The sequence below is a fragment of the Apteryx mantelli genome, chromosome 17 (genome assembly GCF_036417845.1).
Source record: "Apteryx mantelli isolate bAptMan1 chromosome 17, bAptMan1.hap1, whole genome shotgun sequence".
Lineage (NCBI taxonomy): Eukaryota > Metazoa > Chordata > Aves > Apterygiformes > Apterygidae > Apteryx > Apteryx mantelli.
In genome coordinates, this window is record NC_089994.1 from 18,989,225 (window position 1) to 19,125,232 (window position 136,008).

The 136,008-nt window shown below is 58.3% G+C and overlaps 7 protein-coding genes and 2 long non-coding RNA genes across 14 annotated transcripts; 5 read left to right on the top strand and 4 right to left on the bottom strand.

Moving 5' to 3' along the window:
* The first annotated feature begins 9,440 nt into the window (after positions 1-9,440).
* Positions 9,441-28,625, top strand: SEZ6L (seizure related 6 homolog like). The gene is made up of 17 exons (XM_067307351.1): positions 9,441-9,696; positions 10,872-11,519; positions 11,936-12,069; positions 17,499-17,691; positions 18,170-18,355; positions 18,914-19,079; positions 19,671-19,837; positions 21,407-21,601; positions 21,991-22,129; positions 24,215-24,411; positions 25,265-25,459; positions 25,541-25,732; positions 25,993-26,187; positions 26,564-26,596; positions 26,915-27,029; positions 27,232-27,334; positions 28,596-28,625. Exons 1-17 carry the CDS (start codon positions 9,441-9,443, stop codon positions 28,623-28,625), a joined length of 3,144 nt encoding a protein of 1,047 aa, XP_067163452.1.
* An 11,472-nt stretch (positions 28,626-40,097) lies between these two features.
* On the top strand, positions 40,098-50,351 carry ASPHD2 (aspartate beta-hydroxylase domain containing 2). Its single transcript, XM_013952417.2, has 3 exons — positions 40,098-41,135; positions 44,173-44,286; positions 45,905-50,351. The coding sequence occupies exons 1-3, from the start codon at positions 40,250-40,252 to the stop codon at positions 46,012-46,014; spliced, it is 1,110 nt and encodes a 369-aa protein (XP_013807871.1). The 5' UTR covers positions 40,098-40,249; the 3' UTR covers positions 46,015-50,351.
* Positions 50,038-66,404, bottom strand: HPS4 (HPS4 biogenesis of lysosomal organelles complex 3 subunit 2). Its single transcript, XM_067306884.1, has 13 exons — positions 66,328-66,404; positions 65,122-65,212; positions 64,424-64,567; positions 63,299-63,406; positions 62,802-62,918; positions 62,579-62,673; positions 60,431-60,503; positions 59,676-59,709; positions 58,950-59,046; positions 57,558-58,488; positions 54,010-54,142; positions 52,964-53,072; positions 50,038-51,387 (listed from the first exon to the last, which is right to left on the bottom strand). Exons 1-13 carry the CDS (start codon positions 66,384-66,386, stop codon positions 51,216-51,218), a joined length of 2,163 nt encoding a protein of 720 aa, XP_067162985.1. The 5' UTR covers positions 66,387-66,404; the 3' UTR covers positions 50,038-51,215.
* A 435-nt stretch (positions 66,405-66,839) lies between these two features.
* SRRD (SRR1 domain containing) lies at positions 66,840-69,713 on the top strand. The gene is made up of 7 exons (XM_067306885.1): positions 66,840-66,943; positions 67,015-67,055; positions 67,147-67,304; positions 67,390-67,488; positions 67,771-67,925; positions 68,187-68,232; positions 68,520-69,713. Exons 1-7 carry the CDS (start codon positions 66,840-66,842, stop codon positions 68,742-68,744), a joined length of 828 nt encoding a protein of 275 aa, XP_067162986.1. The 3' UTR covers positions 68,745-69,713.
* A 100-nt stretch (positions 69,714-69,813) lies between these two features.
* Positions 69,814-78,548, bottom strand: TFIP11 (tuftelin interacting protein 11). The gene is made up of 12 exons (XM_067306883.1): positions 78,261-78,548; positions 77,843-77,996; positions 77,031-77,187; positions 76,371-76,498; positions 75,716-75,868; positions 74,385-74,894; positions 73,586-73,692; positions 73,196-73,364; positions 72,748-72,991; positions 71,955-72,097; positions 71,493-71,658; positions 69,814-70,266 (listed from the first exon to the last, which is right to left on the bottom strand). Exons 1-12 carry the CDS (start codon positions 78,455-78,457, stop codon positions 69,911-69,913), a joined length of 2,484 nt encoding a protein of 827 aa, XP_067162984.1. The 5' UTR covers positions 78,458-78,548; the 3' UTR covers positions 69,814-69,910.
* A 634-nt stretch (positions 78,549-79,182) lies between these two features.
* On the bottom strand, positions 79,183-88,827 carry TPST2 (tyrosylprotein sulfotransferase 2). 4 transcript variants are annotated; one of them, XM_067306895.1, is made up of 6 exons: positions 88,759-88,827; positions 84,508-85,423; positions 82,864-83,062; positions 81,506-81,556; positions 80,407-80,454; positions 79,563-79,644 (listed from the first exon to the last, which is right to left on the bottom strand). In XM_067306895.1, the coding sequence occupies exons 2-5, from the start codon at positions 85,341-85,343 to the stop codon at positions 80,425-80,427; spliced, it is 1,116 nt and encodes a 371-aa protein (XP_067162996.1). In that variant the 5' UTR covers positions 85,344-85,423; positions 88,759-88,827; the 3' UTR covers positions 79,563-79,644; positions 80,407-80,424. The 4 variants fall into 4 exon arrangements, with proteins under 4 accessions (XP_067162993.1, XP_067162994.1, XP_067162995.1 ...); XM_067306892.1 differs by lacking the exon at positions 80,407-80,454 and having other exon boundaries at positions 79,183-79,644; XM_067306893.1 differs by lacking the exons at positions 80,407-80,454; positions 88,759-88,827 and adding an exon at positions 86,201-86,342 and having other exon boundaries at positions 79,183-79,644.
* An 8,192-nt stretch (positions 88,828-97,019) lies between these two features.
* Positions 97,020-99,093, bottom strand: CRYBB1 (crystallin beta B1). Its single transcript, XM_067306948.1, has 5 exons — positions 98,953-99,093; positions 98,176-98,294; positions 97,938-98,070; positions 97,650-97,792; positions 97,020-97,307 (listed from the first exon to the last, which is right to left on the bottom strand). Exons 1-5 carry the CDS (start codon positions 99,091-99,093, stop codon positions 97,127-97,129), a joined length of 717 nt encoding a protein of 238 aa, XP_067163049.1. The 3' UTR covers positions 97,020-97,126.
* A 6,596-nt stretch (positions 99,094-105,689) lies between these two features.
* Positions 105,690-115,152, top strand: LOC136993540 (uncharacterized). 3 transcript variants are annotated; one of them, XR_010885894.1, is made up of 4 exons: positions 105,690-105,751; positions 106,099-106,128; positions 106,448-108,810; positions 109,216-115,152. It is a non-coding gene; the product is annotated as an uncharacterized lncRNA (long non-coding RNA). The 3 variants fall into 3 exon arrangements; XR_010885895.1 differs by having other exon boundaries at positions 105,696-105,801; XR_010885893.1 differs by lacking the exons at positions 105,690-105,751; positions 106,099-106,128 and having other exon boundaries at positions 106,306-108,810.
* Positions 115,153-130,062: 14,910 nt separating this feature from the next.
* On the top strand, positions 130,063-133,583 carry LOC136993574 (uncharacterized). Its single transcript, XR_010885957.1, has 3 exons — positions 130,063-130,146; positions 132,915-133,115; positions 133,419-133,583. It is a non-coding gene; the product is annotated as an uncharacterized lncRNA (long non-coding RNA).
* Positions 133,584-136,008: the final 2,425 nt, after the last annotated feature.

Genomic DNA, 136,008 nt, shown 5'->3' on the forward strand with positions numbered 1-136,008 from the left:
CCCTGCTGCAGAGCACAAGCCTGCTGTCCCCATGTCCCCCGTCCCCCTGCATCCGACCCTTCCCAGGCTTTTTGGTGCATCTCGGCACAGGTCTGCAGCCGAGCAGCCTCAGGAAGGGGCTTCTTCCAGTTTGCACGAGGCTCTGACTGCTGTAATCTTCCGACTGCTTCTCCGAAACGCCTGAACCGTGCCTGCCCCCTTCCAGGGCATCCTTTGGCCCCGTATCGGCTCTCTGGTACCTGCTGCTGCAGCCCCAGTTTCTGCTCGTGGCGTCTCGGGTGCCGCTTGCCTGGCGCTGGCACTTCCCCAGCTTCGTAGAGCTGCTGCCGCCCGAGCCCTGCTCTGCTCACCCGGCTCCTCAGCATTTCCCTTCCCCACGCAGGACACTGGCTCCCACCTTCCGGACACGGCGCCAGCATCCCTGGAGCGCAGGGGTGAGGGATGCACGTGACTACCCCCCCCACCATCATCTACACCGCTCCTCGCATCCCTGCCCCATCCCGCTGCCCAGCGCTCAGCTGGGACAGACATCTTCACCCGACCCCAGCACTGCTCTGCCTGGTGCCATGGGATGGGGCTCCCGGCGGGATGCAGGCACCAGCAGGGCCAGGGAAGGGGGACGCTGTGCCAGCAGAGCGTCCCCAGGGACACGGAGGGCCCTGAGCTGCTCGCCGCCCCGGCCACCAGCAGACAGCGCAGGGCAGAGGAGTTTTCTCCAGTTTTTCCTCACCTTCAGCTGGAAGGTTCCCAGCGTAACCCCAAACTCGCAATCCCCCCACTCCCAGCAGCATCCCCCTCCGGCACAGCCCGCACGCGCTGCTTTGTCACCGCAACCACGAAGCCAAAACCGGTGCACAGCACCGAGCTCCCCCGTGCCGGCGCTGCCGCTTGCCTCGCGGCTCGCTGCTCCGGGAAGGTGCATTTAGCAGACTGCAGCACACGGGGCCCCCCCGGAGGCAGGGGTTTACCGTGCCGCCGGGGGGACGGCGGAGAATCACCCATGGCCTCGCAGCAGCCACGGGGCTCTTCCGGACACAAAGGTGCTGCGAGCATCCTCACCCCGTAATGAGAGGTTTCTATGGCAACCTTATTTGAGCATTGCTAGTGACACGGATGTAAATTTTAAAGTAAAATATTCAGACCACAGTCCTGCGAGCATAAAGAAACCCCTGCACACGGCCAATTTAACAGCCTTTTAAAGCAGCTCAGAAATTCCCCAGGGCCACGCAAGTCTCTGTGGCATTAACAAATTCACCAAAAGAAGTCTGGACACCCATCCCGCGCCTGGATCCCCCGCGCTGCTCGGCCACCTGCTGCAGCCGGAGCCCCTCGCAGAGCCGGGCAGTGGCAGCATCGTGGGCAGGCGGGTTTTGGTGCGGCCCTGCTCGGCAGAGGGGAGCTGGTGCTCGGGGCGGCGAGCTTCACCTCCCAGCACAGGCAGCGCAGGCAGGCCTCCCGTGCCCGCTCCTGCTGCCTGCAAACACACAACGGTCACATGCCTGCAAGCTGAGCAGGACCATGCATGCATCTCTCTGCACATCCATCCACACACCTCCGCAGTCTTCCCTCATGGACAGGGACCCATCCTGCGCAGCGCTGGACATGACAGGAGCCAGACCACCGGCATGGCCGTAATACAAACGGCGGCAATAAAGGCGCCAAGAGCCAGCGCTTCCTTGCGGCAAGCGGGCCGTGCTCAACAGCTCCAAATCAAGAGGAGCAGGAGGAGGAGGAGGAGGGGCGCACGTAGTCAGAGCCTGAAGCTAGAGCAGGTTTGTTTTCCCAGCTTGCACTTAACTGACCTCGGCACCATACAGCCTATCCCAGCACCAGGCTGCTCTGCAGAGCATTTCTTGGCTGTAAATCAAACTGTAGGAGAATTATTTTCCGTTTTCTCCAATTACAATACTAACCTTGGGATGAAACCCATGTACAAGCCTTCCTGCACCTCCCTCGGCAGCTATATGTAGCACAAAATAGCCTTTACGCATGAGGGGGATCAGAAACTCAACATGCGATGGGCAGATACTTCCGTGGCCAAGTTTATCCGTGTTCCCACGTGCATGACTCACTGATGATTAGATGCTACTATTTTATTTGCTTATAAGCTCAGCTGTCAGGATGCTCTTGAGGAAATTTTTCCATTGGAAAAATCTTAGTTTGCTGAAGTTGTAACTGCAGGAAAGAGCAGGTTTCAAGTTTCCTATCTGGAAGACATTTTAAAGTATCTAGGTTGCATTTTTCTGTTTTGACATTTTGAAAAAGAAAAACTGTTTTCTTGAATCAGTTTTTCCCCCTCTTCAAGATTTAAAAGTAAAAATGCCTTAAGATTTGAAACCAAAGCAATACATTTCCAAATCATCACGGAGGAGTGTTTGGATCGACCCAGCACACGTGTTTTCAGATTGCTGGTTTACACACAAACTCTGTTCTTTCTCCCTGACTGAAATCTTTTGGGGCTCGGAGACCACTGCTGGCCCCTGTTCCTCCAGCGACCGCAGCAGCAGGACAAGCTCGCATCCATGCGCCGCGGGGCTCGCGGGCTTCCAGGCGAGCAGGCACTCCCGGGCTGCTTTCCCTGTCCTTAGCCAACAGGACTGCGGAAAGGGAGACTGAGGTCAGACACTAGGAAAAAACTTTTTTGGGGAAAGGTGGTGCCAATCGCCTGTGCTCAGAGCATGGTCCACTGCCAGGTGGTGGCGGCGGGGTGCCTGAGATAACGGTCTGTCCGGGAGCATTTCGGCACAGTCTTTCGCGACGTCAGCAAGGTACTTGGTAGGTGCAAGGCACACTGCCAGCTCGCCAGGCTCCTGGGAGCGCTGGTCGCAATGCAGCGGGGATGAGCGGGGCAGAGCCCTGCACGCCCCGAGCCCAGCAGCACAGGGTGAAGCGCCGCCACCAGCCCCCGGCTCACCTGCACACGTGCGATCCTGCTTTCAGGCAGGAAGCAAGCTGTGATGGTCAGTCGTTGCCATTTACACCCGGTTACGCGCTGTAGCAACGTGCAGCTGCCCCGTGCAAGCACTAACGCCTCCCTGCGCACGCATGATCCAATTTCTCCCATTGCAGTAAACGACGGCGCCCGCGTACGCTCATTCATCGTCCTGGCAGTAATTGGCAATTCTGTGGTTTCAGCCTGCTCGTTCATCTGTTCCAATACTGTTGCAGACTTCAGATTACCTCCCTGCCTGCCTGCACCGGGGGCTTCGAGGAGATAAGAAAAGGTGGAACTGTCCTGGGAAAGACAGATTTGGTCTAATTGAGACAGCCGTAGTGTCCCAACAGTTCGACCACATCTGAGGTTGTTGGGTCTCCTTCCACATGCCTTGTCAGGGCATCGTTAACGGCAGAGTTAGAGCAGCTGGTTGCAATGGCTTTTGGGGGGGATTTGTGGCACCAGCGAGCCCCCAGAGCCACACGAAGCTGCCCGAGGCACCCTGCATCGGGGCACAGGGAGCTCCTCCACCACCCGAGCACATCCTTCACCTTCCTGAGCGGTAACAGCCCACACGAGCAGGCAATTTGCACTGATCACAGCTATCGGTGACCCTGCTCCACCTGCCAAGGGGGCCCGCAACAAGCCTGAGATGAACCATCTGCTGGGGTTCATTGCTCTGCCCGCAGCCCCCTCTCCCCACCGTCATCCCGTCTTTAACAGACCCTCTCAAGACGGGAAACACCACACAAAAAAAGAAGCATACACTACAAATAAATCTCAGCAGCACTGTTTCAGGGAAAACTCACTGCAGGTCCCTGGGTGGTTTAGAGGCTGCTCCTGCAGGCACAGAGCACCCCGGCACAGCAGCTCTGTGCCCGGCAGTGCTGTCCCCAGGTCTCGTGAGACCCACGGCCACAGAGCCCCTGTGGCCCCAGCTCTGTCTGCAAGGCACACGCGGCTCGTGGCTGGATGGTGCGATGCCTCCCCACTCCCGACGGGTCCATCTGCCCCATCCCATCCCACCAGGCAGCCCGCTCCCAGGGCAGGGGAACGCTGCCTCGAGCGCAACCTGCACCCAAACACGTGCTACTGCCCGGCACCATCCCCTGCCACCTCCCTGCCTGGCAGAAACCCTCGCAGCTCCCTCCAGGAGGGACCCTGCCGGAGCAGCAGGATTCCCTTATCCACAGACCCTGGAGCTGCTCCCAGAGAAGCCCCCACGAGGGGCAGGGACAGCCCCCACCCTGCAGCCGCATCCAGCCCCGCTCTGAGCTCAAGCGCCCAGCGCGTGCTGCTCCCCTGGAACAAGCAGCCCTCGCGCCAGCCCCAGCCCTGCAGCTAAGTGTGGCCCCACTCGCTCACAGGAACACGCTGGCCAGGCAGAGAAAGGAGCAGAGCAAGGCAGCTGCCCCTCGGGCAGGCGGCAGCACCCTCCAGCCATGCTAAAGAAACCCTAGACACACTCCCTATGCAGCATATATATATATATATATATATATATACACACATACACATTTGTCCTTTTTTTTTTTCGCTTTAGTTACCTACCTTTTGCTTTATTCATCCATCTCTCAAGCCAGCCAAGTCCTTGCAACCAATGCTTATGGACAGCCCTGAGCCCAAACCCAGCCCCAGCACCTGGGTCCGGCTTTATAGCAGAGCGGCACCAGCTGCTCCCATGGCCTTAAAGGGATCCCGACCCTGCACCCAGCGCGGCACGGCGGGACGCCGGCAAGGGCAGCGCGGCGTGGGGCCCAGGAGCACCCCGCCACTCCACCACCTGCCCGGGCGAGAAGCTTACAGCAGACGTAGCTCCTCGGAGGATTAGCTGATGACAGCCCAGCGACGACCCAGCTAAGCCGGTCGCACAGGCTGAGCGTGGGGTCTGAGCTTGGCCATTAATAGCATCCATATAAGCTTTTCAAGGTTTCTGGTATAATCAGATCACTAAACCCTTAGGACGGCAGCTGCCGGACTGGAGCAATCAAACCACGGTCCCGTGGCAGCCTGGGAATAGCAAGCGCTTGATAGCATCGGTGTTAGCAATGGGAACCCAGCAATACAGCTGCTCATGGTTTAGCTCTTTCAAGAGCGCAGCAGCAAAATGAGAGCTTTATCATTATTTCAGCACCCTTTTATCAAGCATTTGCAGTTCTGCCTCTCCCTAATTCCTTTAAGCCCGTCTAGCTGAGCTGCGTCCAGCAGTCGGGCTGATCTCAGGCTCCTGCCGCGGTGCTCAAGAGCAGAGCAGGAGCGTGCAGGGCTCCCTGCAGCTGGCTCGCGGCGGAGATGCTGGGGCTGGACGCCGGAGACGAGCTCCTCTGCCAGAGCGGGACGCCTGCGCGGGGAGGCCGGGCAGGGCGATGGCGCGGTGCTGTGCCTGCGCCGCCGAGCGGGACCGTGCCCGGCCTGGAGCTGCAGAGGGCTGTGCTGCTCACCCGCGCTGCTGCCGGGGCCGCGGTGCCAGGGGGATGCCCGGGCATCCTGCACATCCAAGCACCCCGTGCCGCTGCCGGGGCTGCGGTGCCAGGGGGACGCCTGGGCATCCTGTGCATCTGAGCACCCCGCACCACTGCCGGGGCTGCAGTGCCAGGGGGACACCCGGGCATCCCGCACATCTGAGCGCCCCGTGTTGCTCCTGGGACTGCGGTGCCAGGGGGACGCCCGGGCATCCCGCGCATCCGAGCACCCCATGCTGCTCCCTGCAAATTCAAGTTCCAGAAGCTAAAATTTTCACCTCTCTGACAGGCGGGTGCTGAATTAAAGTTAGAGCCTGGGGGTGCCGTTGTTAATATTTGCTTTTGCTGAAGGTGCCCTGTGCCCTGAGCCTCCTGCCTGGAGCGCTGCCCTGCGCCGTCCACCCCTGTCCCCGTCCCCATCCCCATCCCCATCCCCGTCCCCCCCTCCCCGCATGGCACGTCCTCGCCGGCGGGACGGAAGCGCTGCCACAGGCTCCTTGTGAAAGCTGCCTGAACAGACCATTGCCCTGTTTTGTGAAAAATGCACCCAAGCTGCTGCTTGAGAGGAGACGTTAAAAAGCTCGTTTCATTTTTCTGAAGAACAAGAGCTGACGATGTATGAAAGCGTGGCAAAGGACAGCTCGAGCTCGTGTTTAATTAGTTTTCGTTCAGTCGCCCGGCCTTGCAATCGCAGTCGTTGCTTTGCTTAATACATCACATATCAGTAAGTTAATGTGTCTGGGCCATCCCAGCAAACCGGGGCCGTAACCTGAAATCTGTTGCTGCGTGTGCACAGATCACAAACAATGAGCAGATTTATTTCTAAGCAGCAGGAAGACAAAACTCTTCAAAAGAGCAAGCTAAGACTATCCTAATTGGCAAAAAAGCTGTTTGTGCCTGGAAAAATAGAGTCTGAGCAATTAGTTGGTCTTCTCACGCACAGGAGGACGGCACAAATAACGGCACACAAAGCACATTTTATGCTGGTCTTGGAGGCAGTTAATTTTTCCGTGTTGTGGGAAACACTTGCACAGATTTAGCGAATCCTTTCCAGGCTCGAACCGCATAGCAGTTGCCCCTGATAAAGCTACAAGATAAACTGGTCGTGCATCCCGATAACATTTACTTTATCCAGAGCTAGTTTAGCAGATTTGATCGAGGTCAAACGCGATCGTGGCTCCGCCGCCCGCGCTCCCAGCTGAGAGGCAGCGCCGCTCGCGCGACCGCCGGGATTTACTGCACCGCTCCGGCACGCCGACGCTGCGAGGGGCCGGACGGCGTGCTCGGGATCCCGGGGCCACCCCGGTTGGGCTAGGAAAACGCTCCCAAGCAGTCGTCCTGCGCTGAAAACATTCCCTGCCTGCCATTATGATAATAGTTTTACTATCGCAATTCAAAGTAAATCCACAAAACTGATTATAATTCATTCGTGGTTTATTCAGCACTCCAGAGGCATTAGCCGGGCCCGCTGCATGGCCGCGCTCCCCGGAGGGGGACGGCGCTTGTCGAATTCCCAGCGGAGGAGTGCAAACCACGCAAATCCCAGAGCTGCTGGGCTGTCTCGCGGATAAAAACGCCCCAGGCGTGCTCCTGCAATTTCAAACCTCATTTCTCCCCGCAGTCCTGGGAGGTGAAAGAGCGGCTGCTGGGATTCAGAGCAGTGTGGAAAGCATCTTACCAAAATCCACAGTTATCCTTATGTTGAATAGGAAATCTGTCGCAATCCTCGTGTGAAGACGGAGATGCTCTCTTGCGTTTCACCTCGTCGGCCCTTCGCTGCTTCTAACGCCCGGCTCGGGGAGCAGCCGGGCTGCGCTGCCCTGCCGGGTGCCGGGGCAGGGGGGCAGGGGAGGGATCCCCCTCCGCGGCAGCAAAGCCCCGAGACCCGTGTGCAAGGGACACCCCAAGACCCACGGCCAGGGACACGTGCACAGGGAGGTGCCGCGCGCCCGCGGGAGCCGCTGGCCCTTGGAGGGAAGAGCTGATGGTTTCCTTCCAAAAGCAAGCGGAGCAAACCCGGCGAGGCGTCCGGGCAGCCGGCACGGGCCCTCGGCACCCAGCTCCAGCCTGCCAGCGCTTGCTTCCCTGAAACACGCGTTTTCCCTTTGCAAACTAAAGCACGGGAAGAGCCTCATTACGGAGTCGCTACACAGAATGCTTTATTTCATGCTCTGTTAAGGACAGAACCATTTAAATGCATCCTGGCAAAGGATCTAATAAGAAATTAGTCAACTCTCGGAAAGCATAAAATGTAGTGTGATGGCAACATCCATTATGAATTAGAGTTCACGTGACAAACCTGCTGCTCCTGCTGTCGCTGCCGTTCACGCACCGACCGCACGGGCTGCGGCTCCCGCACGAGCACCCGGACGGTGCTGCCGGCATCCGGCATCCACGGGGCGCCGTGGGCCAGCACCCGCCTCCCTGCCGGCTCCCGGGGCCGCGCGGCAGGTTCCTGCCCCGACTCCCGGCTGTGCCATGACGGAGGGGATGCTTCACGGGAGCGGTGCCGACGCGGCGGGAGGCACAGGAGCGTGGGAGCGCAGCGTTCCCGTTAGGAGTGAGTGCGGGAGCATGGTGTTCCCGTGAGGAGTGAGCGTGGGAGCACGGCGTTCCCACCAGGAGCAAGCACAGGAGTGCGGCGTTCCCACGAGGAGTGAGTGCGGGAGCACGGCGTTCCCACCAGGAGTGAGCACAGCACACGGTGTTCCCGCAAGGAGCGAGCGCGGCACACGGCAAGGAGCCGCCAGGGGTTGCGCAGCGTTGACATAAGTCGGTTGCAGGCGACGTGTGTGAAATGTCTCCTAATGTGCTAGGGGAATCGGCTAATGAATTTACTGAACCGCTGCTAATTAAGGAATTAATTTTTTAAGTCGTGGAAGGCATAACAGGAGAACGGCAGAGACCCCCCAGCCGCCCTGTGGCGGGCTGCTGCATGGCGCCGGGGCTGCCGGGAGGGGAAGGCGGCGGCGGTTCGGTGCTGCCAGTCGCCTTCCCCAGCCGGCAGCTCGGCACGGCGCATCCCGGCAATGCTGCACCCCGGCACGGCACATCCCGATAGAGCAGCACCCCGGCACGGCACATCCCAATAGTGCAGCACCCCGGCACAGTGCATCCCGATAGTGCAGCACCCCGGCATGGCACATGCTGATAGTGCAGCACCCCGGCACAGTGCATCCCGATAGTGCAGCACCCTGGCACGGTGCATCCCGACAGTGCAGCAACCTGGCACAGCACATCCTGGTGATGCCGCACGCCGGTGCAGTGCATCCCGGTGATGGCAAGGAGCCGGCAGGGAGCACCAGGCGTCCACGGCCAGGCCCTGCCACCCCCGTGCCCCGGCAGCTCCCGTTGCCCTTCCCGGCGTTCCTGCCTGGTGGGAGGCAGCAGTGCCAGGAGCCGCTGCACCGCCGGAGCCCGGCTGCTGCGCAGAGCCTGCTCCCGCATGCCCAAACAACGCTTTGTGCGCGCGAGTCATCCCCAGGCAAGGCTGCGCCTCCGCGGAAGGCAGCGCGGGCGCCCACGTACTTCCAGGATCCGCACCTAAATATGCAACGAGAGGCAGCAGATGGATGGAGCACGGAGGCTGGCGGAGCCGTGGCGGCGGCGGCAGGAGGCTCACGAACAGCACAGCAAGCAGCGTAGCCGCGGCCCCGCGTCGTGGGCGTCCCCACCGAGGAGGTCTGGGGTCCCTTTGCCGCCAGCAAAATACTCGGAGCAGGCGGGAGGAGCGCAGCTATGGGCCCGGCTCTGGATGTGCCTGGCACCGGCACCGGCCGGGGAAGCAAGCGCGCCTCCCGCCCGGCCGTTCCCGCAGAGCGAATCCTGCAGCCGAGCTCAGCCGCCAATCTCATCAGCGTCGCCCGCTCATGGATGATCCGTCCAATTCGGTCCTGGTGTTTATGCAATTAGCTGCAATGAGATTACGACTTAGTGCTTAAGACTAAGGAGATAAAGCAGCCGTTGCCGAGAAGGCTCCCAGCGGGCGACCTCGAGCTCCCGCAGCCCTGGCCACTGCGAGCAGGCTCCTCCACGCAGCCCAAATGGCCTGTCCGTGCCAGCAGCCCAAGAGTGGCCGCAGCTGCTTTTGGAGAGATTTGTCCTTGTGCCGGACTCTCTATTCTCCAGCAGTGGAGAACATCTGGCTTTGGAAGGAAGGAGCAGTAGCCGAGCTGGGAGGCAGCTCGCTCTCGGTCACTCGTTCCTTTCTGCTCGCCGCTGCCCCTGTCGCCGCCAGAGCCCTCGGGGATCTCCTCTCCCCGCGCTTCGCCGTCCTGCTGCCCCCGTCCTGCCCAACCGGCAAGTTCAAAGACTCGGTAATAGCAAAATTCGTGCTAAAACATCGGAAGCAAATGTTCAAAGGCATTGAAATCACAGAGTAGCGTAAACGGGGGTTGACTCCATGGGGAGCTGTGCCCACCTACGAAAATAACCCTGAACTGTCCCTGCACTTCTCATTGCACATCAAAAAGTTCCTTCATTCCTTTTCATTCCAGGCCTACTGTAATTAGTAGAATGCGGAATGCACGAAATCGAGTCGAATTGAAAAACAAGTGTTGTGCTTTCGTTTAAAGGAGCTGTAACATTAATGCTAATGAAGCGCTGGGTGTAAGGCAGAGGTCTCGCGTGCTTTCCCGGGGGTCGGTGCAGGAAAGAGGCTGCGGCTGCGGAGCAGGCCGGCAGCTTGGCTGGGGCGGCGCGCAGCACGGCACGGCACGGCACGGCACGGTGCGGCACGGCAGCAAGCGGGACGGCGTGCACCGCGGCCGGGGCGCTCGCCCGCCCGCCGCCTCTGTAAGGAGCCGTCTGCATCCAGCCCTGCGGCCCTCCGCAGAGCACGGGAGCGACCGTCCGCTCGGCGCTCAACCCGGCGGCTGGCGGATGCAGCCCCGGGGTGCTGGGAAGGGATGGGGGGGGGGGTTGGAATTACAGTCTTTAAGTAAAGCATATTAAGTGCCTTCCCTAGCAACTGCTGTTTCCATGGAAAATGTTGACTCCGTGGTTCCGTTAGCTTTCACCTTATGCAACATTTTATAGAGCCATGGTGGTGGTTAGAGCTTATTTTACCCTGTGGACTGCAGCTCAGTCAGACCTACTGGTGGTGAATAAATCTGTATTTCACGCAATTAAAGTCCCTGGCTAGAGCCGGAGCGGGGTAGCTTTGATTAGCCTTTCTTTCCTACGCATCGCTTTGCCCGATACAAAAGGTTGTTGGCTGCCTAAGGAGAGACTTTTCAAAACCGAGCGGTGGTGTGATGGGGGGGGAGTGGAGGAAGTCAGTTAATCGGGCATCTGCTCCCCATCAGGCCGGCAGCGGGGGGGAGACACGGGGAGCGAGCCGCGGCCTCACCAGCCTCTTCGAAATAACCACGTTTGCAAAACCGGGAGCTTTTCACGCGGCCCAGGCCGCCGCTCCGTGGCACGGCTCTGCTTGCGTGCCCGGCTTGCCGCAGCCTTTCCCCCTTCTCTTGCAGACGGCGGCTCGGAGGCGGCGCTGGGTCCCGCGCGCCCGGGCGCTCTCGCCGCGGATGCTCCCGCCGGCAGCGCAGCCGCCGGGCAGCACGTCCCCGCCACGGCGCCCCAGCTCCTCCCGGCGGAGAGCGCCCGGCGCGGGCACAGCGACGTCCCGCCGGCGCCCACCGCCGCCGCCGATGCAAAGCCAGCGCCCCCCGGGAAGAAGAAGCCGCCGGCTGTAAAGCAAGTCAATGCAGCCAGGAAGCACCCGAGGCCCAAACCCACAGTGCCGGGGCCGCCCACAGCCACCGTGCCACCCAGCCCGGGGCCGCCGACCTCCCCGGATGAGCCGCGGGCGCCGGCGGATGCCGCGGCTGGGGCAGGCGGCGTGAAGGCAACCCCATCCGAGCCACCGCGGGGGGACAGCGGCTCCACCGGCGAGGCCACCGCCAGCCCCGCGGTGCTGCAGATCTCCCCGTCCGCACCGGCCCCGGCGGTCCCCGGGGGCGCGGGAGCCGCGGAGCCGGTGACACCCAGCAGCGCCACCGCCCTTAACAGGACGAGCGGCGCGGAGAGCGGGACGAACGGCTCGGCGTGGGACGAGAGCCAGGAGACCACCACGTCCACCATCGTGACCACCACGGTGATAAGCACCGAGCCCACCCCAGGTAGGGCTGCCCCCGCCGGGACGCTCGCGCGCGGGCCGGGGAGGGGGCCGGGCTGGGCAGCTGGGGGGGCTCGCTGGGATAGCTGGGAATGGCTTGTGCTGGAAGCAGTGCCGGCCTGCACCGTCGGCATTTCTGGGGCATCCCAAATCTGCATCTCAGAGGTGCCAGAGCAGGAGGTCACAGTCCGCGACACGGGACATGTCCCTGCCCTCTCACTGCCCATTCCCTGCTCCTGCCAGCCTTTTTCCCTGGACGCGCTGCAGAAGCCATCCTGCAGAAACGTCCCTGGATTTCGGGTGAAAAGCGCCGTTTCCTCGGCCACATTTCTCCGCCCAAAGATAGAGGTGGGGAGGGTGGAGGCCGCCCGCCCGGTGCGCTGGCAGCCCGGCTGCGGCTGACGCGGGTTTCGCCTCCAGTTCTCTGCAGCATGAGCTTCTACGAGCCCGAGGGCTACATCGACTCCACCGACTACCCGCCGCTGCCGCGCCACAGCTACCTGGAGTGCACCTACAACGTCACTGTCTACACCGGCTACGGCGTCGAGCTCCAGGTAGGGATTGCGACTGCCGGTGTCCCCGCGCCACGGCAGCCGGGGCGGTGAGAGCGCGGGTGATGGAGGCCACGGGCAGGAGCAGCTCCGCGAGCGCTGCCCTGGCGCTGGGGAAATACAGGGCGTTTCTGCAATAAATGACCTATACCAGGGAGCTGGCACATCCTGAACATCAGATTTGAGCAAAGCTTTAAAATGCCGCGCGGTCAATTGAACAAAGCGGCACCGGCAAGCGACTTGCAGCGCGGACGCAGCCTCGCTCGTGGCGGCAGCCTTGTCTGCAGCCCGTGGGAGCAGCGCCCTGGTTGCGGGCGGGCGCCAGGCGGGCGCCCGAGCCCCTTTCCCACGCGATGCCGGGCACAGACCGGCGCCGGGTGGGTATCCCAAGCCCCTTTCCCATGCAACGCCGGGCATGGACCAGCGCCAGGAGGGTATCCTGAACCCCTTTCCCATGTGATGCCCTCGGGGGCCCCGCTGGGGCCAGCCCCAAGCCCGGGGTCTGATGCTGTGGAGGAGCTTCCCCCCATCACGCAGGGTCGCGAGGAGGAGAGCTGCTCCTGGGAAAACAGCGCCGACGTTGTGCTGAGCTAGCCAACACTGCGGGGCTCGGACGGGTAATAGATAACCAGCCCGTAAAAGACGAGCAGTCTCTAACCATCCTTGACACGTGCTTCAAACGCAATCAGCTCACAGTCTCCGCACCGTGGGCTGCTCTCCTTCCTTATTCTTGAATTTTCCCCATGTCACAATTTGTATCCAATTAAAATCCATTAACTTTTAATCTGCGTAATTAAGAACGTGCATTGAAACAGCAGTAGTTGCAGTGGGCTTGCTCTTCTCATCCCCCCGGCCGGCCCACACGAAGGGCTGACCTTGGTGGCACGACTGCTGCCGCCCAAGGGAGCCCCGGCGGGAGATTTCCCGGCGCTGGCCGGTGGCAGCTGCGAGGCGATGGCACCTGCGCAGCGGGGCAAGCATCGCCGTTCGCGTGCATCTCCGACACTTTCGCATGGCAATAACGCCGTCTTCTGAAACCCACAGGGTGCTAAAGAAAAACTGCTCCGCAGTAAATTTGCCTCTGTCCATAACCCATCGAGTGACATCGCTCCTGACCTTGCTCTGTTATAAGTTGAGGTTTTAATGGAGCATAAAATTAGCCTCTCCACCCTCCGAGCTTTGCATTTCGCTTTGCTGGTGCTTCCAAGGGTTTTGGACAAACCGTAGGGCAGAAGTGGCTCTGCGCTGGTGGAGGGCGGCGTGCCTGGTGCTGGCTGTGCCACACGGTACAGGAAGCATGCGGGCAGGCCACCGCCGCGGCGGCAGAGCAGAAGGTCCTCCGACCCGCCGGCATGCACCGATTTTATGTAGCTTGAGCTCGTGGTGTTCCCAGGCCCCTTGTGTGGCTCGTGCCGGGCCAGCCCGGGAGCCGGGCGCGTTGTGGCGACGGGAGCGCGCGCTCGTGGCCCGCGTGTGCACGGCGCTGCAGGTCTGCTCTGGCCTCCTGCAGGCGCGCAGAGCTGGCTCTGCCTCACGGGGCTGCGGTCTCCAAAGGCGAACGGCGTAGGGCGCCTGCCCAGCCGTCCCCGTCGCTGCAGAGCCTCGCCGCACCGCGCCGGCGGGGAGAAAAGTGCCTCAGCCATTGCCAACAGCAGCCAGCTCCGGAGAAGGCTTTTAACAGCAACAGCAGCATGATTTATGTCCCGAGGAAGTCAGGAATAGCATTCATGGCAAGTGAGACACCATGGATTTATTTCCCCTCTTTAGTCTGTGCATGAGATGTCATGTACGATATATAGTGATGAGCCCAGCAGAGGAGATAGCGCCATGCAGAAGGATATTCCCTGTTTGCACGGAAAGCTGATCTTAAGCCAACGCTGGACATGACCCCAGGCCCAGCATGGCTGGGCATGTTGCTCCCGGACCTTGCGGTGGGAAATTCCTCCACCTCCATGGACACCTCTTTGCCACGGGACACTTGCTAGGCTGCTCCGCACAAAGTCTGCAAGACCAACAAGAAGTGCCTGAAAAGGCAGCGGCCGAGGGAATTAAATCCCAGAGGCGTCGCTGCAGGAGCGGACACCCGGCCTCGAACGCTGCGAGCCTCCGCTCGGCATCCCAGCCCGTCACCTCCCATGCGTGGCGGGGCCGGAGACATCCCGCGTGTGTCAGAGCCGGAGACGTCCCGTGCGTGGTGGGGCTGGAGACATCCCGCGTATGCCCGAGTGCACGGTGCTGGGGGCAGCACCCAGCATCAGAGCCGGATGAGGCGGTCATTCCCTTCCTCTTGCTCCCTCCTGTCTTGCCTGGTGCTGATGAACCCTCTTCCATCGCTTTTTAATTATTTTCCATGCACAAACGCTGCGAGCTTCAGTGGCTCCGCAGCTAAGGACCCCGGGCAGGTGCTGAAGTCATGCCGTGCAGCTTCCTCGACGGCGGCACGGTGACGTGGGCAATTGGTTAACGTTTAAGTGACTTTGATTTAATTCCCAGCTTCTGTGATGGAGATGGGCAGGGGAGACCTTGCTGACCCGCACTTTCCTGGAGAGAGGAGAGCGGCAGCGCTGTCCTGCCGGGACGGCTCCACCCCGGAGCAGCGCGCTGGAGCAGCCGGCTTTGGCAGCGTGGGGGCCTGCGGATGGGCTGCGGTGCCGAGGGCCGTGAGCTGGTGAACGGCTGCAGCTCATTGCATGTCACGGCCCCGGTGGGTTTGCCAGGACTTTCCGGCGCTGCCGCCAGCGCCGCTCGCCGTGCTGGGTGCTCGCAGCATCCTGCACCGGCCCCCCGGGAGCTCTCCCCACGCGCCTCCGAAGCCGGCCCTGGCCTCCCTGCAGGCTGCGTCTCGGCAGCGTGGCGGCCGGAGCTGCAGAGCAGCCGGTTCTAAAAATGTTTAGTTAAATTATGCTTATTTTTAAAAAAATCTTGAATTCTCTTGGCAAGAAATAGAATTTCCTTAAAGAGATTTTCTAGTGGGTGAGCAAGCCTGACAGTTTGAATCAAGGAACCCTCCCGTCTTCCCAACAGACTTTTTAGGAGCTGACATTGGTTCAGGCTTTGATTAAAGCAAGAACTTATCCTCCGCAGCCCCGGCAGGAAACTGCACATATGGTCCCGTTCTCGGCGGCTGACGGTCCCTGGCGTGAGGCCACCGCATCCGCCTGCACCCGCCAGCTGCCCGGGAAGCAAGGGGTCCTCCGAGGATGCAGGCACTGCCGAGCAGAGATGCAGGTCCTTCTCCCAACGGCATCCCTGCTCCGGACTCATCCGGGAGGGGATTTACCGGATCGGCGAGCTTGTGCCGGGCTGCAGGTTGCAGCGCGAAGCCGGCTGCGAGGTGGCACGTCGCGACGGGCAGGGGCGGCTGCGTCTGGCGGTAGCGCCCGGGCCGCGGGCCCGGGGGAACTGCTGCAGCGCGCGTGTCCTCCGCCTCCCCTGCGGGCTCCGTCTTCGCTCAAAGCTCTCGTGCGAAATCCCTTCGCCGCTGGCAGCCCACGGAATGGGGAAGAGCAGCAGCAGAGCAGCGCAGCGATAATCACGCTGCTCTAACGGCAGACTCTTTAACGTTTCTCTCTTTAATTTGCGAGAGTGATTTGGTACTAGACAGTGTGCTTCATACGAGCCGTCGCCAGAGGAAACTAGCTTGGGAGCAGGTTTGTCTTTGAATGATCTTGGAACAAAATGCCTTGGAAACACCCTGGAAGCGCCTTTGCAGTGATTCAGGAGAGCTCGGGAGGCCAAGCCCTGCCCGGGGAGGGCTGGGGCGAAGGCGGTAGCGCCGTGCACAGCCCCGTTCGCTTCCTCGGGATCACGTTCTCCAGTAACCTCTAATTCGTTGACTTTATTGAGGATTAGCCCTGGGCTCTCTCAGCAAGCGCTGCGCGTGTGGCGCGGTGCCTGGCGAGGAGCATCTCCATCCCGCGCGGTTCAGCGCCGGTCTGGCAGCAGGAGCTGGGACAAACCCAGCGGTCGCAGGGCCCTGGGTGCCCGCTGGAGCTGGTGAGCCGCCAGCAGAGCAGCTCTGCACTGGAGACGTCCAGATGCCAGTGCTGCCTTCCCTGCAGCCACGTGCACACGCGCGTGCAAAGCACTCGCTTTCATCCCAGTGTGGGATAAATCCAAGAGACGAAGAAGTCACCTAGGGCAGCAGGAGGATGCAGCGCATGGACTTGCCCCGAGTTCCCGGCCTGCTGTGCAGTGCCTCGGACCCAGGCAGGGTTCCTGGCGCTTTGGGACAGGGAGAGCGTTTATTTGACAGCCTGGGTGTCATTCCTCCGGAGGAAGGCTCGCTTCTTCCAGCAAAAGATCCAAAGACTCCAAGCGCTGCAGATGGCTTGGTGATGGTGCCCAGCAGGGCGCTATCCAAGGGCCCTCGGCACCGGGCTCCCGGCACCACAGCGCATCCGTCCTCGGGCAAGGGTGCATGCCGGCGTGCCGGGAAGACACGCGAGTTTTGTGACAACAGCCACAAACCCTTCTCGTTACATCGTCGGGAGCGTGTGCAATTACAGGCAGCGCTTTGGTGCGCGCTAAATATAGAGCCCTGGTCTTCACGCACTTAAGGAAACAAATGATCTGATGAGCATCTTTCTGCTGAAATATGAGCCTATTTATTACGCTAAATGGACGTGAAATGCAAATGTGAGGTTACTTTCCAGCTATTTCTAAATAATAATTAAAGCCTTTTGGGACTGCTCATTAGATGCATTTGCCGTTTGAGTCCCTGTACGTTCCCCATGGCGAGGAGGGATCCCAGGGAAGATGCACGGAGTGAACTGTGAGCCACGAGCCCTGCGGAAACACCCTGTTTTAGGTGCAGACCTGCTGCGCCCAGCAGCGAGCCCTGGTAGCCCCCAGCCCAGGCCGTGCCCGAAATGCAGGTTTTGCTGCCAGGCTGGGTGAGGGGGGCAGTAGGGACCCCCTTCCCCAGAGCGGCAGCCCCCGGGGCGCTCAGGCAGGAGGGCGCATTTCCAGCCCCTCCGTCCTGCACGGCTGGAGGCCGGGAGAGGCGGGAGGAGGTGGAGCGCCGGGCAGGGAGCCGGGGGCTGAGCGTGGGGCTGGCACGTCCCTGTGCGACGCCCCCAGGGCTCCGGCTTGGTCGCTCCCTGCCTCAGTTTCCCCTCCATAAGGCCACTTCTGAGCAGAAGGGCAGGATGCTCTCCCTTCTCCCGATGCTGTTCCTGCAGGCAGGAGCACGCCTGCTCCAGGCAGCTCCGGGCGGAGGCCTGGCATTGCTCCCTTGCTGCGTTCCACGTGCAACGAGGCGCTGCGAGCTGCACAGCAGAGCCCGTGGCGGGGCCGCACCGTGCAGGTCCAGCCGGAGGACCAGGAGCGCGTGGAGCAATCGATACGGGCGTGCGGGGCGGGATGCTCCTGCACGCCGGCGCTCCCTCCCCTGCGGCTCATGGGTTGCGTCTCTGCACCCCCCCCCCCAGGTGAAGAGCGTCAACCTGTCGGACGGAGAGGTGCTCTCCATCCGCGGCGTGGACGGGGACGCCCTGGTGGTGCTGGCCAACCAGACGCTGCTGGTGGAGGGCCAGGTGATTCGCAGCCCCACCAACACCATCTCCGTCTACTTCCGCACGTTCCCGGACGAGGCGCCGGGCACCTTCCAGCTGCACTACCAGGGTAGGTGCCGCGCGGGCGCGCCGCTCCGCGGGGATGGAGGGGACGGAGGTTGTGCTCCAGTGCACGGCCGCGTGGGGATGGAGGGGACGGCGGCTGTGCCACGCCGCTGCGCCGGGGCTTCCTGTGCACGGACTCGGGACCGCTGCGGCTGCTCCGCGGCCCTCGGACCCGCTTTGCCCCGCTGCCGTTCCCAGGCAGCACCTCATCCTGCACAGACTCCTGTAAATAGCTATTTCGCTCTTGCAAAAATCTATAAAAAATAAATGACTGCAAGCAAATCCTTTTTAAAATAGAAACTGGGCCTGGTGGAAAGCAGCGACAGGTAGAAAAGCAGCTGCTCGGTGACTTGCTAGCGTGTGGCCGCGGGCCCTGCCGGTGCCTCGGGCAGAGCCGGCACCGCCGCAGCGTTCAGCCACCCCGCTCGCAGGACGGGCTGGGCCGGCAGCGCTGTGCTCTGACGCCTCCGGGCTCGTTGCAGTGTTCATGCTGAGCTGCAGCTTTCCACGGAGACCCGACTTCGGCGACGTCACCGTGATGGATTTGCACTCGGGTGGCGTCGCTCATTTTCACTGTCACCTGGGGTACGAGCTGCAAGGTCCCAAGGCGCTTACGTGCATCAACGCATCCAGACCCCACTGGAGCAGCCCAGAACCGATCTGTTCAGGTACAGTCATTTTTATTTAGCGTAAGTGCTAGGAAAACCGGAATCCCCAAAGAAAAAAGAATTACAGTGCTTTCCTCGCGCTGTGAGTTGAAAACAGTCCCAGGAGAGAGGGGAAACAGTGCCAGGTTCTGCTCACAGTTCAAGCTGTGGCTGCGACAATCCCAGCGGGCAGAGTCGCTCCAGGTTTGCATGCGAGGGGCGGCAGAATCTCCTTGCTTATTAGGCAGGTAGGAGAAAGAAAATCACAGTTTTTAGGTATATGCATGAACGTATAGATGCAGGCGCACACTCATACAAAGCAAAGCCAGGCCGAGCCAGGCAAGAGGTGCAGGCAGTGGCGCCTGTTGGCAAGAGCAGGGCGATCCGAAGGGCAGAGCCCAGCGCCAGGTGTCAGCTCCCGATCGAGCTCCGTGGAGTCGTTCCCGGTTACACGGCTGCCATTCCCAGTGGGAATGGCAGCCCCCCCTCGCTGCGTTTAAATGCATGCCCCCTTGCCCGGGCTCCTCGCCTCGCCGCTTCGGCGCGCGCCGCTCACGGTGCCGGTGCCTGCGTTGCCAGCGCCCTGCGGCGGGACGGTGCACAACGCCACGATCGGCCGCGTCCTGTCGCCCAGCTACCCCGGGAACCAGACCGGCGGCATGGCCTGCGTGTGGAGCATCGAGGCCCCCCGGGGCCAGAAGCTCCACCTGCACTTTGAGAAGCTCCTGCTGGACGAGAAGGACAGGTGAGGCCGCGGCAGGGGAAGGGGCAGCGGACGGTCCCGGTGCGGGGGCGGAGGGTCCTGATTTAGGTGTTCAAGTGCAATTTAGGTGCTTAGTGCGCTGGGTCACGCTTGCTCCCCGCCGGGACACCCGCGTGTCCAGCGCTGCTCGTCACCGCTGCAAATCCCAGGCTCTCGGCACCCGTAACACAAAGCACACATTTACGGTACTGAGGCTTGTGTTTAAACAGCATTAAAAATTCTGTCTGGCAACAGGCAGTAAAACAGGTTTATGACTTGTAGTAAAATCAAAGAATCAAGCCCCTGTTTATGACACAATAAAAGAGACTTATCTGGTCGGCGAATTTTTGTTTGCATAATTTCTGTAAAATGCTGCGTTCGGAGAGCACTGGAGAGCAGCGCTGGCGAGCGGGGCAAGACCGGTGCCCGTTCCCCCATGCCGGCTCCGGGGCTGGTTCCCGCGGGGGTTCCGGGGCAGCAGGAATCAGGGTGCTTCCCTGCCAGGAGCGCATCCTGGGGACCGGCAGCGCCGGCTCCGGGAGGGAGCGGGGAGGCCTTTCCGGCGTCAGGCGGCGCGCGTGTGTCTCCCTGCAGGATGGTGGTGTACAGCGGGGGCACGAACCGGTCGGCCGTCCTCTACGACTCGCTGCGCGCCGACAGCGTGCCCTTCGAGGGCGTCATCAGCGACGGCTCCTCCATCAGGATCGACTTCGTGGCAGCGGAGCCCGCGGCCGCCACGGCGTTCAACATCCGCTTCGAAGGTGACGCGCCCGCGCTTCCCCGGTGCTGCAGGCGGGTTTCGGCTTTCCCTGGCCCCGGGGGGCGACATTGTCCCTGTGGATCAACGGTGATGCCAAACGAAGGGGTGGAAGCGCCCCTGTGCTGCCCCGAACCCTGCCCGGGCTGGCGGCGCTTGCAAGCCCCTGCGGCTTCCTTGTGCTCGCTTCATTCTTCGGGTCGGGTTTCAAAAGCTTTTGTGAAGTTTCTTGCAAACTTCTCCTCCTCCTGCTGCTGGCTGTTTGACTCGCCTGGGCGCTATCTAAGTCCCACATTCCTAAAATGCAATAATCTGTGCCCAGAGTTAACAGCTACCTTATACTTTTAAAGCCTCCTGACTCACCATTAGGCTGGGCTCGTCTCAGATCACTTGTACCAACCATAAATCGGCCCTCGCGGCTTCAGAGAGGAGGCTGCATCCTCCTCCTGCGCGCCGGCACTGATTTCCCAGGGCCTGATTTCAATAGCGCTGCCCCAATTTGCGCTAGCAGGAGGCCTAGCCCGAAGTCTCCGGCGGCAGGAAAAGACCCTGCTCAATTCAGCGCCTTTGTGGCGAGCAGCCGGGGAGCGCCGAGAGCACAGGCACATCGGAGCCTTCCGGCGCCGGAGAAATCCGTGCTAATGAGCCCCCGGGCAGGCGTCGGCACGGTGTCCGCCGGAGCAGCCGTGCACGCACGGGACCTGGCGGCGCGGAGGGCAGGGCAGCACAGTGATGATTAACTGGAGTCTTCAGGCAAGGAGCAAACTGCTGCGGACAAGGCGGCCGTAGAAAGTCTAGCAAAATGCGGGGACGGGGGCAGGGGAGCGGGTTTAGGCACTGCTCCGGCTGGAGCGGGGGCATCTCCCACTGCCGGCGCGGGGCTGCCGTGGCCCCGTTGCACCACTGATGCAGATGCGTGCAACCCGCTCGCGGCACCGCCGGGGCAAGCTGGGCTTGGGATCTGCCCTGCCGAAGCCCTTCCCTACTGCAGCGAGGGGACGGTGTCGCCGCGGCGGGGCTGCACTCCGGCAGCTCCCGCAGCGAGCAGGGGCGCTGGGCACCTCCCAGGGCGCTCCCGCGGATTTGCTCCGGTCGTCGTGCAGATGTGTCCCACCGTCAGGATCAATCTGTCGGAGGCGCCGCATCTCCGAGCAGGCTCAGGAACACACTCTAATCCTAGGGAAGACTGCTCAGTAAATACCGAAACTGGCACCTTGGCGAGTGCATTGCAGATGATGATACGCAGGAGGAGTGGGGTTTGGCTAAGCCCGTGTGGCTCAGGACAGACAAACTGCTCTTAATCCTAATTGCCTGTAAAACGCCACGAAAGAGGCCGTCCGGCGGCAGCCCTGCTGCCACACCACGGCAGCGGGCAGGGATGGAGGGAGGTTCCCAGCGGAGGGGGCTGCAGAGCTGGAGCACCCAGCACAGCCGATGCTGGGAGCCGGGTGCTGCGGGTGCCAGGGCCGGGATGGAGGGAGGTTCCCGATGGACACAGGGCCGGCAGTGCGCTCCCAGCCGGATCCGCGCCCGGCATACCGCCCGTACCGCTGACCCAGTCTTTCTCTCGCAGCTTTCGAGCGGGGCCACTGCTACGAGCCCTACATTCAAAATGGGAATTTCACCACCTCGGACCCCACCTACAACCTGGGCACCACCGTGGAGTTCACCTGCGACCCGGGACACTCCCTGGAGCAGGGCCCCGCCGTCATCGAGTGCGTCAACATGCGGGACCCGTACTGGAATGACACCGAGCCGCTGTGCCGAGGTCGGTGGCTGCTGCCGCGGTCCCGCGCAGGCGATGCAGGGTGCTGGGCTGGGCGCTGCAGGGCGCTGCATGTGCAATGCAGGGCACCGGACCAGGCGATGCAGGGTGCTGCATGTGCAATGCAGGGCGCCAGGCTGGGCAATGCAGGGTGCTGCACGGGTGATGCAGAGCGCTGGGTCGGGCAATGCAAGGCGCTGCATGGGCAATGCAGGGTGCTGCACGGGCAATGCAGCGTACCGGGTCAAGCAATGCAGGGCGCTGCACGGGTGATGCAGGGCGCCAGGTCGGGCGATGCAGAGCGCTGGGTCGGGTCGCAACAGCACAGGGCACCTTGCACCCTGAAAGCCCTCAGGGCTAGGGCTGAGCCGCGTTTGTCCCTGCTCTTGCAGCCACGTGTGGCGGGGAGCTGAGCGCCGTGGCCGGTGTGATCCTGTCACCCAACTGGCCGGAGCCCTACACGGAGGGAGAGGACTGCATCTGGAGGGTCCACGTCGGCGAGGAGAAGCGGCTTTTCCTGGACATCCAGCTGTGAGTAGGACTTGGGCGCTCGTCCTGCCCTATTGGTGCTGAGCCCAGCCGGCCGTGCAGCACCACCGCTCCGCTCCTCCGCAGACACCCAGGCAGGGTTTCCCTATTTTCCTCCTCGTCGGTCCTCTTGTGGGACCGACGTTTCTTCTCCACGTGCATCAGTTTGCCCGAGTGTCAGCCCACTCGTGCGCTGATTTGGTGGCGGCTCGGGGAGCTGCAGGGCAGCGGAGCGGAGTCACTCCGCGAGCCCCAGTGCCTCCGTCCAGGCGCGCAGCAGCGTGGGCGCACACGTGGGCGCTTGATGGGGCACCGGCTCCGTCTGCCAGCACGGGCCGTGCCGGGAGCTCTTGGCGCGATAACGCGGTGAATGCAAAGAGAAGCTCTGTTGATGCTATTCTGGGTTTGCAAGAAGATACTGTATTTCAAGTATGGGTTTAGAGTCATAAAGGTTTTAAAGCTTTCTGTAGAAAATCACAAGTCAGAGCTCCCAGTGCTCCTCTGCCAGCTTTGTGGGGGCTCGGGCTGAGCAGAACTGAAGGCCATGCGATCTGAAGTCATCAAACATAAATGTCACCGCGAAAATCATGTTTGACAGAAAGCAGAGATTTACTACAAATGTCAGCTCACCGTGGGGATTAGCTGGGCGCCTTCCAAGAACATTCTTAATAAAACATTTGGGGATCAGCTCAGGCGTCTCCAAACAAGGCTGCATTAGCCGGGCCGATGGGCAGGACAGGGCTCCTGCGGCGGCCGAGCACGGCCTGCTTCCCTCATTAGCCCAGATGTGCCTGCACAGCTGGACAGACCCGCCGGGAGCCTCTGGGTTCGGTGCTCCCCCCTCGGCCCCTCTGCCCCAGGGGGAGGCGAAGGACGTGGTGTTGCAGCCCCAAATCCTTGCTGTCCCGGCCCGACACCCGTGCTGTCCAGCCCCCTTTGGCAGCCCGGGTGCAGGCGAGCCGGGCGCCGGCTTGCTGCCGCGGCGCTGCTGTGCTGGCAAGCCCTGCCGGCGTGTCGGGGAGGGCAGCGCCGTGCAGGGGAAGGCGACGTCTGAGCGCTCCCCCCCCCGCCGGGCTGACCCCATCGGTCCCCCCCAGCCCTGCTACCCGTGCAGCTGAGCACGCAGCGAGGTGCTGCAGCGGCGGCTGGGGCAAGGGGAAGCGCTGGAGCCGTGGCCGGCCGGCACCGTGTGCCGACACGGGCCAGGAGCGTGCCAGCGGGCAGGCTGGCACCGGTGGCAGGATGGGAAGGCTCCAGGTGCAGCTCGGGAGGAGGGTTTGCCTGCTCCTGGGCCTGGCGCTGCTGGTGCCGGGGGGCGCGGGGGGCGCAGAGCCCCTTTGCAGCAGGAGGGTGGCACCAGCCCCCCCCGGGTGCTCTGCACCCGGCAGCGAGGAGCCGCAGCGCCCGGCGGCAGGGACCCCGCGGAGATGTGCACCCTGCGGAGCGGCAGGCTGCCGCGCTCGCCCGCAGCGGGCGGCTTTTCCTGCTGCCCACGAGCGGGCTCCATCCCTGGGAGACCACTGCTCTCTGCTGGCGAGAGGCTCGCGGCCGTGGGAGCCGTGCGGCGAAGTCGCCGTCCCCGGCTGCGCCATCCGGCAGCCGGCCCGGCCCTTCCCGGGGGAGGCCCAGGCGCTAATCCTGGGGAGGGCCGCACCTCCTCGCTCTGTTGGGATTGCTCCCTGAAATAGAGCGATTTAATCACTTCTGGTGCGAGAAACCTGTGTGGGAAGACCGTTACTTGGGAATGCATCCTGCCGCCCCCGAAGAATTGCATGCAATTGCTGTAACCAGGAGTCGCCTTTTCCACGCCTCGGGGACGGGGTTGTGGGTTGTGGGCACCGGCTGTGAGCTGCTGGTGTCACCCCATGACAGGGTTTCAGCTGTCCTGCCCCAAAGAGCCGACAGCACTTCTAGCACCCAGTCTCATCCCTGCCGAACGCTCCCGGGATGGAGCCCAGGGATGGGGCTCGGTGCTGGGCTCGATGCTGCGGCAGAGCCAGGGCAGGTGCCTGCTTCCACTGCCCCTTGCGCCCAGCACCGCCGCGTCCTCGCCCACGAGCTGCTCCCTAACCGAACTCTCCTCTGCAGCCTGAACATCACCAACAGCGACATCCTCACCATCTACGACGGGGACGAGCTCACCGCCCGCGTCCTGGGGCAGTTTGTGGGCAGCAGCAGTCCCCAGAAACTCTATTCCTCCAGCCCTGACCTGACCATCCAGTTCCACTCGGACCCGGCCGGGCTCATCTTTGGGAAGGGGCAAGGATTCATCATGAACTACATAGGTAGGAGGGAGCGGGGCGCTGCCTGCCCCTGCCTTGCCCCGCGGGACGGCACAGACGGGGCACAGCGTGCAGCTGCACCGTGGTCGCCAAGTGCCCGTTTTGGAAGCTGGGACGTTTGCTGAGAGACGCCAGCACTCCTCCCATATCCCAAAGCATTTCCCAGTGAGCTCCTGCAGAGAAATCCCAGCCTTGCTGCGGATCTCTGGGTCTGTCGGTTCCTCGGTGTCCCCATACGTCTCCCCTCTTCCAGACTCGTTCTGCAAGAGGGCACCAGCATTTTCAGTCCCTGTTAGCCTGGTCTGGCCCAGTGCAACTACAGAGCAGCGTGGTGGGGAGAAAAATTTGCAGGGAATGTGGGTGCAGGATCCCCCCTAACACTTCGGTCAGGCACAAAGCCGCTGGCATTGAAACATCGTCCTGGGAGAGGTCACGGCAGCCACTGGTGGGCTCCCGAAAAGGGCATTCCCAGCTCACAGCTCCTTGCTTTGGAGGAGCTCAGACCTGTGTCTGGAAAAGTCCATCCACGTCGTCCTTCAGCGCGCCCATGCCAGCCAAACCGGGCTGGCTGGTGCCCGAGGGAAGGACGAGGACCAGGAAGGGCACTCGCTCCCCACGGCTGCGCGCTGTTCTCACCGCCGGCGCTTCCCCCCTCCGGCCTCTCCCCGTGGCACCCGCTGCCTGCCACGGCCGTGCCGCCAGCTGCGCACAGAGCTGGAAAGCTCTCCGGGAGGGCGGAATCGCGCGGAGGGAAGACGTGCATGCAGGTGCACGCTCGGCAGCGGCGGCTCTGGGGGGGGGGGGGGGGGGGGGTCCGCGCTCCGGTGGGTGACGGCGGGTCTCTCCTCGGCCGCAGAGGTGTCCCGCAACGACTCCTGCTCGGACCTGCCCGAGATCCAGAACGGCTGGAAGACCACGTCGCACACGGAGCTGGTGCGAGGGGCCAAGATCACCTACCAGTGCGACCCGGGCTACGACATCGTGGGGAGCGACACGCTCACCTGCCAGTGGGACCTCAGCTGGAGCAGCGACCCTCCCTTCTGCGAAAAGAGTAAGCGCGCCCGATGCGGCCCCTCGCGCCGCGCTGCCGGGCTCCGCCGACCCTGGCCTCACGGGAGCTCTTCTTCCGCAGTTATGTACTGCACGGACCCGGGCGAAGTGGAGCACTCCACGCGCCTCATCTCCGACCCGGTGCTGCTGGTGGGCACCACCATCCAGTACACGTGCAACGCCGGCTTCGTGCTGGAGGGCAGCTCGCTGCTGACGTGCTACAGCCGCGAGACGGGGACGCCCATCTGGACCTCGCGGCTCCCGCACTGCGTCCGTGAGTTGGGGTCGCTCCCGCGCCGAGCCGCGCTTCCTCCCCCGCTCCTGCCCTGCGGCTCGGGGGGTTTCCCTGCGGAAGTGGAAAGTCCTTTCCTGCAAGCCGAGACCCTGTCCAGCCCCATGGGGCGGCGCAGAAGGTCCGAGTCCCTCCAAAGCTGAACTAGGTCGGATCCCGGGAGTTACTTTCCCTGCTGTCTTCCAGGTCTTTCTTTCCTTTAAAAACACTTTAGGCTCACCGTGGCACATCTTCCTTTTCAGCCGAAGAGTCCCTGGCCTGCGATAACCCAGGACTGCCGGAAAACGGCTACCAAATCCTTTATAAACGCCTCTACCTGCCAGGAGAGTCCCTGACCTTCATGTGCTACGAGGGCTTCGAGCTCATGGGGGAGGTGACCATCAAGTGCATCCTGGGCCAGCCGTCCCACTGGAGCGGGCCGCTCCCCATCTGCAAAGGTGCGGCACACGGCGGCGGCGGCGGCACCCTGCTCGCGGCCACGGCCGCCTGCGGACCCGGGGCCCCCGACGGGCAGCGCGGCACTCGCCGCTCGCTGCTTCTGGATGCCCCGTCCCTGGGAGCGAGTCCTCCGGGGAACGGGTCCCCTTGCGCGGGTCCACAGGGACTGGAAGCGTATGGGAAGCTGGAAGTTTGCGGCGCAGTTTGGGACTGGACGGGGTGCGGAGACGCCCCGGGCCTGGGCATTCCCAGGCGGCCCGAGGCAGGGAAAGCAAAGCCGCGTCGGGCAGCTCAGAGCTCTTCACGCTCCCCAGAAAGCTGCCGGTGCCTTGAAGCCCCCCGACACGTGCCAGTAATTCCCCATTTCTCTTCCAGTGAATCAAGACAGTTTCGAACATGCTCTGGAAGGTGAGTGCCGTGCCATGCCGTGCCGTGCCGTGCCGGAGCGGCGGCGCTGGCTCAGCCCTCGCGCCGGTGCAGCATCCAGCACCCTCGGTCCCTGTGGACCTCGCGCCCCGCGTGGGGCTGCGCTCCCTCCGCACAAAACCCGGCAGCGTGGCAGGAGGGACACGGCCGGGCTGAAACGGGCAGGTCAAATAACGCACGGCGACGCGGGGAGCGGAAGGGCCGGAGCAGCGCGGCAGGGCGAAGCGGGGGCAGAGCGGGGGGGGGGGGGGTCGCGGGGCGCTTAGCAAGCGCCGACGTGACGGACTTCTGTCCTTTCAGTAGCAGAAGCCGCCGCAGAGACGTCGCTCGAGGGGGGCAACATGGCCTTAGCCATATTCATCCCGGTGCTGATCATCTCCTTGCTGCTGGGGGGAGCGTACATCTATATCACCAGGTAGGAGCTGCCGCTGCCACCGCCGCGGCACAGGAGCCGGTGGCTCGGCCCTGCCGGCAGCAAACCCGGGGCAGCGTCCTCGGGAGCAGGGCAGGGAGCTGCCGCGCAGCATCCCGACGCCGGCTCCCGGGGCGCCGCGGGGAGCGGAAGGGGGCGGCTGGGAGGACGGGGCCGGCTGTGACCCTGGCGTCTCCCGGCCCAGGTGCAGGTACTACTCCAGCCTCCGCTTGCCCCTCATGTACTCGCACCCGTACAGCCAGATCACGGTGGAAACGGAGTTCGACAACCCGATCTACGAGACAGGGGTGAGTGGCCGCGGGGCCCGGGCCGTGCTGCCCCGGAGTGCGGGCTGGTGCGAGCGCCGGCAGGGGAAGGGGCTCAGCGTGAGCCCGCTCGCAGGGGCAGCGCTGCCAAATCAGGCGGTTTATCATGGTTCTCCCTGTATTTGGCGCCGTACTTAAAGCACCGCAGCCCAGAACGGCTAGGCGCAGGGGAACACGGCCTGCATGGCGCAAACGTCACGTCGCGTTTGAAGAGAAAAGCCGGGAAAAGCCAGCCCCAGAGCAGGCTTAGCAACCCGAAAGCAAAATACGCACCGGTCAGAAGACATTATTCAAAACGCACCGCTTGCTCGCTAGTCCCGGGTCACTAGCCAGGCGCCGGCAGTCTGCGGCCGGATTCAGGACTTGTGAACGTTTGCGGTGACAACGGGAAACGTGCGTGGGCCAACTGCACCGAATCATCTGGTACTTTCAGAGTCGTGACATTGGTGTGACTTCAGTCCCCTCTCTTGCGCAGCACTTCTTCCGCAGACGTCAGAGAGTCCTGTCGGGCCGTTTAGCACCGTTGCACTAGGCTGCAGTTCAGCGATCCTGGGTTTACTCGGAAACGCTCAGCCCCAGGGCCCCGGGAAGGGGAACAGCCGGTGCGGTGCGGGGGCAATCGCACGGGGAAGGTCCCGGGGGCTGCAGTGCATCACCAGTCGAGCATGGTTCAGCGGTGCTATGACACCCTGAAAAAGGCAACAGCGCGCTGGGACGGGGGAGCAGCACTGCAGCCTGCGGCAGCTCGAAAGCACCGGCAGCGCTGCAGGAGCACGGGGAAGGGCTCGGTGCAGCGACGCATCCCCGGGGCTGTGCCGAGAGTGCAGGGCTGCAGGAGCGCGCTGCGCCGGGGGCAGAGGCTCAGGAGGAAAGCCTGAACACAGGGGGCTGCTTAGGCTGGAGAAGAGAAGATTGAGGGGGATACGGGGGGAAAAAAAGAAAAAGCAGCTGCTGCAAAAAAGGAAAGGGACTGATCTGTTCAATACATCCGGTGGTAGGTCAGGAAAAAAAGGGGCTTAGCTGCAGGGAGACTCCAACGTTAGGCAAAGCTTTCTAACAGCAGCGTGCGGATGCCAGCAAGGGCTCGGTGGCGACGACAGAGCCGCCGGGCTGGGACCCCCCCAGCCTTCCTGGGCTGCGACTGGGTCCCGCTTCCTCGGGGCAGAAGGGCACCCGGCAATGGGGTGATCATCCCGAGGGGGAACCCAGCTGCTGCCCTAAAACTGCTTTTTCTGCTTTTCAGGAAACGCGAGAATACGAAGTTTCGATATAAAGACAGCGATAAGAGAGTCGCCAGCTGTGAACTTAATTTACTCTCATAGAACTTCCTCAGTAACTAATCCAGAGACTATGTGGAGTTTGGTTGGACCCCCGGACCTACTGTCGTCTTTCCTTTTGCCTCTTTATTGAAGATTTTACTGTTTTCTTCACTGTATTTATTCTATTTAAATTGCGGTAGGTGTGTGGCACAGCTCCGGGCAGCCCGGACCCCGGGGGCAGGCAGCGACCGAGGAGGGGCAGAGCTCTGTGCCGCGGCGAGGCCGGGGCAGTGCGGGGGTGTCCCGCCGCGGCTCCGCACGGCGACGCGCCCCCGCCTCCGGCACTGGCCACGCACAGAGGGATTTTGCGGTTTTTATGTTGTTAAAAATTAAAAATGTCTCCATTGCAAGAGCCTGCAATTGATTGCTAAGAGCTGTCTCAGGTGCAGAGTTTGCCCCAGGGTGTCCGGGCAGAGCGGTGCCAGGCGCTGTCCAAGCCCTCCTGTGCTTCCCGGCGCCTTCTCCCGGCCCCCGGATCCGGGTGCTCTCGGGTGAAGGGAGCGCCTCCTGCTCCGGGAGCGGAGCGCGTCTCAGGGAAGCTGCCGGGCAGTGTGCCCGGGAGAGGGGACAGTGCCTGGCACGTGCAAGGTGCAGGCCACTTGCTTCGCCCCCTTGGTTTTGGAGTGCGGAGAGGCACAGGAACCGGGACTTGCAGCTCCACGGAGAAGCGCTAATCAGCGACATCCAGCTGGCCTCGGCAGCCCCGTCCGGGAACCCCACAGGAGCGGAGCAGAAGCTGGCGCGCCTTGGTTCACACCAGTGGCTTCTCCTCGGCGACATCCACCACCACCTCGGCCAAGAAAATCCGAGTCCCTCCAAGGGCGGCGTGGACCCTTCGCATCTCAGGGTGACCGTGACGGACGAGGGACCCCCGCTGCCTTCACCCGTGCGCGGGGATGCTCGGGGACGCCTGCCCTCCCGCTGCCCCGCGGCGTGCTGGGGGCACAGCACGGGGTGAGGACACCCCTCGGGCCCAGGAAGTGGCCAAGCCGGCACGTCCCCTCCAGACCCGCCAGGGTCTGGAGATTGGAACAAAGTCCTCGAGGTTTGCACTTGGCTTGGGCCAAGCCTGCATGGAAAAGCAGCGGGTGCTGAGCGTGGTGGCGCATTGGGGACAGGGAGGCGGGCAGCCCGCCTGGCTGCGCTCCAGCACAACCCCGGGCAGCAAACAGGGAGAAATCAGCCCTAAAATCCGGTCCTGGCGGGGGCTGAGCAGCCGCAGCCCAAGTCCCTCCGTACTCTTCCGTGGGGGCCCACGCATCTGCCGGAGCTGGCCATCGCCACCCTGCTCCCCGTGCCGGGCAAGCCAGCTCCTGCTGCTGGGGTGCCTGGCGTGGGAAGGGCGACAGGCGCCGGTGCCCCCTCGGCTGCCAGTGGTTGTAACCACGACCATGTCCTGGAGTCTGTCTTAGTTTAGGGATGGTTAGTGCATCTCTGCAGTGTACAGCTGAGACTTAGTTTTTTTCCTTTAAAAACAATGAATGTGTGTTTGTAATTTGTAAAGGTTAAAGAAAAAAAAAACAGAAAAAACAAAAAAATGTGCCAAAAATGTACTAAGCATTTCATTTCCCTTCATACATGTCTGTTTTTATAAGAACAATGTGAAAATTGCTGGGATTAAATATTTTTGAACATGATGAAGTACTTCCGTGGGAAGCTCTAGCATTCAGTATAACCTTAATACAAATTGTTCTGTATTTTTAATTGCCCGAATTACGTTCACAGGGATTTGAACCACAGGCAGCCCAACGGCCTGGCCTGCTGCACGCTCTGGGCTCTGGGCTCGGCTCACCCTCCGGCATGTCCGTGCGGGACAGGGGTCGCTCGCCGAGGCTGGGGGAGCCTGGCAGCCGCCGCTGCTCCAGTGCAGCATTGCTCCCCTCCGCCTCCTGTGCCGTGCGGGTTTGCATGTCACAAGTGGGGACCAGCCTCTGCGGCAACGTGCCTGGGGGGTTTGCTTAATTTCCTGGAAGGTAAACTGCACCCTCTCCTCTGCCGCTTATTTGAATTTCAATGCCAGGGAAGGATTTCAGGCAGTGGAAACCCCCCTGCGCTGGCAGACCAGCTCTGCCCGTCCCGCACGTCCTGCCTGCAGCCGGCCCAGCGGGCAGCGCCAGGGAAGGGGGCTGGGAAGGGGGCGCTCAGAAAGCGATGGGGGGCAGCACCCAGACCCCGCCGAAGCGGCTGGCTGTGGGGGAGCTCACTGCTGGCACTCGCGGGACGCGCAGCACATCTGCAGCACATCTGCAGCACATCATCTGCAGCCCGCCCGCGCCCCCCGGCCGGCGGGAGGCCGCCGCAGCCCCAGCGCCGGGCAGGGTTACGGGTGGCAGGGAGCAGCCGTGTCCCGATAAACCCTTCCTGCTTCCACCCGGTCCCCGGGCAGCGCCAGCGCGCTGCTCTCGGTGCTGGTTATTCAGGATTGATCCACAGCGGGGCAGCAAACCACGCTGCGAGGCAGCCCCGCTGCCGCCCCAGCCCGGCGGCGAGGGGAGCCCGGGCCCGTGCAGGGTCCCCGTGCAGGCTCCCCACGCAGGCTCCTGCGCTCGGCACCCCCAGCCCGGCCCCGGCCCGTGTTCCCCAGCCCACCCGCCGCGCGTGGCCTCCCGGGGTCCCCCCGGCCTCGCCGTGCAGCCGCCGCGGGGGCGGCCGCATCCAGCCGGGGCTCGTCTCGGCGCCAGGCTCGGGAAGCACCGGGACACGGAGCGGCGGCGTGTCCCGAGCTGCTCGCCGGGAGCCTCCGCGAGTCGAGCTGCTGCTGCTGCTGCCGGAGTTTGCTTCCAGGCCCCCCCCTTTCCACGAGGAATTGAAGGCACCGTGCCGGGGACCTGCCCCGGCGTCCGGAGGGCTGGAGGGACAGCGACGTGCAGCACCCTGCGCTGCGCCGGGGAAATGCCCTCTCCCCGCGGCACCCGCCGCCTTGCCACGGAAACCCGGGGCCTCCTGTGCACCCAGGCGCCTCCCCGCACAATCCAATAAAGTAATCGGGCGCTCTGGAAATGTGCTTTGATAAAAGGTTATGATGTGGCATAAGATAATAGCTTCATTTAGCAGCTGTCAGGCTAATGCACAGGGGGGGTGAGGGAGCCGAGGCTCTAATGCAGAGCCCTCCCCAGGGAGGAAGCGCGGGTTATTTTTGGACAGCGATTACGAGAGAATAAAAACGAAGGAAAAAAAAACTCTTTATGCTCCCATTTCTCCTTGGTGACGCAAAGCAGGAGCCAATCTCCAGCCTCTCGCTTTGTGCCGCGCATCAGCTTTGCCTGGGCGTAGCAGTGACAGCGATTAGTCCCCCGCTCCCCGCGGCAGCCTGTGCGGGAGGGCGCCGCGCTCGCTCCCCGGCAGTCACGTAGCCACTGGGCCGCCAGGCTCCTCGCCCCCTCCGCAGCCCCGGAGGCCACCGCGGCTGCTCCCTGGCTGCGTTTCCCACTTCCCGCGTTATTTCTCAGCAGGAGCCAAAGACCAGTTTGCGGGGGGAGCGGGGGCGGCGCGCTGAGCCCTGCTGTATCGGAGTGGAAGATGGAGGGTTAAGCAGCAGCTGATCCTCAGCCCTCCCGCTCGCAGCTAATGGCGATGTTAAATCATCCAGGGGCCGAGACACAAGCAGCAGCCTCTCGCCGCTGGATACCTGCGGTCACTCGCGTCAGCGGAGAAGAGCTCGCTGGGGTCTGCGTTAGCGTCCTGTAGTGCATGGCCAGGAAACAGCCTCGGGCTGGAGCAAGAGCAGAGAAGGGAGCGCCAGGGCTCCGCGCTGCCGGAGCGGAGCCCAGCAGAGCCTGGAGGTGGATCTGCTCTGGGAGGGAGGCAGGACTGGGTGATAAAGCCACGCTCAGACATTCCTGCACCTTGCCCCAGCCTACAGTAAATGCACTTGAGCGCTGCATTTCTTGCAGGCTGGTCTGGGAGGGAGTCAGGAAGCAGGAGCCTGCGCCCACGGGGGTTTTCTCCACGCAGGAGCACAGTTGGGAGGAGCCGTCCAGGAGCACCCTGCCCCAGCACCATGCTGAACGAGCCAGCCAGCCTGGGCCCTGGCCCGGGGCAAGCGCCGTTGGCTGCAGCCGCTTCCTGGCAGCGGCTCGAGGGAGGCCGCTCGGAGGTGTCTGCCCCAGGAGTCAGTGTCAGGAAAAGGGAGAAGGAATCCCTCGAGCCAGGAGCGCAGCCGGGCGCTCCCCTAGGCCTGGATCCCCCTCTGCTGCTGCACGGGAACCGCCGTGCTCCCCACTTGCAGCCCCCGAGAAGCTGGTGCTTTCCCCAGCCCTCTGCCCCCCTGGCTGAGAGCAGCGCGAGCAGCTGCCCTGTGGCCTCGGAGCTCCTTCCCGCGGCCTCCTCCGTGCTGGCAGGCTGCATTCGTGCCTGCACCGCCATAAAGCCGGTCCCGGGGCTCCCGGCCCAGGATGTGTGCGGCTGACGCAGAGGAACGACGTCCCCTCCCCGGAGCTCCCGAGGCAGCAGTGAATCACGGCTGCTGCCAAACCCAGACTGAAAGGGAGAGGAGAGGAGCTGATAGGATGGAGGAGAGGCAGGCAAAGAATAAAAATGAGAGGAGGCTGAGAGCAAAATTAACCCTCAGCCACGTTACTGCCGCCCTTCTGAGGCGCCCAGGGAGGAGGCGCTGGGTCCTCGCGCCCGCGGCGTGGGCACATGCCGAGCCCGAGCCCGTGGCGCGGTGCAGGGCGCATCGCGAGGAACCTCTTGCTGCGTGCGATGGGCTTAGCATTGCAGGGGAGATGCACCCGGGGAGGTGGGACGCGGCCCGGCCCTCGGGCTCCTCCTCCCCCCACGAGCGCTGGGGGCTGCGGCTCCAGCAGGCTGGTTGCTGGAGGGCCCCGGTGTCGAGGGGGGGCTGCTGCCCTGGAGGGTGAAGGGAGCCGGGCGGCATCTAGCAAGGAAGCTGAAAGCGAGAGGAGTGGCTGGTCCCGCAGAGGAGAAGACAGGAGCGGGAGAGCCAAGGAGCAGAGCCCAGGCAGGACCCGGGGAAGCGCGGGCAGCAGAGCGGAGCGGGCAGAGCCCTGCCAGTGCCAGGGAGCAAGGCGGTGAGGTCCAGGGCCCCGCGCGGAGAGCCAGCATGACCGTCGACAGAAGGACGCGCTGTCGGCCATGGGCAGGCAGGAGGGGAGCACTGGGGCTGCGAAAGGTTGGGGTAAGAGCAGGAATAAACTCACCATCCTCTCACCCTGGAAAAAAAAACCCTTTTGGGGACATGCAGGAACAAACTGAAGGTGAGGGGATGGAGAAAGCATCCACAGGAGCAATCCCATCACAGGAAAACAGCAGGAATAGAGAAGGGAGGCAAAAATGTGGCAAGACAGAAACTGATGCGCAGCTCAGGTCTCCAACAGCCAGGGACGAGGCTGCTTTGGAGCAAGCACGTACGTCTGAGAGGGTGCACAGATAGATCTCGGTTTACTTCTAAAACAGAGCTCAGGCAGTGACTGAAGGCGATGCAATCTGGCTACCTGCAGCATGCAGGCACTGGATGTCCAGACCGGTCCATGCTCCAGCAAAACCAGCAGGCTTTTAGCAAGCCCTCTGCCCACTCGCAGCACTGACGTGTGCAATGTGGCACACGTGGCAGCCTGCCCCGGGCAGCACCGCGCTGCCGGCGAGCTCGGTACAGGGGCTCTTCCGGGAGGCAGCTGGTCCAAACGTCTGTGGTGCCAGGGAGCTCGGTGGAGGGGGGTCTGGCCTTGGGCAATTGGGGCTCCTGGGCCCCCTGGATTTGACAGTATTAGCGTGGGTGAACAGGAAATGGGTTGGGAAAGAAAAAAGCAAGCAAACAGGAAGCAGAAAAGCTCAAGACAAACTGTTTCTCTGCCAGCACTTAAGAGTTGTTAACGGACGTCCAAATTGATAAAGATTTTACTTGCTCTACAGCCAACCTGCAAAGTTAGTTTCTTCTCTTCCATAGTGCCAAAGCCTGGAAGCATCCAAGATCAGTTTAAAAGGAGAACATAAGGGGAGACGGTTGTGTTGACCCCCTTGGGATGGCTGAACAAGCCAGAGAGAAGTGCGTATGGAGACGGCTGCATTAACGGTCTGTCTTCTCCAAACGCTGAGATCTGGCTGTTAGAGAAACACTGCTGTGGCTGAGTGTGGCTCTGCAGCGCCTGCCCCCGCTGCCTGCAGGCTCTCGAAGGGAAGCCCCAGGCGCCGACTCTGCCGTGGCGTGTGAGGCTGGTCCACGAGGTGCCGCAGCCCGCGTGGCCCTGCGGGTCTGTGCACAACATGCTGAGCTCCTTCCAGAAGAGCGCAGGTATCCAGGCCTGGCTCCCATGGGCGATTTGGAGTCGGTGCAGCCTGCCCTGTGCCCGCTTAGATGTGTGGCACATCTGGGGAGGGTTCAGCTGGGGATGCCCATCCAGCCCCCAGGACATGCAGCACTTGCACCGTCCCCCGTGGCCGTGTCTGCAGCGTGACATGGCCTGGGACAGCTCTCGCACCAGCTCGCAACAGGCCATGGGATTCATGGAAAGACGGAGTTCCCCAAACACGGAGGCTTCATGATGGTCTGATGGCAGCTGCACAACTTCCCTCCACCCCAACGCCTTCCCAGGAACCTCTGCCCTAATTTTGCCCCGCAGCTGGAGGAGGAAGCACCTCGTAGCAGTGCGAGCAGGACCAGAAAATATGTCAGCAGACAGACCATAATTTACCAACTGAGGGACCCTCCGAACCAGAGCGGCGGGAGCAGGCTGCGAGCAAGGGCGGCTCACACCTTCCTGTACACCCCCCCCCCCTCCACCAGAGCTCCCACATCCTCGGGACCTGCATTCCCCAGGTGCCTGCGTCCACGGTGCTGCATCCCTGCCTACTCACATCCCAGAGGCCTGCATCCCCGGGGCCAGCAGCTCCTGCATCTTGGGGGCTGCATCCCCGGCACCCCCATCCCTCACAGCCTTGGCAAAGCGTCCCTGGGTGCCCACATCTTGGGTACTGCCCCTCTGGGGGCTCGTAGCCTGGTGGCCAGTGTCTCCTGCACCCTGGGTGCCTGTGTCCTAGGGGACCAGCATCCCCTGCCCCCTGAGTGCTGCACATGCAGATGCCCACATCAGTGGATGTCCGCACCTCGGGGCCAGCAGCCCCTGCCTCCCTGGATGCCAGCTTCCCTGGATGCCCGCACCCCGGGGCCAGCAGCCCCTGCCTCCCTGGATGCCAGCTTCCCTGGATGCCTTCATCCCCGGGGTCAGCAGCCCCTGCCTCCCTGGATGCCAGCTTCCCTGGATGCCCTCATCCCCGGGGCCAGCAGCCCCGGGCTAACATCCCCTGCACCCCGGGAGCTGCAGCCCGCGGTGCCCGCGCCCCGGAGCCGCCCCCCCGCCGGGGCGCAGCGCGCCGCCCCGAGGCCGCGGCGAGGGGCGGTGGCGGAGGCGGGCCTGGCCCGCAGCGGAGGGCGGGGCGGCGGCGCCTCGCCCGGGCCCGCAGGCGGCCGCCCCGGCTCCGGCGCGGCTCCGGCTCCGGCTCCGGCTGCGGCGGGGGCGGCAGCGGCGCGGCGGCCCCTCCTGCTCGGGCTGCTGGGAGTTGTGGTCCGCGGCGGCGGCGAGCGGGCGCGGAGCGGCGGCAGCGGCGGCGGCGGCGCGGCCCGGGCGCAGGTCGGTACCGCCGCGGCGGGGGCGGCGGCGCGGGGAGGCGGCGGGGCCCGGCGGGCTCCGCCCGGGCGGCAGCGGGGGCGGCAGCGGGGGCGACCGGACCCGCGGCCCCGGGCGCGGCGGCGGCGGCGGCGGCGGCGGCGGCGGGGGGGGCAGCGGCGGGGGGGGCCCGACCCGCCCGGGCGGCGGCGGGGGGGTCCCGGTGCCGGTAGCCCCGGCGGAGCGGAGCTCGGCTCTGCCCCGGCCCGGGGCCAGGCGGGGCTCGGCATCGGCCGGGCGACACCGCCACGGCGGGCGGCACCGTCACACCAGCAGCACCACGCGCCAGGTGACACCGCCGCGCTGGGCAACGCCGCTGCAGCGGGTGACACCGCCACGCCGGCTGACACCGCCATGCCAAGTGGCACCGCTGCACCGGGTGACACCGCCACGCCAGGCGATGCTGCCGGGCTGGGTGGCACCTGCTCGCCCGGTGACACCGCCGCACGGGGCACGCGGCGGGCAGGGGCGAAGCGGGAGCCCCCTCGCTGCCTGGCCGCGCTCCAGCGCTGTAGTAACAGCCTGCCTCACCCCAACACTCGTTTATCCAGAGGAGGTTCCTCGCGCCGCTCCAGAAGGCGATGCCGCGAGTGCCGAGCCAAGGACAGCCCCGCCGAGCGTCCTCGGCGCCGTGGGGCGAGCGGCGCGGGGATCCCAGCTGGGCCGGGCGAAACCTGCCTCCTCCGGGAGAGGCTCGTGCCTCTGCTCGGCCGTCAGGATTTTAACTTTCTGCTGCATCGAAGCCTTTCTGGCTTCATTATGTAACGCCGCTGCTGCCTGGCACTGCGCGCCCGCTTCCACATCCTGCACAACTTCAGCGCGATTCTGAATTGATCTCCGCTCTTTTGGACTGACGCTGCTGTTTATTATTAGCCGACGATCCTTTTCTTGGATCTCGGGCCACCACGCGCCTCCCGCTCGTCCCCCAGCTCGGCACTGAGGCAGAGCGGCGGCGGGCGGCCGCGCCGGAGGCTGGAGGCACTGAGCAGCCCCGGCAGCAGGTCCTGGCCGCGGCGGCGTGGGGCTGCGTGCGGAGCTGAGGCAGCGCCGCGGGGCCGCTCTGCCGGGGAGGAGACGTTTCCCAGCCAGGCACGACCTCTCCCGGAGGATGGTTTTGAACCAGTTTGCGCTGGGGCTGTGCGTGCTGGGCAAAGAGCAAGCTGCTGGGCCGGATCCACGCGTGAGGCTCTGCCTGGAGGGTCCCCGGTAAAACTCGGGGCTCGGCAGCCCAAATCCCTACGGGCTCCCTCGCCCGCCGGCCCCGGGCGCCCCACACGCAGGGAGGTGGCTGGAGGCAGGGTGCTGCTGCAGGGGCTCCGTCGCTTCCCCGTCGGGGCTGGTCCTGAGCGTCGGCGCGGGGCCGGCGAGCGACCCTGGCTCCGGGCCCCGGGCGCTGCGGCTCTGCCCTCGCCCCGTCCGCCAGCCCTCGCAGGGGAGCGTTGCGCGTGCTGGAGCAGCACCCTCGCTCGCACGCGTGCTCCGAATACCGATCGCTGCTCTGCCGGGAGCGGAGGCCAGGCCTCTGCCTTGCCTTTCCGGGGCGCGTTCTGGCACTCCGGCGCTGCTGGGGACGGTGCCCGCCTCGGAGCGCAGCCCGGGGCTGCAGAAGTCAGCGTGTTTGGAGGCATTGCCAGGCAGCGGGCACGGAGAAAAGTTACCTTACAATTTCCAGACGGCTCCGATGTGCCGCGTGGGTGCCCCGGCGCAGGGCATGCATGCAGCGTGCCGCAAGGCAGCGGGACGGAGGGCGGTCGGCCGGGCAGATGTCCCCCCCTCGGAGACCTCCGGCTCGGCTTGGTGCGAAGCTGCCCGTGCCCCGGCCCTGCACGAGGGCTGCAGCCAGGGCCGGCCCCAGCCGGAGCGCAGGCAGCTGAAGCACGGCACCATTGCGATCAATAGATAAACACACATTTATTAACGAGCTGCAGGATCTTGGCGGGGAGGGCAGGGAAGGGTTTGGATGTCTTCCCTGCCTAATAAACCCATCCCACTTCTTTAAGTCAGCGCACACACAGATGACAGAGCAGCTCCCACTGCATCTGCCTCCCTCCCCCTTACCTGTATCATCCTTTTCTTTCTCTCCTCCTAGATGGAGGCTCCTGCCAGCCTCCACCTTGCCATCGTGGCTCCCAGCCAGTGCCGGCCCCGGGCTGGCTGCTCCTGCCGGGCCGCGTGGCGGTGGACACTTCCAGGAGGGGCAGTTTGGGCACAGCAATATTACAGATTAACTGGGTGAGAGCCTGCATCCCTCCGTGCCCCGTGCCAGGCTGCGACCACGCGCCCAGCTGCGCCCGGCCTGAGAGCCTGTTGGGACGGTGGCGGCTGCCCCGCTGGATGCTCTCGCTCAGCTGCTCTAAGCGCCGTCGTCGGTAATTGCAAGGCTTTCCTCGGGGTGGGCAGCGCGGGGGGGGGGCAGCTTTCTGCGCCCTTCCCCGCTGCTCCGTGGCTCCCCTCCGTCTCTGCCCCCTCGCCTTGCCTGCCGCTCGGAGGAGGCTGGAGTTTCAGCCCGGCGAGTGTCGTTCGCGGTTACGAGGAGTCCAGGCACCTTCTCCTCTTGCCACCCAGCTGCTTTCCGAAGAGCTTTGGCCGTAAGGCTGCCGGGACGGCGGCGCCGCTGGTGCGAGGCGTTAAAGGCGGGATTTGCTCGTAGGCATCGGGAGCGACCCTCGCCCTCTCCGCCGCGCGCCTGCATGGCGAGGCGGGCACGGCACCCGGGAGGGAGCCGCTCGCGGCGGCGCGTGCTGCTCGAGGCTTGTTTTGCGGAGCATTTGGCCTCCTGGCCCAGGCGGAGAGGACAGGCTCTGGTTTTTGGAGAGCCGTTCAGTGCCCGGGACCCACAAACGGCTGCGAGCCGTTCTCCTGAGCTCGGAGCGAAGCCCAGACCTCAGCAGAGCCCGGGAAACTTCAGGCAATGAAACCCCCCCAGCGCCCGGACCTGCTGCCGTCACCGGAGCTTCCTTCCCGGCCGGGAGCGCTGGGTCCTCGCTCCGCCTGCCCCTGCGGGGAGTAGAGCGGCGGGCGCGCTCGGGGCTGCGCAGCCCCTTGCCCGCTCGCTGCCGTCCCGCTCCTTCGTCTCCGGCTTTAGCCGGGCGTTTCACTCGCGCCCCCATCTTCTCCTTACGCCCGGCTGCAGTCCGCTGGGACCGGCTGCCTGTGCTGCCGCCCGTCCCGCTGCCCGGTGCTGGGAACGCGGCAGCCTGTCTTGCTCCGAGCTGGACGGGAGGAGCCCGGCGCAGCTCCCGGGCTCGGGGCCACCTGGGAGATGCCGTCCACTGCTGGTGGAAAGCTCTCCATCTCTGGAAAGAGTCGTGTCGGGGCATTTGGATCAAGAGGATAAACCCACGTGCTGCCAGGCAGGGCCGTTAGGAGAGCGTTGCGCGCTTTGCTGCTGGCTGCCTCGTCGGCCGGATTTCGGGCGCGATAGCGGGGAAGAGCGGAGGGGAGGGAGCGAGGGAGGGAGGAGACGGGGCCCCAGGGCGACGAGAGCAGGGGGAGGCCCGGCTCTCCCCGCTCCCTTCGGGACTTAGGGATATTTGGGCATTCGCGGAAGATGCCGCGTTGGGGGGGGGGCTGGAGGCTCTGCTCAGCATGGGACGGTGTCGGGGCGCTGGGCTCCTCGTCCGTGCCCTGCAAGGGGACCGCTCACGCCACCCCCCCCCCCCCCCCACGCTCCGAGCTCCCGCCGAGCCCGGCGGGGAAACCTGCCTCCCTAACGCCTCCGGCTTTGTTTCCCCAGAGCCTCCCCGCGGCACCGCCGCGTTTCAGGATGAGCATCCCCGGAGCGTCGGCGGGGACCCCGGCGCGGGCACACCGCCGCTGACGCCGCGACCCCCCCGAGCGCGTAGGCGCGGAGCCCGCCGGCTCGCCGATGCGGCGCTCCCCGGCGCGCGGGGGGCTGCCGCGGCTGCGCTCCCCCATGGCAGACCTCCCGCTCCGCGCCCCGGCCGCCCTGCATGGTGTGGGTGCCCCTGAGAGCTGCGAGGACTGATCGCCGGGGCCTCCCGCGCGCACCCCGCCACCGCTGCACAAACATGTCTTTGGAGTGGCTGATGGGCTGGAGCTGGTCCCTGGACGGACTCCGGGATTTTATCGCCACGGGCATCCAGTCTTTCCGGGATTGCGACGCCACCGCCCTGGCCGCCGTCGCCTGCCTCCTGGTCCTCTTCGTCTGGTACTGCTACCACGTGGGGCGGGAGCAGCCCCGCGCCTACGTCACTGTGAACGCCCTGATGCAGGGCGCCGACGCCAACGGCCTGCAGAACGGGTACGTGTACTGCCACTCGCCCGAGTGCGTGCGCTGCACGCACAACGACGGCCTCAACCAGAAACTCTACCACAACCTGCAGGAGTACGCCAAGCGCTACTCCTGGTCCGGCATGGGCAGGATCCACAAGGGCATCCGGGAGCAGGGCCGCTACCTGAACAGCCGGCCGTCCATCCAGAAGCCAGAAGTCTTCTTCTTACCGGACTTGCCGACCATGCCCTATTTCTCCCGGGACGCTCAAAAACACGATGTGGAGTTACTGGAGCGCAACTTCCAGACCATCCTGTGCGAGTTTGAGACCCTCTACAAGGCTTTCTCAAACTGCAGCCTCCCGCAAGGATGGAAAATGAACAGCACGCCCAGCGGGGAGTGGTTCACCTTTTACCTGGTGAACCAGGGCATGTGCGTGCCCAGGAACTGCAGGAAATGCCCACGGACGTACCGTTTGCTCGGGAGCCTTCGCACCTGCATTGGCAACAATGTCTTTGGGAACGCTTGCATCTCCATGCTGAGCCCCGGCACCGTCATCGCGGAGCACTACGGCCCCACCAACATCCGCATCCGCTGCCACCTAGGTAAGCGCCCGGCGGCCGAGCACCGCGGGGTGGTTTCTTGCTGGGCGTCCCCGCGGCAGGTTCCCAAAGCGCTGGGAGCCCGGAGCGCGGCCTCTCGTGCCTAAGAGCTCCCCGAGTTCAGCCACTAATTGCATCCGTGGGGCCGGTTCCCGTGTCTGCGCCCAGGGCTCAAGGGCGCTCGGGGCAGGTCACCCCCTGGAGGCAGCAGCCTCCCTAGGAGAAGCGGCCCCCGCCGCGTGCCCAGCCTTTCCGGGGTGCCCCGCTCAGCGAGCGGCGCCGCGCACCCCCTCCTCCCGCAGACCCGAGGGGGGGCGAGCTGCCGCGGGGCTGACACCGGGCTGCTTTTGCTGCGGGGGGTGTCCGAATGATCCCGGCTCCGCAGCCACCCCCCGTGTCGCCCTGCCGGGACGGGAGTCCGCCTGGGATGCTGCTACGGCACCCGAGCCGCCTCCCCGCACGTGCACCCCCATGCAGCCGCTCGCCCTCGCCGGGGCGTTGGGGCGCTCTGCCGGAGCACCCCGGAAAGGCGAGCGCAAAGAGCAGCGCCGCGAATCGCACGGTAGGGAGAGGGGCGCGCGGCTCGCTCCCGGGATATCCCCTCCGGCGGGGCTGGCGCTTGCCGCCCCGCTCTGCTCCACGGGAGCGCCCGGGATGGCGGTGCCCACGCGGCACAGATGGCCGGGATTCTGCGGCGCTGGAAGGAACGCCGCTAGCGCCGGGGGAGGAACCGCACGGGCCCTGCTGGCAAACACCGAGCAATTGTTCAGCCAACTCCTCCTGGGTAAACACGCTCAGACTGCGACTTGCCTTTTGATTATTAGGGAGAATCGGGCTGCAGAACTAATCTCGCGAGCCCTCTCGTCCCGGATTGCTGTTGGAGCTACGGGAACTACCCTTCCTCGTGTCAGGAGGGCCGTCCACCTCCAGGGACTCCCGAGCTCCCCCCAGCCGTCGTTAGGCCGGCGGGGTCCGCGCTGAGCGATTCGGGGGCGGCTCGCTGGCGTGGCCAAGGGCAGAGCACGGTTCCCGGGAACGCGGCGCGAGCGGGGCAGGGTTCAGACTGGCTCCGACCAAGACCTCCGCCCGCAGCAGCACAGAGCCGAGAGGACGGTCCTCCACCGGGAGCACGGGCGCCCCAGGGACGCTTGCGATGCGGCTCATCCCCTTGTCCCCTCCCGTTTCCCCGAGTCCCCCCTCCACCTGCTCCGTGGCCGCCGGCGGTCCTGCCAAGACGCAGTGCTTTGCCCAGGTGTGACGGTGTGCTCCTTCCCCCCCATGCCACGGGGCTGCTCATGGACTCGGCGACATGCCCCCCCTCGGTGCCGGTGTCCCAGCTCTCCTGTGCCCGGAACGCAGCTGCGCGTAGGAGACAACCAGCCCTCTGGGGCCAGCTCACTCCGACAAGCCAGAACGGCCTCTGCTCCGGGCACCTGCCGTCAGCGCAGCCGAATCCCTCCCTAGGCTTTACCCAAGCCCCCGCACAACCGCCCGCGGCGCTTTGCTGAGCACGCAGCAAACCGGGCCGCCAGCCCTGCCCCTCCGAGGGACGGGAACGCGTTCCCCCGGGAGCGCTGCTCTGGAAGGATACGCTGTGCACTGCGAGCCGCCTCCTCCCAAGGCTTCCCTGGCTGCTCCGCTCGCTCCTTCCAGCTGGAGCGCCTCCAGCTGAGGCCGTTGTGCAGGGAAATCGGTTTGGTTTTCGTAGGCTTTGAAGCATGCGTTAGAAAACCAGACCAGCCTTTAACTCTCCCAGCTCTCCTGGGCTGCTGGGAGCCCCTGCTGCGCTCACTTGGTTTTGGCATCACTTTGAAATCCGTTTCCGCTCGTGTTTCCAGCATTGTCACGTGAGCCTTGACCCCTTTCTCAGCCATATCAGCATCCGCAGGGCAGGCGGGCTCTGCGTCAGCTCCAGCGGCCCTCAGCTCTGCAGGGGGTGACGTTCCTGACGCGCAGGGCAGTGGCATCGGCCCTTGCCACGCTGGCCTGACTCGTGCTAATATTTTAGGAAAAGACCCATTTTATTTCTGGGGTTGTCCTTCTTCATGGGGCCTTCACAGCGCTTCTCCTGTCATGAGGCTTCTGCAGTCCTCATGAATTTCTGGCCTTGCAGCCGCATGGTAGGGCACGGCCGTTGCGGCGTCTCAGGTGGGTGACCAAGTCACAAGGCAGATGATGCGAAATGATGCAAGGTCAAATGGGGAGTTTGTGGCAGAGCCAGGAATCGAGCCCATTTCTCAAGTCCCAGTGCAGCATTTTCCTGCTAATCTAGCCTTGCAGTGGGCAGTGTAATTGCAGCAGTGCTGGAGAGAGATAAGAGCGCAGGCTCTCTCTGCCTCTGGCCCTGGAGCCAGAAAAACGCATCAGGAAACTGGCTTCCTCCACGCGCCCCGTGCTTCACGGACTCCAGGGACTTGGCAGCCGTGCCGGGTACGGGAGAGCGTGCCGACGATGCTCCGCGCGTCGGGGTACCCCCAGCGAGGCACAGGGCTGCCGGGGAGCAGCCAGGCGGGGGGGAGCTGTGCAGGGGCAGGCTGGCGCTGAGGTGCATCAGCTCAGCTGGGAAGGGCTCAGGCTTTGGAGTTCAGCTTGCAAATGCGGTGGCAGCTTTGCATTTTTCGAACCCTGGACTTTGCCGTGACCTGAGTTTGGTTCAGCATCTGCTGTTCCTGCTCTCTAGGAGGAGACAGCCCCTCTTGCCTCCACTTTGCCCTTCGGCGGCGGCAGCGCGGCGCTTGTGCGGAGCTTGCCTTCCCTTCGCGTTTCGGGACGCGGTGCTGCAAGGCACAGGTCTCTTGCCCAAAGCCTGATCGGGGTGAGCTGGCTGAGCAGCTGCCCGCGCCGCCTCCTGCCCCGGGCTGCCGTGGGGCCAGGTTTCAGCAGGGACGCGGGGCTGGGAGCCGGCTCGGGTACCAGGGGAGCAGGAGGGCTGGGGAAGGGGCTGCTCACCGAAGGGTTGGCCGCAGGCTCCCGGCCTGCAAGCGCTGGGAGCACAGCACTGCCTGACTCGCCGCTGTCCTCTCTCTCTTTGCACCTCAAGGTCTGAAGACTCCCAGCAACTGCGAGCTTGTGGTGGGGGGCGAACCTCAGTGCTGGGCTGAGGGCCGGTGCCTGCTCTTTGACGACTCCTTCCTGCACACTGCGTTTCACGAAGGTACGTACAGAGCTCCTGGCAGATCCTGGCTCTCGGCTTGCAGGTCCTCGCAGCCTCTTCTCACGCGATGCCAGCTCCTGCGGGGCCTGGGAGGAGCCGCAAGCAGCACGAGTTGCGCACAGCCCCTTTTCCTGCCAAGATGTCTGCAGGGCCTGGAGACAGTTGGATCCCTTGCAGGTTGGACCGCTGATGCCCTTGGCTTGTACCAGGGTCCAAAGTACAAGGAAGGCAGTATCCCCATTCCTGGCACTGCCAGGACACACACATTGCTAGTGCTCCCTGCTGTTTCAGGTTAGCAGAGCTTGCCCAGTCCCCTTTGCCCAGTCGACCTCCTGGAGTCCTCTCCTCAGCCTGCCCTATGGCTCATTTCTCTTCCAAGTCTGCAATTTGATTTCGGCCATGCAGTAGTGTCACAAATGTTTGCCAGTGCAGCACGGGTGCCTCGCGGCCCTCTCCGTGCCATGACAGCAAGCACAAAAGGCATCCCTCTTCCCCCAGAGCTTTGCAAGGCTGCTCAGTTACTACTGCTGACGGCCACAGCATCCTCACGCCCTTGCACACATCGCTGCGTCGCAGCGGACCAGCGTGCGAGGAGCCAGAGAGGCCCTTCTCTCCAAGGGAGGGAGAAGAGCTTCACCGGATCCCAGAATCCAGACCCAGCAAAGGCAGACTCCGCATCGCCTGTCACGCCCCAAGTCCTCGCTGGTGCTCAGGACAGGCGGTCCCTTACGCACCTCATCTGTCTGTAGCTTTGGACCCATCTGACACCTCTCCCACCCTCTGGGTTAGGTTGCAATTGGTCTGGCCTTTTCCACAAGGCTCCCTCCAGTTTCCTAGAGCTTAGGTCATCCTAAACTTTTTGGTGGCTGTGACCTCAGGTGGACGGAATTCATGCTTCCCTGGGTAAACGCAGCATTGCAGGTGGGAAGAAGCAGCAACACTGGCCTGTTTTGTTGTCCCTCTCCCTCACAGCTAGAGGCTGTACTGTTTCAGCTCTCCTGGATTAACCAGCATTAGTTGCTGATGGCTTAAAAGCATCAAGCAGAGCTGTTTTACACAGGGGAACGTGTGAAGAGAGTGGGAGAACAAAAGCTGCTGCTCCCACATAGACTCTGCTATGGATTTGGGAAACGCAGCTTATTTCAGAGCTGTGGGGATAGGGAAGGCCAGAATAGCACAGCGGAGTCATCGCTCTGAGACAGAGCTGGAATGAAAGCTGTCTTTAAACAGCAAGCCCAGTGTCATCGTGCCTGCTGCCCTGACGTGGGAAACCTTCGTGACTCACTGCAAAAAGCAGCACTGGGGGGCCTGTTTACATGCCAGGAGTCGAGCTTCCAAAGAAGGGACCCTGGCATGCACGAACAGAGCGGCTGTATGTCACACGCAACTGCCCTGAGCTGCTTCAGCCTGGACCTGTGGCTCTGCGCACGTACCTGCCCTGGGGGCGTTGCAGCATCCTCACCGAACGCCCCAGCTCCCCGTTGCTCCTGGCTTCCTCGGGTGGTGCAGAAGCCGTCCCCCGCATGGGCTCAGGGTGAGCGCAGGTCTCTGATGCGAGCAGGGCAGGAGAGAAACCTAGACGAGCTCCCGTCTCACCAAGCTCTTGTGTCCCATCCAGGTCCCCCGGAGGAGGGCCCCCGCGTGGTCTTCATGGTGGATCTGTGGCACCCCAACGTTGCAGCTGCTGAGCGCCAAGCCCTAGATTTTATCTTTGCTCCAGGACGATGAGCACACTGCCTTGATGTCGTGGGTTCGAGGGCAGTCGAATGGCCCGGCGGGCCTGGCTGACTGAGCTCCCGCCGCAGGTCCAGCTCCACGCTTGGAAGCCTGCCTCACGGAAAGCTTTCTCACAGCACATACAGTGTTGGGTTCTTCCCTCCTTTGGGTTCTTGTAAATGGAAACTTCCAACTTGTATTAACTCCCCATCTCTTTCTTTCCATCATTTGCTTCAGGGATTCTTTTCCAACATGACAGTGCATTATTTTCACTCTGTGGTTAGATGCAGTACTACTCTAGTACGTGTTATGTTGCTACTGTGTTTTGCAGTGTTCAGAATTAGACTAACAAAACCAAGGGTGTATGTTTGAATGTAATAATGTAAAATTTCTCGTGGTCATCAAAAGAACAACACACACACACGCATAAAAACAGTGAACCAGCCAAACAGTGAAGCGCTGCACTCAGCCTGCCTTTGTCCGCGTTCGCAGTCACCTTGCAGCCAGCCAGACGGGGCTGCTGAGGGCTGCAGCAGGCTCGCTGCCGCTCTGCGCGTAAAGCACGTTCGAGGCAGGGGCCGTTCAGGCTGGGGGCAAACCAGGGCAAAATTAGGGCAGTGCTCTGCCAACAGAGAGCTCTTGCACACGGGGCCAGAGGCTCCCGCTTTATCTCTAGCATGTGAGTAGTGCCACAGGGCTGCCGAGAAGGCCCCAGCACGTGTCGGCCCCTGGCCCTTTTGCCTTGAGAAATCATTTTGTCACTCTGGATGCAGAAAACAGCAAAATGCCGTTTCCCATGCTTTCCATGCAGCTGGAAGTGCCGGCAGCCAGAGCAAGGCAGCAAGCCCAGGAGAGCACGTGACGTACACCCTGTCGAGGGGACGGCTACACAGCAAGCCCTGCTCTGTAATCTGACCAAAGCTTTATCAATTTGCCTAAATCCCGTCGCTTTATCTGCAACCTTCGATCTTCACAACTCAAGGCTGGGAAGCCCCTGCAGAGGCAGGGAAGCTTGTTTGGAAATGCAGAGTACAGCTTTTGTTTTTCTGTAGACAAAGGACATTAAAGGGAGGAGGTCAGACTTCCTTCCGCTTCTTGATCTTCTTTTCCTACAGCAAGAGCGAGCATACAGAGGGAGGCAGCTCCAAAATACCTGACAGCCAAGGGAGGGTTTTCAAAGGTAGGGGGCATTTAATTCTGCAGCACAAGAGAAACAGCCCTCCACCTACCTCTAGGAGTCCTGCCCACCTAGCAACCACCATGCTTTTCTCAAAGTCTGTCCCAGCATTCAAGGTTTGTCTGGGGGGGGTTGGGTACAGAGCTACCAGATAGTTTATAACATGCTACACTTAAAGCACAGCATGTCACAGATGCTCACCACCATACGTGCTCCTCTGGTTGGAAAGCAGCTGCATAGGCTAGAAAACTGCCAGAGGCAGCTGCCTTGGCAAGGGTCTTGGGATCGTTCACTTCCCAGCGTGGTGCCAGGGAGGTAACCCAGCCCAGGTCCAGTACGATTTCTACACAGATTTTTCAGTGATTAGATTGCAAGATAAGACAGAGATTTCAAATACATCTGAAATATTTTTTACACCTGTCTTGTTACAGAATATCTGAAATGCATGATTTCTACACACATTGACTACTTGGAACAGAATCTGAGGAAGCAGGCTGGCTTGTTAACTGTCTTACAGTTTGGTAACATTCATACAGTGGATAAGCAAAGATTATCAATAAACAGTTGTGCTGAAAACAGAATGGGCTCTGCCTGCATGTGTAACTATTCCAGGATAAAGCAAAATACTGAGGATTTGGATCCGTCCTACCTAAGCTGGCCCCAACCTGCTGAGGCCTCTGCACAGCTTGCTAGTTTGCTAGCAAGGAGAAAAGTGTAGCAAAGACAGAACTCTGGGGGTGGAGGAAGGGGCGCAGCGGGGCTGAGTTTGCAAGTGATACAGTAAGCAAGGACAGTGCTTTAAAATATCTGGCCCCATGGTGCTTCTGTCCATTTCTGTCCAAGCCCACTTCTGTCCTGACCAGTTTTAGCCTCTCTGTCCAGAATCTCACCAGCAGTCCATTAGCAGCCATGCTGTTAAGGAGCACAGGGAATATCTGCTTTGAATCTCCCTGTGTTTATCACATCCCTTTGGTCCATGCACTTCACTGCAAAGCCAACCAGCTTGCCACAAGCTGTAGATTACAGCAACATTGCCTGTGCCCGAGGCAGCAGGGACTATCACCGATAACCCTGACACACTACAGTCAGCAGGAGAAACAGAGCCACAGACCTGCTTACCACACTAATTTAGCACATTATCCAAGCTCAGCAGAAGGGCCACCAGCTTGCAGGAGAGTCTTCCAAAAAAACAGTTTTGGAAAATGCTTCCAGGTCCCTGCACTGACACATCAAGGGCAGCAGGCACCTTGATCAGGGGGAGCTCTGGAACAGAGGATGCTGTGCTGCCAAACAACATTTGCTGTCGAACTGCCTGAAACCAATGCCCGACATCACCCAAAGCACAAGGCCTGTTTGGTAATGCAAGAAATCGCTCAGCATGAGGCCTCTGCCCCTCATTAGCAGCCTTCTCCTGGCAATCTTGCATGGTCAGTCAGGACACAGCCAGTGCAGCAGCTGCTCTTCATCTTGTTATATATGAACATGACCAGTTTTTAAATATCCTTTCTACAAAATACAGTCATTAAGTCAAGAGCCTGGAGTGCTTTGCTGTGCTACCGCAAAACAATGTTCCTCTTAATACTCAAAGGACTGAAACTGGTCTTGGTGGCCAGATGTAGTTCAAGAAGTAAAATAAAATGAAGCCATCCCAGCAGTTCCACTCTTGACAGACGGCATAGCAGATTGTAGCAGAAGATTTCTGAAGACAGCAGGCAAAAGTATCTATTTTGTGCTTTGCTGCTGTGCCAAAACTCCCTCCTGTCCCTCTCAGGCTTTTCTTTCAACTTTTTAGTTTTTCCTCATAGAGCACACAACCACTTCCCAAAACAGCCAGCTAGGAGACAGCAGGATCTCCCTCAGGAAAGCAGAGCAGCCTGGAGCTGCCTAGCAGCTCCGCTTGCTGTCACGCTGTTCCTTCTGGCAGATGGGACACTTCCTTGCCTCCTGAGCATTGCAGAGAGTCTCTGGATCAGGGCTGCTGAGCGTGCCGTGATTAACACGTGCCTGGTGTCAGGAGGTAGAGCCGCACCTAATCGATCACAGGTGGGAGCCTCTTGGCTCAGCATGTCAGAGGAGCCCTGAGCATTGCAAAAGGACTAGAGCACGCAACCATCTTTCTTCCTGCCTTCTCCTCACCTACACGATGCTTCTCTACTTTGCACTCCAGAACTGAAACAGCATGCAGTTGGTTCATAACTGGGGGAAGCAGCGCCTTAACTCTGTGCCCTCTTTCGCATCAGTCATCACTGAGCCAGGACGTCTCCTGGATGGTTGTAGCTCAGGCTTTTCAATGAGGTATCACATCCATGCTGCTATTAGCCAACAGGCAACGGATGGCATTTCCCCACAGAGCAGTTCCACTCCCACTGTCCCCATTACGAGGACAGCATCAGCAGGGAGCAGAGCAGCACTTGGAGCCATACAGCTCTACTGCCTGCTGAAACATCTTATCAGCTGATAGAGTTGGAAGCTAAAAGGTAACCAATAACCAGCCTCCCCATGAGCAAGCAGTTGAATCTTCCCCTGGAGTCCACTGAATTCCCCGGCTAAGACCTGCAGAGGGAATCACCAGCTGCCAGAGTGGAACAAGAAGCTCTGAGGATGGTAACTTGTCCAACTCCCGGGGGTGCCCTGCTCAAAAATTCACAGCAAAGCCAGTAACACATCTATCTTTAACTCTCTTCTTCACACACCCCTTTGTGCACTGGCCTGTGAACAGGCACTGCCTCTTCAAACCCACCAGTACAGGCACTCACTCTCAGAGAGGAGCTAACAAGCAGTATGTGGGTCACCCAAATCCAACCCCCCACAACAGGAATCACAAACAAGAAGACCAAGCAGTAAGAGGGACTCTGGCCTTGGACAAATGAGTCTTGGGGACTCTACTTTATTTTCAGTTACAGTGATGTGTATGTATGTACCAGCAGCAGTCTTTGAAACATACAGCACTGTCAGATGGCAAGCGTCCATCTCTCAGGTCTAAGCAGCCCTCAGTGCCAGTCCCCACCCCAAGCTGCTGAAAGGGGACGTACTGTCTCTTTACACAGAAAGACAACAGCCACAGAGGAGCTAAAAAGTCTCTTTCGTCCCATTAGCTTAAGGAGCTCCCAGTTGCCTTTTCTGTCAACAGAGAGTAGACAAATCAAGCAATAAGAGAGCAAGGAAGTGAAACAAGGTTCTCCAACAACCGTACTTGCAGAGAAGGGAGGGGAGGAAGCAGAAGGCCTAGGAGCAGGCAGGATTGTAGTGCATTCGGTCTCATAGGCAACACCATTGAGGCCCCTATGGGAGGCCAGCAGGTTACAGCACCTTTCTGCATATGGTGGGGAGTCTGGAAGGCAACAGCGTACTGCACAATCTCTGAATAGGCACAGAGGGACAAGGATCTCCCAGGTTCAGCTACAGTATAAAAACCTATTGATAGCTACTATAGAAGGATTATTAGTTCTGCAGCACATGTTCTATTCCAGTTAGTCTGAGAACATGCAGCCTCTGTTAATTCAAGGTAAGGAATTACATTGCGGCAGGGGATCATTTCTGTAGATTAAGAGGTATAAATAAAGCCCAAGGGGTATAAATAAAGCCCAAGTCTGACCAGGGCAAGTGTAGGCACAGAACTCCAGGCAGATGTCTGACTGACATCTCTGAAAGCAAGTACTGCACAGTGACCTGGCATCCTGTGTAGCTTAGAGCAAGAAAATGGTTTTACTTTAGGTCAAGGCAGGAGGCTCTGCCTGTGAGGGCACAGTAGTATGAACAGTCCTATAGTGAATGTAAACCAAGCATCCCAACACAGCTATTTTCTATCCTCAGTCTTTGGTAAGTTAACATCCACAATACTCCGCACTAGCACAAAACGTGCTGCAGGCACAGGGCAGTAAGAGTGCTCCTTCACCAAGGCAAGGCAGAATGGAGACCCCATAGACTTAGCACAGAGCCTAAAGCCTCCAACAGAATAAACGGCTTTGAGATTTTGCTTACTAGAGATGAACTAACTTTTAGCACAGGCTGAGACAGGTTGCCTCAGTGCATCAGTTCAAAGCAGGTTCACTCCATGCTTCAGCAGCTTTTGCTTGGCCTTGCTTGGTAAGCTGAATGCGCTGTCGTGAGGGTTGGGAACACCCGAGTTGCGGAGCGGAGTGCCCAGCTGCTGGAAGTAGGTCTCCTGGACAGGATTCCGGCAGGCATATATGGCAGTGGAGGCATTCCTAGCAGGATAGGAAAGAAAGCAACAGTCAGGAGCAAGAACTTCCTTTGTGCAAGATCCCCTTCTACTCACAGGACATACTGATCACCAGCCTGGGGGCTGGGCATTGGGATCTTTGTGGCACTGGTATCCCACTAGCTAGAGGAACTTTAGGACTATTTCAGTAGAGCAAAGATACACAGAGTTAAAACGGGCAACAAAACTGTGCAATGTATTGCCAGAAGGGCTGGCAGAAGGGAACCAGACCCTTTTTCTCAGGAGTCCTGGCATCGTAACAGGGAAACTATCAACCACCTCACCTTCTGGGACCCACTCAGCAGCATTAATACCTATGCGTATGGCCACCCTCTCAGTATTTCCATCGCTGGCAGAGAAGTCCAGTACCTCAAGAGCTAAATATTCCTCATATGTAACATCCCTCCTTTCCTGGAGGAAGCACGCTCACTGCTGCTGTCCATAAGCAAGTCCCAGCACAGCACCCTGGCAGCAGGAACCATATGAGGTTATCTAGTCTCATGTGTAATGAATCTAAGACACGAGTGAGATATTGTAACCAAGATGCCTGAAGTCATTTACCTGTGAGAGGAGGGAACATAGCGAAGGACCCTGCATTTCTCCTTGACAGAGGAAAGTAGCAACTGATATGTTTGCCAACAACACTCTGTGACAACTCTTCATAAAATAAAGCAGTTTTAGTCATCTTGTTACTCAGTCTGATTCCCACATGAAGCTGCTTTTTTTGGGGTAACACAAAATATGCCAGCTTACCCAGCACTGAATTTAAAGAGCCAGTCAATCTAATGCTAAACAAGGAGTTCTCCAGCATTAAAGTGTATGATTCACATTCCCTTGGCAAGCAGTGTCAGAGAAGTGAAACAGATTAACTCCCAGAATCACCTTTAGCTCATCACATAGTGGGCAAACAAGCACGGCCAGGCAAGCAGAGTCTCTGAGCACACACAACATAACCACCCTGCTGGAGATCAGTTACAGAAACAGGGTGGGTGCTGTAGCACAAGATCAACTTTAGCTGCTGCCGTGCGGAAAGGCTCTGACTGTGATAAGACCATCTTGCTTGGCGCATTACAATTGAGTTTGCCACGCACATTACAGTGTGTTTCCAACCCAACAAGCCGTGCAAGAAAACAAAATCTAGGTTGCCAATTCTGGGCGCCTTTGGCTCCCAGCCGAGACACAAATTTATTAGGAACAGCTATATTTAAAACTGCATCTTAGAACCTTATGGTGCCAGGAACTGGCAACATTCTAACATTATATCTTAATCCAAACCCTTGGCACAACTCAGCTGTGCCTTCAACTCACTTGTGTGGGTGCCATTCTAGCTTCGCAACACCCATATCAACCTACAGGCAGAATATCAAGCAGCCTACATCTAAAGAGCAAACTTCAGGAAAAAAGGTGACATGACTGGCCTTTGACAAGAGATAGTGATGCAATTATAGCACATGCCAAACCTCACCAAGACTTAGAAAAGGGGTTCCCCCAACCTGCCTATTCTGTGTGCTATACAACTATCTTGTGCCTGGAAGAGAGGGGAAGTTATAAACAGATCTTACCTAATTATCATTTCTGAAACATCTGGAAAGTGACTGAAGTCAGAGTGGATCAGCGTAGCAGCTCTCAGGAAGTGCCGATCCATAGGGCCAGGTGTATGAGGCAGGTTGGCTGCAGAACGGGAATGAAGAGGATGTGTTAAAGCCCACCATAAAGCAGTCTGCCCCCATTTTATTGACGAGGAAAGGCTTCTGGACTGCAGACATTCAGGAACTGTGGGAGAACAGAGACTGGGCGATACCCTAAGTCCCAGGGTGATGTTAATGAAATTTGCCAATGGCTCGGATTTTGCTCAGCCATGCACAAACAAAAAGTCTGGTGTGCTTTTCCCCATGAGTACATAGATCAGAGGGGTGACAAGGAAGGCCTAAGACATGGGTTACCTAGAATCACTGGGGTTTCTCTCTCTTTCCCTAAAGTGATTCTTCTAAGCTGGAGAGTGCCGGGATACTGCCTGTGAGGCTGCCAGAAAAAGGGAAGCATTAGAATGAACTGGAGCAACACTTGCATGGGGCTTTCTGCATGTTTATGGTCTACCCATCAATCTAAGATAGCATTCTCCAAATTGCTGGCTACCATCTGCTTCCTGTAGCCAGAAACGACTGACAAACACTCTGTTGCACTGAGGGTCAAAAGGCATTACCATCAGGGATGAATGAAGTCGGGGGAGAGGGGAGGCCGGGGGCGAAGTGGATTTCAAGCCCTGTCGTCCTGTCCTTGGACGTAGCAGTTAGCAGAACCCCAAGCAACATGTTTCCCAATGAAGTGCCAGTGGCAGCTGCCCAGCCTCCATCTCCCAACAGCCTCTGGCTCTGATCCAAGCTACAACTGCGATCAGCCAGCCTTGAGCAGATTACAAACTCGCACAGGACAAATCTTTCTCAATAGGACCTTATATCCAGGCCACTTCGTAGGGTAAGTTATACTAACTTAGCAAGCAATGTTTCAGAGAAATTGTGCGAAACATGAGAAAAGGTTACAATAAACCCTGTTCTCATATTGAATTCCTCTTCTGAAAAGACTGCTCTTCTGGAAGACGAAGACTTACCTGTGAGTACATTCTGAATGCAGTCATAGTGAATGAAACTGTAGGTTGCCTTGGCGAAAGAGGAGGAGTCTTTGGGCAAAGTCTCCCTCAGATGAACCTCAAGGCCATTTAGAGAAGCCAGACTGCTTTGGTACTGCAGACAGGGCAAAAAAAAGGCAAGTGTTAGAGCAGATACCCATGCCCTATGCAGCAGACACTTCCAAGGAGGTATTGGAGAGAGCTCTCGTGACTGACAGCAGGGCTAGACCTTTTCACACTCTGCTGCTGCTGCTGCCACCCAGGTTCCCACCCAGGAACCGCTGCGTAACTTGGGCAAAGAGGAAAGCACACAAGTCAGTACGACAGGGATACAGAAAAGGGCGATACAGCCTTAAAATAAGCCATTAAACCATCTGACGCCATTAATTACAGGAGAATGCAAGACTCCATTAATTCACTATGAAATATTACTCTCTAGGGCTCATTTTCACAGCCTGCTGTCCATGACTTTCAGTGGCAGCATGGAATATTCCTTTGTTTTTTGACTTAGAGGAAACCAGTTGCTATTATACCAGAAACACAGTATAACATAGGGTGAAGTTTTATAGACTTGGACTGGATTTAATTGCCTGCAGTGTTTCATGCAGCACCCTCTCAATACAAGAGTAGATCTCCTTTTAGCTTCCAGCGCCTAAGTAAGAAGAATGGGCTTTCGGCCTCCCTTCTGAATTTCCAGCTAGCTCCAGTCTGCAGCCCATGCACTGGGGCATCATCAGAGGAAAACAAGTGGCACAGCCTCACCTGTGCGCTAATGACAGGTCCAGCAGGGACCAGATGGAGGCCTGAACAACACATTCCCAAAACAATGCAATAACGTAAAAGCCGAACTACTTTATTGACCAGACTTTTAGCAATAAAGCCATCCTGGCCCTGTTAAGGCCTACTGCATCTCTGAATGAGAGTCTCTAAAACTGTGCACAGACTACTCTGCTGATACTAAAGAACATACTGCTTCACACAGCTTTCAGCAGGTAGGATTGCTGCCCTGAGCCACAATAGGAAAACGCATCCCTTTGCTGCTAAAAAGGAATGTGCAGAGGGGTGGACTGCCTGGCCAGGGCAGGGGCAAGAACTCCAGCTTGCAAGCTGCAACCTGCCTCCTGTCAAGTGCTAGGAAGATTAATTCTGTAATCCCCAAGCCTGTCCATGTTCTTTCCTCAGCCACAGAGAGGATCAAGCCTCCATTCAACACGCTGGCATTGCCTACCCTACCCTTGACCCTGCCGGTCACAGAACAGATTTACTTTTCCGTGCAATGTAATGAAGGGATAAGACCTGAAGACACGCACAAACTGAGTCTGAAAGCATTTCTGCGCCGTAGTGAAAGTCTGTATTAGAAACTGCTTTCCCAGTGGGATGATCTGTACGTCCTGCTGTTCTTAGCTGCACAAGTAGCATATTTTACCCTTCTTTGGTGTCATTCAGGGGCCTCAAAGTATTCGACAAACATTAATTATAACTGAGCTTTCACATCCCTGAGAGCTGAGGGTCATTTTTAATCTACAGATAAACAAAAGAACAGACAAGCTGAGGTTACGCCTCAAATCCACCGTGACGCTAGCAGCAGTACCTGGAAGTTACCAGCTCTGCCTCCTAGAATGGCAGAATATACAGCACATTTCTGCTAGGAAAGAACAAATACCCATACCTAGGGGAAGAACAGGATCGAAGGAACGCAGTCATGGTCAAAATTAAAGCTGTGTAAAAGTAAGATTTTGCTAAAATGGGATCAAAAGCAAAATTACGTGTGATGGAAGACAGCGCATGTGGAAAAACTTAAGCCTGAATGGAACACGGTTTTGTGAAAACTGGGGCAATATATATAGGAAAATTGATTGCATTTTTGCTCTACCAAAAGAAGTACAGTGTACCAGTGTTATGTATTGGATCTCAAGGCTTAATGATCCGAATGACAAACTGTGCCAGGATGGGCCCACCTTGCCTAGAGGCGGTTTTGCCTAGGTTTTTGATGGGAGGAGGATGTGCAATGTGTGCCTGTAACTAGCCAAGGGCTAACCTGAAGTAAAAAAGGGCGTTCCACACACTAGCTATATCCTTCAGACGTTCCTTCTCAATGGCAAATCAGACATAACACATGAGGTAAAGCACACACTGGTTTCCAGACACAGGATTACTGACAGGCAGGGGAGGGCCTGGCATCTCCGGGAGCCTTTGCACCCGTACAAGCTGCTGGGAAGCACCCCCGGCCTCAGAGCACGGTAGAGCTGCAGTACCAGCCTACCAGACTGGAGGCACAACCAAAAAAACCCAGAGAGCTGAGGGTATATGTAAAATAACAATGACCTTTAGTTCCCAAGAATGTCAATTCCCACACGCCTGCATGCCCCCTTTCCCTCCCCCCACCAGAGAAGATGTTCAAGACTGGGAGCCAGCGTGTGCCAGCCTATTTAAAATGGGCAGAAAAGGAGACAGAGGCAGCTCTGGCACCAAAGGCTAAAGCTGCACCTTCTGGCCTCTGCTGATTTTGCGGCGCTGCACGGAGGTGGCATCCCCCTGTTTACAGGGGGTCACCGGCACAACCTCCGGCTCCTGTGCAGCTCAGAAGAAAGAAGAGTAACCTTGAGGCTTTACTAATGCTGGGAGGCAGCATTAGCCTGAGCTTTCCTCCACCTTCCAGTCTGACAGTTAAAGAAATGAGGTTGTTCCTATGGCAACTGGCATATCAAACGGGCCTCTGCAGCTTTGACTCAGCTCCCTGGTTGGGGGAGAGGCAGAGGCCAGGCGTCAGCTCTGCAGACTAATACTTCACAGGGAAATGCCGGGAGCTGGTATGTCCTTCCCCCACACTTGTAAACGGCTCATTAACCGCATCTCACCGCTGGGCAGGGAAGCCTGCACACAGGAACAAAACCAGCAGCAGGAGTCATTTTGGGTTGTCCTGGTACATCACCTGTATGAAGCACCCAAATGGCACCCTTTGCTCCTGACACAGGTTCCCCTGGAGAGAGCACCGCCAAGGAGCAGCAGGCTAAGGATTGACAGCCAGACATTCACTTAGAAGGGAAACACTTCTGCAGCTTGCTGCCAGACACAAGTCTCACTGATGCTTCCAGAGTGAGAAGCTGTGACATACAAAGTGGAGGTTAAACAACACAGAACAAACCTTGTTTTCTGAATGCCACGATAAAACCGACAGGGTTTCCCTACAAACCCCCAACACAACACAGGCCTTTGGCAGCCTGTGGGGCTGTCCCAGGGTCACATCAACACATTCTGCTCAAGAGTGCTGTATTGGCACTAACAGACAATAAAAGGCTGTGGGGGTTATCTATAATAATGCTCTCACCTCTCAGGCTCGCTGCCTTACGTTTGCTAACAACCTCCAGTATATCTCTGGTTGCAGTGGCTACCCCTAAGCCAAATGGCCTTGGGAAAGAGATGGGAACGAAGATTCAATGCTCACTTTTCAGTTCTAACCCCTGTTCCATACCACCACAAGTCAAACAGCAGAGAAAATATCTGCAGATTTGGAAGGTCTTCCTGCTTACCACATCTTCAATGGAGCTCTGGTCATCTTTGAAGTGATCCTCAGCCAGCAGGGAGAGCACTAGCCCCTTAATGCAGTGAACATACAAGCTCATCCTAACTGGTTGGCCCTGTTTGCCTGAATCAACACCACCCTGAGCTCCCAGGCTGTCCACCTGAAAAGGCGAGCAACTCTCCCCGCTGCTGGGGCAGCCTGTGTTCTCTGCTGGGTCACTGGGTAGACTCTCCTGGACATCTGTGGCAGGCAGCCAACTCCTGCTTTTGTCCTCTGGCTGTACAACAGTGGTCGGATGATCCAAACCACAGACATTACCACCAGTTGCACTACTGCTTTTTCCAGGGATGCTATTTTGGCTGACAGTCCCTTGCTTGTCTTGTTCACTTGACTTCCTTCTGCTTAGTTCTTGAACAGGAGAGCAAATAGATGGACTGCCACTGGCTGCAGGACACCTTTGAAAACTATGCTGTTTAATAGCAAAGTCCACAACAGATTCCCCCATGCTCTGACTCTCCTGCTCCTGAACATAAGGGTTTAGAAAAAAAAAGCCTTCCAGAGATGAACCTGTAGTCTGAGCATATTCAGCAGTATGGAGTTTGGAAGTGCTTGGCAGCTCCTCCAGGTGTGTCTCTGATGAGAAGGATGCTCTTCTACTCAGCTCTGGGCTTTTGCTGCCTGGGGTGTTCAGTTCTGCAGCTGGAGAGTTCTTTGTACTGGCTTCCAGTTCAAGGAAGTCCTTCAAAGGACCTGTGTTTGCAAGGCTGCCTGTCTGTAGAGCATCTTCTGGTGCAGCTGTGCTTGAAGCCTGCTCACGAGACTCCTGTACAGAGGTACTATTCAGGTCTTGGTTTTCAGGAACCCCTGTTGATTCTGAAGTTACCTGGGAGCAGAGAGTATCCTTTTCTTCTCTAGGACTTGCTGGGGACATGGATGACCTAGCAGGAGATGAAAAGTTGATTAAACTACTGATTAGCACCTGTTTTGGGTTACTAATAACAGTACTGACCTATTCTCTGCTACAAAGCACATCTACCTCTGCAAAGAATGGGCTAAGCTCTGACATAGGTGAAAAGCATGGGCCTCATACATCACAGGCCCCTGGAAATGCTGCTCCCTTATTCACAAAGCACAAGGGTTTTAAACAGAGCATGATGAACTGAGAAACAACAGAACATCACAGTTGGTCTTGAGAAACAATTTTGCTTTAGGCTGCTTCACAACAGTAGATACCACATATTTTGTCCAGCCTAAAAGGCGTCAGGCAGTCTTAACAGCCAGGTGATAGAGTTTGAATTAGTGTCAGATCAAACAATTAACAACGGCTAGTGAGGACACGCTGCCACATGCTAGGTCACTTGCTGCAAAAACCTCTTCAAGCCTCAAATTCATTCCCTACCTAGTCATCCACTCCACTGGAAAGTCTCGGAGCACTGAGACTTCATCTTCTGTTAGGAAAACTGGAATGATACGAACTCCCTGTGGCAATGAAGAATCTGCAAGAGCAATGCAGGTTGGAGGAATTAAATTAACATGTCCCAGCATAATGAACAGAAGCCAAACTCCATCAGCACAAAGGCTTCTGCGGGAAGGGAAGGCATGCTCTCGTCCTGTATCCTGGGTCAACCTGGGAACTGGCAAAATCTGACTAGGCAGCATTTTCCCATCCACTTAACATCTGACACAGTTAAACTTTTCCTTAGCTTTTTCCTAACTATCCTGGCAGCATATCTATAAACTGATGCTAAAAAAGGGTAAGTGAAGATTTGGACTGAAAGCACCAGTCATCTACCCTCATGGTGCCAGCAGTGGCCAAGTAGACACATGGGGAACTGCAGTTAAAATAGATGTGCTGGTAATCTGCAGAAATCGTGATTCAACCCAAAAGAGCAAACTCCTTTGCTTAGCTGAAGGAACTAGATCTGGCTACACAACTCCCCCTGGCACTCACTGGCCAGAAGCAGCAATACCCTCAGCAATATATTTTTGCATTCAGCAAGAGCTTCAACATGAATCCCAGAAAACCAACTCGTGCTCTCACTGCAGAGAGAATTCAGCCCCAGAGGGTTGCTTATACACTGCTGCTGTGCACTTGGCAATCAGCACTCTGCAGCTGGATGCTCACCAGGCTCCCGCTGCTCCTCACCTCCAGGCTCACTCTGAAAGAAAAGCCAAGAATCAGCTTTGCAGCATGACTCAACACTTGCCATCAGTGCTATCGTGACACCTCCTCCAAGCCTACACAGAGAACAACAGGAGTTCTCCCTGTGACTACACAGGATACCAGACCAAAGAGCAAATGCTGTGATTGGTTTACCGTGTTGTGCAATGATTTGTTCCTTATGCAGCCCTCAAATTCAAGGGGACTTTCCAACAACCAATACAGCTCAAATCAAGGACAAATATCACAATCTGCCATTACTGACTACTCAGGGCACAAAAGCTTAGTCCATTCTCTTAACCAGAGTCAAGGTAGAGGCTTTACTCATGTCTAGATCTTGATAGCTTTTTTGTAGAACTCGAATCATGTAAATACTTAATTTTTAATAATTTTTAATGGAAATGAAAAGTGTTCCATTTGTCACTCTTAGATATTCGTTATGAACATTTAGTACTAATTATCCAAATCTGGGTAAAACACTAATCAAACATCACATAGAGAAGAATTCCTGAATTCAGTAGCCAAAGTACTGGAAAAAAGCAAATTCCTAGTGTAGAAGTCCAGAAATCTTACTCAATCTCAGCTCATAAAAGCTTTTAGTATCAGTATCAATATTTGTTCTTCTCGGTAACTGTGCATGTAAGATGTATGCGTGAAGAGCTCCCAGACTGTGCCACACAGTGTGTATCTGCATGCAGTGAATTTGTTTAGCAGTATACCTGGCCTGAAGATTCATTGCCCTGGAGGAGAACTTTGGCAGTAAGAGGAGGTGGCAGCTGGGTACTCACAATCCTAAAAGAATAAAATAAAGTCATTAATGAGCAGAGTATCATTTTCTCAAGCTCAGCTGTAGACTACCATCACTCAGGACAGGCATAGGCAACAGTAGTGCTCTAACTAGACAGCTACGAGCACTCTGAGCAAAACCGATAGTGTTGCAGGGCCCCATTTCACAGCTAGGTGATCTCTGGAGGAGTCCCTGAGGTTCTGTCAAACCCATCTCTCTCAGGTGGGCTCAACACTCTGCAAGGGTTGAAGGGCCAAGCTCAGACATGGGGTGTAACTAACACATTCCCGCACAACAAGAACATGTGCTGGATGACCTTCAAGACTTCTGGATTTTTTTTCTTTTCTTTAGGTCAGTTCCAATCCAAACTCAGGAAAGGCAGAACTGCCTGTTGGTATTTAATTTTGGCCAACAAATTTGGTTTTGCTGAGTCAAGAAACCATTACCTAAGACATATCAATCCATATACGCAACAGGCTTTCTGCCACTCCCTGCAAAGCTGTGAGCAGTGCAGAAGGTTTAGGAAGACCAGCGCTCATTGTACTGCAATAAAAGTCCCTCGTGCAGGACTTGCAAAGGAGTTCTTGGTCTTTCCGTTTACATCCTGTTGAGATCCACATTCTGTAGATTCTCTGAAAGACTCTAAAGAAGGGAAAGTTCAACTCAAGTACAAAGCTCTTTGCAGTGTTTCAGTAAGGTTCAGAGCTCAGTGAAGTCTGATGATATTTCATGAAAAAATCTCTACTAGGCAGAACAGCAACATAACAAGACACACATTGGCGATGAGCACCGGCACATGACAAGACTCAATTCTCCAGCCAGACCTTCGTTTTCATCGCAACAAGCAGCCAGTGTTAAGGATGCTACAGTGACTTGTGCTCAGTGCCCTGCTTGCAAGCATGAGATCATTCCCTCAAAAATGCCTGGCCTACTTCTGTCAGACCCGGAAATATGCACACATCATGGCATCTCTCCAGCGCTCATAAAGGGTTTTGCAGGCACAGTATATGTAACCTTTTAACAGTACCCAAAGGAAAAAAGTGCTTGAGTGCTATTGCCAAGAAATTCTCAAAATTTCCCATCTCTTGCCTTTCAAAGACACCTTTGAGGCTCTCCTTGCTGTGGTTCAAATGCCACATCTGCAGCATCTTCAGCTGTCTATGATCTGTCTTTGTGCTGAACAAAGTCAACATTTCTTGTGGGAAATTCTGGTTCATTCTTCTACATCATTTCTGCCAGCATAGATAGTGGTCCTGGCCAACAAATCAGTCAAAAATATATACATACACATACCCACATGCACTGAATTTGCAAGACAGCAAAGAAAACACTAAGAAGGAGAAAAGAGTAATGTTCACACATGTTATCCTGATTTGTACAGGGCTTTTACAGCAGCATTTTATAGAACCCAGCACTTGGAAAGCTCTGCAACTTAGAGACATGCCATCCCCTAAAAAGGGCAAAAGCACTTGCCAACACCAAAATGCTTATGGTTTTCATGTCACAATCCAGGGATGATCCCAGCTCTGGAGAATCTAAAGTACAATGTGAAAGGTGTCTAAAATACTAGAACATGTCAGAACCAGGTCACCGGATTCTTTTCTCAGCTATGTTACTACTGACTTCAACACTGGCACATCGGAAGTTCAGGAGCCAACCTTTCTGCTAAGTATCTTTCAACTGTTCAAGAAAAGTAAAGTTTGTGCCTGAATAACGTGCTCATATGGACATTAAACTTACTTTTCTTGGTGACTTCCACCTAAAAGGTCTAAGAAGTTAGGTCTTCATGTCCCATTGAATACCAAAGACAGTAGAATACCTACTAAAACCTAAACCTTAAATTTCTTCATGCTTCGGTTTCTCCTGCTGATAAACAGAGATAACAATTTACCCTCTTTGAAATACACCAGCAGATGGGGTTTACACCGTCTGAAGCACTAATGTTCCTGCCAGTTACAAACAGCAGCTCTGCCTGTACAGCAAGTGCCCTTGCTCTGCTCCCCGGACGCACTCTGGGATCACTTAGAGGGGGCAGCATCAACAGGCAGGTTAATCCTTTGGGTAATGCCTGGTTACTTACAAGCCTTTGTAGAGAATGCAGCCTGCCAAGACATGGGGAGACCGCTGGCAAGTTTGTAAGATGAGAGCTGCTTTCAGTAAGAGCAAGGGATCCACCTGGAGAGGGACAAACAGAAGAAGTTAAGCCAGAGAATCCTGCAAAATGCTCCAAGCAGCAAATAAAAATAAAACCACTAGCACTAAGGCAGGCCTAGAGCTAGATGCAACAGAGGACAGACTTCTACCTTGGTTTTGTCCAGATTCCAAAGAGAATTGAAAATCTTGTGGAGGTCACTGGTGTTTGTTTGGATATGTTCAATATACTTGTCCCACTGCTTGCTCAGTTCCTCCTGAGAAAATGCCTGGGGACAAGAAAAATCCATATGGCTGTCACTCCACAGTCCCTAATGCATTCAGGATGATTAGATGCAATCAGTCTGGGACAGTAATTGTAAATGGCAACTCTTATGAGGATAAGGAGAAAGAAGACAGGAGAACTTTAGACTGAACATCTAGGAAACTTCTCTGTCATGGGATATGCCAGCTGAAGGATGGACCAGGGGAACTTCATCACTTGAGACTGAGAACAGCAGCATAGAAGGGAGACAGCAAATGACCACACTGCCTCAGTGCAACAGGGGGATGGGCCTGGTCCCAGTTATGGGACCAATATGGGCCAATATATGCGGTGTCCAAGATCTCTTCCCAGCCAGAAACATCACAGCTGTTGATCTTTAATTACCGTGTAAGCATGGTGCACAGGTCCATTGTAAAACCTGAAGAGGCCGATCAGCTGCTCCAGAAACCGTCTACAGCTGACATCAGGAAGTTCAACAGCACAGCCCAGAACCTTTAATACAGAAAGCCATGAATGAAGAATGTTTACTGACACAACCCAGGGACAGCAGGTGAGAACAATTCTTACTGCTTTCAAACTGACTATTAAAGACATACAAACAGTTTATGGCAGGCAAACATCCCCCACATTCACAAGTCTGACAAAAAAACAAATTCAAAAATGCCCACAGAAGAACTTTGGCACAAAAAGGAGAAATAAATGATATTGGAAATCCAGAGTTTTAGATATACTCTCTTCCCATCACAGATGTTAGAGACCTAGCTTAGTGCTCTAGTAGTTAAGAACATTTTCCTGAAAGTAAGTATTCAAATTCATCTGTTATTTACAGAGATCAAGATGCTTCATTTAGCTTTTGAGTTGCCAAGGAAGAAACAGAAGCGCAAGAGCCTTCTGCTTCTGCGAGCTAAGTGAGTACGAACAGCACTGCCAGTGAAATAGGTCTGACTGTTCTTAGTCTAGTTTCCAGGGGATGGTTTGGGGTATTTTTGTTAAGACTGTGCTGCACAGTGGTCTTTATATACTAAGTGTCTAATACTGATAAAGGTCTGCAGCAGGGAATATTGAGGGTTAGCAGGGAAGAGCAGTCAGGCTACCAAACTGGGGTCTGAGTCCTTATTTTAAACTTTGGTACACAGACTTCTGTTTCCAGTCATTGCCAATAGCCCACAGAGACATATAGTTATGTAGATCCCAACTTTTTATAGCCATTGCCAGGTACCTCTTAAGAAAACATGTTTTGTGTGGACACATAAATGAGGTATGCCAAGCTTTTTTTTACAGAACAGCTGAAGTAATTGTCACTACACATGCTTGTACACTGTGGTAAACAAAATTTAAGTTACCTTGCAATGAAAAGTTGTGCATTGCAAGTTCACACCCTAGCTCTCCCCAGGTCTATTTGTGTGCAGGCCCATACCCTGAAAAAAAAAGCCCTCTTAGTTTGACAAAATAGTTGAGACTTTCTCATTGTTTTAGCTCTTCGACCACCTCTGGATCTCTTGGACTCACCCACAGATAGTCTCCATCCACTATAACTGCAAACTTGAGCTTTCTCAGCCGAATGAAACTGGGAGGAACTCCAGAAATCTCAGTCATACAATGTACCACTCCTGCAATCTGTCCGCACAGCAGTTCCTGTTGGTCAGGGAGAGTCTGTCAAAGAAGGCAGGGGAGAATTACTTATTTTCTTTTAAAAGGACTTGAAAAAAATCACTACTGCATCCAGTTAAAAATGGATTATAAATTCATTTCAATTATAAATCAAATGCAGCAGCACAGGAAAATTGTGTGGAAAAAATAACTGGACTGCTTTTTTTCAGGCAGCACAAGGGCCTAGAGCTCATCTAGGAGCACTCTGTCATCCCTAGAGTATATTTGTTCACAACATAAAACAGAACTGGACACTGCTAGACGATTCCACAGACAGGAATTCACAACCAAGGGAGCAGAGTGTTAACAAACAAGAGAAAGTGCAACACAACCACATCCAACATCAGAAAACGAAGGACTCTTGTGCACCCTGTGTGGTGGAGCACCATTCCACCTAGTTATAGTTGCACGAGTTTTCTTAAAGCTTTTATGAATGCTGAATACAAATTTATCCAAAGCACAATCTGGAATTACCATCATTCCTTAAACAGAATTATCAATACATACAGGCAATACAGGCACTCCTTTACAGGCACTAAAACAAGAGCAGACGTTACCTGAGGAGGATAAAAATAACAAATGCCAGCGCTTGTAGGATCTCCCTCTTCCTTAACCTTTGAACCATCATAAAGGAAAAAGTAATTCCACCTACAAAAGAAAACAATGGCAGAAATGATCATGTTTGAAAACTATTACACTTCTCCCTCTTCTATTATTTCAGGTAGAGCAATACGGAAATTAATACAAATCAAAAGAGACATTGTTCCTACATAACCCTATCCTCTGATTTAGACATGAAAGCAGCTTTAAAAGGGTCTCATGCTAATAAACTTGGCCACTTTTGTGGGTTTAAAATAGACCCTATAAATCCACAACTAAGAAAAGAAGAAGAAGATACAGATTTGTAAGATATTCTCCTATCCTGAGAGCATGGAATAATTATCATTAAGTGTTAACCATGTGCAGTCCAAACAGTTCCCAAAACCTGCTGCTTTTAACTTAAATGTTAACCATGTCTGATAAGCCATAAGGAGTGCAAGATGGGAGCTCCTTTCTGAAGGTGGCCTGTTTCATAATATTGTTCAGCTCATACCTTCAAGGATGTACTTATTTAATAATTCTTTTTTCACTCCTACCAGTAAGTAGCTAGTTACATTCATAAGCTTTGCATACAAGAGCCTTCCTGCAAAAACAGATGAAGTCTGGAAAAAAAAACAAACCACAATTCAAAAGGTGAAACTAAAGAACACAAGTTATTTACCAGCCAAGAAAAAAAGACTAAATTTGGTCTTAGACTGTGCCTACTCATTTCTGGAATGATTCATTAGAGAGAGAGAGAGAAAAGTTATTAAGATACTGCTTTAACTTCCAGGAGATCTGGATTCTGTTCCTGGCTTTGCCAGGCTCCAGGGAAGGCACACAGCTCATTTCTCTCTCTGCCTCAATCCTCCATCTGTAAGCGGGGAAAATAAATACTGCTCTGCCAGACAGAGATGAATAAGTGTTTACGGGACAATAGCACATTACTGCGATGGCACCACAGAGCCAGGCACTGCAGACGCCCCAGCGGGGGGAGCGGAGCGGAGCGGGGCGAGGGGCCCGGCGCTGCAGGCGGCTCCGGCGGCCGCCCCAGCCCCCGCGCGGGCGGCACCGCGCTGGGCTCGGGGCAGGGGCGCTCCGCGCCTCGGCGTCCCGCGGAGGCAGGGTGCCCCCGGGCCGCGCTAAGCAGCGCTGGCGGCGCCGGGGCCCCGGCCGGTGCTCACCAGGGCGCGGGGCCGGGCGCGGGCCCGAGCCCGGTCCCGGGGGCGGCGGGGCTGCCCATCGACGGACTCGGGGCCGGGCGCGGCCCCCGCCAGCGCGCTGCGCTCTGCTCGGCTCCGCCGCCCGCAGGACGCCCGGCGGCACGGGGGGGGGGGGGCTGAGCGGCCCCGCCGCCGCCCCCAGCCCGGTCCGGCCCGGCCCGGCCTGACCCGCCTGACGGCCGCTTCCGGGCTGCGGGCCCGCCACTCCCGTCGCAGCAGCACGTGACCACCTTCGCTCTACGGCGGCCGGGCGGGGACAGGCAGCGGCGGGCTCAGCTCGGAGGCACGTGACCTAGCCGTCACTGCGGCGGCGGGCGGGGAGACGCAGCCGCGGTGGCGCGCGCGGTTCAGGACCACGTGACTGCGCTGGCTCTACGGGGGCCGGGCGGGGACACGCAGCCGCGGTGGCGGGCGCTGTTCAGGAGCACGTGACCGCGCGGTCGCTACGGGGGCCGGGCGGGGACAGGCGGCGGATGGCGGCGGCGACGGAGGGCGGGTGGCGCGCGGCGGGCCGGCGGCGGGCCCGGGCGGCGGCGGCGGGCGGCAGCTCGGTGCTGCGGCGGCTGCGGGAGGCGCGGTGAGTGCCGCCCCCCCTCCCGACCCCCTCTGTGCGCGGTCCCCGCTCACGGCTGCGCTTTGCCCCCTCAGGGACGATCTGCTGGGCTCCGGCTTCTGGGCGGCGAGCGCCGGTGAGCGAGCGAGCGAGCGGGCGGGCGGGCGAGGGCGGAGGGGGGGCGCCGGGCCGCGCCGCCGCCCTGACGCCTCTCTCCGTGCCCGCAGGAGCCATGCGGGGCGCGCTGGGCCGCGGCGACGAGCGGGCGGCGGGCGGCGCGGCGCGGCCCTCGCGGTGCGTCTGCTACGGCCTGGGGCGGTTCTGCTGCTGCCCCGCCGCCCGCCACCAGCTCGCCTTCCTGCTGCTGCTGCTGGAGGAGCTCGCGGTAAGACCCCGGCCCAGCCCCCCCCGGGCCCCGCCCGCCGGGCCCGGCCCCCCCCCCCCCCCCGACCCACGGCTCTGCCCTGCAGGTGCCGCGCAGCCAGTGCTTCGTCTTCGACCCCGCGTTCTCCGAGCAGGAGCTGGCCGTGCTGGGCGAGCTGGGCCTGCGTGTCCTCCCCGACAACGAGGTGAGCGGGGCCCCCCGCCGCATCTCTGCTCTCACCCCCCCGACCGCTCGGGGCGGGTCAGCATGGCCCTTCTTCCGCAACAGCACTGAAGGGCTCTGGACCAGGCGACCCAAAGCACCGCTGTGGGTTCGCAGGGCCCCGGCTCTATGCCAGGGTGCTGGAGAGCTCCTGCGGTTCTGAGGGCTGAGCACGCTGAAGTGACGTTAGCTCTGCTTACACCGTCGGCATTTAGAGAAGGGGAGAAACTAACTGTGAGTAACAACAACTGTTGTTTATATGCAGGAGGGGAAACACTGTGTTCATGAGTCTGCCACTCTCTTTTATATGATCCACTGTGGAAAAGCTCTGTATAACAATCTCTTGTGGAGTAACTGGTCCATAGGAGCACTGTCCAAAATGGTCATCATCGGAAACAGCTTTAAAGGAATTGAGGAAAGGTACGTACCTGGCCCCCAGAATGGAAGCTTTCTGGTGCTTTCTGCTCCTTGGCTCACTGCAGCAATAGCCCTCTCTGTACTTGCTTTCTTTTATGGCTCCTGACAATGATTTTCATGCAGTACTCAACTCGCTGTGAAGTTTGTAGTCATCAACACTCTCTTTTCTACCCTGCACTTCTGTTTAGAAAGGGAGGTGTCTCAAATTCTTAAGAATATCAAGCATGCCTAATGCTAGTTTACCTTGTTTTTTTTTCCTGGTAGGCTGTTGTCAAGAATCCTGGAGAGAGATTATTCTTACATAGCAAAGGTAAGAAGCACTAGCTTTGTAAATACTAATGCTTTGCATTGACAAAGTACCTATTAATGAGAAAAAAATTGCAAGAATTATAATAAAAAAGCTTTTAAAACCTCATTTCTTGGCTGCTCTAGTATAGAGATGAATCTCTCTAAAATCATCTTATTATCTACAAAACCCTCTGCAAACAGGGTTTTTTGGTTAGCTTAATACCATTCTCCTCTTCTCTGTATCTTAACATATCTTTCCAGAAAAGTTCTTCTGCATCATACACAACTGTTCTCTTCAACTACTCTTAGGTCTTAAAAGGGACAGAGGAAATTGCATTTCCAACTCACCCTCGGTATATGGATACATTTAATGACACCTCCATCCACTGGTTTCCCTTGCAAAAACTCAAGGAACTCTCCAGCGAGGTTTGGGAGTTCCTGGAAGAGCCTACTTACCAGGAATGTGACGACTTGGAGATCATCAGAAAGGAAGACAAAGTTAACCTGTGCAGTCCTACTGCAGTGGAGTCTTAACTGTGCTCTGCAACTGGTGCCTTATTTTGTAGGGCAGCTTCGCCCTTCCCTCAGCAACTATGTGCAGTTGAGGTTAAGCTCAAGGATTGGCAATGTCATCATCATCTGCCAAACTTAACTTAAAACTGGCAGCACCTGAAAACTGACCTTTATGGGACAGGTTTGTCTCTAAAAGTGATTATTTAATAAATGCAAAAGCTATGCTGTGGCTTATGCTCACTTAACTACAGCTAGCTAATTTAACTTAAAAAAAAAAGTTTTAAACCACTCATGCTGCTTAATGATCACTCTTCTGCACCATTCAAAGTCTTTGTACTTCTCATAATTTGAAGTATCCAAAAGGGCGTATTATTTGTGAAGGACTTATAGTTCAAGGTGTTAATATCCAGTTCCAAATATAGGCTTAAAACACCTCAGCTGAGGACTGGACAGGACTTCAGCTGTCTAGTGCTGCTAAAAACAGCTCTTCAGCCACATTCTTCTGTGAAGAATTGGGTCTTTCCCTTCTAGAACATGAGGGAAGGAAGAAAGGGGGGAAAAAAACCAAACTTAGTTACCATTCCTCACTACTGAGTTTCCCATGGTACATGTTCTGTGAATATACTGAAAAATCACCTCCCTTCTAGCGCTGTGTTTTGACAGGGCAAAGAGGGGCTCCTGGACCTGACAAGGGCCTGAGGTTGAGAACAGGCACCAGCTTTAATGAGCCAGCAGCACACCGTGGCCAGCTGAGCGAGGAACATTATCAGGATAAGAATATTCACTGGCAGCAGTTAGAGGCTGTGAAATCTTCATCACTGGAAACTTCTGAGACTTAGCTTGACAAAGCCCTTGCTGATCTGGGGTTGGTAATAGCCCTGCTTTGAGCAGAGAACGACCTCCAGAGGTCCCTTCTAACCCTCACTTGCCTGATGATGTGAAAGGACAGCTGATGGCTCTGTATCAGAGGTGGCAATTACACTAGCGTCAGAACTGCTCGTTTCTCCTTAGCACCAACTTCCACATGTAATTTTACCTGTTGACACCATCTGAACAGCTCTAAGAAAAAAATCCTGGCATACAGCTGAAGTTTCGTCTATTTACAAATTTGTAACTTCTTTATTCTAAGACAGTTACATTAAAATACTAGCAAGATAATCTTGCTAAAACAGTTCAAAGCAGGGGCCTTATTTAGCCATGTCAATGAGACTCTGGAGAGAGGTTGGCACCCAAGTCTTTTCTCCCTGTACAAATACAACGCCTCTGTCAATGTAAATCACAATCCGTCCAAACGTATACAACTGTTTTCCTTCGTGCCGTTTTCCAATCACAGGCATGAAAACAATATTGTGTTCCTCTGCTTTTGTTTGAATTAGGTCCTTAAAGTTCATTGGCACGGAGCTGGCAGCCATGCCTATGCCTCGCTGGGCCATGTTCTCAGCCTCTCGCCGCTCCTGCATGGCTTCATACTGAAAGTCCTTCCTTCGCTCTGTGTGCGTAAGGTAGGCGATGTTCTCCCGAGCACCCGGCTGCATGTAGCCACCTGTTTGGGAGTGAGATGAAACATGTGAAAACAAGGTCCCAGTCCACTCTTAGTACAAGGTATATAAGTAAGCTCCAATCCAGGGCACAGGAAGTATCAAATCCTGTAAAGCAGATTCATAAAGTTTTGAATCCTCCTTTTCAGACATTCTTGTTTCTTAAGTTTTACAGTGTTAATGCTAGTATGATGTAGACTAGGTAGGTCAGTCAGTGAACTGCAAAAACGACAGGATTTGATACAATCCCAATTTGTATCTGAGCACGCACAGCAGAGGAGGATGCTGCACTGCTACTGACAAAGGGAGAATTTGAACAACAGGTTTTGTCTTTAAAGAATGTTTTTTGTTCTTTCTGACCTGTGGTCTCCACATGCCACCTCGAACAGTGAAACAGTTACGAACAGTGACTGCTACAAAAATCAAGCAGCATCATATTGCAGGAAGAGGCAATTCATCGTACTTTCACTATCAGTTTTAGTTCACTTTGTGGCTGCCCTGAGTAATACCATGCCGGAAGTTTTGCAACAGATAAATTTCTCTTTGTGCAATGCTTGCCTGCGATTGTATCATTTTACTACAGAAATAAATATAACACTTTAAAATAAAGGATTGCTTGAAGTCTATGTTTCTGATTTAGATTCTCCATCACACTATACAACAAATTCCTAGAGGAACATGAAAGTAGTTCACTCATTGAGGGCAAGACAAATTTTAGATGCTTCTCCTCCCCTCAGGCATTTCCTCCCCTTTTTATACAGTTAATTCCCAGCAAATTCCTAATGATCTTTTATGTCACAGGGAGAGGCCTGTGGAAGCGGGGGCATTGCTCTGAAGCTAAGGAGAGGAACCAGTATCTCACCCAAAAGGAAAAAAACACCAATGAATTATAGCTTCAGAACCTAACATTTTTAAATGATGATCTCTGATGGTCTCTCAGTAACTGACATAAAATATACTATATTCACACTACACTGAAAGAGTCAGTTGCTTAATGGCAGAGGCAACCAATCACCAAAAATCTGTTTCTGCTTCAGTGAAGTGCAGACAATTAAGTAACACCTTACAGCTGTTACTTATGGACAGAACAAGGTAAAAAGCATTTAGAGTTTTACTGCTCATTGGAGCTGCTGAAATGCTAATTAGCAAGGTCATAAACCTATATACAGACTTGCAGGAACCAAATGTTGCTTTATCGGGAGAAGTGGAGCCATCACAATAAGCCACCTACCAACACTAGAAGAGACAGCGCGGTTCATGATATCAAGAGCTTCATTAAATTTGTCTTTGATCGATGGATGTGCCAACACTTGGTCTGAGAACATGGATTTCCAACCCAAGTACCACTTCGTGATCTCTTCATAATTGGGGCTGTTACTAAGCCAAGAGCACAGCACCTGCAAAGCAGTATGACAGATCAAATTCAATAGGACAGAGAAATGGGAGAATTTATGGGAGAAAGTCCTTATTATCACTTAGTATGGCTATTAATGAGCTTTCATTATGGAGAAAAGGACTGTGACAGTCTTAGGAAGCAGTCAATAATCTGATGGGTATGAAGCTATGAGGGGCAATCACTCCATTTTACAGAAAAATTCCAGTACTGGGGCAACAATTACTAGGCAGAAGTCACTAAAAGACTTCACTGTGAATCAAGCCTATCAAAAGTTACTCAGCCTTGATTATTTCTCACCTGCAGCCACTTAGGGAAGAAGTGTTTCTCCAGCAGTCCAACAAGACTGGAGACAGAAATCATTCCCTCCCAGTCAATTACCCAGTAGAACGCATCCATGTGCTGCTGGTGAGGGTTTATGATGAGCTCATTCAAACACATCCCTGGGAAATGAGGAAGGAAAGTTAGAACAGAACTTGACTCACTGTTTTCTCAGTGCTTTGACCTATTTAACTAGCAACATACATGATTTGAGGAACAGTTGTATTGAATATTACCCAAAAAGACCTTCAAGATCTTTAAACTGTTTGGCTGCCTCCAAAACAATATGTAATTGCTGGAAATGGAAACAATGTGCTGCCAGAGTTGAGAAACTTAAAACATAAAATTCTTATTTTAGACTGAAGAGCCTTTCAGCTGGCTTGCATTGCTGAACAATAAGTTACAAGATCTCATGGTGAAAGCATTAGCATAGACCAAAAGAATATAGGAATTACAGAAAGACATTTTATAGCACAGTACTACCTGACAGCTGTCAGATATTATTGTACTCGGCTGATTCCTCTGTTCTCAACTGAGTTGGAGAAACAAGACAAAAGCCACTAAGAATAACCAGAGCGCTTCCCCTTTTCTAAAGTGTCTATCTGTCCAAAAAAATGCATGACAACAGTAACACAGACGATGTAAACTTGCTCTAAACTAATTAATAATATCCCTTTTGAAACAACACTGGCAACTTTGTCAATATATATCTTTTTCCAGGTGTAAGGAGGAAGCTGGCAACCAGCTGATTCAAGAAATTGGCTTGTCTCACCTAGTTTAGGCACAATGTTTTTGACCATGAAAGCCTCCCACGACCCTGGTGTAAATACATCTTTCCAGGGCTGAAGGATAAGTTTGGCCGAGGAGTCACTGGGATGCCATTTCTGCAGTGCATTCGCCAATTTATTTCGGATGGGAGAATACAGTGGTTCTAATCGCGCCTGCATCAGGGGAAGCCAGGGGTGAATCCAAGAGTGGATTGGGACTGTGTCTGTCAAAGGATTCCAGCTTTCAACCTTGAGGCAAAACAGAAAAGATAAAAGTAAGTCTATTCTTTAATCAGTAACCTCTGCCAGATGCAAAAAGCAGCATAATGCAACCCCCTAATTGCCAAATACATTGTCAGAGGCAACGCACCAGAAGTTTGGAAGTTTTAGTTGACTAAGTTGAAATACTGGCTCAGAGCACAGCTTCATTCTAAAGCAGCTCCCTCATCTTACCTCTTTCTGTAGCTTGGGGAAGATGAGCTGATCCAGAATGTTATCCAGTATCCATACAGGAACAACGTGCACCCAGCTATCCAAGAAGTCCACCATTGACCCACAATTCCTAGGTTGCCACTGTGTTACTATGTTTCTTACATACGGCATCCAGATTTCCCACATCAGTCTAGGGAAAAAGCAAAGTTAAGCTTAAAACTATAGCTTCACGCCTAAATAAACCAAATGAGTAATAGCTACTTAAAAGCTGCTTTCTTTTATATAGCTGACAGCTGGATTTTAATTGACACAGAGAGAATTGTTTAGAAAGCACACATCCATCTATTTTTCTCTGTCTCTAAGGAAGCAGCATTTGAAGATGCTGCACAAAGTACAGTTCATGTTATTTACCTGTGAAAAGCATCTGTTGATAAATCCTGCCCACTGTGTGATAACAGCTGATCATTTTCCAAAAGACTCTTCCACTTGGCTATAATCTCTGTGCCATACGTACAGTCCTGGAAATGATATAAGGCATGGGCGGTCTTTATCCTTTTTCATTAATTTCAGCTGGTATCTAGAAAGAGCAGGCTGATGGTATGCTTAACGAGAGAGAGCTTTCTCACCCAACTCTTCTGTCACTCAAAGGCAAGCCAGGCACTTGTAGCCGTTACCAGTAATCCCACAGGAGGAAAACCCCACTTTATGGATTTAAAATACCCCAAAGGGAGAAAGATTATAATCTTCTTTTCTTTTTTTTTTCCAGGTGTACAGAGAGAACCCAGACTCCTTCACCTATCACAGGCTAAATGGCATAAAGAATAGACAGCACAGATACGACCACTTCAAAGACAGACCTTTCAGCTTTTGCCAAAAAAGGAGTAGAGACTTAGCTTTCATATACTTTGTCTTCCCAACAGCTGCCCTCATAAAAGGGCTTGATTTTAATCTTACAAGCTTCTAAATGGTTCATCATTTTACAGAACACTTCAGCATTACCAAATACCTGGATAGTGGTGGAGATCAACCTTTTGGACACATTTAATTCACTCTACCACGAACACTGGGAGTTTTCTCTGGAGCTTTCCTCTCCCCTGCCATTTAATCAACACTTTGATCAGAATGTGGGGCAAGAAGTGGAGGGAGTCAAAACAGTAAAGGCAACTTAGTCATCAAATAAAAACTGTGAAGAAGTCAAACTAATACGCACCTTGAGGGGATCCCAGTTCTTGAAGTAATCTTTCATGAGGGGATAAACTATTGCTACTGCCAAATCCACCCTATCAGACATTCGGTACTCTTCATAGTACTTGTCTTGAAGTGTCTCAAAAATCTTTGCACACTCATCCAAGGTCAGGGGGTTTTCACAACTGGGCTGCATCCGTCTCTCGCACTCTTCCACCATCTCCAGGACTTTGCTGAGATTGCTAATTGCTGTCTCCTCATGAGAGAGGACTTCAGACATCTTCTGTATCTCATGGGTCAGGTTGACAACCATGTCTCTCTCATACTGCAGTTGCCGGTCATTCTGGATGATCTCCTGCTCTGTGATGTCAATGAGAAGTTGTAAGTTGTGCTCCAGCTCAGGCAAGGCAAATCCCTGGGGCTTCGAGTCTTTGCCCAGTGGCTGCTGAGGACTGTCATCTGGAATATTGTGCTTGTGGCTAATTTGACTGTAGCTGTAATAAACCTTTTGTTCACGGCCCGTCATATCTATAACCTTCCAACAAACAAGAACAAGCATGTCTTAAAAAAAAGAAAATCTTATTTCATGCTTAAATTGAAAATTTGGATTTCTGAGATTTCCAAGCACCTTAATTACTCCAACAGGCTACTAATACAATCAGGTATTCTGAATCGTCTAAAAAGGCCTCCTCTCCACATGAAGATTTAGAATGAATGAAGAACACTACATGGAATCAGAGCTGGAAATAAGTGCAGAGAAAAGGCCTCTTTTTGACCTCCGAGTTTGGAGAGAAATGTCCTCTTTCTCTAATGCCAATTTTACCATTTCACTGAGTATTTCTACACAGAGTGATGATGCAAATAATATACAATTCATTATGGCACAAAGTCTTAGCTTATTTTATATGTTTTTAAAGACATGTAATTTCAGGTGAATAATTAAGTGCATCAAGGCCAAATCTAGTTACTGTCCCTTTTAAGTGGAGGATGGTTCAGAGTATGTGCTCAGATGCACAATCATAATATGTACAGCTGGGCTTTCAGAAGTGGACACACTTTTGATTTATGACAAATGTGAGACAATTAAACTTAACTCATAATGAAAGACATCTAAGCTAATCTGCATTTTCCTGAGGGCAAAAGGTTGCCTGTGAACAAGTGCCACGTCCCAGGTGATGCAGTAGTGTGTTAAATGACTTGGTGATAAGTCTGAGGCCTTTGATTTTCATGAGGCTGTGGACAGCTCATTCTTATAACTGTCTTCTATTAAGATTAACAATGGCTAGAAAGCACTCACAGTACTAACGCAGACAAGTCATTTCCCAGAGATGCCATCGCTTAGGTTATCAGCCTTACCTTGACTTGAGACAGCTCCTTCTGAGGTGCTGAGAGCTGTTTGCTGATCCTACCCTTGGCTTTCAATTCTTCTACTGTCTTATAGTTGTATTTGGGCTTTTTCTTGCCTCCATTAGGATCCTTCCTCCACTGACTGAGCTCTTTTTGAAATTCCTAAATAAAAACAAGCAGAAGTTGCAGGTTGCTCCTCTGTCATTAACAAAATTTCTCTCTCTTTTTCTTCAGAAAAAATAACCAGCAGATTAATGAAGAATGCCGTACAGCAAAATAATAGGAATAGTAAAGCTGAGTGACAAACTGGCTCAGCAGCTGTGGTCCACTCAAACATGCTAATCACGATGCCAGCAATACTCTTCTGTTTTTTTTTTTTTTAATAGAAGGAAAAAGATCCAAATGTTTCTACCATTTTAGCCAGACAAAGAGGATTTATTTTGGGTGCTTCTAGCAAGACTACTGGAATAAAGTGAGCCAGAATTTATGAAAAGAACATTATGTTGACAAGAAAAATACATCTACATGAAACAGTGTTGTCTTTAGTTTCTTACCTAAAACTGGCCTGAACAGTTTTCTCTGACATAAAAGCTGATACCAGACCTGAATTTCATAAAATACAACACAACAATGACAAGAGAGATACCAGGAATCACACACACACCTCTTCGGCTTCCTCTTCTGAGTCAACAACGGGGAAGTCTTGCAAAGACTGATTGGTTCTTTCAGAGCCATATGCCCCCACAGCTCCTTTGCCTTTTCTTTGTTTGGCCTCAATTGGATTGATAATACCTGAAAAGGACAGTAGGTAGACCAGAAAGGATTACAGTTTAGTTGCAGAGAAAGAACTGAAAGTGCTTTTCTTACAGTAACCTGAGTTATCAAATTAGCAAGAACCATCTGGCCTGGCATTCTGCCTCTTAGGCCATAGTATTTATGATGACTATACTGATTTCTTAGTGGCTATAAAATTACTTAATTTAGGCAGACAGCGACAAAATGCAGAGTACTATTCACATATGTATTTCACTGCTTTTTCATTCTACCACATAAAATAACATCTCCTTTGATTCTGAGCTGACTACTCTTAGAATTTTATCTCCTTTCTTTCTTCTTCTCATGCAAAATAATGAAAACACAGAACTGACCTATGGTAAGTTAAATGTAATTGAATCTTATCATAAGGATTCACATCATTTGCAAGAAATGTCAGAAAATGAGAATGAGGTTTTAAGCCACCTTGAGATTACAGTTCCTTAAAGAATCCAATCTCTTGTCTGAATTCTGAGTTAACAAAACACAAACAAACATGCAATCACAGTACCTTGAGCATTCTTCCCAAGACCTCTTCCGGGGACATAACCCATCTTCTGGAGAAGCTTCTGTCCAATTCCCTTAGTGTGTCTCTCCCAGCTTCCAAAATCCATGAAAGATTTGGTCCCCCCTACAAAGCCTTTCTGACTGGGCTTGAAATTACCACCCTGTTTAAACAACAACAAACTTTTTAAGGCAATATAATAACTAAGCTTTGTATATGCCAACTCAAAACAGAGGCATCCTCCTGAAAAGGTTCAGCTGTCACCACACTGTACTGCTGTTTCTCTAGCTCATGACAAGAGAGCAGCACTGTTGTGTCCATTTAAGCAGCCTGTCACTTAAGAACTTTCCATGTAAGCTGCCAGTTATTAGGCTCTATCACTGACTATAGCTGCAACTGCTACTGATCCCTTCTGTGTTTGATGGCTAAAAATAAGATTTGGTTTTTAATCTGTAACATGCTCACACTAATCATATTGCTCTGTGGGAATAAATCAATCTTTGGGATTTTAAGAATTGAAAAAAAGGAAATAAAACACGAGCCTTCTTTTATTTTTATCCTCAATTAATCAAAATGAATAAGATTAGAATAGAAGGTCTCACAAAGGAGCAATATTCCCAAGGACACAAAAGACTATAAGTATAGCTATAAAAATATAGAAAACATTTCCTTTAACTACAGGCACTATCAGTTCTCTGGTTTACAATTACTTCTCCCTTTCTTGAGTGCTCTATTATTGGTTCAAGAACTTTGATGTTATTATGCCTTAAGTTTCATAAATGCATGACCCAGAATTAAAAAATTTCTGGATAACTCACAGTTTTTAACTTCTTTGGCACAAACTCTTTAGGGATTTCTTCCTGCTTAACAGGCTTTTCATCTTCATCAGAGTCTTCTTCCGACATATCCTCAGCTGCTGACTTTTTCAGCCCAGCACTGATGAAGTTCACAGGCGCTGAGTAGTCCCTAGAACTATATGTATATTAAAGAAAAGGCTTCTGTAAGTGGTCACGGCATGAATTCTGTCCCGGTGAACCCGTGCATGTCCCTACACAACCCCTGAAATAGTTCTGCTTATATCCCGCTCTAAAAGTAAAGCTTAAAAACTGCTGGCTAACTGCGGGTATGAGGTTACTGCTTTTTTTCTGTCCGGAAATAGCCGCGCTTGCCCCCCGGGCAGCGGGAGACGGCCTGCGCGCCCAGCCCGGCCGCCCCGAGCCCCGGCGCGGCGCGCACCGCTTGCCGCCGAAGCTGGGCCGCTCCTCGTCCGAGTCGCGCTCGGCCCACACGCCGTAGGTGGCCTCCTCCTTGCTCTGCCGGTGCCGCTGCCGGTGCGGGTTGAACTCGTTCTGCAGGTCCCACTCCGACACCTCGAAGCTCTCCATCTCCACGCCGTCCTCCCCATCCGTTCCGTACAGGTGCGACATCGACATGGCGCCGCCGGGGCCCGCACGGCCCCGCACCGGGCCCCGGGCCCGCTCCGCTCTGCCGCCGGACACCCCCGCGGGCCGCTCCGGCCCCGCTGCGCGCAGCCCTGCCGCCGGAAACCCCTCCGGCCCCGCTGCGCGCGGCCCTGCCGCCGGAAACCCCCCCCCTCCGCTCCCGCCCCCGCCCCGGCCCGGCGGCTCCGGTCCCCACCGCTGCCAAACGGGCCCAACGACACAGAGCGCCACCCGGAAACGAACCCTCCCCTTCCGGGTCACGCGTCCCGCCCCCCCCAGCTGGAGCCACGCCCACTACCATAGAGACGCTCGCGCCAGGGCGGGACCAAGCCGGCGTCCCGCCCGGCAGCCGCCCCTCTATGGTCTGGCGGACCGACTGACCGTGTCCAGCCCGCTCCGCCCGGGGGCTGCCGCAGGCCGCGGCCGGCTTCCCCCCCCCCCCCCCCCCCCCCCACACACAAAAAAAAAAAGGGACCCCGGCACGGAGGCCCGGCCGGGGCAGGGGCCTCGCCACCGGCATCCCCAAACCCGGCCGTGCCCTCCCCCCCCCCCCGCCTCAGAGACCCAGGGGAGCAGCAAGGGGGAGGGGGGCAGGCCAGGCCCAGCCAGAGGCAACTGCCATTTGCCCTCCCCCCTGTGCTACCGCCTTTATTTATATATATTTATATTTATAACAATACTTTAATCACGTGCCATAAACAAAAGAGCCAAGCACGAACCAGGTGGCCTCATATATTAATTCTTAAATAGATTCTGTAAATTACAAGTGAAGGAACAGCGGGGGGGGGGGCTCAGATTGTCACTTGTACAACAAATGCTCTACGAGGTTATTACACCTATTTCTGAGTTGCAAATTAGAACAGCATTACAAGACACTTAAATACAGCCTTAAAAAGTTCTCAAGTAATTGAATATAAAATCTCTTTCCAATGCACTTTGAAGTTTCAGTCAGAATATCCATTTCCACAGATTCTTTTACCACGGAGCATTCAGAAAAGGTAGACAACCGATACTTGAAGTGTAAAATGTTTGGCCTTTGCAAATAAATGCAAATACATTCCTTGTATAGCAGTCATTTTGGCAATATTATTAGCAAGCAATATGCTTGGATAACAGATTTCCACTTTTGCAGTTGCAAACTCCTCTTTGTTGGACAACAGAAGGCCATTTGCAGCACTCTGAAAGACAAGAAACACAGTCTTAGGGATAAGATACAGACAGATTTAACACAGCAAATAAATGACTAATGAATTTAAACCAGCAGCTACATAAAAAAAACTGTTAGATAGATATTCAAGTCCCAGCTCCAGGATAATGGGCATACATCATCCATCCTTATTCAATGCTTCTGCTTCTTTAGCACAAGATACTGCTTTTAAATAGAAAGTAATTTTTAAAGGTTCATTTTTCAAAAGAAAATTTTCATTTATGGTTTGGCATAGATGCTACCTGAAGAGAGAGACAGAAAAACATCCAAGATATTAACAGTTGTTTCTGGAGAAGAAATCAAGGGTTGCGGTTTTGTTTTTCCAAACAAACTGACAGCATATGCGACTGCTTTATCTTTTCTTCTGCGAGGCCAGTGCACATCCTAGCAGGCTACTGGGGGAGCTGCTCAGCACAGCTACACATTTCCACACTTCATTTCAATGTTCCCAGCAGGGATATTCAGTAATAACTCTCCCAAATGGCTGATTTCGATTTTGCTGGAGCAAGCCTATTTTCAGAGCTCAGAAAAACATTTTCTCACAAATCATCTCATGGAGTTAGCAGTAATGTTCTGAAAGCCTAAAGCAACTGTGAAGGATCATTCACACAAAGAGCATGCCTGGAGCAGCCCAAATAATCAACAGGCACAAGAAATTATACAAGCAAAACACTAACTCCGGAGCAATGCAGGTAGATTTGCATGAGTCTCAAATTAAAGTACAAGGACTTACCTGGAAATCATTAATTTATTAGTGAGAAGATGATGTATTCTGAGTCACCTAGAATAACCAAGAAGGTAGAAGTATCAGTTTTCCATCACCACCTGCAACTCTGAACATCCCCAGTGTTCCGAGAAGCAAGAAAGGGAAACGTTCAGGACAGAGAAAATCGTGGCAACTACAGAGAATCAGCAGGCACGAGGCTTTGCCAAGAGCCTGCAATCCCTTCCTGACCTCTCATTTCCCCAGCGTATCTGCAGCCTGAACCATACACACTTGCTTCACCAGCAGCCCTGTTTTCTCATCTCAGTTTTTGGCTATGCATCTTTCCACATGACACTTGGGCAATGGCGATCAATCATGCTGCTTTCTTTAGGAGTCCACACGCTGAACAGGTAAAACCCAGGACTTTTGACTGAAACAGCGTACACTCAACACCACTCTACTGCCTCTCCTATTCATGCAGGCAGCACTTCCTGGAGAACTGAGAAACCTTTTATTCTTTTGGGCGTTACGCGCAACGACTGTTGGATTGCTCTGCATTATAAAAGATGGTTATCAATCGTTTTCAAACACGGCACTATAAGGACAGAGTCATATACTTTCGACACTTGAAAACGGTCACACAAGTACAAGAACCAGAAGAAATATTTGTAATTTCTAAATTAGATAAGCCATGCCTTCCCTAAACATGACAAGGCCCAGGACAATGAAAGCCTTAAGAGTCAAGGGACAGACAACAAGGGGGGAAGCGTTTTAAAGTAACAGAAGAAAGTGCACGAGTCCGATGAGTGAACACAGAGCTCCACAACAAGAAACCATAAGCAAGAGCAGGCCAGGAGAGGCGATGGAGATGGACAAGCAGGGTCTGAGGAGCACAGAACACCATTAGGATTTTGTAGGACAAGGCATGATATCAAAAATAAAAATGTGGAGGAAGGGAGTGGTGCCTAGCATGAAGGAAGGGAACACAGGATGGGCTGATGAAGACAGGAGCGTGCCCTGCAGCTGGGCTGCCCAGCCTGCATCTGCCCATGAGAGTGAGCAAGGGACCAAGCACCCACGAGTAACCAGCAGGGCAAAGCCCTGAGAAGGGCCATCAGACTCTTACCTGAAGATGACCTTTCAAATTGGCTGGCGTTTTATAATCCCCCTTCAAAACCTATGGAAAAGGCAAAATGAGAGTGACCCCTTCTTGAACAGTGGCAGTACGAATATCAGTAAGTCCACCTCATTAACTGCATGGATTGTCCCAGTGTATCTGAACCAACGGAGATCTCCTGATGGACATTTGTTCTACATCATGCTGATGTTGGGGAAACAGCTGGAGGTTTCCTCCTTAGTGACTTCTTAAGCAAAGACAGGGAATGGCATCCTGCTGGTGCAGGGTCCTGACAAAAGCAGGTTCTCTGGATCCATCCTTAACCTGGAAGGGGGCCTTTAGCATCATGCCAGTTCTCCAAATTTGTGCCAAGAAGTACTGGAAGGCGGACAGCAGAGACTGCATGAGTCTCTTAACCCTGCTGGGGGAAGATGTTCATCCAAATCATCTGTGTCCTTAAAGAGCTCTCAGCAAGCACACAGCTGCAAGGAGGAACTGTCAGAGACCAGAGTATTCAGAGCGCAAACCAGCCCAGGGAAAGCTCTTCTGAGCTTCCTGTTCAGTGCTGTTACTTTCCTGTCGGCCTATGGATCTGCTTATAGCACAACAGGGACCAGTCCAGCCCGCAGGCGTTCCTCCACGCCCAACGTGACAGAGGACATCTGGTCCAAGAGCACTGTCACTGGGTGTGCGTGCAAGGCTGGGGAGGCTGCCGAGTCCTGCCACAGTCTGGGGAGGAGCTGGGCTGCTTCAGAGTGTGAGAAAAAATTCCCTCTGTCTAGTAACTGCTGTCTGTGGCAGAAACATGTGTCAATATTCTGAAAAAAATCCTTTTGGTCTTTGCCCAAATGCATGACAAGCCTCCACTCACTCGCATTCCTCCTGGGACCGCGGGGAGCGGCTGGTGAGCTGCACATGGACACAGCACAACCTAATCCCTTCTCCGGGGGCCAGACTGGAGTTTCTAGAGCCAACAGCTTTGCATCTAGATAACACAGCACAACTCCCATGCCCGGTACTCAGAACTGGGCCGGATCGGGGAGGGACAGGCCAGTATCTGCCACAACAGAAGAAACGAACACAACCACAAAACCATAGGGAACATCCTCAGTCTGAGCCACGCTAGGCTCAAGCTACTGCATTTATCTCCGTTTTAAAGTAACCTCAGTGTAACTGCATGTCTATCATTCATAGCCACCCCAAAGAAAGGGAGCTTTTGTTTCTCCAGCGCTCTCTTTTTGATTCAGTTCAGCAACCTCTCCTACTGCAGAGGGCTCTGTGGGCACAGGGGGATCTCTGTTCCAGCATCAACCCACCCTTCCCGTAACCGCCTGGCCGCGCTCCAGGCGGGCAGCAGTGACACTCACTCTGTGCGTGTTGTTGACAACTAAAGGGTCCGGGTTGCCGTAGTTGGGCGGATTGGCGTACGGGTCGTAGCCGAGCCTGGCAAGCATCGGCGCTATGTGGGCCATGTCCTGCAGCACATCCCCTGGGATGTGTCCGATCCATTTAGATAATGCCTCCATGTTCACAGGTTTGATAACCTGGTCTGTTGATCTTTCTATCCTGGGAAAAATAAAATAAAAAGGAAAGCAAGACACTAAAGTTGCTGTCAGTTGGATTTCACGTGTATATTAGGCTCAGACAGAAAAATCTTCAGCTAGGTTAACTACCCTCTGAACGCCCAAGATGCACACGCAGCTCAAGCGTTGTCGAGTCCACGCCGGGATCAAAGGCTCCCAAGGCGGCGGCTGGAGGCAGAGCCATCGCCGAGCCCCGCAGTGCCGCTCTCGGGGCGGCTCCCATCAGGACGGCAGCAGCTCCCTGCCCTCCAGCCCCTGCTCCGACAGCCCCTCTCCAGCTGGTGCCTTCAGTCTGCAAGAGCCAGACCCCAAGAGCATCGCGGGTTCACGCAAGCCACTTGCCTCGCGACCAGGTTTGGGCACTAGGACCAACAACGGCAGCTCTGAACACGCCGGTACGGGAGGTGCTGGCCCGGGGGGGGCCGTTGCACGGTGCAGGCTCTCCCTTCCCACCCCACGCGCGGGGCGACGCTCACCCCGGGCTAAGCTGCATCTGCTGAGCCAGAGGAAACCACACCGACGAGGCATACGCCACCCCCGCGTTAGGAGGGATAAATACACAGAGACTGCAGGTCGCGGGCTGAGAGTTACCCAACTACTGAATCATAAAGCGTATGCAATTCCACAGAGCCTGTTCAGGACGAGCGTTTTAGTGCTGAGGAAAGCAGAGCCGAGGAGCACGCCCCTCGGCGGCCTCGCCGAAAAAACAGCGCGAGCACGCCCACCGCTCTGCATGCATCGAGCTAACACGGGGCAAGAGGAATTCAGGCAAAGACCACTTGGGTGGTTCCCATATAGGGCTGATTAATTTTTGCTAAATTAGACTTAAGCTTCCACCTAGAAAAATAATACAGCAATAAACAACCAGAAGAAGCTGGGTGAAGCCAGCACCTCTTGGAACACAAGAGGAGACAGAGAAAGCTGGGGAGCAGCGGGGTGTGTCTTCAGGGGAGGAGGTATTTCTTTTATACTGCAGTACCGGCAAGACGTGGCAAGAATTAGTGCAAGCTACCAAAAGCAATTTGTTAACAACAAAACTGTAATCCCGGCCTGAGCAGATATTTGAGGACGGGTGGAGAAAAGAGCCATTAAAAAGCTCAAGTTTCTGAGCAAGCAGTTCTTTTCAAATCAGACACCAAAATCATTCATCTGCTGTTGACAGTGTGGAAACAAAACACTATCACCTGCTTTTACAGTCCTTGCCTAACAAGCTGTTCTACTGGGTACAACATATTGCGAATATTCAAGCTGTGTTTTGCTTAGAAACACAAAGCCTACTGAGCAAAATGGGATGTGCTACCACTTCCGCCCCTGAAAACTATGCATAAACATGAGCAACAAATCCTTGCCCCCCCAGTTTTGGCCTTGACCTGCTTTGTGTAACGAAAATACTCTTTGAAAAGCAGAGGCAGTAGCTGAGACACTCACTTGGAAAGAGACACTCCACCGGGCTTCCCTATCAGTTCCTCATGGTGCAGCACCGCGTCGCTCCAGGAGATATCTAGGAACTTCATGATGGCGTGCATGGACTGCTCGGGGTGCAGGACTAACTGCTCGTAGTAGACTGGCAGGCACCGGGCTCGCCCGATCTCCAAGCACTGGGAATACATCACCTCGATTGCTTTGTTCCACTTGGTAAGGCAGTCTCGGTAGCTGTTCAGGTCAAAGCCTGCGATCGTCACCTTCCTTGTGATCATTGAGTGGACAGACGCCCGGCCGTCTCGAACCATGAGGAGGAATTTGGAATTGGGGAACAGTCTGGACAGGTAGACAGAGGACTTCAAAGTGAAAGGGTCCTTGTTACACAAATACCGGGCTGGCTCGCCGTGCTTGGCGATGACTTCCAGTATAAAGGCCTGCATAGCAGCGTCCAAGACTTGGTCCGTCACTCCTGCCTCGTCCAGGCGCATCTTCTCCCGCCCCGACTTGGACCAGGCCTGGCGCATGGCCAGCACGCGGGGAATGATGCGGGTCTCCTCCCCGCAGCGGACCTCAGGGTGGGCATCGAGCATGGCTCTCATCAGCGTCGTGCCGCTCCGCGGGACCCCGCCAACAAATATCAGAGGCATCTCCTTGCTGTAACGGTACTCGACATGGTTGGAGTCCACCATGACCAGCTCCTCGTTCTCGGGTCTCATCAGCCTGTGCCGCCTCTCGCTCAGCACCTGCTGGCACTCCAGGACCTGCTGGCCGAGGTGCAGCGTGACCATCAGGGCGACCACCGAGCCGACCGCCAGCAGCACTCGCCTCATGGTGATCCGCATCCTGTTCTCCACATAGGCTGGAGACCGACGCGTGACCACGCTTCAGCTTTCAGCTAGCGAGCGTTCAATCCTACGCGCACCTGCAGGAGAAGCACAGCACGTTCAGAGGAGCAGGAACGGCAACCCAGCCACCCCCCGCGGCCCTCGGAAGGCTCAGGCATCCAGCCTGGCTCCCCGTGCTCCTTCTGGGATGCTGACACCATCCCAGGCTTTCATCACCTCTTTTACTTATCAGCAATTTACAGGCTTGGTGCCTTCTACCCACAAAGTAATTAAAGTCTGTCTCAGCACACCCAAAGAGATTATTTCTTGATTGTTTGGTTTCCAGAATCACAGGTTTACAGCTTGAACAAAACTCCACAAAAGTTTAGGAGAGGAGGGGACAAGCTTATCCAGTCAATCCATTTCCCTAATGCATAGCCTAATTTTGCCCTCATCCAGTTACTCCTTTGGATCAAGCATGTATTAGCTTAGGAGAACAACTTTACTCCAGCTTTACTTCCACCAAAACGGTAACAAATATTTCAAGAGTTTGTTCTGTCCCAGATGAACCCCAGACCCTCCTCACAGCCTTCCTCTGCTCCAGCACAGAGGTGCCCTGCACTCAGCACACCGCCCTGCTCGGCTTCAGCAGCCACCTGCTTCCTTTCTACTTTTGCTTTAGTTTTACATATGCTGTCGGGGGGGGGGGGGGGGCTGGCTGAAATGAAAGAAAAAGAAAAGCATTTCATGCAAATTTCAGAGGTCCAATTAGAATGAACCAACCCGTTTGAGAAATTAAACCAATTTGAAGGGTAAAGTGTAAGTAATAGCAACAAACGCAGCCGATGTTAAGTACTCTTCTCCCAGAGACTGACCTTACATAAAACTCCCTGGAGACTTCATCTGGCATTAAGATGGGTTTTCTGCTCCTTGGCGGGATATTCCAGCAGGGAGTCTGCTGTTCGCACAGGTCTCCTGCTCCGCCGCTTACCCAGGGCTCCCAGGAAAGCTGGCACAGCTTCCCGCACCCTCCCCCTTTCCCGCTCCAGTTGCGAGCACAGGTTTTGCAATCCTACCCGTGGGTCACAGAGGGATTTCGAGTGCTTTGTGATTATACGGCTTGGGCAGGAGTTGAATGCGAGTGGAAGGAACTGGGTGTCCATGCACTTTATATCACGGACAATCAAAAGAACTGCTCCAGAAAAGCAGTTTCTCCTCAGAACTCTCTTACTGAAAGACCGTATTTAGCAGTGGCCCATGCAAAAATCCTTTGAAGCTGTTAGCAACCACCACGAAGGGCTCCCGGCGCCAAGCAGCCCTCTGTTTCCCTGCGATACCTGGCAGCGCACAGGCTGCCCCGGAGCAGGCGCTCGGCGCGCTTGGCTGGCTCCGGGCTCCGCTCCTGCGCCAGCGCCTTTATACCTAGCTCCACCTACCTGCACTGATCAAACTGTCAGCTTTTCTCCACGAATTTACCCTCATTTTATATAGTTCTGCTCATACAACCAGGTTACCATGACAGGATGGGTTAGCGCGTGTCTGCCCCACCGTTGCAACCAGCCAGGTACGTGATTCCCCCTCCCAACAGCAAAGCAACACAAGAGTCAGTAAAATTACTGTCATGGTGGTTTAGCTCCATGGTTAATGTCTTGGCTAAATGCCTTATCACACTTAAACAGCTTCAAATGCATGCCCGTATACTATATAAAAGTCAAGTGCTAGTAAGTTTGATTAGATCATTAATCACTCGGAACAAGATACAGTTCTCTGGCATTTATGGAGCGCTAAGTGCAGAGTCAGAGCCATTAAAGCAACAAGTACTCCTCTACTGCACCCCGCGAACTCGATCTCTTCAGTCATGTACATACGCTTAAATGTTCACCCTAAAAACAACTGCAAAAGCCCACAAGACCTGCTTCAACGCATTGCAGTTGGAGCAGTCAGCGTTTAAGGCCAGCTGGAACAATTAAGAATACGTAGACCAAGACAGGCTAATTAGGAGGAGAGATCTGTGTTTTAAAGAGGAGGCTGCAAGCGCAGAAGTACTGTCACTGCTCTCTGCAAAAATAGCTCGAGCGAGCACTTCCCGCAGAGACTCTGCTCGCTGCCTGCGTGCGGCGGGAGCTCTGCGCGCCAGGCGAAAAGGGAAACTGCTCATTTCGGCACGCGAAGCGCAGAGCTGGCTGCGAGCCGGACAGTGCCATCCCTCGGCTCCAGGAACGCTCGGCGGGACGAGGCGCCGTGCGGAGGAGCCCCCCCAGCTCCCGGCCTGTCTCCCGCAGGGTGCCGGGCACGGCGGCGGCAGCGGCAAGCGCAGGAACCGCCACGGCGCCTGGGGCTGACAGCGCTGCCTGGGCGGCCGCCGCGAAACGCTTCGAATATAGGGAAGTTCCTCAGCTGGGCTCAGCCTGCCACGGGGCAACAGGAAACAGAGAAACGCAGGTGCCGACGGCTGCGACTGGGGAGCGCAGCTTCTCCATCGCTGCTGTGATTTGGACTCTCCCGGCTGCTGCAATACACCACTTCCCCCGTCGGCAAAAACACCCGGCTCCGCTTGCTGCAAGGCAGCACGGGGGACCCGAAAGGCCTGAAACAACTGAATTTCTCCAGTGGGATTACCCCAGTTTTCCCAGGCCAGCTACACAAACGCCCGTGAGCACGCTCAGTAACACTCTGCTGAGCAACTGTAAGCAATCTCAGCTTATTTTTAGGTGTTTTGTATAATCTCCGCTAAGACTTTTCCAAAATTTATGGGGCTTATTAGTCCAAGAGAGAACGGGGACAGGCAATTTCCTCCACAGCAGATATTCTGGTGTAAAATATTATGGCATAATTAGGTAGTTTGACTCGCTGATCAGAGACGATCTTCTAGTCCTTCAGATGAGCAAATTGACTTCAAGAGTTTTCAACTCCAGTAAGAATCAGGGAGTTCTCGGGGACTTTTCTTACACCTCACGCCGTGGACTTAACATCACCGCAGCTAGTGAGAGGCAGTGGAAATCAAGGTACCGAGGACTGACCCAGGGCCGAAGCAGCTCGCGCAGCCTGCAAGCCCCGAGCGCGCTGAAGACTGCGGCCGAGACCCAGGGGACACCGCGACGGCGCGTGACCCAGACGGCCGGGACCTGCACCTCGGGCTGCAGACACGGCAAGGGTCTCAAAGAAAACGGAACCGAGCACGAAGGAAGACGTGAGCTAGCGGGGAGGTGATCAAAAAGCAGCGACAGACAAGGACGCCAAAGGTCCTACGTGTGGAAAGTCCTCCGTATGCTGCATGCTGATAAGACATCGATATCAGCAAGGCTTAAAGTGTTTCTTGTAAGCTCGTGAAAGCAATAAAATATTAACAAAGCATCAGTGGAGGTGTGGAGAGACACATGAAATATTCATCAGTCCACTCCCAACATCACCAGTCCTCTCCCGACGTGCTTACCTTTCCCCGGCAAGTTCATCCTGCTGCTAGCCAAGCTTCATGCTGAAACACAGGTGGCCGCTAAATACCTAAATGGGGAAGAAAAACCACAATGTTGATCTGCGTGTTTATCGCAGATCCCCACAAGCATGGTTACAAGCGACCTTCTCCTTCTCGGCACCTGCCCGCATGCAGCAGCTTCCCCGTCCGCACGTCTCCTTGCCGGAAGATCCCCGAGACCCAAAACACGCACGGCCCCGGCACGGCCACCAACAGCCGCTGCCTTCAGCTCACCTCCGAAATTGCGATGCCGTCATCATTAATGTATTAAAACGCAGCCCAACGAATACGACCTGGGAGGCCACGTGGGGACCCTGCCGCAGCCCTGGGAACGGCTCCACGCGGCCAGAACCGGAGAGCTGGGACAGCGTGGGAAAATGTGAGAAGAGGGAGCGGTTTTGAAACACGGTGGTTTTGTTTAGAAAAACCAAGTGTCCCAAAAGGGGAAGCCTCAAAGGGGCGGACACAGCCAGGATGCTCAAAACCAGGGGCAACGCAGCCCGTTTCCATGACACGCGAGCCGGCAGAGCGACGCAGCCCGTCCCGGAGGGGACGGCAGGCTTCCTCCTCACCCCGAGCGCTACCGCAAAACGTTGGAATTGGACAAAAGTCAGAACACGATCCCGTTTCCCAAACCTTTAAAGCAGCGAAACCGAAACCCTCAGATCATCCCCGCACGTGATGCACCCATCACGCCTGCTCGCCCGGGGCCCCGTCCTGCCTCCGGAGGTTATTGCACGCTGATGGCTTTTGCAGCCGCGCAGGAGGTCTCCTCCTCTCCCGCCCCACCGCCTCCGAACGTCGGCGGCTCCTCCGCCGCGGCGCGCGTTAGGAAGCGGGGGGAAAACTCCCCCCAGCGCCAGCTCCCGCGATGCCAAGCCCCCGCGCACGCCTCCCGCTGCCCCTCGAAACCTTCCGCCCGACCCCAGCCCGGCCAGCGGCCGCCGAGGGGCTTCGGGTCTGAACGAGGCCGCGGCTCGCCAGAGCGGGAGCCGCAGCTCCGGATGCACTTCCGCGCTGCCCTGGATTATCGGGCGCTCGCAGCGGCGGTTTAGCAGCCCCCCCGGCGCGGCACGGTGCAGCGCTCCGGAAGCAGCTCCCGCTCTCGCCCTTGCACACAGCACACGCTTGCAGACTTCCTTCCTGACGCCTCCCGCAGCAGCTCGCGCGGCGACGCTCCGCAGCGCTCCACGGCCTCTTCCCTGCGCCCGCAGGAGGCGGACGAGCAGCCGCCGCCGCTCGAGCCCAATGCACCCGGCACCCGTGTGGCCGGGAGCGAGCGGCCCGCGCCCGCGGCTCTGGGGCGGCCGGCTGGGCTGCACGATGCCGTGCACATCCGCCCCGAGCACCGTCACCTTGCATGGCTGCCCATCGCTGTTCACTACCTGCGCAGCAAAAAAAACAACCAACCTACCCGGCGACGCCTTCTGCTTTGCGGCATCGGCCAGGTCGCCTGGCGTCTCCCACCACCTTTTCCAATGGAGCACGGGCCTGCGGCCGCTCCCGCAGCGTGGTGCACCGGGCACCCACCGCCCGCCCACGGGAAACGCACGTTTTGACTGAAGGCAATCCACAGCGCGGCAGCGTTTCGAGTCTGTTTTTCAGAGCAGGGAAGTGTTATGCACAAACAGCAAAAAGTTTTCAGAAGTTTAGTATGACCAAAAAAAAAAATTATGCATTTTCATTAGCTCATCCCCCAAACAGCTGTTAAGCGCGACTTCCCCAAAGGGCCCAGGTGTGGCACTGAAACTTTCAGCTCAAGCCCTTGTGCTTAACGAAACCACGAGGAGCTGCAAAGCTGCCTTCGCGCTGGATCAGCAGCAGCTTCTGCGGTCAGCGAGCCACTTCCTAAGGCACCGAACTCGCCCCCTCAGAGATCAACAAGATCAACAGAAGCCATCAGTTAAGTCACCTGTCGTATGCAACTCCAGAATAACCCAGCTTGCTGCTGTTTCAGCCCGGGCTCGGAGAGGCACCAGTTCCTTGCTCGCTTTCCGAGCATTGGTTTGTAATGCATGTTGCAAAACACCTGCTGACTGCAAGAAATTTTCCTCTAGCAGGATATAAACGTCCAGATCCTGCAGAGGCCACAGCACGTGCAAAAAAGGGATCAGAGAGATCCGGCCGGAGAGCCTGGGAGAAGAGCAGGCAGCAGGCAGAGGAGAGGCGAGAGGAGGGCAGCCGGGCGCCAGGGCGCTTCTCCAGGCCTTGGACCCGATTTCACATCGGCTCAGCTGGAAGTTTAACAACAGGTTTTCGAGGGCTGGTTCCCGACGGCGGCGGCAGAGCTGGCTGCTCGCTCGCGCGGCCGGCGGTGCTGCTCCGAAGGGAGGTGGTGACAGCAGAGCCCGCTTCCGCGCGTGAAACCAAGCTCCTGCAGGGCACCTACAGCATTCCAGGGAAAAAAGGGGGGGGGGAGGTTGCTTTCCAGCCATGCGATGGGAACAGCAACATCTACAGCAGAACAGTTTTTGCTTATTAGAGCTAAAGATAACTCTGGGTTCACAGCCTGCAGTGTAACTACAGGAATCAGAGCCAATCCCAGCAAAAATACATGGATCCGAGACCAAATCGGTGTTACGGGTCCCTCTGCACAGCACCCTAGCTCGCGTTTGCACTGCGGACATCGTCTCTCTGAGCGGCTCATGATCAGCCTCCCCGCCACGGAAACCCTTCCCGACTCAAGTCGGCGGAAAAAACAGCCAAAACACTGTAAGCAAGGGAGTTTAAAGAGACGTTTCAGCACCCAGACCCGGCTCAGCTCACCGCTGAGAGCAATCGCATCTCGAGCCGACGTTGCAGCACGCATCGGCTCTGCCCTGTTTTCTTGCAATGAAAAGCACCGAAAGAAGATGCACGGGTCAAACATCAAGCAAACCCACCGACTCCCTAAAACCCCCTGTTCCTCCCCAACTATGAAAGGCTGCCCACAGCAAGCAGCGGGGCGGCCGACGCTGCAGCTCGCCCCGCGGAGGGGACCAAAGCCACGAGCTGCTCCCGCCCCAACGGCCCCGCGCAGGGCAGCTCCGGAGGCAGCCGGGGCTGGACGGCACTCCGCACCGTGCTGGGCTCCGGCCGGCTCCCAGCACCACAACTGAACCATCCCGCGTCCCGGAGGTCGCTGCTTTGCAACCGCAGGAGCCGGGGGCTTCTCGCAAAAGAGCATTTCTCTCCCAAACCACAAACCCTCCTACGCAGCAACACGCAGAGGACTATTTTCACTGCTAAGCACTTAAAAAAGCACCAGAATCCAGTATACGGAGAATTAAGGCAGCATGCATGGGCTTCAAGCACTGACCTGCTTGCTCCGAAGCACCTGAGAGGTGAAAACCCGGAGCCGAGCGGAGCGCTCGCATCCGAGTGCCCCCAAACACCATCCCAGGGAGCCGGGGCAGGGATGCACGAGCAACGTGCCAGCCCGCTGTAACAGGCTTTAAATCAAATCAGCAAAGATTCGACCAGCATTTTACGGCACAAATGTACTGTTTGTTTATTGCCTCGAGGCTGTTATGATTAGAAAAACATTCTATTATCCTGCTCAATGCTAAAATGATCCTGGAATAATAAAAATCCCACCAATTTGCAGTATCTTCATTCTATTTGTCTCATTTCGAGCACAGCAACGGCATTTTATCATTCAGCAGAGGAAACCACAGTGCCCGTTTCTGCCAGCCTCTCCGAAAGACGAAATCTAAACAGCCTTTCTTTCCAACTAGCATATTAATTATGAAACGCCGAAAATGGAGACTGCCAATAGGAGGCCGGCTCCGGAAGCAGCATCGCCGGGGCGCTGGAACAAGCTAGCACACCTACTGCAGCGGAATCAGCCTCAAGCCGGCTTTGCTGGAGCGGTTCAGTACCTCTGCTCCCACAGGCCAAAGAAAAGGAGGAAAAAAAAAAGGGAAAAAAAACAAAAAAGGATGCTATGTGATTGCACACTGCAATCACCATCCCTACAGGCAGGTCCAAAAATGCCCTGTGCAGGGAACGCCCATCCCGCGGGAACACTTGCGCTCCGCTTCGGGTCAATTCCAGCGGTCAGCCCTGGACACCCCCAGCCGGCAGCGGGAAGGGCGGCCGCCGCGCGGTGCGTGCCGTCGGGAAGGAGGAAGGAAGCTTCGCCCCTCCCGAGGCTTGCCCGCCTCTGGGATCGCCGCCAAGCCAGGGTACCGGAGGCCGCGGAGCGCGGGGGCCTGGCGGGAGCAGCAGGCAGAGCCGGGTCTCCCGCGCGGCGCCAGCAGTCCTTTTCCAAGCGAGCAAGCAGGCAGGCAGGCAGCTCCGGGAGGCACCTGCGGAAGAGCAGCGCTCGCTCCCGGGCAGGACCGCGTGGGGGGGACCCCATCCCCGCCGGGAACCGGGGCGCCTCCGGCCGGCCGCGGGGAAGCGGCTCCCGCCACGTCGCCTCCACAAGCCGGGCTGCTTTGGAGGCGGCAGCCGCGGCCGGGAGACGTCCTGCTGCTCCGTCCGGGGAGGCTCCCGCCGGAGCGACGCGAGGCCGCGGCACCAGCCCCCTCCCGCGGCGGCGGCCCCGGCAAGAGAGAGGGATTTCTGACTCCTCATCAATCCGCAGTTCAAACACGCGGCGCTCAGCTTCCTCCTGTGCTTTAATCCCATTGCAGTCGTTATCCCAGCAGGATAAAGCCACCTTCCAGAGGCCCCGGTCATGCACGCTGGATTTCCACGTCGGGGTCTCCGCCGCCGCCGGTCCTGCGGCCCCTGGTCCCCCCGGCACGGACACTGCTCCATCGGCGCCCCGGGGAAGCGGAGCCACCCCCAGCGCGACGAAGGCTCACCTTCCTCCCCCTCACGGACTCACGAGTTCCCCCCCCCCCCCCCCCGTTTGCTCCCCATTTGCATTCCTGGTACAAACGTGACTCTCCTCTCCCAAGGCTGAGCAAGTATTCCCCACGCGAACGTGGGCGGTCAGAGCCTGCCACACAACGGGGGAAAAAAAGAAATCAAAGAACGGCTATAAAAAATATTTAGTATCTTCAAATAAAAAAATATTTTCCCAATCTGCATGCCAAACCTTAACGTTTGGCCAGCTGAATTCTTGCAAGCACAAAGGTCACTGTTTGCAAATAAAAGGTTGTTTCTACAAGAGAAACCCAAAACCTCAAGTTTGTTTAAGAAATGATTTTTTTTTATTTTTTGGGTATCCACAGGCCTGCAGGCGCCGACTGCGGGAAGAGCAGCTTGGCCAGAGCAGCGGCACCTCGACGCCCGGCACTTTCCCTAAGAGCCAGCGCCACGGGGGCAGGGAGGGGGGGGAATAAGAAAAGGCATAGGCTGCCCTCAAACCGGGCTTCGTTGGGGAGAATCTCCAAAACGCCAGAGACGGGTGTTTAAGAGAACTGCACAGACCAGAGGCTTGCAATATTACGTGGAATAACGCATGCAAGGGCCAAACAGCAAGCTGCTTTCACCGGCCTTGCTCGTACGACTGAGTCCCAGCACGGATGCTGCAACCTCCCGGGAAAGCTGCAGCGCCGCGGGACGCAGTCGGGAGCCGTCCACATGGAGAGGGGCGCTGCCACGGCGTTCCCACGCGCCGAGTCGTGCGGCAACGCGCGGGGACGGGACGGCTCCGCGCTGGACCGAAACATCAGGTCGTCAGGAGGGTTTTAAACACCGCGTCAGCTGCATCCCGACGCTCGTCCCGGCAGGGCGGCTCCTCAAATCCCTCCTGCCGCAGGGTCGCGAGCAAGGCAGGCTTGCGCACGTCACCCACGTGAAGTCACCCTGGGTTTTGGGGATCGCCCTCCCTAGGCGAGCCGGTTGCAGGGGGCATTTCGCGGCTCGCTGCCCCGTCTCCGGCAGCCGCGGAGCGCTGCTGTTCCCTGCTGGGACGACACGCGCGGGTAGGGAACGGAGCGCAGGCTGCAACCGAGCACCGTACTCGAACCGCTCCGAGAGGAAGCACCCGAGCCCCGCGTTCGCATTTCACGAGCTCCCCGCCGGCCCGCTGAGGCATTCCCAGGAAAGCAGCGTGGAACTTGGAAACCCGCTAGCGCAACTCATTGCAACCTCTGCGCTCACCCTTGCTCAGGACGCTAGCGTGAAAGAGCAGCACAGCTGTGCAAAGGAAACACTCAAAAACCGTACATTAAACACAAGCAGCTGGCGCAGCCCGAGTTTGACTAGCAAAGGAGGACGCGTGAAGGGGTTTCAAGCTGCGAGATGGTTTTTGGACTGAGACTGAGCATGCAAACAGACACAGCAAGGGACCCAAGGAAGGCCCGTGCAACCCAAACAACGCTCTTCCCGTGGAAGGTCACACCGCCGACGGCAGCGGAGGGTGGGAGGGCACAAGAGGGCTGCAGCTCCGGCCGCAACTCCCAAGAGGTCGGAAGTTGCTACAGAAATAACGGGAATCTCACATCTTTATCACGCGACACTGCAAAGCAAAGGCCAAAGAGCGTCTGAGGCAGGCCAAGAGCAGGGGCGTGCTGGCATTCCCTACAGACTGCATGGCACACGGAGCAGCTTGGAGCCACTGTGAGCAGGGTGACACTGCCGATAGGCCCACGCACAGGTAACGGAGGGTCGCAACCAGGTGTCCTGGGCTGCCCAAGGGATGTCAGGGAGACCGAGGGGTGAAGGAAGCGTGGCAGCGTGCAGGGAAGAGCAGAGGAGGAGATGGGCACGGAGCACCCTGCACCGCGTGCCAGGCTCGGTGCATTTTGCAGAGCACCGTGCACCGCATGCCACGCGCTGTGCGCCACGTAACGTGCGCTGCCCGCCGTGCGCCCTGCACCACTGACCGTGCACTGCCCGCTGGGCACTGCGCACCGTGCACCGAGCACCCTGCACCCCCCCACGGTGCACCGAGCACCTTGCGCCTCCCACCTTGCACCGAGCACCTTGCACCGAGCACCGCCCGCCGGGCGCGCTGCAGCACCCGCCGCGCTCCGAGCGCGCTGCCCCAGCCGCTCGGTACCGAGCAGCGAGCACCGCCCGCGCTGTCACCCGCCGGCCGCGGCCCGGGACGCGGAGCGGCGCCGGTGCCGAGCGGAGCTGGCGGCAGCGGCAGCGTCCCCCCGCCCCTTCCCCGGCCGCGCGGCCCCGGGCCGGGCTGGTCCCGCCGCACTCACCGGAGCCGCTGCTGCTGCCGCCGCCGCCGCCGCTGCTGCCGCCGCCGGCCCGGAGCGGAGCGGCGCGGCGCGAGACGCGCCGACGTCACGCGCACGAGGGGCCGGGAGCCCCGCCCCCTCGCCCCGCCCCGCTCCGCCGCGCCGCGCCGCGCGCCCACTGCGCCTGCGCGTCAGCACGGCGGCGGGCAGGGCGGGGGTGTCTGCACCGGGCGGGGGGTGTCTGCACGGAGTGGGTGTGCGTGCACGGTGCGACACCGGGATGTCTGCACGGTGTGACACCGGGGTGTCTGCACGGGGGTGTGCATGCACGGTGTGACACCGGGGTGTCTGCATCGGGTGGGGGCTGTCTGCACGGAGGGTGTGCATGCACGGTGTGACACCGGGGTGTCTGCATGGTGGGGTGCATGCACAGGGGAGGTGCATGCACGGTGTGACACTGGGGTGTCTGCACGGGGGTGTCTGCACCGGGCGGGGGTGCATGCACAGTGTGCCATGGGGTATCTGCACAGGGGGTGCAGGAGTGCCCCCCGGGGTGTCTGCACGCATGTGCGTGCACAGCTGTGCCACGGGGGTGTCTGCACGGGCCAGTGCCTGGGGGGGCTGCCACGCAGAGAGGGCGTTTTGGACCAGGTTTTGGTCTCGCTTGTCGCAGGCTGCGGGGGGGTCCCGTGGCTGCTCCAGGCTGCTGGGTGAACCAGAAAGTGGGGCGAGCTTGGAGAGCTCACGAGGCGCGCAGCCGGGCTCGGCGGGAGGGCAGGGGCGCAGCCGCGCAGGAGGCCGTCCCAGCGGGGCGATGCAGCCCGGCCGCTCCTGGCCAGAGCTCGGGCCCGTAGCCAGGCTTCTCCATGGCCCCTGCAAACCCTCTCGGGCCTCCCCAGCCGCATCTGGCAGCGCGGGAGCAGCGAGCTTCCCCCTGCAGCACGGCCGCTGCTGCAGGAGCCCCCGGCCCCGCGCTCCCTGTGCAAGTGGCTGCTTCCCCCAGCCTCCCCCTGCCTGTCCCCGCTCCCGCTGGGGGGATTGTGTCCCGCCAGAGAATGATTCCCCCCGGGAAAATCCTCCTCCTCCGTGCTGCTCCACAGGCCTGGGGACGTGCACACACCAGACTCTCAGGCATCACTAGTCTTCTGGTATTTTTTAATTTGCATCACAGTGCAAAGTACCTGCCGTAACTGTGCAATATGCAAGGAAAGTGCAGCGGCGGCGCGCGGGGCGGCAGCCCCGGCCGGGCTCCCCGCTCAGTCGGAGGGCGCCTCGGGGGCGACGAAGGCGCCTTTCTGCTCCCACTGCATGTCCCTGATGCGCCGGATGGACTGGATCTGGGGCCGGTAGGCGGACCAGTCGTTCCAGTGCCGGAAGTTGCCGGTCTCAAAGAGGTACTGGTAGCCTCTGTAGCCGGGGTACTGGTACCCGACCCAGCTGTGGGCAGAGTGAGCAGAGCGCGCGTGAGAGAGGTGGCCGGGGGCTGGCCTGGCCGGCTGCACTCCGCTGGCCGCAGGGTTTAGTGCTGGGCTCCGGCTGCCCGGCCATGCTGTTGCGAGCCTCGTGCAGAGGCTGCCCGGCGTGCACCGAACATCCCTGCTGCAAAGCTGCCCCGCACGCTTTGCACCGGGGCACGTGCTCCCTGCACTGCACACAGTGCTCCATGCATGGCTTTGCACCGGGGCACGTGCTCCCTGCACCATGCACAGTGCTCCCTGCGTGCAAGCTCCTGCTGCCCCGGTCCCCCGCACGGCCCCGTCCCCTGCTCTGGCCGCTTACGTCCCGTTGGGCACCTTCACGCTGCCCACGCGGTCGCAGAAGCCGTAAATCCAGAGGCTGGGCACGTCGTCCTCCTGGATCTCCATCGTGTTGCCCTTGAAGTCAGCGGACTCGAAGAGGGAGATTTGGTGGTCCTCGGCCTCCTGGGGATGGCAGAGGGGAAGCACTGGGCTGAGCCGCGGCGGCGGCGGCAGAGCCGGGCTTGGGTGCGGAGCCGGGCTCGGCGGGACGGCAGGTCCACACGCAGCGGTGCAGACGGCGCCCGGCGCCCCGCTCGGGGCCACTCACCATCCTGATGGGACGCATGGACATGAGGCGGTCGCTCCGGTAGCTGCTGGACCAGGTGTCCCAGCGCGGGTACTCGCCCCTCTCCAGGACGAACATCTCCCCGCGCAGATCGGCTTGCTCGTAGGCCACCCAGCTGCGGAGAGGGCAGGACGAGGGGCGCGAGGGCTCGGACGGCGCCCTGCAGACTCCTCTCCGCGCGCGCGGCACAGATCGCTCCCGCCCGCTGCGCCCCACTCACGGTCCGGCGGCGACGATGACGCTGCGCACGCGGTCGAAGCCGCGGTCGGCCAGGTTGAGGCACTCGCCGGTGAACTCCATCTGCCGGCCCTGGAAGTTCTCCTGCTCGAAGACGACCATCTGCGGGCGGAGGGCGGCTCGGGAGGCGGCGCCGCGGTGCCCGTGCCCGGCATCCCCGCCATCCGCCCGCCCGCCCGCGCTCCAGCCTCCGCCGGGGGTGTCCGCCGGGAGCAGCCGCAGCAGCGGCCGGGGGGCAGAGCAGCCCCGAAACCTGCGGCCGCCCGGGGGGATGCGGCGGCGAGGGCAGCACCATCGTGGTCTTCAGAGGAGGCTCCCTTTCCCTCGGCTGCTCGCGCTCTGCAGACACTGCCGCCGTCCCTCAGTCCGGGATCATGTGCCACCGTGTGGGACCAGGGCCGGGACCATGTGCCACCGCACGGGGTCAGGACTGGGAACATGTGCCACCATGTGGGACTGGGACCAGGACCATGTGCCACCATGCAGGACCGGGACCATCTGCCACCACGTGGGACCAGGACTGGGACTGGGACCAGGACCATGTGCCACCGCGTGGGACCAGGACGAGGACCACATGCCACCACGTGAAACCAGGAGCAGGACTGGGACCGTGTGCCACTGCGTGGGACCAGGACCAGCACCATGTGCCACCTCATGAGACCAGGACCAGGACTGGGACCGGGACCATGTGCCACTGCATGGAACCAGGACGAGGACCACGTGCCACCACGCAGGACGGGGGCCGGCGAGCAGGGCTTACCCTGAAGGCCCCCTTGGAGGGCTCCTTGCCCTTGCTGTTGGTCACAGCAGCCGGGTCAGGGCCGGGGGCTGGTGCCGCGGCCGCCTTCTCCTTGTCCTCGGCAGTCTGGCCGGCAGCGGCGGTTTTCGTGCTCTCAGACATCGCGGCGTTCAGCTCAGGCCTGGAAAACGGCACGGAGCCGAGGTGGCAAAGCCACCGGCTGGCCCCGGTGCTCCCGAGGGCCGCAGGACGGGACCCTGGGGCTGGGCGTTCCTGCCTCGCGCGGGCGCCCCTTGCAGCCCCCTTGGCCGCGAGAGCCCCGGGCTGCTCCCGCCGGCGCAGCGATGCTCCCCAGCCCGGGGCAGCATGGCTGCGGTGGCGAGCGCCGGGTGCTGCTGCCGTTCCCATGCCGGCTATTGCAGCCGGAACCGGGGCTGCGGAGGGGAGCGGGGGCCACCGGCACGGGTGTGCATGGGAGCGGGGCTCGGCAGGGTGCCCAGGTCCACTTCCAGCAGCTGCCCCGACCGGCATCGGCACACCCGCGTGATGCCGAGCGGCTGCCAGCAGCGGGATGCGGGAGCGCCGCGCCAGGCTCCCGGCTGCTCCGCGACACGGTGGTGCATCCTCGTGTTTCCCACGCCCCTGCCCCGGCTCTGCCGTGCTCATGGCTCAGCCGGGCCGTCGAGCAGCTTGCAGCAGCTCCTGCCCTCTGCCTTCCTCCTGCCGCTGGCACCCGGCGGGCTCGGCACGGCCCCCGGCACGGGGCTTGGCACGACAGCGCGGCGCCCAGCATGGCTCGGCTCCCGGCATGGCTCACCCCTGGCAGCCCTGCACCCAGGGACTCGGTGCTCTTACCTGCGCAGCTGCTGTTCTTGCTGGAGGGAGCGGGCGCGTGCCCGGGGCGCCGCGTGGCCCCGCTTTATAGCCCGGCAAGGGCAGAGCCGCGGGCGGGCGCACAAAGGATGTGCTGGCTCATCGGCGCCCGCCGGCCGACCAGTCATCACATCGTGCAAAGCGCGCAGCGAGCTGGAAGCCTCCCGCTGGCCCTGTGCCCAGCCGCTGCCCGCAGCAATTCCTTTGTGCCGCCGCGACAGGAGGCCTGACGGTGCCGCTTCGGCCGGCACCGCGGCCCCGCGCGGACGCCCCGCCAGCGCCTATACAGAGCCCCCGGCGCGCGCAGCCAGCGCCGACCCAGCCCACTGCCCTCCCTGCCCGCAGCCCCCGCAGCCACGAGCTGCCCCCGCCACCACCACGAGCTGCCCCGTGCACGGCCCCACAAACTGCCCCGTGCACGGCCCCAGAGCTGCCCCATGCATGGCCCCAGGTCTGCCCCGTGCACGGCCCCACGAGCTGCCCTGTGCACGGCCCCACAGGCTGCCTGTTCACGGCCCCACAAACTGCCCCGTGCACGGCCCCAGAGCTGCCCCGTGCACGGCCCCACAAACTGCCCCGTGCATGGCCCCAGAGCTGCCCCATGCACGGCCCCAGGTCTGCCCCGTGCACGGCCCCACGAGCTGCCCTGTGCACGGCCCCACAGGCTGCCTGTTCACAGCCCCAGAGCTGCCCCACGCACAGCCCCACAAGCTGCCCCGTGCACAGCCCCACGAACTGTCCTGTGCGTGGCCCCAAAGCTGCCCCATGCATGGCCCCACAAGCTGCCCTGTGCACGGCCCCAGGGCTGCCCCGTGCATGGCCCCACGGCTGCCTGTTCATGGCCCCACGCCCCACTGCCCACCTGGGGAGCAGGAGCCCGGCACAGCCCGGGGGCTGCCTCGGGGGCCCAGGGTTTCTGTCGCAGCAGTGAGCGCTGTCCCCACATGCCGCAGCCCCCCCAGTGCTGCCCCCAGAGCCCCCGATCTGCTGGACACGAGCTCCCGGTGGGGCCGGGCACTGGGGCGGCAGCATCGGTGGGGGCGCCGAGCCCTGGCCCTGCCGTAAGCCCCCGCCCTGGGGGCAGCTCCTCACCTTCCTCTTTTGCCCCTTTAAATGCAATGGTTTAGAAGTTGCATCCCAGCATCTTCATCACTCCATACCAGAAAATGCCCAGACTGCTCTGCCCTGAAGATGCCGGGATGCAACTTCTAAATGTTTAGAAATTGTACGGGTTTTTTTTCCCCCCTAAGCAAAGCCTAATCGCAGCTGATGCCTTCCGCACTATCTCGGGCTGTGCGAGTGGCGGTTTCCCACGCGGAGAGCTCGGCAGGCCAGCGCCCCAGCGCCGTGGCGGTCATCCCAGAATACCGGCAGCAGGGAGAGGCGGGGAGGCCGGCCGGGGGCCCGAGGGGTCTCGCTCCGCTCGGTGGCCCCTGCCCTGCGGTGACGGTCCCCCATCACCCATGGCTGCAGCTGGGGTCACCGGGAAAGACCTGCCGGAGCCTGCGCTCACCCAGGCTCCGGCCGGCTGCTCTGCTGGCCGCCTGCTCTGATCCTCTTATTGCTTGAATACCGGCACGTTTGCTTTCTCCCGGTGCTTTCGGAGATCCCCAGCGCTGCTGCGGCACTAAGCACTGGCACCGGCAGGCCGGCAGCGCCCAGTGGGCTCGGACACCGCTCACGGAGGCTGCTGCAGGAGCTCGTCTTGAGCGCAGAGTGTTCGCTCGCAGCTGCGCGCTATGCATACATCACCTGGGTTATTCCCAAAATACAGAACCAGAAGCATTTACTGATCCCTTCCTTTCCCGCGTTTTTATTGACCGTTCTGTCGTTCCCGGCATGGCACGGCCTGGTGCGATCGCTGCCGCTCCTTTTGCTTCTGACTCTCTTAGAAGCCGGGTTTCTCGTCTTTAGGGTGGCCAGATCCTTTATGATTCTTTTCTTTCAATTTACATCCATTTTCGTGTTTGTTAGCCGCGTTTCTATTTCAAGCTGCATTCGCTTCCTCTTAGAGCCAGGGTGCTTTTTCAACCGCTGCGCTTTGCCCAGGGTTTCTAAGCATTAATGAGCACTTCTCGCAGCGTGGGCTCCTTGCACCCGCTCCTGCCCAGAGGGGTGCACGGTGCGAGCACCGCAACGAGCACCGCAACGAGCTGCCTCAGCCTCAGCCCGGCGGGCTGGCGGCCTGTGCGGTGCCGGCTCAGCCCTGCCAGCACGGCCGCGGCTGTGTGCACGGTGCGCGGGGCTCATCTGCACGCCGGCTGCTGCGGCCCCCGGCAGGAGCTGACCCGGCAAGTGCAGGGATGCAGCTGCGCCACCGGGCATGCTCCAGCCTGGCCACAGGGCCATCCCCAAACGCACCACGACGGGGGATGCCGGCTGGCTCCGGAGCTGCGGGGCCGGGGGTGCGGAGCCCTGTGCGGGAGCGCGGCGGGCTGGCGGCCTGCAGGGAGAGGTGCTTGCACCTCTGTGAGCAGCCGGGTACGGGGCTCTCCGGGGGCACGGCCACCCCGCTCGGTCGGGCCAGGACCTGCTCCGGCACAGCCGCGTCTCCAGCAAGGCTGAGGAGGACACCGTGTGGCCACTGCTGAGCCTGAGCCCTGCTCGAGCGCTGGGAAAAGCTGCGGGATGCGTCAGGCTGCAGCTGCAGACACGTGCATGCATGCATGCGCACCTGTGCACCCTCGCACACCTGTGCAACCCCATGGACCTGTGCACCCATGCACAGCCATGCACCCTCACACACCCATGCATACCAGTGCACCCATTCGCACCCCTGCACACCCATGCACCCGTGCACCCACACACACCCGTGCACCCCCACGCACCCTTGCACACCGACTGCCAGCTTCACAGCACCATCCCTGCCCAGCGCGGCGTTCCCAGCCCGCGAGGAGCGGGCGGCCCTGGTGCAGCGCGGTGGTGCCGGGCTGGTGGTTGGCACACACGTGTGCACCAGCGCAGCCAGAGAGCTGGGGAAATGCAGAGCTATCGGGGGCTGTTGAGAAAACCGTCTTCTTCGGCTCATGAGAAAATGGCAATTAACTGAAGCTGAAAATGTGACAGGAAAAGACCAGTTTGGACAAATTTCTCATTTCAGAAAGGTTCTGGAGAAAAAGATCTGATGTTTATTAAAATGTCCCATTACTGGCATTTCCAAAAGGAAGACCACCATCGGAGACAACGGATTCTCCTCGCAGCAAACAAGGATTAAAATACAGACTAGAAGAAGGAACAAGAAGTTCTGGGATGGGCTGCGTGAAGCCCTTCTGCCACCCGGAACAACTGCATGGGGGCATCCACCAGCGAGACTGGCTGGAGGATTTGTGGTTTCCGTCCCCATCTGGCGCGTTGTGCGGGCGGGAGCCCGTCCTGCCTGGCGCCAGTGGGCAGCGTGGCACGGCTCCCGGCCGCTGCATGGCATGCACTGCCCCACCAGAGCCCAGAAACCTCCGGCTCCATGCTGGGACCCGGGAGCGGGGCCAGGGAGCAGAGGCACGGCACGCCGCGGCTGCTGGTGGCGGGAAGGGGTCCGTGCCACGGGGACGCTGCCAGGACCTGGGGCAACAACGCAAGAAAGGAGCAGCTGCAAAGGGCGCCGGAGCCCCCACGCTGCCGCCGTTCCCGCCCGCGCTGCCGGCACGTCCCCGGATGCGCCAGCCACCCCTCCGTCCCTGCTGAGCAGCCCTGCAGGAGCAGCAGGCACGAGCGTGCGTCCTCCGGGGCAGGCACCGGACACGGCAGCACTGGGCTGCTGGCGCAGCTCTGCCGGAGCCAGGAGTGCTGGGCAGGCCCAGGAGCTCGGGCGGCAGTGCACACGCATGTCATGCCTGGGGGGGTGCACGGCTGTGCACACACGTGTGCAGAGCCTTGAGCAGGCGCACGCAGCCCCAGCAGCAGTGCACACACGTGTTGTGCCTGGGGGGGTGCATGGCTGTGCACACGTGTGTGCAGAGCCTCGAGCATGCATACACAGCCCCAGCAGCAGTGCACACGCATGTTGTGCCTGGGGGGTGCACGGCTGTGCACACACGTGTGCAGGATCCTGGAGCAGGTACACGCAGCCCCAGCAGTGGTGCACACGTATGTTGTGCCTGGGGGGGGTGCACGGCTGTGCACACACGTGTGCAGGAGCCTTGAGCAGGCGTACACAGCCCCAGCAGCAGTGCACACGCATGTCATGCGTGGGGGGGTGCATGGCTGTGCACACGTGTGTGCAGAGCCTTGAGCAGGCGCACGCAGCCCCAGCAGTGGTGCACACACGTGTTGTGCCTGGGGGGGTGCATGGCTGTGCACACGTGTGTGCAGAGCCTCGAGCATGCATACACAGCCCCAGCAGCAGTGCACACGCATGTTGTGCCTGGGGGGTGCACGGCTGTGCACACACGTGTGCAAGATCCTGGAGCAGGCACACGCAGCCCCAGCAGTGATGCCCATGCGTGTTGTGCCTGGGGGGGGTGCACGGCTGTGCACACGCGTGTGCAGGAGCCTTGAGCAGGCGTACACAGCCCCAGCAGCAGTGCACACGCATGTCATGCCTGGGGGGCGCATGGCTGTGCACACACGTGTGCAGAGCCTTGAGCAGGCGCACGCAGCCCCAGCAGCAGTGCACACACGTGTTGTGCCTGGGGGGGTGCATGGCTGTGCACACGCATGTGCAGAGCCTCGAGCATGCATACACAGCCCCAGCAGCAGTGCACACGCATGTTGTGCCTGGGGGGTGCACGGCTGTGCACACACGTGTGCAGGAGCCCCAAGTGGACGCACGCAGCCCCAGCAGCAGTGCACACGCGTGTCGTGCCTGGGGGGTGCACGGCTGTGCACACATGTGTGCAGGAGCCTTGAGAAGGTGCACGCAGCCCCCGGCAGCAGTGCTGGCCCCTCTCCCCTCAGCCCCCCATGGCCGCCAGCCCTCTCCCCTCAGCCCCCCCCATGGCTGTCGGCCCCTCTCCCCTCAGCCCCCCATGGCCGCCAGCCCTCTCCCCTCAGTCCCCCCATTGCCGCTGCCCCTCTCCCCTCAGCCCCCCCGTGGCTGCCAGCCCTCTCCCCTCAGCCCCCCCATTGCCGCCGCCCCTCTCCCCTCAGTCCCCCCGTGGCTGCCACCCCCCTCCCCTCAGCCCCACAGGCCCCTCTCCCCTCAGCCCCCCATGGCCGCCGCCCCTCTCCCCTCAGCCCCATATGGCCGCCGCCCCTCTCCCCTCAGCCCCCCATGGCCGCCGCCCCTCTCCCCTCAGTCCCCCCGTGGCTGCCGCCCCTCTCCCCTCAGCCCCCCATGGCCGCCGCCCCTCTCCCCTCAGTCCCCCCGTGGCTGCCGCCCCTCTCCCCTCAGCCCCCCATGGCCGCTGCCCCTCTCCCCTCAGTCCCCCCGTGGCTGCCGCCCCTCTCCCCTCAGCCCCCCATGGCCGCCGCCCCTCTCCCCTCAGCCCCATATGGCCGCCGCCCCTCTCCCCTCAGCCCCACGGGCCCCTCTCCCCTCAGCCCCCCCAATGGCCGCTGCCTCTCTCCCCTCAGCCCCCCCAATGGCCGCCGCCTTTCTCCCCTCAGCCCCCCCAATGGCCGCCGCCCCTCTCCCCTCAGCCCCCCATGGCTGCCGCCCCTCAGCCCCCCCGTGGCTGCCGCCCCCCTCCCCGGGGCGGCCGGCGGCCATGTCGGCGCAGGTGCGGCGGGTAATGGCGGCTGTGTCGCCCGCGGCGGCAGCTGGCGCCGGAGGCGTGAGCGGGCGGCGGGAGGCGGGAAGGGGGCTCGGGGCCGCCTTGGCGGCGTTAAGCTCCGCCGGGCGCCGCGGCAGAGGGCCGGGCGGCGGGGAGGAGCCTGCATGGCTAATGCCGCCGCGCCGCGCCGCAAGGCTGCGGCACAAAGGAGCTGCGCGGCGGCGGCGGCGGCGAGCCAGGCCGGGCCCGCGGCGGCCTCCCCTCCCTTCCCCTCCTCTGCCCTCGCCGCAGGCCGGGTAAGCGCGCTCGCGGGACGGCGACGGGGACCGCGGCGCCCGGGGCCACGGTGAGGGCGAGGGTGAGGGTGAGGGCGGCGCCTCGTCGCGGGGCGCCAGAGCCGCCCGGCAGCGGCACGCGGTGGCGGCGGCCCCGGCGAGGCCGCGTCGCCGAGGGGCTCGTGGCCCCCGCGCCGCCCCGCTGCGCCTCTTTCGGGCACGGGCGGCTCCAGCTCCCGGCGCTCTTCCTGGCGTGCCGCAGGGCGGAGGCCGCCCGGGAGCAGCCCCGGTACCGCAGCTCCTATTAACTGATGCACCGCTTGTTGTATTTCTTCTTTTTTCTTTTTTTTTTTTCTTTTTTTTCCCAGAAACCTCCTCAAGGATAGGGCTCCGGACAGGTAAATGGATTCTTGCCTAATTTACAGTGCTCCCGGAAGGAAATTTAGCCAAAATGCTCGTTTACTTCTTGGTCTTGAGACCACCATTTTCTCCTAAATTTGGTGACCTTAAGTAGGGGATTTAGCGCGAGAGGCCGGGGCGAGCAACCCCCCCCTTCCCCCCCCCCCCCCGGCGCTTCAGCCCAGCCGTTCTCCCTGCAAAGAGTTAACCACAGCGCGTTTTGGGGAGCCATTTTCTCTCCCTTACTCTTTCAGCACCTTTTGCATGTGCAAATGCATCTCGGCCCTGAGAGCCCAGAAATAATAAGGGTTTTTTTAGCAGCTTCCGAGATTCCAGGGCATCTTTGTTATCCTGCCTCTGCCGAAGCCTCGGGAAAGGCAGAGCCTGGCCGGTCCCCGGCGGCGCAGCGGAGGCTGCAGACAAAGGGCGGCCGCGTCCAGACGCCGCTCCTGCAGCGAGTGCCTCGGTCCAGACCCCGGGCTGCGCGCCGGCCGGAGCAGAGGGCCCACGCTCTCCTCCCGGGAATGCCCAAATCCTGCTTCTTAAAGATCACCCTCTCCCGGCAAAGGTAAAAATTGTAAAATGCACCGTGCCTGCTGCACAGCGGCTCTGCTTCCCTTGGCTTGTCACAGAGGCAGCTCGCACCGGGGCACATGTCTGGTGTCTTAGCCTCTCTGCTCCTGCCTAGAGCAGCGCTCGCGCTCCTCTCTGGTTCCCTTCCCACTCAGGAGTATTTCTTTAGACCTTGTTTAACCTGAATGCTGCCTCCGGATGCTCAAACCCGGGGCACCCAAGAATTACAGCTCAGTGGTGCACAAAATGAATGTTTGGTTAACTGCTGCCCCTACGAAATTGTTTTTCTCCCCTTCCTATTTCCTGTATGTGCCTCATCATTGACCCGAGAGGGAAAACGTTCAGAAGCAGCCACTTCGGTGGAGATACTGTCCTGCCTACCCTTATTACAGACACCTCCTAGCTCAGATCCACGCAGGGAATCCATTTTCCGCATTCCTGAGAGCATCTCCCTTGCCTGCTACTGCACTTGCTTCTCTCCAGATCCTGCAGAGCCCAGGCACCCTTGCGTAGGCCCCAGCTCTTACAGTCTGTTCCCACAGCAGCGTGGTTTGCAAATGCTTCTTGGATGTGCTGTCCTTGAGGAAGGAGTTGTCCTGCAGGGGACTGTCTGCACTGTGAACAATAATAAACAGCAGGAAGCAATAACTGCTCAGCAGCTGAACTGTGGAGCCGTCATGGTCCTGCTCCACAGGGATTTTGCGCCACTGTTGCTTTTCCTACGCAGGTATCGCATGAGAACGTGAATTAGTGCAGTCTGACTGCTGGGTCCTGTCACTTGCTCTTAGATCAGTGCAAAGGTGGAACCGTAATGACCATAATGATGCTGGCGTACGTCCAGGCCAGTTCTGCTTAAAACAGTGTTTTGGGCATTAGCAGGATCTGACTGAGCCTGGTTTACCTGCAGCGGTAGGCGGTACCTGCTGCTAGCACGGAGAATTCCAGCACCAGACAAGGGCAAACTGTCCAGGATACTGCCGTTAGCTCTGGTGTGGTCTTTCCCGTCCCTCCCAGGATTACCCTCCTCTTCGGGAGCTCAGTGTGCGTCCAGGCCCACGGTGGGCACGGCTCCCTCCTGGCACTGCCGGGAGAAGCAGAAGGCAGAGGCTCTGCATTGCCCTTCACTCGCGTTATAGCAGCCCGGGCTGCTGTGAGTGTCCAGGTACTGAGGAGAAGCCTGAGGTGGAGCTGTGGGCTTGGGGTGGCATCTCGAGGGTGCGGAGCTCACCTGACTCTGCGGGAAGGGTCTGGGAATTGCCATGTTTTCCTTAGGCAGTGCCAGGACAGGGCTTTTCATCCTTCTGGGCTGAGAAGATGCATCTGCCTCCTGTCCAGCCGGGGCCTGTCCCCTTCCCCGTGACAGCGTGGAGCATGGCAGAGGAAATCTGCGTGGAGCCGGCGGGGTGCCCTGCTGGGGGCACCGAGGGCTGGAGGCTCCCGGCGCCTCCTCCGGCACGGATCTCCCCTCTCTGCCCTGCAGGGAGCTGGCCCCTGCCTCGCCCCGGCACGAAGCTCTGCCTGGCCAGCGCCTGGCCCATCCTGTAAGCTCAGCTCTCGGTCCCAGCAGTGGGGGGGTTGATCTGAGGATGCAGCCTTGGAAGCTTGATCCCATTAAGCCGCAGCCGGTCCAGGTCCTGCAGGGATGGGGGCCCGAGCTGCCTCGCTGGAGCCGTGCCAGGGGAGGACCTCGGGCAGCTGAGTTGGTGCAGCCCCACGTGTGCTCTGCGGGTGCTGGCTGGCACAGCAGCTCTCTTCTCCCTGCCTGCCGGCCCCACGGCTCCCCCGGCAAGGCCGTGGCAGGCTCTGCAGGAGGGGACAGCCCCAGGGACACTCAGGACAGGGGAAGCTTTGTCCAAGCCCTTCTGGGCTCCGGAGTGGCACCAGGCATCTGCCCCGGCCTCTGCTGGGCTCTGCCCGGGGATGGGGAGAGGCTGCCAGCGGAAAGTCCTGCATGTTGTTCTCTCTTGCTGCGTTGGTTGTTTTCTTTTGCAGCCGCTAATGACTGACCTGAGGTCTGTTCACACACAGTCCCCTGCGCAGCCTCCACGGCGGAGCAGCGAGACAAGACGGGGGGCATTTTACAGCACTCGCCTAGCCGCTGACATCAGGTAGGACCCCGGGGCGGGGGGTGACGCAGAGCAGCCCCAGCGCACGTCTGGCGCTTGGGGGCTCCAGCTGGCAGCAGGGATTCAGCCCCGTGCTCCTCCCCATGCCTTTGGACCCAGCCCGGGCGGCTGGGAACCAGCTTTAGTCCCTGGGTTTGATCCCGCTCCTGGTGGGGCTCCTCTCCACACCCCGAGCCCTTGCAGGCACTGCCTGGACTCCGGGCTGGTTCCCGGGGCCACAGTTTTCCCCTGGGGTCTGCATGCACGCGGGGAATGTGCCTCATCCCCCGAGGGGACACCCGCCGAGCCGCAGGTGTGCAAGGGCTGGGGTGGCCTGTGGGCCTAGCGATGGGCAGAGGCTGCTGCCACTGCGGCCGGGCTCTCACAGCCTCTCTCTGCTCCCCCCAGAGCCGCCGGCCGCCGGGGCGCTGCCCGAGCTCTCCCCGGCCAGCCCGGGCCGTGCCTCGCGGGGAGCCCGGCCGCGGGGAGCCAGACCGCGGGGAGCAGCGAGCGCCGCCTCGGGCAAGGACTGCGAAGCCGCGGGAGCCGGGCGGCCCACGTGGAGCTGCCTGCTGCGGGCTGGCACGGGCCCGAGCCGTGAGCCCGGCTGCCGCGAGGGACGGGGCCGAAGGACTGGCGGTGGCGATAGCCGAAGACGCGGGTCTGCGCGTGCAAGGTGCCCAGGGCATCCTCCCTTCCCTCCCGTCCCTGCGGCAGACGCAGAGCCATGGGGAAGGGGTGGGCAGCTGAGCGGCACGGGCAGGACGGGAGCTCGTCCTCTCCGCCAGCCCCATGTGGGTGGAGGAAGGAGGGGAGAGGACCGCAGGGAAGGAGAGGACGGGAGCGGAGCTGTGCCAAACCCCCGGATCCCCCCCAAGGCAGACTGCCTCCGTGAGCGCACCGTGCTGGGATGCAATAGTCGGAGCCCAAGGGGCCCCAGGCTGTCCCTGCCCAGCTTGAGCCACTTCCCACCTATCCTGCCCTGTCTCCCGTCTGTCCCCAAAGTCCTGGTGCTTTTCACTCCTACACTGCTGCTGCCAGGCCCTGGTGGGAGGAGGGACCCTTAGGGGCACTAATGGCCTCTACTCTGGCATGTGTGTTCTGAGAAAACACTTGGTTTCTGGAGCAATGTGAGGAAGAGGGGCTAGCACATGCCTCCCTCCCAAAGCCCCCCGTGCCAGGGCTTCGCGGCTGTGCTGGGCCGCTGTGGCCAGGACGTGCGCGCTGTGAGCCCGTCTCACAGTTGCACTGGTGAAGAGTCTGATCCAGCATTTTTCTCCTTAGCACAGAGCGAGGGTCGGGAGTGCAGCGACCTGTCGCGTGTTGGGCACTGTGGGAAGGCAGAGAGCAGGCACAGGTCGTGGCAGGCAGTTTGCAGGAGCTACAGCCCTGGAATACCAAAATGGAGAACCAGCCTTGTGGGGAGCAGGGATCCGTAGCATGAGGTGACCTGGGGGGAATACAGGGACAGAGACTGCCCTGGATACCTCTTCCCGGCCCTGCGTTATTTCTCTGGGTGTGGGGCAGAACTGACTGCTTCCTGCTGCCTAGCAGCAAATTAGCAGCATGCATTCGTTAGCTGGGATTCTGTCCTCTCCGGCAAATATCCCCAGTGAGTGGCAGTTTGTAATGGAGAGGGGATAAGTTATCAGGGCACATTTTCTCCAGAACGTGTGGTTTTTCTCCCCCGACCTCCTCCTCTTTCCATGAGGCAGTGGGAGCTCAGTAGAGACATGGAGCAGAAATCTGTCTCCAGGAGTCCTGCTCTTGCAGAGCCGTTAGCCTGCAGCCTTTGCTCCTGGTGCTGCTAGCATAGATTTCACTGTGCTCTAGTGATGCTTTCACCCATTCTCTGTCTCTGCTTCTTACAGCTCCTTTAGCGTCCCTAGCCTTGGAGCCTTGCAAAGCTGAGTCAAAGACTAGGGCACTGCCTGGACCGTCTCCTTGTGTGCACGGGTACCGGGGGGGGGAAGCACCTGCAGTGGGGGAACACTCTGCTCAGGGTGTTTTGTACCTGATGAACATGGATGGTAGGGGCAGATCCCCTTCCCTGCAAGGCATTTTATTCAGAAAGCATGTTGCATTATGTAGGTGAAATAATCCACTAACACCTTCCCAAATCTTGACCCAGTAGCAAAGCCCAAAAATGCCTCCTAATACGGAAAGCTAGAGTCCCTGCTGCAGTGAGAGCAAAGCAGACTAATCCCCCGGGAAGCGCTTCCTCCACCGGCAGGTGGGACTAGCCGTGACCAGCCGTGCATGCGTGTCGCTCTGCTCCGTTATTAACGTACTAACCCCGCGAGGATCTGCGCGGAGGCGCCTCCAGACACTCCTGCTAGTGACGCTGGAATGCTGAGTAAGTCACTCGTGAATGAACTAACCAACTAACTGGCTCTAACGCATGCTCTACTAACCAGTCTCGTTTCACTTTCTACTAACTGTCGACAGCAAATAGTGTCTTTAAAGGGGAACGGAAAAGCTGGGTAAGTACATTTGCAAAGTCACGGACATTGCCACGTCAGTGACAGAATCCATAGGCAGAGCCAAATATTGCAAGCGCTTCGACCAGGCAAGACAGCGAGCGGGGGCTCCTCCAGGTGCCTGCCAGCACCTGAACAAGCGGCTGCTTTCGCCGGGAAGCGGGGAGCCTCCCCTCGCACCCTTGCCCGGTGCGGCCGGCCCCCCGGGCCTGCGGAGCAGGGCAGCGGCTGCCCTGCCGCTCTGCGCAGGTAAATCAGGGAAGAGACACCTTCTCCCTGGTGTGTGGTGTGCAGTGCCGAGGCCTGTGTGTGGATTCTGTTGCTGACTCGGTATCCTAAAATGGTTTTATCAGCAGAAGCTTTTCAGTTCCTTTTTAAGCCAGTAGATCTCTCTCTGTTACTAACACATTCCTGAACTGAATTAAACAAACTAATTGTTGCTGCTTTTCTCTTCATTTATCTTCTAATATGTATGTTCTATAAGTAGGACAGATTATGCCATGCTTCTGTTTACTAACTGCTTGTACTAATCTTTCCTTACTTGTTTCTCTATTGCTACTAACAAATATTCTTTGCACTTTAACTTTCTGACGCTATTCACCATGACAAATGAACAAACGGCCTCCTCCTCTCCCCAGGGGACTCTCTAGGTTATGAACCTGCAGTAGTCTGGTTTTCAGTGCTGCTGACCATCTCTGTCTCCCATTAAGTACAAAGAAAGGGAAGATGCTCAAGGTGGGGGCGGGGGGAGCTTTGAACATTTGCCTGTTGGCCTCTTGTTTTCAGAGAAATTTCGGGAGGCTAAACGAAGCAAAGATGCTGAGTGGAAATATGATAATGCTGAAACCATTATGTTCCTTATAGCAGTTGGTAATTACCAGAAAGGTCCAGCAAGCCTAGTTTGCAGAGAGATTCAGACAAAAAGCAGTGATATTTCCATAAGCCCCATCAGCACCTGAGCTCGGGGCTCACGTGGAGGCGCAGTTCACCTGTCATTGGGAATGGCTCTCGTGCTGCCTTCCTGCTCCGGCACTCCTGAGCTCTAAGATGGATGCAGGGCACTCTCGGGCTCTTCAGTCTCTCTGTCTCTCCGCAGTTTATCTTGTGACCTTGATGTATGTGGAAAGCCATTGCCAACAGCGTGATCCTAACTAACTGCAAGGAGCCAAGGGCTAAGTCTAACCATTTGGTTGGTACTTGCAATGTTTATTCCCAGTGCCTAACGCAGCGGAAGGGGAGGGAGGAGTGGGAGGTGAGTGGTGATGTGCCGGCCGGAGGGCACTCTGCTATCAAGTTGTCTGATAGAGTTAGGATGCTGCTGACGCCATCCTGGTCTTGAGGCCTTGCTTTTGCTTTCTGTCAGTCTGTAATTTAGGTTAAACTTCCACTGCATTTACACTGATTCTGCTGGGGTTAAAGCTTCAGGATCTGGCCTATCTGCATTGTTTCAGCATGCAAACTAGAAATATACGGTTAAACATCATCAGCATTAAGTGTTGGCTTTTAACAACAGCACTGCTGAGACTACTAACAGGACAAAACTAACCCTTGCATGCCAGGAGGAGGGTGGTGGTCTCTGTGTTTCTAACCGCACTTCGGTCCTCAGGACAAAGGCCTGATTCATAAGGACATCCAAGACCATGACAGCCGGTGCAGGTGTTTGACACCTCCGTGCACCCAGAGACCTGTTGTGCCGGGTGTCGGTCTCGAGGAGCGCTGCTCCTCTGCACCCCGGGGACAACGGGGAAATGCTCTTCTCTGACCATAGCCAGGTGAAAGCGCTGTGCCGGCGTGTGCCATGCCAGCAGCCGGCCACTGCTGAGGGGAGAGGAGGGCACGGGGGCAGTGGGGAGCCGGGGGGTTCCTCTCCGTCCGCACGGAGGTGCAGAGCCAACAGGCAGGGTGGTTCTGCCCAGGTGGTTTTATGGATCTGGCCTGCATCCAGTTCCAGCTGCTCGCTCTCTCTCTCTCTCTGTTCTCCTTCCCTTTTGCTGTGTTGACTAACCCTGTGGTGAGGACCTCCTGTCATAACCCCGTGTCCCTGCTGGCTTGAGCCTAACAACTAACAGCTCTTCTGCTTTGTGTTGAAACGCATAGACCGAGAAAGGCCTCCACCGCTGCTGATCTTACTGCAAGTCTGCTGCCTGTGTCTGTAGCCGAAGTCTCTCTAACCTCTGTTATGTACTAACCGCTGCAACCTGTTCCTTTCAGTCTGACACTGACGGCTTGGTGGGAAGTCTTGCTGGGGCGCTCTCCGCTAACCTAGCTGCCTCCTTTCCCTTAACAGCTCAGTCCCACACCTGGCGGTGTGCATTTGCATCTGAAACGCTAGCCAGTCAGCCAGCTGCCATGGCCCGCCTGACCTTCTCCATATTAACCCACTAACCGTTCCCCCTCCCTTTTCTCAGCAAGGCTGGGATCAGGAGGAATTTTTGGGCTGATGCTCATCCGCTTAATTGGAGACGATGTCTGCCCCTCCCCAAATCCACAGGAGGCAGAGGTACTGCTGCAGGCTGAAGGGCAGAGAAGTAGCTCTGGCATAGAGTAAAAGAGTGGGGATGAGGAAAGAGCAGGAGACAGAAGGAGGAAGGCAGGAGGACAAGCTGGGTCCAGCCGCGGGAGAGGTGAGTCCCCCTTCCTTGGGGCAGTCTGGTTCAGGGCATCGGAGCCTGCACGTCCTCTTAAGGAAACCTGCAGCCTTCGGAGACGAGCGGGAATCCCTCCTGCCACCCCAAGCATTGGGCTGGCTTTGCCTGAGCCCTTCTGCTGTGAAGGACAGCCCTCCTCTGCCCTGGGGTGGTCCCTGCCTTTCCTCTCCAGAAAGGCTTTCCAGCCCAGTCCGGGTGGCCAGGAGTGACCTTGCCGGGTTGTTCCCTGCTCACCCACCTAAGGGAGTGGTGGGACCAGGAGGCCCAAAGGATGCCCCAGGCAGGTGCTGCCCGGCACAGGGCTAGTGCTTCCTCCTAGCCCTGCGGGGGGGGGGGGGGGGGGCAGCTTGCCAGCTCCCTCCGAGTCACTGTCCCCTCTCGCCCTCCTCCTGGCACGGCCCCCCCTCCTGAAGAGAGTGGGGGCCTGGAGCAGGGGGATGAGGGGCTCCATGACCGGCTGCTTGCCCCTTCCTCGGCTCTGCCCGCCACCCCAGGGCTCCCTGCCCCACGCCTGCGTCTCCCCTGGCTGCTCCTCGGCTCTCTCCCCGGCTTGTCAGCGCTGGCGATGCTCCATCCCAGCTGCCGGTGGGGCGCAACGCTGCCGGGTCCTGGCGTGGGGAGCCCCGAGGCCGTGGCGTTGCGGGAAAAGGCAGGAGCCCAGCTTAGAAGACCCTTATTCTGCTCCCGGGTGAGTTAGGGCAGTTACGGGGCTGGCGGCTGGCCTGACCTTCCCCTTCGCTGTCCCTGCAGCGGCTGCCTTACCGCAGGTGACAGGTACAGTGAGAGGCCAGTGGGTCCCCTCTTTGCAGAGCTCGCCGGGGACACCCCTGGCTCCGGTGTCTCGGTGTGGGTGGGAGGGCGTCGGAGCTGCCTGGCGGGGATGCCTGGGCAGCCCGCGTCTCCTGCAGAGCCCCCTCAGCTGCCGCGGCTCTCCGTGTGCTCCAGGGCCCGGAGCTCCCGGAGCCCCGTGCAGGAGGGGACAGCCTGAGCGCCGGTGCTGCCGCCGGCAGCGCCCTGCGGAGCCCGGCACCGGGGGAGGCCGGGCGAGCGGCACGGCTCCTGGGCCAGCCCTGCGGAGGAGCCGGGCAGGGAGCGGGGCTGCGCGCGATGCACGGTGTGCCAGGGAAGGGGGGTCTGGGGCTTGGCGCGAGGGCCGGGGCCACCAGCAATGTCCCTTCTGCCTGTAACCTCTGCTGTAAACACGGTGAGTCTGCAAACGCCTCTGCGGTCTGGTGTGTGTGTGTGTTGGGGGGTGTCACGGAGGGCTGGGGGACGGTGCCTGCTGTGGGGGGCTCAGCGCTGTGCCTGTTCCCGCGCCAGCCTGCTGCCTCCTCTGGCTCCCGGGGAGCCCCTGGGAGCTGCTGTGAGCACCGATGCTGCGGCGGCGTCCCCAGGCCTTGCTCCGGCGGGTCCCGAGCCCCCGGCGCATGGATGCACGGGGTTGCACGGTGCGTGGATACACGGGGGTGCGTGGTGCGGGTGAGCCCAGACCCGTGGCAGGGTGGCTGGCGGCTCTGCCCCGCCGTTGGGGGCAAGGTGGGGCCAGGCTGCTGCATGCCGGGGGGGAGTCTGGGGCTGCCCCCCTGCACTGTGCTGGGGACCGAGCGTGGGGGCCAGGCGGGCGGCTCTCACCGAGCTCATGGCAGCAGCCGGGGCTGCCTGACAGCAGAGCGGAGCAGGTCCGAGGGGGACAGAAATGCCCCTGCCGCTAGGTCCCACCCTGGGCAAAGGGGTTTGTCCTGCGCCGGCCGGGCTGGGCGCTGCGGGAGGGACGGGGCTGGTGTCACCTCCTCCACACTGGTGAGGACGAGCCTGGAGCGGAGCTGCCTGCCGGAGCAGCCCTGCTTAGCAGCTGTGCTGTGCCTGGGGGACCATTTTGTGGATTTTGGTGGCCAAGAGCTCTAAGAGGGGGGGTCCTGGGGGTGCGTGAGGGGGCTGCAGGGGGCACGAAGGGCCTCGCTGGCACATCTTGCTGTGCAGCTGGAGGCCATGCGGTGGCCCCGGGCGAGGGCAGTGGGCGAGCGGGGGGCCTCGCACAGCCCCTACCCCGCCGCACGGGGCTGCCCGTGCCCAGGGCGCAGGATGCAGCCGTGGCCCCCGCTGCAGGCTGCGCTCCGGGGCGGTGGGCGCCCGCCGGTCCCCGCGCCCGGCCCGGCCCGGGCAAGGCAGCAGCAGATGGAGCTCTTGCTCCAGGAAAACCCTTCCCGGGCGGGCTGCTCCCCGGCTGCTCCGCTGCTGCTGCCCTGCTGCTGCCCCCAGCCCCGGGGCTCCGCGGCTCTCGGCCGGCTGCCCCGGTGGGCTGTGCCTCTTTCCCTGCACCGCGGGAAATGCGTTTCTGAGCACGGGGGGAAAAGGCGCCCGGACGAGCAGGGATCCAGCAATGCAAGCAGAGAGGTGCAGCTGCCGCCTCCCAGCACCGCTCGGCCGTGCCGGGCCGAGACGTGCCGGCAACCCCTGTGTGCCAGCGCTGCGTGAGCCCCGAACCCCCTGGGAAGGGGAGTGGGGTGATGCCCCCCAGGGCAGGCCAGCAGCCGGTGCAGTGGGAGCCTGCGGCACGGTGGCAGCGGGGGCTCCGCGAGCGGCCGTGCTTTGCCTGGGGCAGCTGCGGAGGGGGCACCTGCCTGGCCGTGCTCGCAGCTAGCGGCTCCCGGGCTCTGCAAGGCTGCGCCAAGCTCCCGGCCCCGGCACGGCCCCTGCTCCCTCCAGGCAGGGTGGGAAAGGAGCAGCCAAAGCGCCATGTTTATTTTCCCCCCGGTAAGCAGCATTTTGACATGTCACAGCAAGTCTCTCAAATGCATGTTGACAGAAAATGTGTACAAGCAAGAGAAATGTTGTTCATTTGCATCAAATTGCAAAGTGATTTGGTGGAATTGATAGGTGGCATTTCTGTTAGCATCCGTAAAGACGCCGTGTTCTGCGGCGCCGCGCAAGCGGGAGCCGCGCGGGTCCGGGGCGGGGGCGCCTGGGAGCCGCCCTGAGCGTTGCCCACTGCCCAAAGCGTCCCCGTCCGAGGGCCGGGGCTGCCCCTGTCCCTGCCGCGCAAGGCCTGTCCTGCACCCTGCGCGGGGCTGCCCACGCTGGTGGAGCCCGTGGGAGCTGCCGCAGCATCGCCGCAGGCCCCGAGGGAAGGTGCCTCCGCGCAGAGTCTGCAGCTGCGAAATATCCCGCTGTCCATAGCTTGGCGATGCCTGAATAGGTTTGGAGTTTTTGCTCCCAGATCTGCAAAAGTGACACTTCAAGAGCTTTTGGTTTTCCGTTTACCCCCTCCCTCGTTCTGGTCCGGGAGGCGAACCCCGCGCTGCTCCCGCACGCTCGGTCTCCGGAGGCGGTGGCTGCGGCAGGGATCCAGCGCCGTGACCTTACGCTGCATCCGTCCCGGTGGCCCCTGATGGGGCTGTTCTCCAGGTCCGAGAGCTCGATCCCGCAAAGCGCGGCGCTTCTGCATCCCCAGCGCCGCACGGGGACAACGCGGGGAGACCTTGTTTGGCCAGAGTGTAGCGGCGTGGATTGAAATGTGGCTGCACATGTGGCCTCTTGACCTAACCTCATTAGGAAGGTGGAGGTAAAACTAATTAAGATCATGAAGTCCCAAACTGCGCATCTCCTGGTATAATTTATGTCTGGCCGCTCCTCATTCGCACAACTAAAGTTGCGCTGGGTTAATATTCTGCGAATGCTAAAAGAGCAACCATGCAAAACGAGAGCGATGGCAGCAGCACCTCTCGGCACCGGGGCACGGCCCTGCGAACGCCGGACCCCGCGGCAGGGGTTGCGGCGGGTTTCTGCACTTTGCGTCCCAGCTGGCGCCTCGCCGGCCCTGGCCGCCGGCGTCACTGCTCATCTCTGCTGCTTTCCGAGGGGCACGGTGCCGACCAAGTGGCGTTCATTTGTTTTCCAGATGGTTATGACTATTTCATATCTTGCAGCAAACAGAGCTGAAAACCATATGTGAAATAATGAATAAAGCTGAAGCTTAAGACAGGAGATCCCTGGCACATCTTGGAGCAATTAAAATATCGGTTACAAACTTCCGTGCGTGTAAAGCCACCGTCCTTTCTCCTCCTACCTTTGTGGAACAAGACGGTGGCTTTGACTTGGTTGGGAACCAGAATAAATATTTAATTCCCACCTGAAACAGAGAGCGCAGTAGCAGGGCTGGCGCGGGGCGTCCCGGCGCGGGAGCAAGCCCCGTGCACGGCGCTGGCAGCTCAGCGTGCGATGGGCTCCGGGGCCCCGTGGCCACGCGCTCTCATTAATACGGGCAGTTGCAAGGCGATCCGTAATTAGATGCTAACTGAGTTTTCTCTAAGTTGGGTGAGGGAAGGTCAGCAAGGTAGAACCGGAGTCAGCTTATTGTTATTATCAATCAATAACCTATTTATTTTCCAACACTCCTATTAACCTCTGCGAGCCGCCCGCCGCCTCCGTCTGAAGGGCTGCGCAGTCCGCCTTGCTGACTGGACAACTCTGATTGAAAATGCAACGGCGACCCGACCCCAAAGGCAGAATCCAATTAAGATCATTTTCATTTGTAGATTAATATTTTTTAGCGTGTTCTACATTCCTTGCTTCAGCATTTCGCGCAGGAACTGCTGCCTCATTACATGAGCAGCCCATATCGGCAGTGTCATAGGAAAATAATTACAACTAATTAGGCGCCGAGACGATGGGATTGTCCTTTCGCGGGGAGCGCGGGGCTTTGCTCAGCCTCTGCTGCCTCCCGGGCAGCCGGAGCGGCGGCGGGATCCCCGCTCCGGTGTGCAGGGCGCGGGATGCCCTGAGGGTGCCGAGCCCCCGCGGGGGCTGCGGGAAGAGCAAAGCGCAAGGAGCCGTTGTGTGCCGAGGCACCGTGCGCGCGGGAAGCCCTGTGCTGCGGCCTGGCCGAGCCTGGGAACGTGCGGGGACCCACGGCCGGCCCCGTCCTCGTCCTCATCCTCATCCTCGTCCTGCCAGCCCCATCCTCGCCCGGGGACCGGCGCATCCCTGCCGGTGGGTCCCATCCGGAGCCCCCGGCCGAGGCTGGTGCGGAGACGCGCTGGGGCGCGCAAGGTGCTGCGGTAATTGGCTGATGAAGCTTGGCCTTAACGTAAAGTCCATTATTAATAACGTGACTTTGATAATAAAAAGATTAAAATTAAGCTGATGGTGGGCTGGCTGCCCTTTCCGCGCTGCAATCATCCCTCATTCATATTCATGAACCGCTCATTAGTAACCACTGCTTACGAGCAGCCCGAGCAGCCGAACCGCGCAGCAGCCACCAGCTCCTTAACTGCTTAACTTGCTCTCTGATTACCAACATCAAATTAACTCTGCAGAACGGATCTAATAAGCTTCCCGGTGGCTTCAAACCTCCTTGAAAATTGCTCTGATGTCTCCATGGGGCCCTATTAAAAAAAAAAATTCTTCCCCTGCGAATATTGCACTCTTTCGGTGGGCGACACACGGGGCGGGCAGCTCCAGGACCCGCCGCAGCCCCGGCCCTCGCTGGCGGGTGCGCGCTCACGTGTGCGTGCTCACGCGCGCTCGCCGCCAGCGTGCACGGCGAGGCTGCTCCCTGCAGGCCGCCGCCGCTGCAGCTCGTTCCTTATCGGCAGGTGTTTCGGCTGCGGAAACGGCTGTTTGAACTGGTCGGGAGCTTTTCCTGGGAGCTCAGCCGCCACCGTGGCGAAGCTGCGCCCCGCGCGGGCGGCAGCATTGCTGCCCTCACCTCCCCCCCCCGCCCCGCCTGCTTCTCACGCCTCCGGCTTTGCTTCTCCCAAACCCGGCTCTGATGAAAGACGCGTTTCTTTTTGAGCTGTGCTGGCTACTAAAAACTCTCCGAACTCCTGCGCCGGTCGGCGAGAGCCGCGAGGGCCCCAGCTGGCAGCGCCCTCCTGCCGCCGGGGCTCATCTCTGAGCCTGGGTCAAACACCTCCGAGCCTTAATTTGCCTGTTTGCTAACTTGAGGCTTGCATAACAAAAGAATAAATAAGAATGACCTTTCAGTTTAACTACATTTTTCAGATGTGGAAAATATATCGACTTTCCGAAAGGGGGTTGCAAGGGGCTTTGCGGCGGCTGTTTTGGAGGGGGCGAGTGGGACGGCAGCCGGAGCCTGGCGGCTGAGGGGACGGCCAGGTGCGCGGTGCATGGTGCCTGGTGCATGGTGTGTGGTGCACAGTGCATGGTGTCCAGTGCATGGTGTCCAGTGCATGGTGTTCAGTGCGCGGTGCACAGCGCATGGTGCACAGCACATGGTGCACGGTGCATGGTGTGCAGCAGGACTCTCCGTGTGCACGTGCTGCCCATATCGAGCACAGAGCCGGCTCAGGTCCCCAGGAGCGAGACGCGGGGGGGCTGCAGGGTCCAAGGGACGGCGGCGAAGCACGGGGACGATGGCCCAGCCTTGGAGGAGGGCTCTGCACCGGCAGCGGGGCCTTGCTGCGGGAGCCGTCGGGGTTCGGTCGCCCCAGAGCCGCCAGCTCCTGGGCCAGGCATGACGCTGGTCCACGTGGGCTCGCCGCGGCGGGGGCTCCGCTCTGCGGGGGCGGCGCCATCGGCAGCTGCTCGGATCGGCGCGGAGGGTGGGGGTGGCTTCCTTGCAATTAGCTCTAATTAATATTTCAGTGGCTGCCAGCCAGCGCGATTTTGCCTAATGCGAAGGAATGTGCCCCGGCGCCCAGCGTCACGTGAGCCGCGAGCCCAGCGCTAACCCTCCATCTCTCCCATTGCCATGGCAACGGCAGGCGGAGGGCCGTCAGGAAGCGCAGGAGAAAGCCGGCGCGAGAGGGATGCTGCCGGCGCCTAGAAATACATCCTCGCTGGTGCGGCCAGAAACGGCGCCCCCGAAACCCCTTGGAGAGGGGCTGATCGGCTCCGCTTGGGAGGCTGCAGCCCCGGCAGGACACGGCTGTGCCCAGGATGCTGCGGTGCCTGGGACACAGTGGTGCCCGGGATGCTGTGATGCCTGGGATGCTGCGGTGCCCAGGATGCTGCAGTGTGCAGGATGCTGCGGTGCCTGGGGCATGGTGGTGCCCGGGATGCCGTGATGCCCAGGATGCTGCGGCGCCCAGGATGCTGCAGTGCCCAGGACACTGTGGTGCCCAGGATGCTGCTGCGATGTGCCGTCATGCAGAGCCCAGCCTGGCCTGCTGACGGCTGCTGGCTGGGCACTGCGATCCCAGGCGGATGCAGCAGGGCCCAGAGCAGGCAACCAGGATGGGAGGCGGCGAGCTGGCCCAGCACTCGCCCCCAGCCTCCCTGCTTGCGGCTGGGCTCGCTCCCTCCGCTGTGAGCGCACAGGAGGCTCGGGAGCAGCGCTGCCTGTTGCTGCTGTCGCCCAGGGGAAGATACAGGGTGTGCAAGGTGCAGGGTGTGCAAGGCACGAGGTATGCAAGGCACGGGGTGTGCAAGGCACGGGGTGTGCAAGGCGCGGTGTGCACAAGGCGCAGGGTGTGCAAGGCACGTCCAGGCCCCCGATGCAGCACGGGAGCCCCCGCGCCCCCCTGCCCAGGGCTGCGGTGCTGCCAGGCTCCTGCGGCTCCCGGGCCTCTCCCGCGCTGACGGCACCAGCCAGGCGGCTACAAATTCCCGCGCCCGGCACATATTTCCTGCGCGCTGGTGAGCGCCTCTTGCAGCCAGCCAGCGACAGGCGAGATTTAGTGGGCAGGATGCGGAGAATTTGTGCATCGGTTCCCTACTTTATGGCAGAGGAGCCGGAGCGATGGCGGCAGGGCGCAGCCGGAGCCGTGCCGTGCCGGACTGGACCGTCGTTCCCGGACCTCCCTCGGGGCCGTCGCCCCCTGAGCGCCCGGATCTGCACCGGGGGCCACCAGCCCCCGCGGGCGCGCGGCATGCCAGAGCAGCGGTTTTCCAGGGGCTCTTGTCCAGACGAGGCAGGGGGATCCCAGGCTTCTGCAGGGCCACGAGGGACCCGGCTCACCCGACCCCCCGCAGCAGCTTCGGAAGGGCAAAGCCGGGCAGGGAGAAGCTGCGCCGCCCCCTCACCCCGGCGTTCGGTCCCCACCGCTCACCCCCGGCGCCCCCTTCGCCCTCCATATTCCCAGATTCTGCCTAGAACCGATGTTAATAGTGGTTTATTTCAGGTTTTCAGCCCACTTTCTCCCAAGCAAATATTTACGCTGAGCTCCATTTTCCATTTCTTTTCAATTACCGCCGTGTCTGATCACCTCCCCACAACTCTCCTCTTTAGCCATAAACACAAATCCTATTATCTTTTCTCTTTCTGTGTATTTGCCCTTTGATTTAAGCTGCATTTTCTCCTGTTTTCATCAGTTCTGGGCCTCTCCTGCTGTATATCTCCCTGTTTATCTACTTTCCAAAGGCCTCCTCTTATTTCTCCGGCCCTGATCAATACGGCTGCGGAGCCGGCTGGCAGCTCCTCTCCGATACCGCGTGTAGTTTTTCTTGGGGGACTTGTCCAGTATTTCTTGTTAAGCTTCTGTCTCAGCTCGCTCCGTTTCTCATTAGGCTTCAGCGCTGCCCTTGTAGTATTTCTTGTATTTCCACGCTGCCCGGCGGAGCCCTTGCAATTCGTGGCGGCGAGGCTCGAAGGTCTCGCTCCGCAGGGGCTCCCGGGCCCGTCCGGCTCCGGTCTGAAGCGGCGAGCGCCGTGACACTTTGATTTTCAGGTGGAGAAAAGGACGTCTCTGCTTGCAATCCTGGCCATGATTTTTCCTAACGAAAAGGGCAACGGGGATTATTTGCATTTCACAGCCGCTATTGCAGGGGATATATTTACGGGGGAAGCGTGGGCGCGGGGGCGGCTGGGAGGCGTCCGGTGGCTCCGCCGTCCGTCCACCCCATCCGGTGTCCCGCAGCCTGCAGCCGGCTCCGGATGCCCGCGGGGCTGCTCTGGAGGCTCCGCTGCCCCACGGTGAAACGCTCCCCCAAATCCCCTCCCCGGCCCCCTTTCCCAGGCCGCTCGCCGGCCAGTGAGCAGCGCTGCTGTTTTGCAGGCGCCTCCACGCGTTCTTCCCAAAATTTTCCTTCTGCAGGAAAAGCTGGTTTTAAAATACGCCCCAGCTTTCTGGCTGTCAAGAGCTGGCAAACGTATTGCTCTCCGTGGCTGCATTTCTGAGTATTAAACATGACGCGCAGTAGCCACTACGCAATATTTCCTTGGATGCCACTGCACCACGGGAGCCAAACAGTGTCCTTTAAAATAAAACCAGTTTTTCCTGTCTCCTCCACAGAATAGCCTTATTTATACACGCCCAAACAGCTGTTACTGTAGGTTAACCAAAGCTTGTAAAAACATTTCTCAAACGCCCTTAACTTCGCCTGGTTTGTTATTGAAATTGTTAATCTTTGTTTTAGAAATTTTTTTCCCATCACACTAGTATAAAACGGGCGAATCGGGGGCCTTCTCTGGCCACCCGGAGGTTTCTGCCCGGTGCCGGCACTTGCAGTTTGCATTTCTGCCTGGGAAAGGCCTTTGCTCGCCCGCGTGCCTGCGTCCACGCGCTCCTCCGCCGCGGCCCTTCCCAGGCCCCGTGGCCGGCCAGGACATTTGGGGTTTGGTGCTTCAGGCTTTTCTGGAAGCCGTGTGAAGCTGCCGCGTGATCGTGCAAGCGTCTTCTATTGCCTCGGTTCTCAGCTAGACCAGTGCAAACGGGACTCAGAGCAATTAAACTACGTTTAACTCAGTTCCAATAAATAGTATTTTAATGTTCCTACCTGAGAATCACTTACAGCTTAACTGATCTCATTTGATCATCTCATCTGCAGGGAAAAAACGGTCCGGTGTAAACGCCGCCGTTTTCCTGACCTGCCAGGACGGGCGGACGAGGCCGCCCCGGAGGACGCTGCTCGGCGCCGTGCACCCTGCCCTCCGCTCGCACCTTGCTTTCTGCGTCTGGGCACTCGCCGAAGCAGCTCGCCGCAGCCGATGATAAACCCTTTCTGCGCCACTGGGAAAAGCCTACGGGGACTTCGACACAGGCTTAGCTTTTACTGGAGATCTACAGAATTAGGAAGTTGTCCTTAAACCCTTGTTGCAAGCTTTGAATCCAGAAGGATGGAAGCGATTCAGCTGGATGGAGACTGCAGCTAAAAACCTCCCGCCCGACAGACCCCCCCGGCGGCAGCTGCCTCCCCCGGCTCTTTGCTCCTGCTGCAGCAGCGCAAACCCTCCCCGGCCGCCGGGCAGGGACGAGGCGGCAGAAGGAGACGCCGCCCTGCGGATCGCGCCAGCAAGGGCTCGGGAGCACCGCGGATGAGCGGGGCTGCGCTGGGGCAGCAGCACCCCCTCCCCGGCCCCCCTCGAGCAGCCCGGGGGAAACAACCTCCCAGGGAGAGAATAACCGGCATCATCGCACCCCTTGCAAAGTGAGGAAGGGATCGAGAGGAGGCTGGGAGCTGCCCCGTCTGCACCCTGTCGTCCTGCACGGAGCGAAGGGCAGCGCAGCTCCGGGCCGTGGGACAGGCTCCCGGCACCGAGTAACACGCTGCACCCCAAATCCAGCCTGGAGACCAGCCCCGGAGCGCCCAGCCCTTGGGCAGGGAGACGAGGGACCCCTGCAGCGTGGGAAGCGGGTTAGCTACGCTGCCAAGCAGCGGTGCTATGCGGTGCGGTGCGGTGCGATGCGATGTGATGCAATGCGATGCGATGCGATGCAATGCAATGCGATGTGATGCGATGCGATGTGATGCAACGCGATATGATGCGATGTGATGCAACGCGATATGATGCGATGTGATGCAACGCGATACGATGCGATGTGATGCAATGCAATGCGATGCGATGCAATACGATGCAATGCGACGTGATGCTATGTGATGCAATTTATATCTCTAAAGTCTCTAAACTCTCTTCTCCTTCCCTCCCTGCCCCCAGCCGAGAGCCCAAAGAGGCCACAGCTGCCTCCACCTCTCCCATAGCCAGGGCCGTCCCTGGTGCAGCTCAGCACCGGCGGCTGTGGCCTGTCCTTGGGATGCGGCACTGGCTCTTCCCCAGCCGCTTGGCTGGCGCCTCTGAGGGCCCTGGGACGCAGCACCTGCAAGGCGGCTGGTGTCAGAGCAGCCCCTGCCGCCCCTGCGCCTCGTTAGGAGGCTGCGAAGGAGCCGCGTGGGCCCGGCACCGTTTGCACGGCGGGTGAGTAATCGACGTCCTCTCCTGTCACCCTGCGAGCACCATTTCTATGCAGATGATCCTCTAATCTAGGAGGGGAAAGCCAACCACTGATGAAATTCAATCTCATCCTCAGCCTGATTGTGATAATTTGCAACGAGCTAAGGGAAAGTGAATTATTATTAAATGCAAATAAAAGTTAAATAATGCCGTTTGGGAGCTGCTCTATGTCGCACCACCCACATAAATCAGGAGGAGGTTTAACCCAGGGCAATGCATCACTGCAGGTAGTTACCACCTCTGAGTACCTGGCTTTGTGTCCAGAGCAGCCCAGGCCCTCAATTACCTTGCTATTAATTGGAGGCAGTGATTACACTGATTGGAAAATGAGGGTTGGATGGAGCTTTGCTGCACCTGCTCCCCAGTGGGTCCTGCTGCAGGGGAGGTTGCAGCGGGCTGGGAGCTGTGCTCCTGCCGCAGCGTGCCTGAGCATCGCTGTGCATGCTGGCATGGCACGGCATGGCACAGCACGGGGCGGCTGGGCTTCCTCCTCGGTGCCCACTTCCTGGAGAAACGTGGAACCGGAGAGGGGGTTTGCACCTTGTTCGGAGGAGAAGCGTCCCGATGAGGTAACGAAGCAAACTCTGGGCAGCGGCGGCGCGGGCGCAGGGAAGCCCCGGGCGCGCGGAGGCGTCGGGACGGCCGCGAGCACCCGCAGGGGCCGCGTGCCGAGGGGGGGGGGGGTTCGCCCCATCCCACCGTGGGGCGGCCGCTGGGGGCTGCTCCTGTGGGTCGCGGCCGCTGGAGGGGGGGGCCGGCGGCCCCGGGGGCGACGGGGGTTGATTAGCCGCTTTGCTCCCCGCGGCTCGTCCCGCGCTGGGGACGGCTCGCGGCAGGGGGAGCGGAGCGCGCGTCCTGCCCGCGCGGAGGGGCGACGGAGCACCCTGATGGTTTTATGTCACTGTAAATCGTCTACCAATCAAAGGGCTGTCGGAGAGGTATTTTTAGGCGCTGCTGCGCAATTAAGCCTTCTCGTTAGTCTCAGGAGGAGAAGGGGCTGTTGGTTTACTTGCAAACGCTGGAGGTAATTCTCTAATGGCTCCTCCACCATTACACAGACGCTGTTCTCAATCTCTTATCATATGTAATCCCTAATGATTCCTCCGTTATGTCCTGTTTTATTAAAGCGCCATTGAACTATAGCCTATTGATTTAGATTTCACAGACAATTGAAATTTAAATTGACTCCAAATTGGATGTCTCCACGCAATCTGTGTTCTGTACTAAAGATGGATAAAATGCTTCTATATTTGATAACAACTTGTAGCAGAGGCGCGTTGTAACGTCGAGAAGCGCGAGAGAGTCCCGATCCCTGCAGGCGCCTCGGGGGGCCAAGACCGCCGCGCTGGCCGGCTGGTCTGGATTTAGGGCAAAACGCTGGGATATTGGCGCTTCCCCTGGAAGGGGAGGTTGTGGAAGCGCCGGCTGGGTGAAGCCGGTGCTTTGCTCCCCGGGGCGGCAGGTCCTGCCCAGGCGGTGCCGCTCGCCGGGCCCCGTTCCTGGGAGCGAAGCGGGGAGCCGGGGTCCGGCCTGGCATCGTGGGTCCAGCGGGACGGGAGCACGGAGCCGGGGCTCCTTGGGGCTCTGCCTGGCCGCCGCGGTGTAAATAAGGGGGAGTCGTGGGCTGCTCTCCGCACTGCTGCCGCTCGTGCACCGCCCGCCAGCGAGAACGGCTCTGTCGGAGCAGACCGTAACGCCGGCACGGATAATCCTTGCGGAGCGATGAACTGTTTGCGGGCTGACAGCCGCGGCGCTGTCGGGAGGGCGATCCCGGAGGAGCTGCCGCCACCGGGTCCGAAGGAGACGAGGCTCCGGTGCAGCCGCGGACATGCCGCTGCACTGGGAGAGGAGCCGGACGAGGTGCAACTCGTCCCGGGCTTTTAGAGACGTTTACGTTTAATCTGCGGTTTAACATTCCTGGCGGGAATGCTGCACAGCTGAAGAATGTTTTCCCCAAGCCTTTGCTCTCATTTCTGACGTTTCACCCGTCACATTACGTGCTTTCTGGGGCAGTGAAACGGCAGCTCGTCTCCTCGAGCGATGGACACGCCGTTTCTCGAGGAGACGAGCTCCGGGCACCGTCCCATGCTCCGTCACGGACAAAACCCTCCTAAACGAGGCTCTGAACAAACAAGCCGCATCCTTGGAGTGAGGTGTGCCGGTGTTTCCAGCACCGGGCACCTGGCCGATCCTGCCGGCGGGAAGGATAACCTGCCGCTAGATACCCTTGGTTAAAAACACACCCTGCCTTTAAAGCCCACCTAAGCTCCCACCGCCGGAGCTGTCTCCCAATTTGTCAGGTTGCTGCGGCTTTCCGAGAATGATAGACAGTAATTAAAACTAAGCTAATAACCTCCCCGCTCCTGACATTTCTACAGGGGTTTTGTTCACCATTATCTACATATAGATTAAAAATTGTAATTGGACCAGAGATGGGGTTAGAAAAATCCACCACCTTCCAACCGACAGTTTGCTAGTGAGTGACACTTTGAAATTCTGTTTAATCTGAGAAAATTGAGTCGAACTCGAGTGAAGTTGAGTTAGGCTGAAGCACCCGCGCTGGCCGGGAAATGCCCTTCCCGGCGCGGCGAGGGCGTCGGAGCGGCTCTGCTCCCGCACGGACATCGCGGCTGCGCGGGCCAAGCTGCTCCCCGTCCCGGGCAGCCCCGCAGGGAAGCGGGTGCCGGGGCACCGGCCGGACCCTGACCGGCCCTCGGAGCAGGCGGACGCGGGGTCCCCACGGCGGGAAGCATCAGCTGCGGTTTCCGTGGCAACGTGGAGGATGCTCGCCGCGGAAAACAGGAGCCACCGCTGCCACCCGGCCCGGCGCTCGCCGAGCACGGCGATCCTCCGCCGGCGGCTCCTCCTGGGTTATTTACAGTGATTTTTATTCCAATCTATAGCAATCCATGACCACTATAGACATTTAATTATTACTGCAATAATTATTATAGCACAGTATTAGTAATGGAGTAATGACAGCATTTATTTTAAACCGTGACATATTAACTGAGCAGGGCAGTATTAATTGCAATGGTGAATTATCCTTATAGACGCTATTTCAATTATTGTTTTGTCACTATTGCGTTTATGACAGTAATAATTACATATCTAATATACTCATTATTGTTAGATATACAGAATAAGTCTGAATAAATGCAGCAATTAAGGGGTAATGTTCCTGGTGGGGAGTTGAGGAGCAATAAATGACTTTTGCGGTGGGTTTTATCGCCGGGTAGAGCAGGGGCTCTCCAAGTCCCGGGTGTCGCCGGACTGAGCTCGGGGCTGGGAAGCCTCCCGGCTGCTGCCGGCGCTCGTCCCCGAAAGCCTGAGTGCCTTGGCCGGTGGGGCCCCGGAGGCTCCCGGCTGCAGCGGGTTGTCGGTGCCGCCGTCTCCCCGCGGCTCGCGCTCTTCCTCGCGCTCTTCCTCCTCTCCCGTTTGCCGGCTGCGCTGGTGGCTCCCGCGGCCCAGTGCTGCTGCCGGGATCGTGCACCCTGCACCGCCCTCCCGCGCGGCAGAGGCGGCCGGGTGCAGCGGTTTCCGCCTTGGCTGTTCCCTTTCTCTCCCCGCGTGTGCGTTTCCCTTATTTTGTCTTGTTTTGTCTTGTTTTGTTTAGCTGCTTCCCTCTCGCACAAGGCTGACGAGGCTTTCGATGCTGGTCGCTGCCCGAGGACCGAGCCGGCTCCGGTCGCGGTGTCGGAGCCCGTCCTGCGGCGGGTGCCGAGCTTGGCGCGACAGGAGCGCGAGCAGCTCCGAAGCGGAGGCGAGGGACCCGCCACCGTGCCTCGAGCTCTGCAGGTCTCTGCTGGCCGCCGCGCTGGGGACCCGCAGCCTCCGTGCCATGGCCGCCGCTCCCGCCTGCTCCCGTTGCCGCCGGCACGTGCCTGCCTCGTGGGGGCAGAGGAAGCCGGGGCACGGCGCAGCCCGGCTGGTCTCGCCGGGGACGCCCCGGTGCCGGGCGCTCGGCAGCTCTCGGTTCCTCGCCTGCAGCACTGCGTTAATCAGGTCTCGCTTCAGGCTCTATCGAAAGAAAAGCCGGGAATGTTCTCCCAAACCGCTTTGCGTAAGCGGCTGGGCGTCTGCCGGCGGCAGCCGTGGAAGGGAGCAAGGGCAGCGCTCTGCCACCCCTCGGCAAAGCGGCTGGCAGGGGAGGAAAACCCCGCGGAGCAGCGGGGCCTCCCTGGGACGGGGCGGTAGCGAGAGGTGCCAGGAGCCAGGCTGGTGCCGCCCGAGCACTCGGCGGCAGCGCGGGGGCCACTTGCCCCTGCTGGGCGAAACGGGGCTGGGGGCCAGCACTGTGCTCGGGGATAAGCACGGGGCGAGCGCGGTGCTCGTGTCCCGCCTGGGGCAAGCACGGTGCTCGCACCCTGGGCAGGGCAAGCATGGTGCACGGGGACGAGCACGGTGCTCGCGTCCTGCACGGGGCGAGCACAGGGACAAGCACAGTGCTCGTGTCCTGCACCATTGCAGCAGCAACGAGGCCACGATGGGGAGCGGCACAGCACCAGGAAAGCCCCGAGCTCAGGGAGCCCCTGCACCCTGCCTCCCGTGCGCGGCCCCGTCCTGCCAGGCTGCATCGCGCTGGAGCCCCCTTTGGAGAGGGCTGTGCTGTTTGGGGGGCAGCGAGCGTGAGCGTGAGAAGTGCCTCTCTCGGCACCTTGCGAGCGGGGAAGAGCGTGGTGGCTTTCAGCGATGCAAACCGGCGGATGAGCGACAACGCCGGGAGCAAAGTGCCACAATATTTGGAGTGGCTGCGTCTCCCGTGCGGAGCCGGCGGGCCTTGGGGAGGTCACGGCAGCCGGGGTGGCACAGCATGGCTCAGTGCGGCACAGCATGGCTCGGTGCAGCATGACTCGGCTCGGTGCAGCACTGCTCGGTGCATCGCGGCGCGGCTCGGCACGTGCGTCCCCACATGGTGTCCCTCTTCGCCCGCTCTACAGGCCGCGCGTCCCATCCCGCCCCGCCGCCGCCGCCATCCGTCAGCCCCGCTGCTGCTCTCGCAGGCTGTGCGGGGAATCGGCCCTTGCGGGAGAGCCGCTTTGCTGCGGATGCGAAGGAGTTTGGCTGGAACACGTGTAAGGTAATGGGATCCCCGCCGGCTCCTCGCCGGCCTCGCGTGGGGCCGCCTGATGGATTGCCGCACCATTCATCTAAATTATGTCACCGGCAATAAGCAACTTGCTTAATCCGCCTAACGAAGGGCCGGGCGGGCGAGTGCTGACACGTGCTTAACGCTGTCCTCCTCGCCGGCAGCCCCATCCGCACCGTGCGGCTGGAAATGCCCTCGTGCTTATAGGCTTCCCGTGGGCTGTGCCGGGGCTGGATCCATGGGGCTGGCACTTCCAGCCAGCAGGGATGCGAGAGGTGCCCGGCGCTGCCCAGCTCGCCCGCCTGAGCCCCAGCATTGGCGCAGCCCGCTGCTTCCCGGGATAAACTGCACCTGGTGCAGGCGCCCGGCAGCTCTGCCCTTCCGCGCCTGCTCGCGGCAGCCCCGGCTCCGAAACCTGCCTGCCCAAATAAATGACCGCAAGGGAGGGCTTCTCTCAGAAGCTGGGGGGAAGCGGTGCACCGGTCGCGGGAGACCCAGGACATGCTGCGAGCCGGCGGCAGCGGCGCCTCCGAGCGCTGCCCTGGAAGCCGGCAGCCGGCTGTGGCCGTGGCGCCGCAGCAGCCGCCCACGCTCGCTCAGCCAGCGACGCTCGCTCAGGGCCGCTTTTCATTTTCCAAAAAGAAAAAGCAATCCCAAACCTTATTCTGTAGACCAAAATTTCTCGTGAACTTGCTGATGCCGTTTTTGCCACATCTTATCGTATATTTTTTTAAATTTCATAATAAAAATGATAGTATTTTTTCAGTAAAAACTGCCGGGATCAGTTCCTGTAAAAGCAGCCAGCGGCAGAGATTCGAACCCGGCACTCGACACCCACACTGCGTTTCCTTGTGTCTCCATCTCCGCTCGTGCAGGCTGCTGGCAGCGGGGCCGCTGCGGCGGTGCAAGGGCCACCTGGCCTGGTGCCCCGGCAGCGCTGACCGGCCTGGCGCGGGCAGAGCAAAACGTGCCGGGTTAAGGATGCAGCGAGGGAATTGCCAAAGCCCCTGGCGAGCGGGCTGTATGGAGGCAAATGCACTCTGGATACGTGCACTGTGTCACGTACAAATACGTGCGTTGTATCGTACTGGAAAATTTAACTGCCCTCTAAGCGCAATGATATCAAATTGCAAAGAGAGGGGGGGAAAAAGAGAAAGAAAAAGACAACAGTGCTTTATTTTTATGGCACCGTTAGCCCCAAAGTGCTGAGCAGCAGCCTCGGCCCATCGGCTGGTGCTTGCACCCCGGTGTCGGGGTGCTCCCGGACAGCGACGGCTGCCTGTCGGGGACACAGTTGCACTGCAGCAGCTAGACGTTATCCGGTTCCCCTTGCTGCTAAGATGCTTCCCAGTTCCAGGTTATGAGATGCTTTCTGCTGTAGCATCCATAAGATTTGCAAAGCCGTTGGGGAGCCGGCATGGCCGGCCTGGAGAGGTTGCACATGGGGAAAGAGGGAAATCTGGGAGCACCGGTGCGGCACTGCGAAGGGACCCTGTCGGGGCGGGATGGCAACGCTGAGCCGGCTCAGCGCTGCGGCTTCGGATATTGCTCACATCCAACTTCCAGGTGAAGGCTGCAATAAATCCCCCGTGAATATTCACACCGGTTTAAATAAATTCGGTAATCTCTGCTTGCATTTCCCATGAACATTTGTGCAATAAGTTTTACTGGCACTGATTTCCATAGGAGACAAGTTTCCAGGACTCCTGAATAATTTGGGGGAGAAGCTGAATTTAGATTTGCAACGCAGCCGCTTGCTGTTACGGTGCTTTGGTGACCGTGCTTGCGCATCCCCACGTCCGGGAGAGGCACGGTGTTGTTCAGCTCCGCTGGTGAAGTGCAAGCAGCCAACACGGGGCAAAACAAGTGCTCCATATGAGACGCTTGGCGCTCGCCATGGGTTGAAACCGTGTGGGAAGTGGGATGTTTGCCTACGGGAGCCAGAAATAGAAAGGGAAAAGACGTAGAAAGGTGGAGCGACCCACCGCCGCCTCTCGGAAAGCGGTGAGAGGGGGAGGCTCAAAGGGGATGAAACTCCGGCAAAACTCCTTGGGTGCATCCGAGGCTGCCGGGCCGGAGCAGAAAGCGCCCGGGGCTGCACCGCGGCTGCCGAGCCCCAGCGCCGCCCGCGCCGCCGAGCCCCTCATCAGCTGCTTTCACGGAGAGACGAAATAAAAGCGGCTTATTTTAGGAACGAAGCAGGAAAGCAGATGGGGCAGAGGAACCGGCTCTCCCCTCGACTTGGTGCGATGCTAATGATTCGAGGTGGCGGCTGGGTTTGACAAGCCAATTGGTCTTACGGTGATGGTGTTTGACTTTTTGACTAATGACAAGGGATGAACTCTCTGTTATTGCAACTTACAGTTGAATAGCTCTGGGCGATCACCCAATCAAATGTTCAAAATGTTGCAAAGTAAATTGTCTAATAAAGCAATAAAGTAAGGGACTTGCTAAATGATTTGTCTTTTAACTATTGTAATGGAGTTTTTTTAACATTGTTTTATGTTGGAATGCAAAAATTATTACAAGTAATTAGAGTCATTTCGATTCAAATCTCTGCTTGGGCTTGACATATTTTGCATACTTCCACTGCATATAACAAGTCGGCTCATAAAAATGCAGGCAGCTTGCGAGCTTCGCAGCTCAGGCGAGATCGGAGGTTGTCTAAACCAGCGTAAAACTGCCTTTGCTTTAGTGCGGGAAGGGGGCCGGGGGGGGGGGGGAATCCGACACCACGTAAATTTATTTTGTCTCATTAGGGAGGAAGGAAAAAGGCCGGCTCTGCATGCCGACGGCGCCGCAGTGTGCCCGTCTCCCGCTGCTGCGCGGAGATGCCGGCCGGGCCGGACCCGTCGCACGCGCCCGGAGCCCTCGATGCTTCACCCCAACCCCGCAGCTGCCCCGAGCACGCGCAGGCACAGGCTTCGAGCCTGCGTTTATCCACCCCGGCTCAAAAGCAGGTACGTTTTGGCAGGAAACGCAAACGGACAGCAAAGTTCCACGTTTATAAAATGCGATGGGCTGAACAAGCAAAATGCCGACAGGAGCAGCCGCAGCCGCAGCACGGTGGGTACGAGCCCGCGGGGGCTCTCGGCCGGCTTGGTGGTGTCGGACGGCGGCGCCGCAGCTCTGCTCCCGACGGTCCAGCGGGATCTCCCACCCGCCGCCCCGGACACGGCATCTCCGCACCAGAGCTTATTCTTTCTATTTGTCTTGTTTGAAAGCCCCTGTGTAAGAGAGACAATTTTTTGACTGTAAGATAGATTGCCCGGAGCCGCGCGACAGCGGGGAGAGAAGACGGCGGATGATGGATAACGTGCGACTGGCTGGAGGACAGGCGCCCGGATCCAGGTGGAGGAGAAGCGGCACCGGCAATGTCACACCTCGCCCCCCCCTTCAGCCAGCGCTCTGCCCTGCGGATGGGTTTTGCTGCTGCCTCCGGCCCTCCGGAGCTGCCGGAGCCGGGTGCGAATCCTGCCCCCGTGCGCTGGGCTCCAGCCGTGCCGCAGGAACGGGGCATGCGGGATCCGCAGGGTGCTCTGGGCGCTGCCGGCTGCTCCGAGACAGGCGGTTTCCATCCATCTGTGCGCCAAATACACGTGCTGGCACCTTATTACACCTCTGTTGAGCTATTTTTCAACTTAAAGGGCTAATAATGCCTTAATAAAACTGTTTAATTACAGGAAATGTCCTTTATTAAACATAATTACCATATGGTTGCAAAGTACTTATGGCCGCATTCATTATATGAGAAAGTAAAGCTTCTCCGGTGACACTGGTAGAGTCGTTAATACGGCTACATTTGAATTATTTCCACACGCGTCCCCTTTAATTCTTCGAAAATTAAAGGAAAGCATTTGTCACTAGATGGGAGTGGAAGCCTTTACCTGCGCCGCCACCGAGTGCAGCATCCTGGCGCATCGCGGTCACCTCCGAAGCGGAGTCGCCGATGAACGTGGCCGTGAGCGGCAGCGATGCCCAGGACGGCAGCGGGAGCCCCCGGCTCGCCGCCGCTCCTTCCGGCCTCGCCGCCCCGGGAAGCGGCCGGCTCCGGTGCACCTGCTCCAAGTCACCAGGCAGAAACTCCATCCGCGCAGCAGGATGGCGGCGCTCGACGGCTCCGGGGCTGCGCCGCTGCTCGGGATCGCTCCGGAGCCGGGCACCTTCCCTGAAAGCCCACTGCAAACCGGTCGTCAGCAGCCGGTTAATCTATTACCTAGCGAGAGGTTTTGCATCAGCTGCCGAATCACCGGCTTCAGAGCAATTAGCAAAAGTCATGGCATTGAGTGCTGCGGCGGGGCAGGGAGCCGGGAACCCCTTCTCGCAGGGACGAGGCCGTCGGGGAACGCAGCCGGGCAGGACGGCGGCCCCGCTCCCTCGCTCCGCGTGGCTCTCGGTGACGAGCTGCAGCGTGCCGGTGATCAGCGCCATGCCAATCCGGGCGACATCCTGCCTCGCGGGCGCGTGCGATGCTCGGGTGAGCAGGGCTCGAGCAGCCTCCCTGCCCGGCTGCGGAGAGACGCGGCGGCTCCGCGCGGGTGCAAACGGCCGCGGGACCGCGGGAGAGCCCTGGGGAGGACGGAGATCCCACGTCCCTCGAGAAAGCCCTGGCCGGATGCCGCTCACCGGAGCCCCGGCTGGAAGCAGGAGGTGGCGACGGGCCAGCCAGGGCCTCCCCGCAGGTTCGGTGCAGAGCTGTCGGAGAAAGAATTGTGCTCATTTTTCAGCTGCGGCAATTTTACGTGTAATTAAGTTTATTAATCGTGTATATTAGCGATGAAGTGGAGACACGTGACGGCCGAGGCCCGCCCCAACAGGCATTCGTCTCGTGGGCGCCTCTCCCGACGCCTCGCCCTGAGAAATCCCGGCCATCTCAGGCATCTGCTGAGCGGTCCAGCAGGTCCTCAGGCCACCAGCACATCCCCAAAGGCCACCCCAGGCCACCCGTGCTCGGGAAAGCGGGGAGGACGCTTCTCCCACCAAAGCTCATGAAAGCAAGCTATGGAGATGCCTTGGGAGGACCCTGGAGCTGCATCTGCGGAGGTTTCTGGTGGTCCCACGGAGCAGATGTTGTCCTCCCGGACAGCTGAAGAAGCTCTCTGGCCTGTGTATTCTCCTAAAACACTCAGCAGATAAATATCTATAATATATATTTACACACATGCATAAAATACTCATAAATAGAGCAAACCAGCTGTCGGAGGCAGAGGAACTCTGGCAGCTGAGACCGAAGCCGGGGTGGCACCAGGCAGCGGGCCGGGGGACGCAGGGGGACATGCGTGCCGAGGCCACACGTCTTGTCACCGGCGACCCAACCAGCCTGGAAGATCTGGAGCAGAAGAGTTTCTGCACAAGACGCCGCTGCAACGGGGAGGACGGGACGGCTGAGCACTGCCGGACCGGCGGGGTGGCAGGGGCAGGACGCTGCAGGGCCCCGGGCTGGGTCGGCATTTCACGCAGGAGCTGTGCTAATTGCTCCCGCTCGTGCTCTGCCCTCGGCAGCTGCTGCAGATACTGTTCATCAGATGCAACATCGCAATCCACTTGCGCTAACAAACCGCTTCGCGCGGCGCCGCTCCGCGCGAGAGCGATGAGCCCGGGCAGGCTGAGGAGCAGGACGGCGGCAGCGCAGACGCGGAGGGGTGGAGAGACAGGCAGATTGAGGCATCCAAAGAAAAGCCAAATACAATTATTATTCATAATAAATAGATGAAGTCTGTTAATTGCTGTATTAACCTTGCAGCGTTGAAAAGTCCCTCAGCCCAGTTTGCATCTCAGCTTATTAACAATATAACCTCCTGGTCCTCGCTGTTGTCGTTTCGGGGTTATCGAATTAAGGGATCTCGCTAGCTA

Coding starts and splice junctions, on each gene's coding strand:
- SEZ6L (XM_067307351.1), top strand. CDS start 9,441: ATGGCCTGTCCGTGCCAGCAGCCCAAGAGTGGCCGCAGCTGCTTTTGG. Junction 11,520..11,935: donor AAGCACCGAGCCCACCCCAG/GTAGGGCTGCCC, acceptor TTTCGCCTCCAG/TTCTCTGCAGCATGAGCTTC. Junction 26,597..26,914: donor TTTCGAACATGCTCTGGAAG/GTGAGTGCCGTG, acceptor CTGTCCTTTCAG/TAGCAGAAGCCGCCGCAGAG.
- ASPHD2 (XM_013952417.2), top strand. CDS start 40,250: ATGGTGTGGGTGCCCCTGAGAGCTGCGAGGACTGATCGCCGGGGCCTC. Junction 41,136..44,172: donor CCGCATCCGCTGCCACCTAG/GTAAGCGCCCGG, acceptor TTGCACCTCAAG/GTCTGAAGACTCCCAGCAAC. Junction 44,287..45,904: donor GCACACTGCGTTTCACGAAG/GTACGTACAGAG, acceptor TGTCCCATCCAG/GTCCCCCGGAGGAGGGCCCC.
- HPS4 (XM_067306884.1), bottom strand. CDS start 66,386: ATGGGCAGCCCCGCCGCCCCCGGGACCGGGCTCGGGCCCGCGCCCGGC. Junction 62,674..62,801: donor GGAATCTGGACAAAACCAAG/GTAGAAGTCTGT, acceptor GTCCCTCTCCAG/GTGGATCCCTTGCTCTTACT. Junction 60,504..62,578: donor TGCATTCTCTACAAAGGCTT/GTAAGTAACCAG, acceptor TTATTCTTTTAG/GATTGTGAGTACCCAGCTGC.
- SRRD (XM_067306885.1), top strand. CDS start 66,840: ATGGCGGCGGCGACGGAGGGCGGGTGGCGCGCGGCGGGCCGGCGGCGG. Junction 66,944..67,014: donor CGGCGGCTGCGGGAGGCGCG/GTGAGTGCCGCC, acceptor TTGCCCCCTCAG/GGACGATCTGCTGGGCTCCG. Junction 67,056..67,146: donor CTTCTGGGCGGCGAGCGCCG/GTGAGCGAGCGA, acceptor CCGTGCCCGCAG/GAGCCATGCGGGGCGCGCTG.
- TFIP11 (XM_067306883.1), bottom strand. CDS start 78,457: ATGTCGATGTCGCACCTGTACGGAACGGATGGGGAGGACGGCGTGGAG. Junction 76,499..77,030: donor TCTTGGGAAGAATGCTCAAG/GTACTGTGATTG, acceptor TGTCCTTTTCAG/GTATTATCAATCCAATTGAG. Junction 73,365..73,585: donor TCAACAGATGCTTTTCACAG/GTAAATAACATG, acceptor CTTTTTCCCTAG/ACTGATGTGGGAAATCTGGA.
- TPST2 (XM_067306892.1), bottom strand. CDS start 85,343: ATGCGGATCACCATGAGGCGAGTGCTGCTGGCGGTCGGCTCGGTGGTC. Junction 83,063..84,507: donor GGTGGAGTGTCTCTTTCCAA/GTGAGTGTCTCA, acceptor TATTTTTCCCAG/GATAGAAAGATCAACAGACC. Junction 81,557..82,863: donor TTGTCAACAACACGCACAGA/GTGAGTGTCACT, acceptor CCTTTTCCATAG/GTTTTGAAGGGGGATTATAA.
- CRYBB1 (XM_067306948.1), bottom strand. CDS start 99,093: ATGTCTGAGAGCACGAAAACCGCCGCTGCCGGCCAGACTGCCGAGGAC. Junction 98,295..98,952: donor CCTCCAAGGGGGCCTTCAGG/GTAAGCCCTGCT, acceptor CTCCGCCCGCAG/ATGGTCGTCTTCGAGCAGGA. Junction 97,308..97,649: donor GTGAAGGTGCCCAACGGGAC/GTAAGCGGCCAG, acceptor CTCTGCCCACAG/CTGGGTCGGGTACCAGTACC.